The following is a 113,987-nucleotide window of genomic DNA, read 5'->3' as shown; positions in this document are numbered from 1 at the left end:
ATAACAAAGATCTGTATTTAAGCTTTGTCGATTTGGAAAAGGCATATGATAAGGTGCCAAGAGAGAAGCTATTCAATACGCTGCTGTTATATGGTGTCAATGGGGCATTATATCAAGCAATACTTAGTCTTTATTTGAGTTGTAAGTCAGCAGTTAGAATTGAAGGAAGTACAGGAAGATGGTTTAATGTTAAATCTGGTGTGAGACAAGGATGTACATTATCCCCTTTGTTATTCATTATCTATATGGATCACGTTATGAAGGAAAGTGGTATTAAACCTGATATCAAAATTGGAGATGTTAATCTCAGCTCTTTGCTTTATGCGGATGATGTTATACTTCTAGATAAATCCGCTACAAGTCTGCAAGATTCTCTGACTAAATTGAATAGCTGTTGTAATAGATATGGTATGAAGGTCAGCAATAAAAAGACAAAGACAATGAAAATAGTCAGAATCATTGAAAATGTCAACTGTGTTGTGAATGGAGAACCTGTGGAACAAGTAAAACATTTCAGCTACTTAGGCACGATTTTTACTGAAGATGGTAAATTAAATATAGAAATAGACAACAGAATCAGCAAAGCTGGTATGGTGGGAAGTCAATTGAATAAATTCATATGGAATAAGAGAGAAATTAGTCGGAACACTAAATTAGCTGTATACAAGACAGTGTTCAAACCAGTTTTAACTTATGGATCTGAGAGCTGGGTCAGAAGTAAAACACTTGACCAAAGACTAGAGACCGCAGATATGAGAGTTCTGAGAAAGATTAGAGGCGTGAACAGATGGCATCAATGGCAATATCATATTAAAAATGAGGATATTAGGAAAGAACTTGACATTGTCAGCATCCAGGAATGCATTAGCAGAGCTAATCTCAGGTGGTATGGTCACTTAAATAGGATGGAGAGGAAAGATTAGCAAAACAAGTGTTTTCTGCCAAGTTGGCAGCAAAACGACCCAGAGGAAGACCAAGATATAGGTGGATTGATACGGTACAAAGTGCCGTAGACGATAGAAATATAAGATCTGATAATGATAATATTGGAGTCTTGACAAGTAACAGACTGATTTGGAGGAAAATTGTAGATAGGAAGTTAGTAATGATGTAATTTTTTCATGTAGTACTGTCATATCCTGTACACCTCTTGAGGGTACATGGCAGGAATTTGATGATGATGATGATGATGTCATTTAGAAGTAAATGGTCATTTAGATTAATATTCCTTCTATTCTGTTTTCTAGGACTTTGCTGGTATTGATTGCCATCCTAATCAGTGCTGCATTTTTACATAAAGTATCTAAGTGTTTTTGGCGGTCTGAATGTTATTCAATCAGTACAACATCACTTGTATATATTTAGCTTAGATGAAACTACATAGCTAAATGGAAATGTGCAGCAGCAAAGGATTTGGCATGCTACTGAATTTAGTTCAAGTGTTACTCATTATGATGCAAAGATGTTCATTATAATGCATATTTCATTTTACTAAATATAAAAGGGGGGGGGAAAAACTGACCCTCTTCTGCTACATTCCCAGAACCCAGGAAACAAAGGAAATGACTGTAAACAATAATTGACACCATATGTAAAGCACACAAAACACTATGAAAAAATACAAATGCTCACAATAATAAGAAACAGAGTAGCAAACTTGAAGAGTAGGAAATTATAAAGATTAAAATTGAGATTAACCTTTAAATTTTCAAATATTATTTTATCTGAATTAATATTACTTATCTGAAGTCTTCATAATAAACTAAATGTATGTGTGTGGTCTGGACCATTAAAATCAAAAATAACCAGAAAACTTTGGCATTCAGTTAACTTTATAATTGGTCACCTCTAATTATAAAGAAGGAAAGCACACAAATGCTAAACAGCTGGCCTTCATTAGTTAAAGGTGGGAATGAGCACCACTGGTGTGGAAAAATCAACTTCCTAATTGAATTAGGTCTATCCATTTAGGAAGTTTATTATTTCTCTATATAAATTTCAACTGATTTCTCACAATAGCCTCTATCCACTCAGAAAGTTGATAGAGTTAGAATCAAATTAGGAAGTTGACTTGTTCACACCAGCTGTACAAGTTCCCGCCTGTACAGCTGGTGTGAACAAGCTGTATAGTGGGGGGGGGGATGTAGTTAGTTAATGGTTTGTCAGAGATTGGATACCACAAATATGAGACTTCTAAGAAAAATTTGGGGAATAACAGATATCATAAGAAACATTCGGGAATGTTTCATAAGAAACATTCCCGAATCTTTCAAAAAGTTTATATTTGTGTTTGATGTTGAGCACTATAGTTACTGTTTCCTTCTCCTGATCACTATTATCTAACTATAACATTTTATAGGTTATTCAGAATGTCTGTTTTAGACTTTGTTTCAGTAATACTAGTCTTGTCAACATGTGATTTTTGTAATATCTCCTCTTATTCTACCTCTTTCCATTGATACTTATGTTGATAATACTTTAATTTTGTTGATTGTGAGGGTGTTCTAATAGTTCATTTTTCAATTTTCCTTGGTTCCTTGATAGAAACAGCAGGGCTTTAACTGAGTAGTTCTTTTACCTCTAGTAATATATTTATGTGTGTGGTCTAAAGCAAGAGAGAATATTCTTTGGTCAGCTGAGTCCGAAATTGCTAGCCCATCCTCATTTCTTCATTGTCCACATGGACAGTTACGAATAGTGCACCACAGGAAATTTGATGATTTGACTGGTTAGAACTAGGCCCTAGTTACTTCCCCATATTCCTTTTATGTTATATGGAGGTCTCCCCTCACTTGTTTAACTTTGACCCTTAAGTGACCTTATACATTTATTGTTTATACACATATCAACATGAGAGTTTTTGGTGTTTGGACATGGATTTTATATAACTGTTTAAAAGGAAAGAAAACTAACAGAATTACTCATTTCTGTTAGTTTAATAATACTTTTGTCCTCCTATCAGAGGACTTTATCAGGTGCAGGGGTACTGAGGAAAGGTATAGAAATATATACAAACATCACTATGTTTGTAATGGTTATATCTTATTTCTCTGAATATTTTCTGTACACCCTGCTTATTGGAGGCATGAAGCTTGAAAATTTTCCCTGTCTGGTCTCTGGGGCAGGGTTTCTGGATTATATAAAACAAAATTAAAAAAGAATGAAATCCTTAGTCCATTTACAGTACTAACTTACTATAGGTTGACAAACGTTTTTTGGATTCCAAAATAGGGTTTTTCATGTGGGAGTCTCACATAAAAAGGTTTTGGAAGAAGCCACAGACAAGTGATGTTTTGCCTTATTAACTTCAATGCTTTAAAAATTTGCTTTTTTTGAACTTCATTGCTTTGGAAACAGAACTAAGTTTTTAGTTCTGTTTCCAAAAACATAATAAATGATTATTCCTTGAGCTAATGAGTTCAAGTTTATAAGAAAAGACCTGAAGCAGTTAAATTTTCTCTTCAGATGAGTTCAAATCTTTAGTAGCATGATTAATTCTCTTGTTCAAAGGAGAATGTTAGTGATTTGAATTCTTCTAGATAACCATCTGAACTGCCTGGATATTTTTCTTCAACGCTTATTAGCTCTGTGAAAAAACAATCCTGTTCTTGGCAATAGAAATAAAAACATTGTTTCATATATCAAGACAGGGAATGGGATTTGTTACTGCCATATGATGATTTTTTTTTTTTTTTTTTGGGTGCTTAAGGGTCAAAGCTGTATGACTGAGAGGAAAAATCTGCATAGCCTTTAAAGGAATGCAGAGAACTGACTAGGGCTTCTGACCTAATGTCCAATCCTCACCTTCTCGTAGTGCACCCTGTTGGGTATCTACCTGGATACTGAACGAACGAGGATGAGCTGGCAATTTGGGATTTAGCCGATCAAATTGTATTCCTATTGATTAAACCAAAATACAAAATGATGGTACAACATGACAAAATTTCATGCCGGCTGGGTTAAACAAGACCCCCGTTGTTTTCGCCAGGGAACCAGAACGAACAGCAAAAAGTCAGCTACTGGAACAAATCTGAAAACACACCCCAACTCAACATCACCAGAGTTAAAGATCGGTACTATCAACATAAGAAGCCTGAATGGCAAAGAAATGGAGCTAGCTGAGGAATTAGATAAGTACCAGATCGACATAATAAGGTGACTGAAACAAAAAAGACAAAAACTGGTGAGATCTTTCTGAGCAATAAATACAAAATGTTATATTCAGGCAATGACAATCAAAGAAAAGAAGGAGTAGCCATAGTATTCAACACAAAATATGAGGCTCATCTTCTTGAATGGCATGCAGTGTCAAGTAGAGTGATTTGGGCAAATATCAGAATGGGGAACTGGACAATTAGACTTATTTGTGCCTATGGTCCCACAGAAGGTTCTACTAAGGTAGAAGTGGAAGAATTTTTTGAGGCTTTAGAAAAAGCACTGACACAATGAAAAAGGAAAAGTTGGTCTTTGTTGGAGATCTAAACAGCAGAGTAGGAAATGATTGTGAGACATACAAAAATATATTGGGAAAATTTGGAGAAAAGAGTAAAGCTAATAATAATGGCAAATACCTGTTGGATTTCTGCTCAGGACATGGACTGGTTATTACCAACACCATGTTCCAACATAAAAATGTGCACAAATTCACATGGGGAGAAGAGGCAAGGAATAAGAAAACTCTCATTGACTATGTTATTGTTGATAGTGATGTTTTCTCCTGGTGCAGGACACCAGCATGTACAGAGAATTTGAAATTGGAAGTGATCACTATTTTAGTCTTGAGCAGGATAAAATTGAATTTCATATTGAAAAGAATAATATGTAAGAAAGTTCTAAAGCGAATAAAAGTTGAGCAGCTCTCAGATGTGAACTGTAGACTAAAATACACAAAGATTATTGAAAAAAAATGAAAGAGTTTGAGAACAGGAATCAAACCTTGGAGATTCAGTGGCAAGCCTTCAAGAAAGCCCTGATTGATTCAGCTAGAGAGGCATGTGGAAGTTGTCTGCAAGGATAGAAAAAGTAGCACTCCATGGTGGACACAGGAAGTTAAAGAGGCAGTGAAGGAAAAGAAGAAAGCATATCAAAAGTTCCTGGCAAATAAGTCAGCTTTTGCTCTTAGAGAATACAGAGACAAATGTAAGAAAGCTAAACAGTGTGTAAAACTAGCTAAATAGGAGGACTTTGGCAAGAATATAGAAAATAAATATCAAAAAAGTGACAAAATATTCTAGAGGTTGTTGAAGACGCTTAGGAATTGAGGAAAGAGTGCTGTAAAAGGAGTTAGAGATGATAAAGGTGACATGAAAATGGGAGAAAAAAAGATATCCTTGAAGTATGGAGTAATTACTTTGAAAATTTCCTAAATGAAACAAGCAGTGATGAGAGCACAGTGATAACAAAACACTGACCAAGCATGCAGTCAGTAATACATATCCATACTTGAAGTAGAAAAAGCCATCAAAGGCTTGAAATGTGGAAAGGCAGCAGGAGTAGATGATATGCGACCAGAAATGCTGAAGTATGGTGGTATAAAAGTCTTACAGTGGCTGCACTGCATAGTTCAGAATGCCAGGACAGAGGGACAAATTCCCGATGATTGGAGTAGAGCTCTAACTGTACTCATAAAAAGGGAAATAAAACTGAATGTGAGAATTACAGAGTTATATCCTTACTGAGTGTTCCTGGTAAGATATATGCAAGTATACTTGAAAAATGGTTGAGAAGAATTGTGGAAGAAAAGCTTGGTGAAGTACAAGCTGGATTCAGGTCAAATAGAGGCTGTCATGATCAGATCTTCACTTTACGACATATAGTGGAGAAATCATGGGAATATAACAAAGATCTGTATTTATGTTTTGTCGATTTGGAAAAGGCATATGACAAGGTGCCAAGAAAGAAGCTATTCAATATGCTACAGTTATATGGTGTCAATGGGGCATTATATCAAGCAATACTTAGTCTTTATTTGAGTTGTAAGTCAGCAGTTAAAATTGAAGGAAGTACAGGAAGATGGTTTAATGTTAAATCTGGTGTGGGACAAGGATGTACATTATCCCCTTTGTTATTCATTATCTATATGGATCACATTATGAAGGAAAGTTGTATTAAACGTGATATCAAAATTGGAGATGTTAATGTCAGCTCTTTGTTTTATGCAGACGATGTTATACTTTTAAATAAATGCGCTACAAGTCTGCAAGATTCTCTGACTAAATTGGATAACTGTTGTAATAGATATGGTATGAAAGTCAGCATTAAAAAGACAAAGATAATGAAAATAGGTAGAATCATTGAAAATGTCAACTGTGTTGTGAATGGAGAACCTGTGGAACAAGTAAAACATTTCAGCTACTTAGGTACAATTTTTAGTGAAGATGGTAAATTAAATATGGAAATAGACAACAGAATCAACAAAGCTGGTATGGTAGGAAGTCAATTGAATAAATTCATATGGAATAAAAGAGAAATTAGTTGGAACACTAAATTAGCTGTATACAAGACAGTGTTTAAAACCAGTTTTAACTTATGGATCTGAGAGCTGGGTCAGAAGTAAAACACTTGACCAAAGACTAGAGACCGCAGATGTGAGACTCCTGAGAAAGATTAGAGGCGTGAACAGATTACATCAATGGCAATGTCATATTAAAAACGAGGATATTAGGAAAGAACTTGACATTTCATCATCCAGGAATGCGTTAGCATAGCTAATCTCAGGTGGTATGATCACTTAAACAGAATTGGCGAGGAAAGATTAGCAAAATAAGTGTTCTCTGCCAAGTTGGCAGCAAAACGACCCAGAGGAGGACTAAGATATAGGTGGATTGATACGGTACAAAGTGCCTTAGACGATAGAAATATAAGATCTGGTAATGTCGGAGTCTTGACAAGTAACAGACTGATTTGGAGGAAAATTGTAGATAGGAAGTTAGTAATGATGTAAATTTTTCATGTAGTACTATCATATCCTGTACACCCCTTGAGGGTATGAGGCAGGAATTTGATGATGATTATGTGGTTGCACCTGACAAAAACCTCTAATGGGAGGACAAATCTAATACTACCATTAAATTAACAGTAATAATTCTGTTGGTTTCCTTCCATGTCACCATATAAATCAAAAGGGAAAAATCATACAATATAAATATATTTATTTATATTTGTTTTGAACAAGACTGTTTGGGAAAAAAGTGCTTAATTGTAGGCTTGTAATAAATATAGACAGAATTACACTTCTAGCTAATTTTTTTTTGCAGATTAAGCTCTCATTCATGAAATAATTGTTTTTAAAAGTCTATGGTAGATTGATAATAACTTGTATTTTAGACTGGAATGCACTTAGAATTAAAATTTTCTGGATGCTTCCTGAAAATATTTCTGTTATTTTAAGTTAGATTTCTGCTAATTTTTATTTTCCAAGGTATTCACACAAAAAAAATAAAACCCACATCTTTAGTTTATCTTGAACCTATGAATGTGGTACAGAATTTCATTAAAATCAGAGTTAGAGGTTGACTACCCCAATACTTGTGTGCACACACGTATAGAAAATGCTCCTGGTGATGGTGCTATTAGTAAAATTTATATTGAATAAAAAAAAAAAAGTATCAAATGAGTGTTTAATGAAAACCTTCTTAGCTTATTTGGTATTAGCATTGCCTTTTGATTGGAAAGAACTAGGTTTGAATCCTGCCTAGGATGTGAAGAATCGTTGTCAGGGTGTTTTCTCTTGGAAACTCTGGCTTTTCATCTCATAAAACAGGAAGTGCCAGCCTGGTTGGCAAAGTGGTTATTATATCTGCTCTGACTAACAGGTAGCAGGTTCAAATCCTGTTGTGAGCATGGATGTTTGTGATTGTCTTTAAAGGGAGGTGTATTTCATCACCATACCACTTACTGTAAGCAAATGGCTTGAAAAAATTCCATGTTTGAACTCTAGATTAGTTTCCAGATTAGTAAAAAATTTTAAATACAGAAAAAAAAATATAAAATTAATGAAAAATATACAAAGAAATCCTTAGCCCACCTGTGGTATGGATGTACTATAAGTTTTCAAAAACCTTTTACAGGTGGGAGCTATATTAAAAAAAAAAAAAAAGCATTTTACAGATAAGGATTTAACTGTCCTCTCAGTAGTAAATAGTTTTATATAAGAACCCAAATTACTTGGCAGTGACAAGCCATTGAGCCCTACTATGAAAGGGAAGAATGGGATGGTGTTTAATTTCATTCCTCTGTGCCATGCTTAAGTCTTAGCCACTTTATGATAGTTTTTCTTGTACTGTGAGTGGCCTATTGCATATTTTTTACAGTCCTTAAAATGGTATTTACATATCTGTTCTAAATTCTACAGGGTGTATAACTACACATTTCCTGAGCAGGTAAACAATCAGTATCTTACAGATTAAAATCATGCAAATATTATTGTAGTGCTTTGAGGAGAGAGATAGACACACATGCTTTTTTATTTTTATTTATCTATTTTATTTATTATTCTGTATTTTTTAAAATTTTTTTGGACATGTACAAGACTTATTGGCGAAAAGTAATTAACTAAATCACAAGTAAAAGTTTTCACGATGAATACAATGACAAAGCCTGAATGATTTTTGGGTCTTTCTTTGATCCCTCTCTGAATTCATCCAGTGTCAGTTTGTTGTCATGGTTCTGAAAATTAGTACAATCAGACTGTTCATAAAATATAGTTCTGGAGAACTCATTCAAATCTTTATCATAAATCTAACATAACAACATGGAATTCAAATTATAACCACAAGGAAACCTACTTAAAACAGATGCTCGTAGATTACATAATTCTTCCTTCCATTAAATTGAGTGTGTTATTGAGAATATCTAGAAATATGAATGTACAAATGGCATCCTATATACAAAGATACATTATATTTTTTTAAAGGAAATTAACTGAATTAAAATGTGGGTTATCTAAAAATTTAACTGACTGTATGTCTTATGCTACTTTCAGTAAACACTGAAAAGCTAGTTTAGTTACTGAGTAACTGTAAATTGACATTCTCTCAGTGGTATCTTGTGTATTATGTCTAAATTGCATTTGTTCCCAGAACTTTGCAGGATGAAAAACTTAAGTTTCAGCAAGTAGTTGAGCTAATTAAATTTACATTTAATTGATATAACTGTTCATCATCGTCAAATTCCGGACATATACCCTCAAGGGGTGTACAGGATATGATAGTACTAAATGAAAAATGTACATCATTACTAACTTCCTATCTACAATTTTTCTCCAAATCAGTCTGTTACTTGTCAAGATTGCAACATTATCAGATCTTATATTTCTATCATCTAAGGCACATTGTACCGTATCAATCCACCTATATCTTCGTCTTCCTCTGGGTCGTTTTGCTGCCAACCTGGCAGAGAACACTTATTTTGCTAATCTTTCCTCGCCCATTCTGTTTAAGTGATCATACCACCTGAGATTAGCTCTGCTAACGCATTCCTGGATGATGAAATGTCAAGTTCTTTCCTAATATCCTCGTTTTTAATATGATATTGCCATTGATGCCATCTGTTCACGCCTCTAATCTTTCTCAGGACTCTCATATCTGAAGTCTCTAGTCTTTGGTCAAGTGTTTTACTTCTGACCCAGCTCTCATATTCATAAGTTAAAACTGGTTTGAACACTGTCTTGTATACAGCTAATTTAGTGTTCGACTAATTTCTCTCTTATTCAATTGACTTCCAACAATACCAGCTTTGTTGATTCTCTTGTCTATTTCCATATTTTATTTACCATCTTCAGTAAAAATCATGCCTAAGTAGCTGAAATGTTTTACTTGTTCCACAGGTTCCCTGTTCACAACACTGTTGACATTTTCAACAATTCTACCTATTTTCATTTTCTTTGTCTTTTTGATGCTGACCTTCATACCATATCTATTACAACAGTTATTCAATTTATTCAGGGAATCTTGCAAACTTGTAGCTGATTTATTTAGAAATATAACATCCGCATAAAGCAAAGAGCTGACATTAAAATCTCCAATTCTGATATGATGTTTAATACCACTTTCCTTCATAATGTGATCCATATAGATAATGAATAACAGAGGGGATAATGTACATCCCTGTCTCACACCAGATTTAACATTAAACCATCTTCCTGTACTTCAATTCTAACTGCCGACTTACAACTCAAATACAGACTAAGTATTGCTTGATATAATGCCCCATTGACACCATATAACTATAGCGTATTGAATAGCTTCTCTCTTGGCACCTTGTCATATGCCTTTTCCAGATCGACAAAACTTAAATACAGATCTTTGGTTATATTCCCATGCTTTCTCAACTATTTGTTGTAAAGTGAAGATCTGATCCTGACAGCCTCTATTTGGCCTGAATCCAGTGTGTTCTTCACCAAACTTTTCTTCCACAATTCTTCTCAACCGTTTTTTAAGTATAGTTGCATAGATCTTGCCAGGAACACTCAGTAGGGAAATACCTCTGTAATTCTCACATTCAGTTTTATTTCCCTTTTTATATATGAGTACAGTTAGAGCTCTACTCCAGTCATCAGGAATTCATCCCTCTGTCCAAGCTTTCTGAACTATGTAGTGCAGCCACTGTAAGACTTTTATACCACTATACTTCAGCATTTCTGGTCGAATATCATCTACGCCTGCTGCCTTTCCACATGTCAAGCCTTTGATGGCTTTTTCTACTTCAAGTATGGATATGTATTCCCGACTGTATCCCTTTGGGTGTTTTTTACCACCGTGCTATCACTGCTTGTTTCATTTAGCAATTTTTCGAAATAATTACTCCATACTTCAAGAATATATTTTTCTCCTGTTTTCATGTCACCTTTATCATCTCTAACTCCTTTTACAGTACTCTTTCCTCCATTTCTAAGCTTCTTCAACAACCTCCAGAATATCTTACCACCTTCTTGATATTTATTTTCTATGTTCTTGCCAAAGTCCTCCCATGACTTTTGTTTAGCTAGTTTTACACAGTGTTAGCATTCTTACATTTGTCTCTGTATTCTCTAAGAGCACAAGCTGACTTATTTGCCAGGAACGTTTGATATGCTTTCTTCTTTTCATTCACTGCCTCTTTAACTTTCTGTGTCAACCGTGGAGTTCTGATTTTTCTATCCTTGCAGACAACCTCACCACATGCCTCTCTAGCTGTGAATCAATCAGGGTTTCCTTCAAGGCTTGCCACTGAATCTCCAAGGTTTGGTTCCTGTTCTCAAACTCTTTCATTTTTTTTTTCAATAATATTTGTGTATTTTAGTCTACAGTTTACATCTGAGAGCTGCTCAACTTTTATTCGCTTTAAAACTTTCTTACATGTTATTCTTCTCAATATTAAATTCAATTTTATCGTGCTCAAGACTAAATAGTGATCGCTTCCAATTTCAAATCCTGTGTACACTCTGGTGTCCTGCACCAGGGAGAAAACATCACTATCAACAATAACACAGTCAATGAGACTTTTCTTATTCCTTGCCTCTTCTCTCCATGTGAATTTGTGCACATTTTTATGTTGGAACATGGTGTTAGTAATAACCAGTCCATGTCCTGAGCAGAAATCCAACAGGTATTTGCCATTATTATTGGCTTTGCTCTTTTCTCCAAATGTTCCCAAAATATTTTGTATGTCTGACAATCATTTCCTACTCTGCTATTTAGATCCCCAACAAGGACCAATTTTTCCTTTTTCATTGTGTCAGTTGCTTTTTTTAAAGCCTCAAAAAATTCCTCCACTTCTACATTGTAGAACCTTCTGTTGTACCATAGGCACAAATAAGTCTCATTGTCCAGTTCCCCATTCTGATATTTGCCCACATCACTCTAATTGAGACTGCCTGCCATTGAAGAAGATTAGCCTCATATTTTGTGTTGAATACTATGACTACCCCTTCTTTTTCTTGATTGTCATTTCCTGAATATAACATTTTGTATTTATTGCTCAGAAAGATCTCACCAGTTTTTGTCTTTTTTGTTTCAGTCACCTTATTATGTCGATCTGGTACTTATCTAATTCCTTTGCTAGCTCCATTTCTTTGCCATTCAGGCTTCTTATGTTCATAGTACCGATCTTTAACTCTGGTGATGTTGAGTTGGGGTGTGTTTTCAGATTTGTTCCAGTAGCTGACTTTTTGCTGTTCACCCTGGTTCCCTGGCGAAAACAACGGGGGTCTGGTTTAGCTGGGCGACGCCCCAGCTGGTATGAAATTTTTTCATGTTGTACCATTATTTTCTATATTGGTTTAAGCCAATAGGAATACAATTTGGTCGGCTAAATCCCAAATTGCCAGCCCACCCTCATTCGTTCAGTATCCAGGTAGGTACCCAACAGGGTGCACCACGAGAAGTTGAGGATTGGACATTAGTTCAGAAGCACTGGTCAGTTCTCCGCATTCATTTAAAGGCTATGTGTAGGTCTCCTTTCAGTTATACAGCTTTGACTCTTAAGCAAACTCTTTGGTTATGATATCAATTTAAATGTAATTGAAAAGATACCAGGAATATTTCTTGAGAAAAAGTTTACATGTGGTATTTTTACCACCTAAGACATTTGGTACTTTCCTAATTTTTTTTTTTCTCTATTTGATGTATAAGTCTGTTTGACATGATGAAATCTGGGGTGCATTTGTTTTTTGTCTGCCCCAATTACTTGTATATTGGTTGACTTACTTTTGGAATTTTTTTTTAATTAAGACATTAGCTGGGCACTTTCCAAGTATTTTCATGGGTGTTATTCTATCAAACTGGCTGACATTATTCCTCCATTTTCCCTCAAGCCAACTTCTTGTTCTTCTCTTTTAATACCTTCTACTTCTGTACTTTGGAACAGTTTTCGTTAAGGGCTACAACTCTCAGTTGTTCAAAAAACATAGATTCCCTAATGTGCTATAGGTTTTGTAACTTTTCTTGTGTGGGACTGACTTCAAAGAAAAAATCAATAAGCTTATCTTGAATAACTTGGACATTATGCTATTAGCTGTGGCATTTCTTCTCTTGCTACTGTGTGTGTGATCACAATTTTTATATTGCATCCCAGAGGATGTCTTTGTTACAGATGAAATATTGGAACTCGTGTTTATTTCTTTGTGCTGTTTTCTTTCTATTAAATCTAATTATGAATTGAAACTAGCACCTAAGTCTTAATACATGTTTACTTTATTTAGCTCCATCTGTGTAGCAGCATTTTCACTGGAAAAATATAGAATATCATGAATAATGGTTTTCACATCATATGATGCCGAGAAATCTGCAAGGTCACAAATACATTCATGGTACATAATTTGTTAGATAACTTCACAGGAGACACTGCGAATGTGATGTCCATGGAGGACATGAGACTGATCGCTGTCTGTAGTGAAATGCTGTGGCAACACATCTAGTATAGATTAGGCAATGGGAATAGTTACAATCAAACATGAATAATTCTACAATATCATGGCATCCTCGCAACTGCAGTTATAGAATGGTTTCACTGGCCAAATGTCTTGCTATACCACTGATCACTAACAGAGCAGACTATGGATTCTTGTTCTGTAGGATGAATTTCTTTGATTAGGAATGTTTGTTTAAATTCTGCCTGCTGTAGCATGAAGGAATATTTGGATTATGAAATTGTATAAGGCAAGTGTTTACCACCATGTCTATTTGGGAGTCTAAAAAGGCATGAAAAATAGCACATTTAGTTTCTCCCTAATGCACATGGTTCTTAGGAGTTTATATGGAATTTATTAACACTTACACAAATTTGAAGAGGCTCATGAGATGATACGATGTCCAGCCCAGCGTAATAGAAACCAAGACCTGATGTTATATCCTGTAACAAGTATCCATGCTCATATCTCAATCCTGCATTCAATATCTGTTGTGTGTTGAATGAATTTTAAAAAACTTGAGGGTTTGTTATTTAGAAATCTCCATGTTAATACCTCTTTTTATTTCTGTTTATTGTATCATTCTGAATTTCATAATAGTGTACAAAACTAGTCATTGATTTAGTAAGTTGTTTTACTTTTTTTACCAGTATTAATTTACTAATTATGAATGCATAGTTCTCCATTTAAATAATTTCAGGCCCTCATACAGTATACTCATATTGCTATACAGGTTTCCAACATTTTATGGGTGAGATTAAAAATACTTTATGAATAATATGCACAACAGTGCACATCTGTTTTTCATTTTCTTTTGTTTCTCTTCAGCATTTTCCCAACTATACATGCAAATTTTATTGTCTCAAATGAGTAGCACTCTACACAACTCAAGTATGAATTACAGTTATGTCAATTATCCAACCACAAAAGAGCAATAGATAGTTAGAAACTTAGAAGGTTGAGTAATTGAGAGATCACTGTAATTTAATTTTGATGATGCAGTATGTTTGAATATAACTTGAGATCTAATTCCACCATGATATTATTCTCTCTCTCCAATTTCCACACAGAACTTAATTCAGCATGTCTGGCAACCTTAGCAGTGCTTGGTTATTGCTAACATGTCTTGTTCATTAAAATCAACAGTTTGCCATTTTTTCAGCGAACAACAATTTTGTAAACTGTATTTAAGAAATTTGCTTTAAAAATAATTATTCAGCTTATAAAACAATCAAATGCATTGAAGTATTTCATGATCAGTACACCAAACCTACTTCTGTTCATCCTCTCTTATTCCATCTGTCTTTGGATCAGCCTTCTTCAAGAAGTATTCCCAAACAATTATAACCTGCAACTTTTCATAGAAATCGGCATTAAACTTGTGTCTCAGTACTCATCTGCACCCCCCCCCCCCCACACACAGCACTGATGTGGTTATATATCCCTTGATCTCTTAAGTATGGATCTATATACAGCGGTATCTCTCGCTAATCCGAACTAATAAAAAACCTGCTCGTTCGGATTGGTGAATTTTCCTCTAAGAGACAACAATAACTAGCGTTTAAGACAAAAATAATCAGATTCTAATGGTACATCAATTTAATTCTGTAAATAAATGAAGTAACTGTTAGAAAAAAGGCTACTGTACTGTAATGTAAAACTTGAAAAATAATACAGTACACAATAAATTTAATTTAATCCTTTATCCAAGTGTAAGCAAACAAAGTTTGCACCTGAAAATATCTTCAGGACTGAGGTAAGGTGGTGCAACACCAGCCAACTCAGATCAAAGGTGGACCAAGCTCTCATCACTCCTTGTCTCAGTATCTCCCATAATGCAAAGCACATCTCCTTGCGGACATGTATACTGCTATGCATTAAGGGAAGGGCCACTACCCAGACCAGTTTCGACCTTTATTGAGATCTCGTCAATGAGAGGCAGACCCAAACGTGGAGATACTAAGGCAGAAGCAATGGAGAGGTCATATGTACCCATACGAGTTGCCAAAAGGTGTACCACCTTATTATTAAATTACTCTGGATTTAGAGAAAAATGTTGGAAGTTTATTTTGCACTTCGTTAGACTATAATAAATTTAGTTTAATCCTTTATCCAAGTGTAAGCAAACAAAGTTTGCGCCTGAAAATATCTTCAGGACTGAGGCAAGGTGGTACATCTGTTGGCACCTCGTAGCAAAGGTGGACTAAGTTCTCATCTCTCCTTGTATTATCTCCCATAATGCAAAGCACAGCTCCTTGCAGACATGTATAATGCTATGCATTAAGGGAAGGGCCACTACTCAGACCGGTTTTGACCTTTATTGAGGTCTAAACAGTGGGAGGCTATCCCAGAAGTGGTGATACCAAGGCAGAAGCAATGGAGAGGTCATATTTACCTATACGTGTTGCCAAAGGGTGTACCACCTTATTATTAATTATAATTTATTAAAAAATATAATTAATTATAAATAATGGATTAAACTAAATTTATTATAGTCTAACCAAGTGCAAAATAAACTATCAACATCTTTTCTAAATCCAGAATAATTTAATAATAAGGTGGTACACCTGTTGGCAACTTGTATAGGTAAATATGACCTCTCCTATTGCTTCTTCCTTGGTATCTCCACGTTTGGGTCTGCCTCCTACTTGATGAGACCTCAATAAAGGTCGAAACTGGTCTGGGTTGTGGCCCTTCCCTTAATGCATAGCAGTATACATGTCTGCAAGGAGATGTGCTTTGCATTATGGGGGATACTGAGACAAGGAGTGATGAGAACTTTGTCCACCTTTGATCTGAGTTGGCTGGTGTTGCACCACCTTACCTCAGTCCTGAAGATATTTTCAGGTGCAAACTTTGTTTGCTTACATTGGATAAAGAATTAAACTAAATTTATTATAGTCTAACCAAGTGCAAAATAAACTTCCAACATCTTTCTCTAAATCCAGAGTAATTCAATTTATTTATTTATTCATATGGAGTTTCCTCTCCCGTCCCTATTGAGGCAATTTGAAATTATTGAAATTACATTTATAATAATAATATTATTAATATGTAATAATACGCAATAAATAAAACTTTTTTTTTTCAAACTGCAGTTCGGATTTGCGAGATATCACTGTTTATTTATTTATATATATTCATATTACTAATTTAACGTGTTAAGTGAAGCTTTTACATAAACTAATCTGTGTTCAGCGCAGATGTGTTTGCGTAAAATTTAGTGTTTGCTTAATTGTGACAGATTGACGAGGAGGCATACTATAATAAGCAGTACTTACTTTATCAAGCTGTTCAAATATTTTGTCTACTCTTTCTTGTGGGTTGTCGCCATCCTCATCTTGTTCCCCTGTCTGTCCCTAAGTAAAAAAGGAAAATTAGTTTGATTATCAATATTTTTTTAAATATGTTTGCATTCATTCTGAAATTTTTTTTTTTTTTTTTTGCAACCAGAACAGATTGTAAACCTGTAGTATATGAGTACTGTGGATGGACTAAAAACACTTTATTTTTTTAGTTTTATTTAATTTTTAAATACTGTATATGCTGGCATAAAAGCAACTCCCAAAATTTCATTTCAAAATCTTTGTTTTGTGCTGTATAAAACAACCTCAGATTTTGCACTTGCCACTAAGAGCTTCTTATACATTACTTTTACATTAATATATAAGTTAAAGTAATTGTGTAAATAAATATAAAGCATGTAAATTACAGCAGTATTTTCTTCACTGTAATTTGTCTTCCTGTAAAAGATGATTAGTAAACTTTTTTTATGTGTTCATACCAATCTTCAGTTTCTTATATTGCAATTCATTTGATCATGCTGGAAAGTTTTTTCATTAATATTTAAAAGAAAAATACTTATGCTTACCGTGCAGAATACAAATGCTTTTATGCAACATATATTAACATACTATATTATCGACATGCTAAATAACATAATATAGAACAGATATAAAATAATATAGAACAAATAAAACAATTTACAATCTGTTTTATTAGTATAGTATATGTTAATAAAAATGTTCCCCACTTAAACCTTCACTTTGAATCTGAAACTGTGGCTTTGACTTCTTCATTCTCATCCTCTTACAACATTTTATTTTCTGTATCAATACCAGACTGTTTTCCATTGCCAAATTCAAAGGTTCAGATTTTTTACCTAGAGGATAAGACAACACCTTGTTACAGTAGTTTTCCTTTTTTTTCTTTTCTTTTTTTTCTTTAACTTCAAATATTGCATTATACGCCAACATATATGCTATTTTTTGGGTGAAAATTAATAAATTTCTGTATTAATGATTGAAATATTTCTTACACATTTACAGCTTGTCACCTAATTAACACTATCTGCTTAATAACAACTGATACGCAAGAAAGCGAAATAATGGATACTTGTTACTCTAATTTCTGATGATTTTATACTATACAAAATTTTGCTAATACTGTACGAGGGTGGTGTGAAAGATTCTCGACCATAGATGGCAATGCTAATGCTATCGGCAAGATTTTTTTTTTTTTCTAAGTTGGTACATCTGTCATAAGCATCCATGTGAAAGTGCAAATCATTCTATCAAGTAGTTTGTTTTATACAGCTGTCTGAAGCAAAAAGTGTTGTCTGTATCTCTTGAAATGGATGTGAGCATCGTGCGGGTTATAAAATTCTTTGTAAAAGAAGTTTAATGCCAAAAGAAATTCATTCAAAGTTCATAAAAGTTTATGGGCACTCTTCTCCTTCCTTTTCAACAATAATAATTAAGAAATGTTCTGCCGAGTTTAAACGTGGCTGTACCAGCCTTGAAGATGATCCATGTGAAGGACGTCCAAAAAGTGTAACAACACCAGAAATCATTGATCGAGTGCATGATGTGGTATTGGATGACCAGCAAGTCAAAGTGTGTGAAATTGCTGAGACTATAGGCATTTTAAAGGAATGTGTAGGATATATTTTGCATGAAGAATTGCAAATGAAAAAGCTTTGCGCAAGAAGGGTGCTGCGCTTGCTCACAGCAGATCAAAAATGCACTCGCATGAAAATCTCTGAACAGTGCTTGGAGTGTTTTAACAAGAATAAAAACTGATTTTTTGTGTTGATTTATTACTATGGATGAGACTTGGATTCACCATTACCCATCAGAATCCAAACAGCAGTCTAAACAGTGGAGAAGCCAGTTGTTCAGCACCAAAGAAAACAAAGTCTGTTTCATCAATAGGAAAGGTCATGGCATCGGTGTTTTGGGACGATAAAGGCGTTTTGTTTATTAATTATCTTGAAAAGGGTAAAACAATAACCAGAGAATATTATTCTGATCTTTTAACCAGACTAGATGAAAAAATTTGTGAGAAAAGACCTGGTTTGCAGTGGAAAAAAATCATTCTTCATCAGGACAATGCACCTGCCCACAAAGGTGTTTTGACAATGGGAAAATTAAGGGATCTGCAGTATGAATTGTTGGAACATCCACCCTATTCCCCAGATTTGGCTCCTTCTAACTTCTATCTCTTCCTAAAACTAAAACTCTTCCTTGCTGGTCAACGTTTTTCTTCGAATCAAGTGGTAATTGCAGCTGAGAAGGATATTTTGCAGATCTTACTAAGAACCAGTACAGGGACGGGATAATGGCTCTGGAGCATCACTGGAATAAATGTATTAGTCCTAAGGGAGATTATGTTGAAAAATAATTTTGAAATTATAAATTCGTTTTTTCATTGTCAGGCAGAGAACTGTTCAGACCACCCTCGTATATAGAAAGATTAGCGTAAGTTTTGTTTGTAAATAATTTATTGAAGTGACATTGTATCTATATTTAGAAGCTGTGATTTCTTTTGACATGATTACAAAACCAAAGGGGGGAAAATTAAAGTAGATAGTTTTTAAGAACTAGATTTAGGACTGATTCCGTATGATAATTGTTACTGGTGATTATGCTGATTACATGAAAATGCAATGAAAGTGGAATAGTCAAATTAAAGCAAACATAGCGCAGTTTTTAACATATAAGCCTGGAACAGTTTACGAAGTTTAATCTTCGTAAACTCTGGCTTGGAGTTACTGAAAGTTATCCAGGTATCGGATTGTTTGATGGCAGATTATGTAAACATAGAAACTTTTAGCTGCATTGAATTAGAATTATCTGGGTTATAGTGCTGACATTAATATCTATGTAGAGTCTGAGTGAGATGGAGAATATTTGATGTAGGCTGAATGTAAGATTGTGATTTGTGAATGTTTGCTTGAGGGAAGCAAGCAAGTAAAGAAAATGACATACATTTTGAGATGCTTATGCTGGTGAAAATGAATGGTTTACAATTGGAATATATTTAAAAAAACTAGAAGATTGTCAAGAGTTAAAAAAAAATTCAATTAAAAATAATTAGTAAAATTCAATTAATTTTTTTAATATATGTAGACATATATTAAAAAACATATATACATAAATATACATAAATACATTAAAACATACATATATACATTAAAAGACAAAAGCATTCCACACATAGGAGGCTGCAAAACTTAGCATGTTGATGCAGTGAGTGTGTGCTGAGATCAAGTGAAAAATAATTTTTGATATATTTTCATTTTTTTTTTAAGAGCTAGGGGTTGTCTTCACAGAATACTTCATGAAGAAGGCTGGCTACAGAACAGATATAGATGGAATGAAAGATGAATAAGAGTAAGCTGGTTTGATAAGATATTATTTCAACTGTAAATGGATGCTAAAAGCATGTTGACAGCTGATGTTGTAGGTTTAGCAGAAATGCTGAATAATGCCCATGAAATATCTGTAGAAAAGACACAATATGAAAACTGACTATTTGCAAGAGGTTTATCAGTTAGACCATAGGTTGGCAAACTTTTTCGGGCCACCGCCCACTTTGCAAGACATTTAAATTTTAAATGATTATCTAATCGCAAAATCATGAAAATAATTAATTTTTAAATATTTATTAATTTCTTTATAAAAAGCCACCGACTGCCTGAATGCCCCCCCAAATGCTTCTGATCCCACAATAGCCCCCCCTAGAAGGCTTCAGCACCTACTGGGGGGTGGTACTGCCCACTTTGGGAACCTATGAGTTAGACAAACTGTCCTTTTCTGAACAGCAAGAATTTTCAGAGGTTTTTGGTGCCCTAAGCAAAATGAGAGAGTAGTATTCCAAGTTTGGGCAGATTTAGGATTTGCATAGTTAATAGCTGGACAGATGGAAAGTAATTTCTTGAGCAAAACAAATACCAAGTCTTTTGGATGCTGAGGATGTTATAGAGGTGATGTGTTTATGCCAGGAAAGGCTAAGGATAAGTTCGTTTGAGAAGTGTGATCTGCTCTTGACTTTTGAGCTGAGCACTTATCAGAGGTACAGGAGAAGAACTAAGTTTTTTTGGGGGGGGGAGAGACAATCACGTTTTAGAAGCATTGAAAGTGACTGGGCTGTCCTCCCATCGAAGAATAGTATAGTATCATTTTAAGGCAGTGATTGTAGAAGATGAAATTGAGACGTTTAAGCACTATAAGTTTTGGTGCCCTAAGTTTGAGGTCAGCAAGAGAAAGGTGTTTTATGTACATATGGAAGAAGGTGAGAAATAAGAGTACTGAAAAACATTTGCATTATTTGAAAATCTGAAGAGAGAAAGAAACATCCACCATTATATGCAGTATGAATGACTCGAGAAAAAATTGGCAGTCTAATTACAAAGGATGGAAGGCAGACCATAAGATGGCTGTTTGGTAAGAAACCTTCGAATTGGATCCTAAGTAAGCAATATCATGCTAGCATGATTGGGCCTTTATTAATTTAAGCATACATGGCTTGCATTGGTGTAGTCATAACTCATTGGAGATTTAATGAAAATGAAATTAGAGTTTAACTGTTCTAATATTTCATCTGTCATGGAGACTCTTGGAGATATAGTGTAAAACTAGTATGTGCACCGGTAATGCAAAAGAAGTAGAAATAGTCAGCCTTAAGATTATAAGTTCCCACTGCACTGCCTTGGGAATTTCATGCAGGCATATTTATTTATGATTGATTTGTATTTAAAAGCAGTTGTAAATTCCAGAAAGGTCATGTTGAAACTTGCTGCAGTGAAGAATGGTGGTATTTCTCTATTAAGTGGAAAAAAATCGCTGTACTTAGTGAATACTGTGGGTACTGTACCTGAAGTGGTCTGCCTGCCTAGCATTACTTTCCATAGTTGTGACAACAGATGCAATTTTTTATATTTAGGTTGAGGGCTGTTTTTTTTTTTTTAAGCTTTATAAGTCAGCACTGATTGTAGAAGAGAGTCCTGGAGAAGAGCTGTAGACCCTTGCAAGTAATCAGAGGGAAGGAAGGAAAGGTACTTTGGGAATATATCAGTGACAGATCAAATATTGGAATTGTTAAACTAATGTTCAATTTTATTCCTTTGTCATTCATTCAGGTGCTATTTCAGTCTTCAGGTTGGCAGCCATGGCAGGTCTCCATTAATGTGTCTCAAGATTTGGATGATATGTTTGATATGAAGGATAACAGCACTGTCCAGTGCTGCTCTGTATCCTTCATATATTGAGGTCTGTCAGCTTCCGCTATTTCTTTCTTGCACAGATGATCACATTGGTCAATCTTTCTGCTTAGCATTTGTCCTAAAAATTTAATTTTTTTCTTCCCAATCCCATTCAATAAACTTTAAATTTATCAACAGCTCTGTTAGTGTATTAACTATACTTTTGCAGATACTTAACATTTTCAGTGATTATTACTGTGTTATCTGCATATTTTAGGTTATAACTTCTAGTGTATAACACAAAAATTAGTGATAAAGTTTAGAAGTAGTGATAATTAGTAGATGTTGTTTAATGTTTTGATTTATTTCAAAAAAATAAATTCCATAAATCTGGATTGGCTGATTGAGTAATTAAGTTTTCAAAGAAATATGCTGTGTAAAAGCTGTGGACAGAGAGTATTGATCTTATAGCTCAGTTAATATTAAGTAAGATACATATAAGTGGCAACAAGCAATAGTGAAAATGAAATTTGAATTAGTTAGATATGAATGCTAGAAATTAATTCCTAAACCTTGTATAGATTTATGCAAAAAGGAGTAAGGATGATAGAAACTAATTAAGTATAATCAAGCTTCTCAAGAATAATTATGATAATAATAATCCAGCTGCATTTGCAAAAAATAAAAATAAAAAATATTTGTTTTGCAAGTATGTGGTCAGTTAGAAATGAACTTATAGTTGAGAGACAAAGATTTGCCTAATTTAATACAAAGGAGTAAGTTTGATATCTTAAATCACTTGGCAGTTGATAAATTTGAAGTCAGTCATCTTCAATGATTCCCTCAGATTTGGAATAGTACCTTTTGATTAGAAGCTTTCAATGTTAATTGCAATTCTTAAGGGTACTGCATCATATGAAGTGGAGAATTGTACATCAGCCAGCCTTATGAGTGTTACAAAGTAATAGAAAATTAGTTAAGATGTCACGAGGGAAAATAGGCCAAGATAATGGCTATGATGGGATTTGATTTTACAAAGCCTATGATAGTGTTCCACATGAGAAATTGCTAATTATAATGTGTCCAATAAGTATTGGTGTCATACCTATTAAGTGATATATTATCACATATTAAAGGAAGTTGTGTTTGGAGGAGGTCGTCTAAGATTCACATGGTTAGGATCAGGTACCTTGAGGTTCAGTATTAAGATTCGGTGTATTTAACATATTCATAAATGATTGGGTTAAAATATTAAATTTTCTTTCTTTCTTTGCTATTATAAATGTTTGCAGATAGAGTTTTAAAAGTTGTTTATGTTTATATTGATAAACTGATTAGGATTGTATCTAGCTTCTTTTTACTAGTGCTTGAGGATGGAAGACATGAACATAACAAATTACTGTAGACTTTACAGTAATTTGTTATCCTAGTCGGTCTGGGAAGTAACTGATAAAGAAAAGATTTGTCCATTATACTTACACCAGATCCAATCTGCTTTATTGGTTTGTACTGTTTTTCTCTGTGTCCGATGTGTGTTCAGGTTTTGCTTCCATTTCTATATCCATGAATGTTTGCTTGGAGCTAGCCCATCCAAAAAATATTTCGTTTCAAATTTATTTAAATAATAATAATATATATATTATTTATTTTTTCAGTTATATGCAAAATACTTACCAGCATCTGGTAAATAGCATCGACAATATTATACATTTCTTCTCTAGTAATGTGGCCATTGTTGTCTATATCATACAACCTGAATGCCCCTACATGTGAAAAATGAACACTCGTTTTAACACAAAGATATCGGAAATTATATTATAACATAATATTTTGCATAGATTTTGTTTCAGTGGAATATAAAAATAAACTAATGTGTAAGTTATGAATACTGTGATATTATGATTACCCCCCCCCTTTTGTCCTTTTTCAAACGATAAACTTTGTGTTTCTCCTTTCTAATAATAGAATAACCAATGGTTTATTATTAATTATGAAATTTCTACATCTATTTCTTATTTGAAGCTGGGCAAGCATACTGCTGCCAATACTTTTGAAAGCTCTGTTTTGGTTATCACAGAGCATCAAAAACAATTACCAGCATATTCAATCCTGACCTGATGCAAGACTCTAACTTGACTCTAGAACCATGCTACCAGAAGGTAATTGTATAGGTATGTTGATGCAAGCTATAGTGTACCTTGAAAATATGGCCACTTTAGAGCAAATTGCTATTATCTGTACTTTTTACAAAAGTATACAGAGAAATCAATGCCTACATATTTTTAATATAACATAGGCTTTTTGATCTCTGCTTCATAGAAATTGCTGAAATGTGTGTGTAGAGAATTGAGCTTTGAACTATTGTAGTCCATTAGCAACATGTCTTCAAACTAAGTTCTCTTTCAACTGAATCTGATTCTAAATTACCCTTTTTAAATCACCATGGACTCTTCAACACAGAAATAGTCCATCATTGGCAGTGCTGGTTCTTTAGGCTATAACTGTGTATGAGAACTGTAACGACTCCATGGTATCAAATGAACGTCTGGGAGTGGACGAGCTATGACAATAGCCATGTGTTTGGTCTTAAGAGCAGGAGTTCTGATTATCTATCCATGGTACTAATACCAATGCTTTTTATTTATTTTTATTTCATAATTCCATACTGAGTTATCATACGTTTAATATTTAGATGGATTAAAAATTAGAATATCCCAACTGCTGCTCTAAGACGATAAACATGTAACTTTCAAGCCAACACAGACAGAACAATGAAATTTATCACTTAAAGACATTCACAAATATAACACTAGCAGTTGAATTCCAACCTGCTGCCTTTTGGTTGGAAAGCAGATGCCCTATTTTCTCAGCCAGCAGGACAGAAAAATAAAAATGTCTTACTTCTCTATAGGGAAGACTGAGAAGAGACCGAGAAGGCGGTTCATTCTCTGCTGATAGCTAGCCTGTAATTATCACTAGTTATGAACAGCATCCATTGAAAAGACTGCTGACAAACGTTCCCATCTCATGGTCCCTAATCCTATCACTATATTTTTATCTGAAATAGTGTGGGTTCAATGGTCAATTTTATTGAGTTTATGGGGAAAAAAAAAAAATAAAAACGCTTGCCCGTGCAAGTGGATTTTTTCTTCCCTTAAACTCATTAGTCAATTTCTGGCTTGCCAGTGCCAGAGATCCCCTAACTCAGAAACTAGTTGAATAAAAGCTTAGAAAAAGTACCTCTGACTAGAAGTGAACTTTGGCAGCCTAACGCTCTGGGTGCAAATGCCACTTCCACTTAGCTAGAAAAGATATTAAAGTTTTTTTTGTTTTTGTTGTTGTTATACTCATAAATTTCCGCATTACGACCTTTGTCAACAGGAATTCTTTGTCTCCCCTGCTATTCTCCTACTTAGTGCATTATCACCATAATTCCTATATATATATATATTATTTATTTAAATTGTAATCCCATCCAAGAAATGTTGCAAATCTATAGCACATAAATGCTGTATATTTTCTTCATGAGGTAACTATTCAAGATTTAAAAAAAAAATGATAGTAGATGTGATGAACGATGGTGTGAGTATTTCAGAAACCATGGCACTAATTTTGTGCAAGAGGATTTCACTTCCTTAACTACACCAGATCTCGATCCCATTAAAAATGTGTGAGGCATGAAACGAGATGGTGGTAGGGACTTTCCAACAGCAACTTTGATGTTAACTATGTATCTGTTTGATGTAGGATATATTTTTGGACTCTTGGGGAACCCTGATCTCTAGAGAGTATATCCCCCAGGTGGCAGATGGGGGATCCCATCAGATATGATGAGGTGGTCTGAATATATTGAATAAGAACCCTTATTCTCAAGATGATAGCCCTAGGGATCCTTTGGTCCATGGGTTCTTATTGAATAAGAACCCATGGACCAAAGGATCCCTAGGGCTATCATCTTGAGAGTAAGGGTAGTTGGCATCCCTAGGGTCCCCTAGCTGGGTTTGCTCTCTTTCACTTTGAGGCAGACCCCTTCCTTTTACCTTCCTGTCTATTTCCTATCCCAATGCTGTTGAAATAGTCGAGGGCTAGGGGTCTTTCCTTTTTCTTATCTTGCCTTAATCTCTTATTGTATGGGCAGAAGAAGCTTATAGTCAAGGAGAAGAGAGTTTTTCTAGGGGTTGAAGTTGATGCTAACCTCTGTGTCGCCTTGTACAGTCGGGTTGGTTTCCCACAGAAAGCTAGCAGAAGTTCCGAGAATAAACCTCTGGTCCTCCAGGTTGGGGATTAAGCAGAGGGATGTCATATACAGGGTGTTCGGGATAAATTTGACAGTTTCGTAAGGAAAAAGAAAATCTTCTTTGTATCTATTAAATTTAATGAATTGACAAAAAAACATTACAAGCAGAGTTAATTACAATACTATCAACAAGATTTACTCAAAATAACCACCATTAGCATCGATCACAGCTTCAATTCTGCTTCGGAACCTCGAACAAGCTGATGCTACAGTCTCCCTGGGAAGGGCCGCAAAAACTGTTTTAATTTTATCCATTAACTGGGCTTTTGTATTACTGGAAGTGCGATTGGTGTCTTTTTCAACTGCGCCCCATACAAAATAATCCATGGGGTTAAGGTCTGGGGAGTTTGGAGGCCAAACATTTGGACTGGTGAAGTCGTAGAAATTTTCAGACAACCATTTTTGACTTTTCCCAGAGGTGTGGCAAGGGGCCGAATCCTGCTGCCATACATACGGCCTACCATTGGCTACCCTTGTTATCCAGGGCTTGACTACAGTTAGCAACTCCACGAACAAAGCCCGAATTCCAATGCCAGGGTTCTTCAACACCTGTTCCTGCAGATTTGCGAGGAATTCTGCTGTACGAACGCAATCAGATCGTCTGCTAGGGATCTTTCTTCTTGCTACATCCTCGTAGTCACCATTGCAAGTCTCTAGTTCATGCCTGATTGTTTTTACTGTATTCAGGGAGCATTGGGCAGCAGTCGTAATATCCTTATTTTGATGGCGGGCACGAATCATCATGATACAAGTTATTCTCTTCCATGATTCAGGTGGGTTCCAGCTATCCATCCTTTCTGACATCTTGTATATGAATGAAGAAGGGTCCAAACTTTTAAATGAAGAGAAGTGTGTGTTAATACATGTAACTTACGGAAAAATATAATTAATTATAAATATGTCAAATTTATCCCGAACACCCTGTATATATATATATAAACCTATTGTTCAAGAAAAAAAAACGGAACTGAACAGATTCAGGAAACGAAATTGGCTACGAACACGGACTTCGAGATTTGGAACATGGAACGCACCGAGTTTAACTGAAAATTTGGAAGAAGTGTTTTACTGATGAAAACTTAGATTTGGTGATTTTGACAGAAAAAAAAAAAAGGTAACAGATGCGAGGTTCAGGTTGGTTACATATGCATCTGGAGTGGCGTTAATGAGGCGAGCAGAATGAGAGCTGGGGTATCCGTGAATTAAAAAGAAATGGGGAAGAAGTTAAAGAGCAATTATTAAAAATAATACTCAATATTTAGTGGAAATGGTTATCATAGGAACGTATGCTCCGAGAGAGGATGTAGCTGAAAGAAAAGTATTTTGAGCAGTTGAGTGAATTAATGGAGATAACCATTAGTGGAGTAAAGATAACCAAGAGCTTTTGTTCCTCGGGGACTTAAAACAGTAGAACTAGTCGAAGGGTTGGGGATTTAAAAGTTGGACCTTTTGGTGAAGATGTAGAAAATGATAATGGTAAAAGATTGATGGCATTGTGTTCAGTACAGAAATGCCAGTTGATGAATTTATACTTCCAGCATAAAGATATAGTTATTTGGGTTCAACATACAAAGGGTTTACGATCAATTATCGACCATGCGATCACAAAACAATTGAGATATTTCACATTATACGACGCATTGATACGTCTGAAAGGGTCATACAGGATTTCTGTTGGTGGAATTTTTTATTTTATGGAGAGAGTGGGGAAAGGACAGGGCATCTTTGGAAGCTGAGATTGAATACCACCCAGAAGTGGTAGTCAATCTCAGAGGGATGAGATGATTATTATTATTTAACACCTCCAGGGAGTCCAATGACTCATCGAGGGAGATCTAGATTTTTCTCTGATAGAATGGTGTGCAAGTAATGGGAACGAATCTAAAATCAAGTATGTAGCTTCGCTGGAGGTCTCTCTTAATATTAATAATTGTATTGGGAATATCACAGATGAGTACATTTTTGTTAGAAATACACTGGTTAGGTAAAAAGTATTAATGATACTCACAATCCAGTTTCTCATCGACGTTGCCTCGCGATGTAACAGACAGAGCTCTAATAAATTCTTCGAATTCAATTGCTCCATCCTGAAATAAGAAATATTGAAAAGTGAATAATGGCGTGCATTAAATTGTTTTTAATCCTCTTTTATTGTTACATCACTGAAAACATTTCAAGTTGTCCTAATCTTAAATATATTTTTGCTGAAAAGCAAGAGTAAACGATAACTGAGTTAGATAAGAAATACACACATACACAGGGTGATGAAAATTAAAGTATCCATGTTTAAGTCCTTCTGGTGTGTGCCATTCAGTGATCTCAATGCTACGATATTTTGCGAGAGGTCTCGCGATATGGTAAACAATTTTGATGTGCCACAGCTACATCAGTGCCTATAGCTGTGGCACAACATGGATTCAGTCATTTTTATGGGAGTCCGTCCACACATCAGCCGATCCGAACAGGAGGTTCTTCGAGAAGATTTCACGGAAGCCAGAGTGATCAGTCATGCGTTTCCCACCGCATGACTTTTTCCCAGCTCGTTCATCTGAACCTACCCCCTGTGACGTTAGGTCCTGGAAATTTCTCAAACAGAGTTTATCGGATTATCCTGATAACTTACCAGCGCTGAAAGATAGCATAAAATCCATCTTGACAAGCTGCATCCTTTGCAAATTGTACAAGGATGCAGCGTGTGGCATACCGGGAAGGGCAGCACATTGAACAGTACAGCCCGGTGAATGCATAATGGAAGTGAATAAAAATGTGTTATTCTGTCACTTTTCTTCTTACAGACACACACATACACTACATCTACATTTCAGTAGATCATACCGCGACCCTTGTGGCGAATATTGGAATTACTTTTTTTTTTTTTTTTCCCCGCAGATCTCGCTTCCGCATGACGCACGATGTATTACTGCAAGATTTTGCTGCATTTGAATCACTTGATGGCACTACACAAGGCCTTAAACAGGGATACTTTAATTTTAATCATCATATAACACACACACACACACACACACACACACACACACACACACACACACACACACACACACACACACACACACACACACACACACACACCTTATTATCAAGCTAAGCGCGAATGTTTCTGCTTAAGAATCAATGCTTTTATTTATCGGCTGAATTTCTACCAAGGATAACAATGTCCATTTTGAAGAGCTGGGCGGTTAAAAAATAAATAACTATAGTAGCTGTGACACTAATAAATAAATAAGGCTTTGATGAACAAAAGTTTAATAATTATCACAGCGCATCGCGGAACTATTTGCAGTTACATAAATAATGTGAAAGGAAAAAGAGCCGGGCATAAGCACACATAGACATGAATGAAAGACGGATTTCTTTAATTTAATGTTGAGAGTATGAAGACAGTCTGCTTTAGATTAGTTGCAGTTATGTCCGCTCCTTATTTCATCAAATCAAAAACAGCCAATGATATTGGAGGAAATGGAAAATTAAGTATCATAGCTGTCACGTCTTTTAGACACTTTCCATCCACTACTGGATATAGGCTACCCCCTTAACTTTCCAATTCTGTCTCGTAGGAATATCTGGTGGATGTTCCAACATCCGATGATAGGCTAAAAACAGATGTCAAACCTCTGTAGATCATCCCTTCATCTATATGCAGTCAAATTGCTTTGTTTCCTCTCGACTTAACATTGAAAAACGAATTTATAATTTCAAAATTATTTTTATTTTTTCAATATAATCTCCCTTAAGACTAATCCATTTATTCCAGCGATGCTCCAGTGCCATTATCCCGTCCCTTTAGTAGTTCTCGGTCAGATCTGCAAAATACCCCTCTTCAGCTGCAGTTACCTCTTGATTCGAAGAAAAATGCTGACCAGCGAGGAAGAGTTTTAGTTTTGGGAAGAGATAGAAGTCAGAGGGAGCCAAATCTGGCGAAAAGAGTAGATATTCCAACAATTCATAGTGCAGATCCCTTAATTTTGCCAAAACACCTTTATGGGCAGGTGCATTGTCCTGATGAAAGATTTTTTTTTTTTCTACTGCAAACCGGGTCTTTTCTCACGAATTTTTTCGTCTGTCTCGTTAAACGATCGGAATAATATTCCCCGGTTATTGTTTTACCCTTTACAAGATAATTAATAAATAACATGCCTTTAGCATCCCAAAACACTGATGCCATGAACTTTCCTGCTGATGGAACAGACTTCGTCTTCTTTGGCGCTGAACAACCATTCACCATTACACACCAGAATCCAAACAGTGGAGAGAAGCCTAGTGTGTAATGGTGAATCCAAGTCTCATCTATAGTAATAAATAGACACACACAATCAGTTTTATTCTTGTTAAAACGCTCCAAGCACCGTTCATAGATTTTCATGCGAGTGCGTTTTTGATCTGCTGTGAGCAAGCTTGGCACCCATCTTGCGCAAAGCTTTTTCATTTGCAATTCTTCATGCAAAATATATCCTACACGTTCTTTTGAAATGGCTATAGTCTTAGCAATTTCACGCACTTTGACTCAGACCATTTCTTAATTGTCGAGAACGAAGGAGAAGAGTGTCCATAACTTTTACGAACTTCGAATGAATTTCTTTTGGCGTTAAACCCTCTTTTACAAAGAATTTTATAGCCGCCCGATACTCAATTTTATCCATTTCAAGGGATACAGACAACACTTTTGCTTCAGACAGCTGTATAAAACAAACTACTTGATAGAATGACTTGCAATTCCACATGGATGCTTATGACAGATGTATCAACCTTAAAAAATTCTTGCCGATAGTATTGCCATCTATGGTCGAGGCCGAGAACTTTTTCAGACCACCGCCGTATTTCTTATGTTGCTTTTCCTTAAAACTAATAGAACAAGGTAAAGGTCTATATAGTCCTCCATAATATCAATGCTATTACCTTGAAATTTAGTTCCATGTGATCTGAATTAGTCATCAGATCACATGGAACTAAATTCCATGTGATCTGATGAAATTTCTTCCACTGCGTCTCAATGCAATTCCATAGTATTGCATTGAGACGCAGTGTCGCTATCATCATTATTGACAACTACATTACAGAATTCATTTATGTCTTGTGACAACTTTAATAGAACGAGAATAAAGTAACATTCCGTAGATATTGCAAATGGTTTCATTAGCAGTATCTGCGGAATTTCATCAATCGATTTGAACGTTATTTCTCAAGTATTTTTAAATATACTGCTTGGAAAGAAGTTAACGGACACCATAATGTAAGTAACAAATAGCCATGGCCCCCAACTTAATAAGATGTGGGATCTCCTTTCACTGCAATGACTGCAGCAATCCTGAGGACATATTTCCCACGAGCTTACGATGGCGATCGGTGGGAATTTTGGCTGAACCATTCTTCCTGTAGGCTCGCAATAAGGCCCAGGACTGTTGTGGGGCGGAAGTCTCTTGACCTCTCCCGATGCTCTAGTTCATCCCATAGATGTTCAATAGGATTGAGATAAGGAATTTGTGAAAGCCAGTCGTGTAGTGACATTCACGCCCACAAGCTGCTCAGTTACAGTAGCAGCTTATGACGCAGTGGGTCGTTTTGATGAAGAGACAGTGATCAGTTTCATAGAAACTGAAAGTAGGAAGTATTGCACTGTCCAGAATGTTCAGATACCTCTCGGAGTTCAACATTCGTGACACCACAAACAGAAGTCCGAAGACAAAGTAGGAAAAACAGGACTATACGTTACACCATCACCACCTCGGAATTTCACAGTTAGGGTTACGTCTCTGGTAAGAGTTGCTCGCCGGGCATCCGCCACACCCACACTAGTTCATTTGCTCAGTAGAGGGCGAAGCCTGATTTACTGCTCAACAACACAGCTTTCTAAGCTTCCATGTCCCACTGTACATAATCTGTGCACCACTGAAGACGACGCTGTGTGTTGGTTCGGGTAATGTGGGGCTTGCATATTGCCATCCGATCATGGAAACCAATGACGTGAACCTCGGTTCTGAATGTTTTGGGGCAGATTCGTGTTCCCTTCGATGCCCGGAACTCCGCATTCAGCGTGTTGTTCTACGAATGGCGGTTTTTACATATCCTTCGTAGCACCCTACGGCCATGTTTGTTGAGTGTGGTGGGTTCCACTGTAGGTAGCACTTGCAGTTGCTCTGTGCGCTTCCATCTTAGCATGGTATCACTGATTGTTGACCTGGAATGGCCCAATTTGTCAACAATTTGCAGAACAGATAGGCATGCAATATGGCATCCCATCACAACTCCTCTTTCAAACTCTGTCAGTTCCCTTCTCGCGGCCATTTCACTCGGACACAGTTGCACTGACTTGGGAACATCATATTCCTTCAGTTTATACCGGAAACAAACACGGGACTCGTTATATGGCAGGATACACCTTGCCAATGGAGTCCGTTGACTTCTTTCTAATAAGCGTATTTCATACGAAATTCTTCAAGAAAAGTAAACTATGTGCAGAGAATGTAGGAGATTGACTATAGTTTAAGTTTTGTTGATATTGGTTTAAATATTAAGAATGTGAATTTCCGTATGAAATTCGACAGAATGTCAGTAAAGCAAAATTAACTCCTTTTTCAGAGAATAAGATATTTTTTATGAAATAATAGTTCAAAATATTTCCTTCCGCTTGGGTTCACGTTTCTAGCCCTTCATCATAGTGCTTTCGTTCTTCTAGGTTTTATTGATTGGTTTTCGAATGTAGTCTATGCTGTCCCCAATTCTCTGATAGTGTAATATGATAGTGTAATAGTGCAAATGCGATTTAGGTAGACAAGGATAAGGAACCGTCGACCACTCAAACGGCTCCCACCATGACGATTCATTTTTCTGAAATATTCTTGTAAAAATTAAGGGACGTTCCAAGAACGCATGTAAGCACTAGACTTCGTACCTAGACCATGACTACATACATGCACAGTCAAGTAATGATGCAGTTATTAGCGGCCGAATCAACTGCTTGCATATCCCCACCTATAGGAATTCTTACCCCTTGTTAATACATGTGTTTCTTGCTTAAAATCACTCGAGAAAAATCTTCTAAAGCTCGGACACACACACCCTATATATATAGATGGATAGAAAAGTAGACTCTTCATCATCATAGGTCAAAATATTCCCTTCTGCTCTTGGGTTATATATATATATATATATATATTTATTTATTTATTTTATTTTTTCCCTGCGTTAATTACAGTAAGGAATTGCTCAAGGCGATGTGGCCATTTGTCCAGACTGCCGGTGGCTTATTGTTCCTGGTCCACATTATCTACCTGAAACCGGCCATGACTGATTTTGCAAAGAAAAATGTTGAACAGTCGGACACTCTATCGGTCACAATTCTTATTGGTCACTTGTTTTTCGATGAGGTACTTGATCCCAGTCCAGTAAAGCCGGAAGTAAGAAAAATAAAATAAAATAGAAGTTTGATTTCAAGAGCAACGAAAAGAATAACATTGCTTTTGAAGTTAAAATGACAGGCACTCAATATGCAAAGTTGTCATATTTTTCTCCCCATTTTTTTAAGAAGGTGGAGTGTGGAATAAACTTTATCTCAGAATTTTTGAGGGAATAGGTTGAAATATTTAGCGCTGTTCGTGTCTCATTACCTCGAATTGGGCTTCTTTTAGCCGAGATAACCGCTTGCATTAAATCAAACCACGGAAGGTATCCTGAGGTATTCTGGACAAGTTAAACAGAACAACGTCAGAAGGTCAACGACCTCGTGAGGAACTGTCGCCGACTACCGGATGCTGCGTTCGACATGATCCCAACAAATATTCGATGGCATTCAAATTATGAGAATTAGTTCACTATAGGGGCACGCGGAGTGTTTAGAAATGCTCTTCCAACCAAGAATGCGCAATGCGAACCTTGTGATAGATGACAATGTCTTGATGGAAGGGTCTAGATCCATCAGGGCACACTGTCACCATCGGTTCCATAAAAATGCATCGAATAACGTTCATCGAAAGACAGTTTACCGAATGGCAATTCATCGAAAAAGCAATTCGTTGAATAAACAATTCGTCGAACGACAGTTCATCGCAAATGCAATTGATCGAGAAAAAAATAAATAAATAAACCGATTATTTTCGACGATTTCTTCAAAAATTCATCGAAAGATGAATTTTCTTGAAAACTATTGTTTTAAAGTGTTTTGGTAAGACTTCTTAATCTCCCACGATGTACACAACACACGTAGATGGTCATTGAGACGTTATAATTATTTTGTTATTTTGTTTTTACACCATTATTCTGTAAGCGAACCTGCCATTTCATCGTGTGGGTAGTGGGACTGATCTCTAAACAAAAAAAGTTCTTTCCGACTAAGTTTTGAAAACACCGATGATCAGATCGAAATCAAAACTGACAAATTTTAATAAAGATCTTAACCATAAAATTTCATCCAGCCAGAGCGGAATTATTAATACCATTTTCAAACTTCTTTACGAAAATTTTCTAATAAAAGTGATCTCGTTGGAACTAAAACTGGACCAAACGGACTTCTTGTGCGTTTTACAAATTACAAACTTGTGCTTATTCCACTAAGTTACAAAGTTATTCACTTCACTCTTCTGTCTATATTGCAATATATAAAATGCCGACTTGTCGTCCCTTTGTATCCCCGAATAGTTGAACTGAAAACTGGAACAGTTCGACAAAAGGTTTTTGTAAAAGGTTCAAATACTAAATCGGAGCAAAATTCATCCCACATAACTGGTGTGTGTGTGTGTGTGCGCGGGCGAATGTCCTATACTAATACTACTATTACTATCATATGATAATAATAATAATTGCGCCTCCTTTGTTCACTCGCTATAAAAGAAGTCCTTTAGTTAGAAAGACGTGAGTTCGAATCCCGTGCATGACGGGAAGAATTCTTTTCAGTCCTCTTCAACTTAAAGTGAGTTATTCGGTCTCATATGGCGATGGTGGTGTTTTGACTCCTGGAAGCTCGAGCGTTTCATCCTGCAAATTGGTCTCCATGAACGTGAAACACTCCCGGATAAGAAAGACAACGGGAAACCATCTTGTTCTCTGATTATTCCCAAGTAAAATAGCATTGCTACCCCAACGATTATTCGGTTGAGGAGAGAGGAGGAAAAGGGGGGGGATAATAATTAAGATTATTTTTAGATAATTATGGTATGATAATATCAACAGAAAAATCAAAAACTATGGCCTTTAAAGGACAAGATCCAGCGAGAACTAAAATAGCATTAGATAACAAGATCTTAGAACAAGTGAATTCGTTTAACTACCTAGGATGGATGATCACATATGAAAATGAAAAAGATGTAAACGTAAAAATTGCAAAATATTTAAAAATAACAGGAGTAATTAACTCTATATTTAAACCAAACCTAGTTCAAAAACAAACCATACTAAAAGTATACAATACATTAGCCCTATCAGTCTTAATGTATGGAAGCGAAATCTGGACAATAAAACAAAAAGACAAACAAAGATTAACAACAGCAGAAATGAAGTTTATGAGAAAAACTGCAAAGTATACCCTATTTGATCACAAAAGAAACGAAGAAATTATGAAAGAATTAAACCAAGAACCAGTAATAGAAAAAATTAAAAAATATAAACATGAATGGATGGATCAAGTTGAAAGAATGAAAGCAGAAAGATTACCAAAACAAGTCTTAAAGTACAAGCCACTAGGAAAAAGAAAACCAGGACGTCCTCTTAAACCAGCGTTTCCCAAACTGTGGGCCGCGGCCCTCTTGGGGGCCGTAGGTTTTGTTGAGTGGGCCGTGAAATAATGAAAACAAATTTAAAATCTTTTAAGACCAAGTACATTTTTTTTATCTTAAAAGAAACTTATTTAATTTTTATTATTTATTATTTCTTTTTTTATTTTTTATATTTTAATGGGAAAAAATCATACATTGGTTCGCAAATTTTGCTTCCTGCGTATTTCGGCGCTTAATGAATATTAGTAAATGTATGCTTATGCATATGTTTCATTTCAAAGCAGAAATCTAAGAATTGTAGTTTCAAATATTTCACCTGATCTTTTGTGTAGCAGTATTGAAACACATTCATCACATTAAATTGTTATTAAACTTCTTTTAGGTTTTTAATTCTTTCTTTCCTTATTAATCTGTCTATATAAATATATGAGATAATGTGGCATGTCAAATGTGTATTTAAGATGCTAAAAATGTAATATTTGCATTTGAGTTTTGCAGTATTCGCTGTGTATGTTTTGTATTGAACATAAATACAATAAATATTATAATACTATGTCTATATTGCAATTTTTTTCGAGGGGGGGGCGTGAAATATTTTAATTTTTCCAAAGGGGACCCTGACATCCAGAAGTTTGGGAAGCACTGTCTTAATCGATTCAAAGATGACTTGTAAGGCGGGAATAGGCCAGGTTAGGCCTAAATCCTTGATATGCATGATAATGATCATTTTTAGATAATATTTTCCAGCCTGTGTAAAACATACATAAAATATACGAAACGCATATACTGACTGAAAGGAATATCCCTCCAAAAAAAAAGTTGCCACACACGTCTGCGTAACATATATAAAGAGAATATGCTAAGCTTCACGTCAGAGATACCAAGCAATTTTATAAACTTGGGTTTAATTCTTAATCATTTATCCCAAGTAAGCAAACAGACAAGTAAGTCAAGTGTGCGCTTGAACTGGCTAGGTCTGGCTTCCACTGACGAGACCTCAACAAAGGTCGAAACCGGTCTGGGTAGTGGCCCTTTCCTTTAATGCATAGCATCATACATCTCCGGAAGGAGATGTGCTTTGCATTAGGGGAGATACTAAGGGAAAGTGATCAGAACTTACTCCACCTTTACCACGAGTTACTTCAGACCTTTCTTTCCTCAGAGGCGCAAACTTGACTTTCTTGTCTGTTTGCTTACTTGGGTAAAAGAATTAAAATCAAGTTTATAAAATTGCTTTCTATCTTTAATGTATAGTATACCCAATTTTAAAAAAAAGATCCTTCTACATGCTAAACTTCAATTACACCACAGTTAACCCATTAAAAACTGCAGTTCTTTTCGATAAATCGTACACTTCACTTCACATTCGTTATAATTCAATTTTCGGTGAACTGTTCATTCGGTGATTTGTAGTTTCGCGAATTGTGATTTTTCGGCGAATTCTTGGTTTTCGAATAATTGCCTTTCGATAAATTGCTTTTACGATTAACTGCTATTCGACGAATTGTTTTTCGATTAATTGCTTTCGGTGAATTTTCTGCATACCGTCACTATTCCGAGCAATAGCTCGGAACAGTCTCCAGGTAAAATTTGGCAGTCAGGATGTGTTTAATGAGGATGAGAGGACTCAGTGCTATCTATGAGACCAATCCCCATATTAGCATTCAGCCACCACCCGCCAGTCCGGTTGGTCATAATATTTTGGCACAGGAGTATATTTAAAAAAAAAAACGCTTAATTTGGCAGTCGTATTTATGGAAAAAAAGGATTTGAATGTTTTCACTGGTATACGACAAAATATCCTCTTCAACATGAATAAGCGGTATACTCTTTCTTTTTTTTTTTTTTTTCCATTTATATTTTACTAACAAAATGGAGTCTTTTATTGTTTTTCCACACTGCTTCATAGTTCATATGTTGGAGGCATAACTGTTTGTTATTAAAATTTGCTTGAATAATAAAATAACGGATATCTTATCCACTTACGTGCTCGCACACACACACACACACACACACACACACATATGAGAGAGAAACACTTCTGCCGAAAACACACCATTAATATTAATATATTCCCGGGGAGCATTTTATTATTATTATTATCACGTGACACCTCCAACGATTCATCGCGGGAGGACACTTCATTTCACACACACACACACACACACACACACACACACACACACACACACACACACACACACACACACACACACACACACTTTTTTTTTTCTGTAAATTGTTGTGCGTTCTGAAGGCCGATTTGCCTGCACGCAGGATGAAAAACGAGAGTTTCCTGGAGGAAAAACCCTGCTACTTCCGTATGAGCTCAGCTAACTCACCTTCAAATGAAAAGGCCCATATAAAGATTCCTCTCGTCACGACGAGAATCGAACTCAGGCCTTTTCCAATAGAAATGTGCCCTATCCCTTCGTTCTTCCAATTGGCTTCGGAGACGCTTAAAACATCATTTGGCTGCTGACGAGGGAATTTTTCGAGGGAAATTAGAAGTAAACAAATTTCTTTGAGTTATCTGCGTTGAGGGGACATTTTTCTAAATGTAGAAAGCGATTCTTCCGTTTGCCTGTGCACCTGTAAGGAAATAGCCTGCATCTGCTATGTCATATCCGTGAACCATTGAAACCCCTTTCATGCCATGGTGCTTTCAGCCTGGGGAACAGGAAGAAGTCGCAGGAGGCTAAAGATATATATATATATATATATATATACCAGTGTGTGTGTAAAATTAAAGGACTGTCAAAGTATATATAAAAATACATAAATATTAAACTGAACCTACCTTATTCTCATCAAATACCCTGAAGATGAGAGATGTGAACTTGGACGGATCTCCTTGGGGAAAGAACAGCTTATATATCCTTAAGAATCCCTTTAGATTTAAAAACGAATTGAACATATATCAGAAATCAAAAGTATATAGCACTACCGTTACATGTGCATCAGTATAAAATTCATATATGAGAAAAAAGTAGACAGGTTAGCGAAATTTAATAACTATTTTCTAACATTCTTCATCAATTTAGAAACATCATTTCTCTGAGTATACGAGTACTGACGCATTTCGGTAATGAGGGAGGTTAGAAATTATGTTAGATAATTTGGCAGACTGTGCTTCGAAATCGTTTTTCATATTATATTATAAAAACATATAAATGGTTAATTTGATGAGTGTCATCTCCAGGGGCGGCTCGTGCATAGGCACTATGGAACTGCAGCATCCCCAATTTTTCTCGATATATAAATATATTTATTGATTTATTTATATTTGCTTGTAATATTTAATTTTATTGATAAAATTCATAATTTTATTAATAAAATTAAATGATTAATAAACCTCGACACCGCAAGGAAAAAGAGGGTATAAAGAAGATGAGATGAGATTTAATTTTATCATCAACAATCCTACACAATTCTCTTATTTTGTATAAAAAATAATAAAAATCCATCTTGTAGCACTTAGGAGGTCGCTAGAAGCACTGTGTTTACCACAGTGTCCTATTGCTACGCGCGCAAGCATATGCACGTCATGATGAGATGCGAGCTATTAGCGTAATGCGGCACTGTCCGTCGCGCAGTTCCACTGTTGTTTACATGCAGTTTGCGCCAGTAGTAGAGTGTTCGTAGTGCTTATCGTGTTTACTCCGTCTCTTTAAATATTTGGACATTAAAGACGTAACATTTGTTATAGTTTTTATTTTTGAACATTGTTGGGGTTATAATAATGGATTTTATTTTTAAGCAATTTTGAATTACACCAAACTGTATAATTTTATCGATAATAAACAATATTTTTCATGTTTAATGTTTTTTTTTAATTTTTTACCATAATTTTGATATTTTATCCAAACACATATATTTCTTTTCATAAAAGAAATTTCAATAGGAATTTTATTGTTTTCAACAATAAAAGTATCTTAAAGAAAGTGGACTAATTTAGGAAGTAAGTTCGATTCGTACATCGAAATCAAAATTTGCTTTTCATTTCCGGAAGATTAAGCATCACTATGGAAGATGCTTATTCTTCTCAAATGTCTAAAGCGGAAAAAAAAAAAAATCACAAGAGATCCAAATGTGTCAGTTAGGTGTAATCATAAGCAATGCGCCTTCCGATTGGAAAAGAATTGAATTGAGTTTCGTCGTTACGAGAGAGGAATCTTTCATATTCTGCTATTTCATAGGGAAGTAGCAGGTTTTTTTTTCTCTCCCGGAAACCCAGGTTTTTCTTGTCGCATAGTGGCAAATCGGCCATGAGAACACACACACCATTTACAGGCAAAATATACTGGTGACGATGAGCGGTAGATGGCGCTGTGTGTTAATGGTGTGTTGATGTCGATATCGTGTAGTTGCAGGATTAAATAAGGGAGACTGTGAGTTGTCGCGCAGTGGTGTGCCCTCCCACGATGAGTCCGACTTGTAGGAGTTGTCACTTAATAATAATATATTACAAATCATGAACATCACGTCCAATTGCCTCGATGGCGATCTGGTTGTTATTGGTGTGAAATTCTGGGACACCTTTGCAGAGCAATTGCAAATTTATTTCTAAATTAGAACGAGTTTTCTAACTTTTTTTCGCGGTAGTTTCAAAAGTTATTTTTCTATGAGAGTTCACTTCTTGATTTTTAATAATCGGAAGTCGAATGGAAACAGTCACGTGTTATTCTTTGTTCTTTTATGGCTTGGTAGTCAAGAATGTGACAAAATATTGTGGAATCATTAAAATTCTGCATTTTGTTTCGTCCAGAAGACATCGTTCATAAGGCTCTTTTGTCATCTTCAGTAGAATAATCCGATGAGGATTAAGTGACAGTTACTCAAGAAAACTTCTGAAATGTAATTAGTGCATGGACGGTCAAACTTAAGCCATGCAACAACATCGCTTTGTCTTATACAAATGGTGAGTTGTATTAAAATTACTTCTGTTTAACGATCTGCTTAAGTATGCATAGTTTCTGTATGTGAAGCTTCGTATCTCATTGTCTTTGCTGGAATGGAATACTTAACGCCTTTGAAATCAAACCGCCATTGAGCTCTTCAGCGCATTTCAAAGAAAATCTCATCAGTTAATTATTTACATAATTGAGCAATAAATTAAATAAAAATACGCCATTTTTCGAATCCCATTACGCTGTTTACAGGTTCCAAAGGGGTAGGGACTCCCAAAAATAAGTTCTGCACATGAATGCTTGAACACAGAAAAGTTGGGGGGGGGGGAGTTCTAGCGGTTGTGCTGTATTGATTAAATAGAATTTTATATTCATCTTAATTCATCTTTCAATTATGTTAATTTTTATTTCAGGAACTTTATAATTGTTGTTTTTGCCGTAAACAATATTTCATCTTCCAATCTGGAGATTGAAGCCAAATAAAGAAATCTATGGTAATTCAGAAAGAAGAACTTCAGAGTGCAGACATGGACCTCTCATCAATATCTGTCGCCAATAAACAACACTAAAACCACCAATCCAAGTGGTTTAAGAGCATAAAAGATTAAAGATCTTTTCAGAATTTTAGCTGATATGAACAATTCAGTGGAAGTTTTCGTCCGCAAGATGCTAAAACAGAAAGATCCATCAGAAAGAGATCAACAGCAAAGATTAAATGTAGAAAAACTGTTCGAATCGATTTTGGAGTGAAGTAATCCATTCTCGTGGCTTATGCTGAAACTTGCCAAGAAGACGACCCATTCTTCTTGCTTGATTTATGTACCTTAAGCCAATGCAAGAAATCCCTGTTCAGAAGCTCCATATATTTTCTTTACCTAGGCTTGTCAGTGAGGATTAATTTAAACTTTGCAGGTTTTATTAATTCGTCAGGGAATAAAAAAATAAAAATAAATAAATCATGAATCTTTTAAAAATCTAAATTAAATAAGAGAAAAATATGATAAAACAATAAATTGCGATAAATTCATAAAATGTTACGTACCAACTCGAATTTATTGTAAGGAAATTCCAAAAAAAAAAACTATATATATAACACGTCTTCATTCCATAGATCCTAGATAATTATAAATAATATTTTAAATAATAAATAATATTACTGAAAAAGAGAGCTAAGAGGCTTCACTTCGGCGATGCAAAATTTTACAAATTAAGTGGATATTGAATCCAACATTATTTCAAAGCCGAATAGAGAAACCACAAGAGTTTCGTGCCGAATATAGAAACTACAAAAGTTTCGGCGGATCCTAGCATAAGCAAACCTTTCATGACAGGGGCAACTCGTAGTAAAGGTGGAGTGAGCTCTGATCACTATCCTTAGTATTTTGCATCGCCGAAGTGAAGCCTTTTGGCACTCTTTTTCAGTAATTCTTGATGCCTTTTGTGATGTGACACCTTTTTTTTTAGCAACTCGTATGGTAAAGTTCTGCATCATTTCAACCTTAGTATTTACATCTTGGTCTAGTTCCCACTGACGAGACCCCAACAAAGGTCGAAACCGGTCTGGGTAGTGACCCCCCTATAATGTATAACATCATACATGTCCGCTAGGAGATGTCTTTTACATAATGGGAAATACTAAGGATAGTGATCGGTTCTCGCTCCACCTTTACTATGAGTTGCTCCTGTCATGAAGGGTTTGCTTACACTTGGATCCGCCGAAACTTTCATAGTTTCTATATTCGGCACGAAACTCTTGAAGCTTCTCCGAAACGCTTGTAGTTTCTGTATTCGGCTTTGAAATAATGTTGGATTCGATATGAGTTGCTCTGTCATGAAAGGTTTGCTTACGCTTGGATTTGCTAATAAATTTTTATTTATTATAATGAATAAAAACTAAACAGATAATAAATCCTAACAGTTTTGTATTATTGTTGAATTTAAAAATATAACAACCTTTAGACATGGGATTTTTCGGAACATTATTAGACTCCAAACTGGTGTGCCAATTCAGACACACCAATGGACACAACGAGCCGAATTAGGATGCCCTCATCAAAAAACAAAATTACAAATTACGGATTCGCTATTTTAGATGAATAAAATACAAATTTGTAAGGTGAAGCTATTACCTGCTCCGTTAGAAGTCCATCAGGACAATCTTTCTTGAATCCTTTGTACCTAAAAGAAAGCTCGTAAGGTTATTTAGCGGAAAAACTAATAAAATTACAACAAATCCACTTATATTATTTAAATAAAATCTTTAGAATAACGCAGAGGTGAATGTCCTCCAACTACACCTTCGAGAGTTAACAGTTCTAAGTCCAATATTTTTATTTTTAGATCAGGGCTTTAATGAGGTGCTATCTGAATTTTATTCACATGAATGGGGTCGACGGATTTAATTATCGTCGCTTAGTTAAACAGAAAATATAATGCACTTATCAGCGGAGATCTCTGGAAAATAATGATTACAATCACCAATTGACACAACGTAATTTCAAGGACAGTTTTAAGAGTACTCACCATTGCTTGATTTCCTTCTCGGTAACTGAAAGAAAAGAAAAAAATAATTAAGAACGTCGTCTGGTTTTTTTAGTTATGATGTGTTCATAAAAGATAGCCCGAAACAGTAATACTTTTGACTGTTCTTGCAAAAACAAAACTCAGTGAAGTTGAGAACGGCAGATGTTGCTGGTCTGCTTGGCCGAGTAGTTAGCATATCTGGTCTCCAGCCAAAGGGCTGCGGGTTCGAATCCCGCCGTGGACATGGACGTTTGTGAATGTCTATAAAAATACTAGGTGGTGATGGTGGGCGGTAGATGGCGTTGGTGTAGTTCCAGTTCGTTGTAGTTGGGGAATTGAGTGGTGGAGACAGTTGTAAAGTAGGTGCCCATCCTCGATGAGTCTTTGCACTCCTTGGAGGTGTCACGTAATAATAATAATGAAAACAAACCATGCATCTCTAATTACCACCGAGCCTCAATGATTATGAAAAAAAAGTAATGGACTTCTAAGACAATAAATAAAGTATTGTACGAACCATTCCCTGCTTTATAGACTGATGGAAGTGAAGTGATTATTTAAATTTTAAGAAAAACAAAATAAAGTAAAAAAAATCATCTAAAGTAAAAAAAAAATAACGCTTTCTATTCGAGAAAGGGAGTAGGATGAGGAACTTTTTTCCCTCTAAGCAACTTTTGAAGATATATGGGCATCCTATCTCCGTCCTTCAAGTTTCACCGATAGTGAGCCCAAACTATCAATGAATCAACAGTTTTCAGGGGAGAGAGAGAAAAACAGCATATACAATTGTAGCCATATTCTGGCCCCAAATTTTAATAGTCGTATTATTCTCTGTACTGATGTGAACTCTACGGTCAATTTCTTTGAGAGTGGGGGGGGGGTGACAATGTTAAAACCAGTTTCAGCAAGAAAAAAAAAAACTAATTATCAGCGTCAAAGACCTAACTCTGGAAAAGGCTCAAGAAAGGCCCACAAAGAGTTCCTCTAGTAGCCAACGACTAGAATCCAAAACATTCTTAAAGGAACCTAACGCTTTCGCTTCAAACACTATTTCCATAGGGCTATATAGGCACTGGCACCTTTAAAAATTTTATGAATATTGATATTATTATTATTATTAGCAGACACTTACAGACTTACTGAGGGAGACCAAACATCACCTACACTACTGCCATACCTTCTCTTGAATTCATATACACTATCTGCACTCTTCTCTAGAGGCCAGCACCAACCTATCACACACACTTAATGACGAAAAATGCAACCTATCACTCCTTCCTTGACTGCATTAATTCTCAATCTCGATGGATGCCCTCTCTCCACCGTCCATAAAATGAAAAACTCCATCCGGTATCCTATATGAACCTTTCATAAGTTTGTCTCTGTCATATCACCGCTCTTTCTCCTGTTTCTAGTGTCTGCAACGCATAAAGTCTTAATCCGTTCTCATAATCAATATTCCACAGTCCAATATCATCTTTAACAGGTTTCTTTGTTCTCTCCACTGCGTCTCATCACCTTGGAAATCTCCTGATTTCCGAGGTGATGAGACAGTTATAGTTAATTCCCGTTCAAATTCAGCTACTGTGCGAAGGAATACGAACAGAAGCCACCTAAACGACATCGTATGGTGATATGGCACAACACTTACCAAAACTGGTTCTATGCTGAGAATGAAGGGAAATGGTAGCCAAGTTGTGGATGTGGACTGACATGAACTAACACGAGAACTTCCACAACGTACTGCCTGTAAATTCATTTGTCGAGCCATTCACGAACTATATTCCCACCTACATGGTGATGTGCGCATACGTCGGTCTACAAAATTCTTTTGGTGTCGAACTTACAAAGAAATGCCAGAACTCCACATTCTCATGCAAATGTTATCGCTGTGAGATAATAACACAGTGTTTGCCTTTCTGGTAAGACAAGAGTTCTCGTTCCTGATAAGGTATACATGGAAAAAAAGCTGATGAATGTAGGAAGTGGAAACCAACATGGTTAAACGCAATTTGGGTAACTGTCCCAAATCGAACATGCAGAGTGTCCAGACATCGGATTCTGTAACTGGCAATTCTTCTTCTTCACATAAGCCCAGTAAGAGGGATAAACAACCTACCTGAATACCGCTGGTGGAAAGTTAATCAGCAATTCTTCACATACCGCAAAGTATCTATTTCTTCTGGAATGCCCCCCCTCTCCTCCCAATATGCCAATCCAAGGAAAAGCTTCTCGAATTCATAAGCAGTTTATACTGAGATGGAATCGGAGAACAAGGCACGATGCACGGCATTCTAGGTCAACAGATTTTCTCCCTCACTTCTTGTTTTTGTGTTGATACAAAGCAGATGCCACGTAACAAGCGGCAAAAGGTGAAAGGTGAGCAAGCGAATAATCGATTTTTGCGAGTTGATCTCCTTCCATGAAAAATCTCGACAGAGGTCATACCATCATAACATTTCACAATATTATTATTGCGTGTACCATCGTAATATTTCTCAAGCTACAAATGCCCGGATGTGGATTGATAAAAGCCACTCAAATTTAATGTCTCTGAATCTGTGACCGAGAAACGTTATTATTTACTGATGGAATCATATTTATTTACAGGAAAGTGTACATCACCCAGTGAGACACCGCCACCACCACCCCCAGCCTGTTTGAACGATGCTTCCTAAAATACAAAGTCTCGTATTTGGAACAATGCGATTTCACTATCTGATCCCTATTGCTATTGTACTATAGTTTTACAATCTCTCCTGGCATGATTTACGTAATATTAGAAAAATAATAAAATCATCCCACCTTGCACTGTCACTTTTACTTACTTTCTCATAAAACGCATTCATCTCACACTACTTTTCATTATCGCCAAACAATTAACTAAACATCTTTTAATTATAAAAGTAAACACATGTTGCACGAATGAAACTCATCGAGCGGCACCCTTCAGAAGGAAGACTAAAGAGGAGCATGACCTCGTAGGGATGGTTGGCACCGACAGGCCAAAATATGACTACAAGTTTCATGGTGGAAAAGAAAATTCTGAAAATTACACATAACACGCTCCTTCTTAAGCTTTCAATGTTTATGGTCGAGTAAGAAAATGGGGTGGTTGTCGGCCGTGAAATATTTCCCGGATTGGTTGGTACAGCAGATGGCGCTTCTGTTCTTCAACCCAAATGCATTTGCATGTTCAAATCCAACTGTAGCATGTGAGAACCTTGCTTATTGGACTCTTCAGATAGTCACTTTAGCCCTTTAGCGCGGGCCATACTAAATGTATTACAGGTTAGTGACATTCCATAATACATTCTGTCACTCGGTTCCGGTTGAGTTGAAGAAAACTTCTACAAGATAAACGAATGGGTTCAAACCAAACAAGGAACTAATCTCCTGAAAACTGAAGCTGAAGAAACCGGAAGCACCCGCCCAGTCTGAACTTATTCATAGAATCGACAAGGAAGCGATAATGGCCAAACTTTCACTAAAGTGAAAGTTTGGCCATTATCGCTTTTTTATTTAAATTATCGCTTTAAATTTTATTTAAAGCGATAATGGCCAAACTTCAACAGCTCAGTGGTTATTGTTACACCAACCGATGCACGAAATGTTATCTTGCGGGAAATAGAAATTAAAATGGAGAACTGTGGCTGAACCGATCAAATATCCCTCCACTGTTTTCAGTTTATGCATCGCAGCATACTAGAACCATATGAGTAGGTATGTCCGCAGGACTGCAATCTATAAAACCAGTATCATCGTTTGGAGACACAAATTCTGCGCAGCATATGCATTGAATGGCGTACCTCAAGGGCACGCCACATTTATAACGGAGTTCAACTTCAGGAATGCTTTCTGGCCGTTACTCCACAGGATACGCCTAATAGACAGCTGCTCCTTGGTCGGAACCATGGCCGTCTGCAGAAAATTTTCCAGGGGACAAAGCTTCTAGACAAATAATTACATCAATAAATTTTTATTTAATATTTTGGCTTTTTTTTTTCCACGAGTAAATCCCAGGGAGGAAAGTGCCACGTTTCCCCCCCCCCCCCCTCTGTGGACGTTCATGGTCCGAACCTTTTGAAGTCAGTAATACGCAACATTAAACAATATTGTCTAGATTACACTGAAAAAAAAAAAAAAAAAACTGAAACCATGAATTATGTCTGTCTCCAGATTTTCCATAGTAAATCTGGTAACAATATTGCTTTGTACTTCATATTGCAGAGTCAGACTTAGAATTCGCGCTTTTCTTTTTTGTGATTTTTTGACTCAAACAATCACAAACTCAAAGTCAAAAAATCACAAAAAAGTAAAGCGCGAATTCTAGGTTGATGATGTTTATTGAATTTGCAGTTCCTATCACATAATAAAGCTCAGGGGAAAAAATTACGTGCATTCATTGACTTGCCACTTTCCACTTTAAGGCTTCAAAGAATACTCATAACGTTTTCTTAATTACAAAAAAAAAAAAAAAAAAAGTCACACAGTATATAGATTTTTCATGAATTTCATCTAAAGGATTCGATTTATGGATTCCATACCAGTGACAGACTTCCTGACTCGGTCACAGGACAGAAATCAGCTCACGTAATATGTGCTCCGTATACACGCAGTTTACTTCCTCAATTTACATTATCCAATATACGCAGTTTGCAACGCTAGGAACAGTGGTGCGAAGTGCATTTCTTGGAAGAGGCGGCTCGCTTCCCTGTTACTGTCTTTTTACGGAAGCATTTTCGAAAGAACAACATTAACGTTGTCAGACATTTTATTCAAAATATTTTTATTTTCTTTGCTGCTTCTACACAGTTGATAAAAGAAATGAAATGGAAGTTATACTTTTTTTTAATTAAATTTTTTCAAAAATATGCGTAGTGTCTTGTGATCAGTCTTAGAGTATTTCCTTTTTAGTGATGCTGACTGATCGTAGGAAAAGGGCACATTTTTTTATTTCTTTTATGATATAACAAGGTGTGTTCTGCGGTTCTCTTCATAAATCTCGTTTCTCTGCACATCTACTTCCAGAGACGATTAATAATTGGCTTAATGAAATAAGGGATGAAAGCTGGTTGTAACTGCCAAAACGTTTACAAATCACTTGTCTATCCAAATTTCACGCTTTTAAATTTCCATTGCTTTACCGATTGAGGGCTTCACATCTTCCACTTTTATGTATTCCTTTCAGTAGTCAAAAGTCCTCACCTCTTAAGGAAGAGGCAGAGACTTACGACTGCTTGTTTCCAAATTCTCAACAGCTTCACACCTTTTAAATAACAAAATTTGCCAGTTTTCATATTCTCCAAAACTCCAGTTAATCTCTTGTTTCTTGACTTTTAAATTCTAGGCCTTCCATGTCTTCAGAATTTAAACCCTTCTTAATCCAAGTTGCTCAGATTTTTAAGTCTGTTTCTTCGAGCATTTTTCTGCCAATTTTTGGCAGAAAAATGCTCGAAACGTATGAGCTGCAAAAATGTTACACATTTTTGCAGCTCATACGTTTCAAATATATTTTTATTCTATTTCCTTCCTTAATCCATGAACTTTTTTCGTCGTGCAGGTGATGGCCATAATGTTTCCGAACAACCGATTTCACCAACCAGGATCAAACCCTACACTTATTAAGTGATTTCTGCAATAAAATTCAGTTAATCAGAAAAATGAGAGGTCATCATAAAAATGCTACGGATTTGCAACATTTGTTGATTCTCTTAAAATGATCCGGTGAAAATTTCGAGTTTTTCTTGCTTTTCAACACCCTAGAACTTATTCTAACCACACATATGGTTAGGAAGGACACTTAAAAATTTTAAAAATTTAAATTGAGTTGATTGCACGGTACCATAACATTCTTTTAATCACTGCATTTCAGCTAGTACGTCGATATAATGTGATCACGTGTAAGTATATAAAATATCGTTAACACGTTTTCATTTCCTATAGGAAGTAGGCGAGGCTGTTTTAGTTCTATCTAACTTTTGAGGATTTTGAAGGGGAGGGGAGTTTATTGTATACCGGCAGCCGACCAGAGATAACTGGCTCAAGACTATCACTAATTTTAAATGGCATCCAGTAAAAGAGAAGAGAGAGGCAGATAAGTGCTGCCATCTCGTGATCCCTAACCCTAATGCTAGATTCGAATTGAGAACAGCTTTCTTTGGGCGGCCTAGCGCTATAGATGCAACGCACTTCCACAGGGCAGCACAAGCCTATTCACAAGTCAGTGTATTATTTAAATGTATACCAAAGTGGATCAGCGTAAGAAATTCTGTAGAAAGCACCATCTCTTTAACGCCTGCTCGTTTCCCAAGAAAAAGAAGTAGGAGAATTTTTTTTTTAATTTTCGAAATGAGTAGACAGTCGATCTTCTCAATTTATTATTGTCGTTGTTGAGTTCATAGGCACTAATAATTTTCTAAACTTAGAGGCATCGAAAGTACATTAGACATCTGTCGCCATTTCGTGTTCCAAACTCTGATTGGTATTACTGCGTGGAATAATGTGAGTTTTACAGCAAAGATTTTTGGAGTGGCAGAATTAGAATCCTACCTCTGTTTCAAAGACCAGCTAACTCGGAAACCGACGGGAAAAAAAAAAAATTATTATTATTACGTGACACCTCCAGGGAGTCATCCTGGGAGGTCACACTGCTCTACTTCGCTAATGCATCTCATCCTCTCCACTACTAATTAATTCTTCAATTACGACGACAACTACTACCATCAACGCCCATAATTTATCACCCATAAATTAAAATTCCTACGATAAAAAAATATTATTATATTCGGCGAATACAGTTAACCGATTAAGAGTTCTGGTTTTGTTTATTTAACATCATGGAAGTTACTGCGACACTTCGTATGCTCTTTGTGATTTATTATTCATTTATTCTGAAACGATGGCTGGGGTTGTTTTGAAGAGCTGGAAGTAACGTCTGACATTCAACAAGCTGACAATAAATCTGAAAAATTACCCGTCAGGTGAAAGTCTTTGTAATCCCTTTAAGAGAAAAGAAAAATGAATTTTGGAGGAAGCAAAGTGGAGGAAGAAACATAAATTTGCATTACTTTGATTATGTAATAATCACGCTACTTAATCCATTCAGAGAATGACGTTTTCTTCTGCTAATATTTTCTTTAAAAGCACTTTTATTGTCGCCCCCTGCATTTTAGAATCCGAAACCAAATATATGTTTCAAATATTTAATTTAAAAAAATCTACTTCCTGAAAGTGCAGATGGATATTAGAAATAATGATGATAATCTACATATAAATTTAATAAGCCGACTTTTGAAGCTTACCTGCCATCTATCGTACTCAAAATCGTATCAAACTACGCAGAAATTGACGCCATACGACACTATACATTATTTACAATTGTTTGTGCAACAGTTGCAATTGTAATACAACCTTTAACAACTTTGTTTACAATTCTAATACTCTTACCTTCAATTTTGCCCAGTTTTTTTAGAATATTTTTTTTTCTTTTATGCTGAAAATGACAAATTATTTTCCTGGTGGCTTGATCTTGTTTATGCCATTAATTCTTTCTTTCTGTGTGTGTGAATGGTGCTCAGCAAGAGTTCAACACTCTTTAAACTTCGCCCTAACAGCGTACACGTTCAGGAAGCAGACGATTCGAGTAATGGCTTCAGATGCGCTGCCAAATATCTGCGTTTATTGATAAGTGAAATTACGGGCCACTTAGAGAGTGTTTTATTGCTTTATTTTCTTTCTTTCGTGTTCGCTGTTGTGATAGGAAATTCTTCGCCCGCACGCGACAGGTGGTGTTCTCTTCTGCCACCAGATTATCAGGCGCGATGACGTCACGCACGTCGAAGGATAGTTCGGGAAGATTCCATTAACAAAGCGGGCGGTGTATCGATCCGATCTGCAGGCGGGCTTGCGCCACTAAAGGGTAGATAAATGACGACTACTCTCGGTGTCACTCCCTCTGCACGAACAGGTGTTTTTCACTGCCGACGCTTCGCTATCGCACTGGCGGTAAAAGGTCAGGCCTTGTCCTACCTCGGGTCAAGCAAGTGGAAAACACCCGGCGTTCATTAGTTTCGGTGTCGCTACGTACGAAACGCGTTAACGGCGACTGTCTTTGGACAAATGTTTATCGCCGGTGCTGTCGCTGGGTTTTTTAGCGATGATGGATTTCTTCTCGGCGACATTACTCAATGCCCATCTCTCTCTCTCTCTGTAATACTCGGCGGGATTGTTTTTACGAACTCTCATGTACGATGTTGTTGTTGTCTACGAAACTGACGTTACGCTATAATTTGGGCGTCGAGTCCTGGAAGTGCCACAAGCATCGTCTGCTTTTTCACGTGAACTATGTAACGTTATGACACGTAATCTTACGTTCGTCTGCGTGGATAATTTCCTAAAGGTTCGCGAAGTGAAGGAGAAAGAAATATTTGCTTAAATGTAATAAGCAGGAATTTTGGGAAGATTCGAGAACTGAATGCATTGTTATAGAGGGCGCATTTCGTCAAATATGAACGCTCCAAGAATTGTCATTTGCGGATTAGCAATTACATCGTAGGCAAATACGATCTAAAAGGAACACAGCTTTGAAAGAGGTAGTAAACGATGATAACAAAATAAAATAAACTGTGGAGTAACATATCTACGTTTCGAATAGCAAAGCGCGGGCAATTAGTATTACTCTGCATGTATTTATTGATAATCGGCTATTTATTTAAAAAAAATAATAATAAGCATTGATGATCAAAAATGCATCCTATTTTTCACTGATTTCAAAAACAGTGCAAATTTAATCTTGGCAAAATCTGCTGAACGCTCTCGACGTGCACTGAGTGCTACAAAATGACTGTAATTGAAAACCAATTTAACAATTACGTTTTGAAATCGCAGTCTCTTTGAGCATTCCCGTTTTTCAGTCCTTCCCAGTCAAAATAGGATTTTTTAAATGAGAGAAATGCCACAAATAAAACACAATCATATGAGATACTGACTGGTAGTTGCTCGATTCTCCGTGTGCGCTTGAGGCCAATGTCAAAGGTCTATCCAAGGCCCCAGGGCATTCAAATAAATGTCATCCAGAATCTTGAAATTGAAATCCTCGAAATACGACATAAGAGGGTTTACACGACGCGAGAAAACCACTGTTAGTAGAGGCGTTGCAATTTAAACGCAAAATAAAGTAGTCAATCACTATTTATTTATTTGTGTTTCTTCTGGGCGATGATTATCCTTGAATTAGCCAAGAAATGTGACCTCGTAGATTAAAATGTCTTTTATTAATTGGCTAGCAGGTAAAAATAAAAAGGGACATGGCGCAGCATAGCTTGAGGCGCATACTACTGACGCCCTCTGGTTTCACTTTGCTGACAGGGCAGCACGTGATCAACAGAGAGTTGATAAGTTGGCCATTTCATAGGAAATTCGGCTTTAGCGTCAGAACAAATATTGGATTTAGATTTTATCGATTATTTTATGCCATTTCATTCTTTTTTTGTAAAGGTTTGCTTACACGAAAATTCTCCGTCAAACACTTTGAAACATGAAAACTTGGATCGTGTTTCAAATGCAATCGTGTTATAAAGAATTTCGTTAACTAGTTGAGAATTCTGGATAAATGTTCAAATAATGTTACTCGATTTAAAGAAAATATAAAGAAAAAGAAATCCGAGCACAGGAGACGGATATCTATATATTTTTTCCCATTAGCTAGATCGTTGAAACCAGCCTCAACCTTTCCGAATGAGTGCCGAACATTTCCGAAAATTTTGTCCCTATCCCCAACCCTTAGCAGTGTTCGAGTAGTTTTTATTTATTATTATTTATTATTTTTTTTTATTAGTAAGTAGTTCGTAGCACCAGATCTCAGTTTCATGACTTTCAATGAACGTCCATTCTTCGGATGAGTTTGATACTTTGGAATATGAAGTATTTTGCACAAAAAAAATAAATAAAACTTTTTACATCGCCTCGTTGGCATTTCGGAATTCCCTTGGGCACCGAGAGAATATTGAAAAGGAATACGGAAAAATCTCTTTAATAATAAATAACTATAAAACTGGTGAAAAAAAAAATACACAAACTGAATTTTTTTTTAGATTTCTTCAAGCATCGATAGATCTGAACTAGCGGGGAAGGAGAGGGGGGGTCTCAATTGTAAGGAATAAACTCATCGTTCGCTTTCTGAAATTTAAGGCAACATTTCGGCCAAATTAAGAAACTTATTAAGTTTATTTGATACTTTTTCTTACTCGATCTTTTTACATTTATGTTTATAAGGATACAGTAGGATATCCAATCATCAGAACAATATTTATTTATCTTATTTTTATTCACACACACACACACACGCACACACACACACACACACACACACACACACACACACACACACACACACACACACACACACACACACACACACACACACACACACACACACTATGTTTTGTTAATGCTAGATGTTGAAACTAAAGTCATAAAAACTCTTTTGCTTTCATGATTCTAAGGAAAACACCTTACAGTAGAAATTAATCTACTAAGAATTATACTTGGCATATTATTTTATAGAAATTATGAAAATTTATAGTATTTTGGTCCAACTATTTTTGGCTATAATGATATTGAGCATGCACAGCATACTTGCTAATCCTCAACTGTATATGGCAGCCAGTTCAATGAACCAATAACATGTCGTCTTCATAAATGAGCTCCTACATAAAGGCAGCCATCGCGTTTCTTTTTTTATGCTGTTTTTAACAATGTTCGTCTGCAGGCTTCTTTGTCATGTAGTCATTTTGGGACCATTCATTGGAAGCATATATATATATATATATATATATATATAACACTTCCGTTGCTGGGTCTACACTTAGAAAACTCATCTGCAAAGAAATCCTTCAAGGAACAGTTCTCAATACCGCACGAGTGCACCGGAACAGAAGGCGAGTTAATTTCGCCCCATTCAGCTTTCAATACGCCCTTCCCTTTGCCCCATCAGTCATGTGTTTCTGACACTACCTGCGTGGGAAGCAATCACAGTGGCGAAGGGCAAATGTAGCAATGCGCTCTTGTGTGTGTGTGTGTGTGTGTGTGTGTGTGTGTGTGACGTTACTCAAATACTTCAGCAGAAAAAGAGAAACAAGGGAAGACAATGCCTGAGGTCTTTATCAGATTCTGTAGTTCTTCGGATTCCTCTATTGTGCGTCTAAAATGAATTTATCTTTTCATTGTGTGTTATTAACTTTCTTTTTTTTTTTTTCTTTTTTTCTTTTCGGTACTCATAAAAGACGTGGAAAATAGCTAAGGAGGTATTGAGGCCACAAGCATTCATTACATCAAATTACGTTAAATAATTTTCAAAAAAATTAAGTCCGCATTGATGAAAATATATCACACAACAACAAACAGGAAAGGGGAAATAGCAGAGGGCGCTGCAATATGCAACCATCGGTGACTAATTTCCGCTTCGTGGACGCATTAAAATGTGAAAACAATGGTGGTCATCAAATAAATATTCGTTCAGATGGACTGCAGTGAATTGAAACGGATTCAATAATTCGTGTACAAACCAGAGTTTGGTAATCTCCACGTTCTCTTATTCGGAGATGAATGTTCGGATGTTTGCATCAATTGCACAATTGCACTGACAAAAATGATCAAAACTATCACTTTTCTCATTAACGAATGCTTTAATTCTACTATTAGCTGCCAATTAATATTTTTAATTCTTAATTTCAGGAGTCACTTTAAGGGTTTTTCAAATCGTGTATCACTTTTAGTCTTCTTGCTTTAATACCCTTCGCTGCTAAATGAAAATATTTTTATTCCCTCTAAAACGTACGTCCACAATTAAGTGTAATATTAGTACTATTAAAGTGTACAAAAATATTTAAAAATAAAAAAACTAACACAGAATAAGCATCTATTTAAACATTACTAAATCTAAGCAGTGAAAATATCACGTTGTTTTCAGTCCTTATTCTTTCCTTTATTTTTTCTTCTTTTAGTTCATTATTTATTTTCAGGATGAATATCGCCATGGTGATGAAGGAAGGAGTTGACCAAAACCCCCTCAAATGTTGAATAATAAATACAAAGGCGGCTTCAGAGCCCAAGGCCACGAGGGATATATAAAAGCGCAAAAGTGATTCTCTCTCACCCGTATAACTGCTCAGATTTAAACCCTTTGGGAAGGTCTGGTCTTCATGAGAATAACCAGGCTGAGAACATAACACTGAATACTATTATTAACAGAAAATTAGACGTCTGTTCCTACAACTGTAGGTTGTTATTACTAGAAGCAGAAGAAATAAAATGAACATCATTGGATTGAGCGAAACTCAGAGAATTCGAAGAAACAGTATCGGTTGTAAAGAACAGACATCTGCTTTGTATTTATGGTGAAAATCCGAGTCCCGCCAAGGAGCAATTGGATTTCTCATTAACCGCTCCACAAAAGATCCAATAAAATAGATAAAATACGTCAGAAATAGCATTGCGGAACTATGTTAGAATAAATAGACGTTATAAACTAAGAATTGCACAAGTTTATGCACCAATCCCAAACCACGCAGAAAAAAGAAAAAGTGGTTGGTCTAGTATTTAAGAAATACTCGGTCAATCCCTAAATCACGATCTTCATGGGAGAGTTCAGTGGTAAAGTAGGTGTAAGCTATGCACGTCTAGCATCAATTGGAAAATATGGACTTCGCCAGATGATTGAAAATGAAGAAAGGATTGATAGAATTTGCTGAGAGCAGAGGTCTCTACAAAGGGAATGCTTTCTGCAGAACAGGAAAAATCGGAAATGGACGCAGCGAAGTTCCACCGCCTAATCGGCCTCCTTACAATAATATGCAAAATTTTTACAAAGACCATTGGCAACAGAATACAAACAAACTGGATTTTTCCCAACCTCCAGAACAAGCAGGATTCAAAAAAAAAAAAAAAAAAAAGCACTGTTAATCATATACACTATGTTGGAAAAAGTATTTAGACATCTAGTTGTAATTAGAGAAAATGCATTTTAATTACATTTCTAGTACTGAGTGGGACCAACTTTGGCCTGAATGACAGCAACTATCCTTTCGGCATGTTTTCAATTAATTTCTGATATGTTGCAAAAGGAATATTCTTCCATTCCTCGCACAATGCTACCCCTATTAGGGATGACGGCCGATGTGGTCTGGAGCGAATTCACCGTTTTAATTCGACCCAAAAATATTCCATGGATTGAGGTTCGAACTCTGAACTGACCAGTCCAACATTTCAACGTGTTTTGTGACAACCAATCTAGGACTCGCTGGGATGGAGCATTGTCGTGATGAAACATGCAAGGATCATTGCCGAAATATTTCTACAGCGTCAGAAGCATGAATTTGTCCAAGATGTCCAGGAAGCCATCTCGTCCACCTCTAGACCAAGCTCCATCCAACTGAAATACCCCATACCATTACCGAGCCTGCAGCAAACTCGACGGTTGGAATGATGGAGTCCTGCCGGAACCGTTTCCTAGGTAACCTTCAGATCCAAACATGACCATCAGAGTGAAATATTTGGAAGCGTGATTAGGCCATCTGTAGAACCCTTTCCAATCACCTAAGGTCCAGGAATGGTCTGAAAGACACCAGTCCAAACGTCGTTTGACGTGGAGGGGGTGGTAATGCGTGGCTTATTCGTAGCAGCTCTGCCAAATGGTAACTTAAAGGCATGAAACTCTAAGCGGGCGGTTCTAATACCGATAGATGTCCCTGCAGCATTTTCCAAGTTGACTGCGCGGTCCGCTGTGATGACGTGTGGGATGTTCGAATATTAACTTTCCATCTACGAATGACATAAGCAACGATGGATTTCGGTTAATGAGATGGGCAGCAATGCCACGGACAGAAAGATTACTGACTTGACTCAAGTACCACCCCATGCTGGAAATCTGCCAGTTCAGCTGAACGTGACATCTTGACATCGAGTACGATGCAAAACACGCAGAACGTCCCGCCTTTAATTACCAGACTCATGCACCCTCTCTTAATATTCGAATCTAGTCGGATTCGAAATTTGCATGGCGTGTAAAGCGCCCAAATAATTCTGTCAACGCCGTATATATAATAAGACAATCATTGTAAACAAAACTTCTTAGATGCGACCTTTATTGACTTTTAAAAGGTATTTGATGGAAATGTTCGAGATATCTGATCACTGCAAGCTTTTTTGCTGAATGAACAGGAGGAATGAAGAACGCGATGGTCAACAAAACTATGGATACGGTTTGCGAATCGGTTCAGGAAGGTCTTTTATGGATTAATCAAGGACTGTCCACGAACAATATATAACTTTTCACAGTCAAGCCAACCGCACTTCTGGTAGTGTACCCTTTTCCCACAAACTGGGCAGGCATATCTAGTGATATTGCTACCAAAGGGGTATCTTTCTTAAGAGGAAGAACTGACAAATAGACCTCGTAGTAGACGTTAGTAGAAGGCTAGAAATGTCTTGTCCCGATTGATATTCAGAGTAGGACTGTAGTTCTGTCTTGCCAACTGTGCATGCAGTACAGTTGAACTGATACTCTTCAAGGACGTGCTCAATACACCACACGTTATTTAAGGGCACAACGCTAAAACTGTTCCTCATGCAGGCCGCTACTAAATGAGATCGAATCTAATATCAATAAATTCAACGGTTCCCGACCAACAAGCGAAATTTCTGCCATCAACTCCTCTGTAAGATGATGCTTAGAGAGAGTCTGAATATGGTGGTATGTAGGAGGAACTGTAGAAGTGACTCGTGGATAGAAGACTAAGTTCCCTCTGTGTGGAGAACTGAATGAGAATCTCCTACCTCCCATTGCATGCGCTCATTCTTTATTTAACTTTTGTTCCTCACGTATAATGAAGGTCGACTTGGTAAAAGATAGTTTTACTAGAAATCATAAAAATATTTGCAAAAATTAATTCTGAAAAAAAAAAAAATAAGAAGATAAACACAAAAACTTTTTGTTTTTATCTTTTTAAAGTTTCTATATCCACTTTAACGACATTCATATGGTCTTCAATTTAGCCGCTGGCCGTGTACCACGTATCACCTTAACAATTTTCATCCACCTCAGTTTCCCAACATAAACCTGATTCAGTTACGTTTACCACGAGGATGACACTTCTGAAGCCATTAGAAGTGAACACCTCATATTAGAGAATGCATAACCTCGATGTTTCTGTTTAGTGAAGAAATTTTGATTCACCGAGACTTTAAATCTCTTCCCAAAATGTATTGCTTTCATTCGCGGTCTGATATAGATTTCCAAACTCTGATAGCCTTTGAGCGAAACTGAAATGACTGATTAATTCTGACAGTCCCTCATTAAAGCTCAGTTTTCTGTACAAGAAACACTCACTCCATGAGGACATTTTACACGGGCAACTTCCATAAACAAATCAAGCGACCAGAAATAAAACTCGATTCTGTTTTCCAATCCTATAGATCAAGCAGGCAGGGATGCAGTGTTGCCATTAGCAAGGACCTAACAGAAATGTTTCATCTACCACCTAGAAGAATATCAGACACCATCAATACCCTACCGACGGTTAACACGTAAAAATCCAACATCCTTTTAACCATGGAACACTCCTCAGTCATTTCAGACGATGAACTAGGCGCCTCTCTCTCTCTCTCTCTCTCTCTCTCTCTCTCTCTCTCTGTCTCTCTCTCTCTCTCTGAAGGATTACTTGATGCTGTTCGAAAAGGGCAAACTGATTATTTATGAACTCCTTTCTCGCAGATCCACTTCAATTCTTCTTGGATAAACGCTCATTTTCTGTCTTCTTCTGCCTCTTATAGAGGTTATACTTTTATGGTGAATGCTCTGATGCTCTTCCGCCATCCTTCCCTAACTTATTTCCAGAACTGTAAGAACAGAAGCTGCTGCTGGTCAACATCCATTTACTGTACACCTCCAAACCTATTGAACCAATTTCTGTTCCTCTTTCATTTCTTTTCTTTGAAACAGCCTACATACGTGAGAAAGATCACAGGCAATAGAAGATCTGTGAAACGCTACTGCATGTATCAGTGGATTGCTCTCCCTTTTTAGATTTCACCACAAACGCCAGAGCTCTTCAGGGTTCTGTAGATCTTCAACATCTCCAATCTCTCCCTCTTTCTCCCCAATTACATAATCACCATCTTATGATGGAAAGTCCATTATAAGATGAGTTTCTTACAGCGTACTCTACCCGACCCTATGAAATCTTGGAGATGCTTAAATCAATGGTACAGGTTACTCCGATCCCTCTGGATCTATAATAAGGAATGATATAGGCAGGAAGATCTGCTTTGAATCTAGAATGAAGAAATCTGTACTACTGTCGTTATTCAAATTACTGGTCTCCAGGAAGAGGAGTTCAAGGTTAGTGATATCGTTCATTATTTCAGAGAAAACTGAGGTGAGAGACAGGGATTAGTTGATAGTTTGATACCACGCTTATATCTCGATTTTTTTTAAAAATAGCCCACGGGAGATTTGAAATTGCAAGTTGTTGGTTGGAGAGTGCATAAGTTAACCACCTCCTTGCTGTCGGGTGGATGCCAGCTAAGCATGACTGAGAAGAATTGCTTGAAATTATAGCCGAAGCAAATGAAGATATGCGTACGTTTTGCTGGCCAGTTTTTCCTGTTTGCAAGAAGAAAAAAAACCTTACCACATATGTATAACGTCAACTAATTACCTTTAAGCTGAAATGTCCTTTAACTAAATGACTTATCTTTGGTTGAAAAACCTGGGAGGTTTTTCAACCAGAGGGCATCATTGATGTCCACGAAGTTACGGAGGCTCCCTAGTGTAAAGACCACATTCGCAGATGCTGACTTGGGAGCAGAACTTTTCAGCACAATTCGCAAGTGCGATTGAGACACAAAACTCTTTTAGTATTTCGGTTAACATTCTTTTGATTTCTGTCTTTGCTAAAAAGCATGTAGAGTATCGTTTTTGCTGTGGTTAGAGGTGACTTACCTTGATCGTCTGTGCAGGAGAGGAAGGAGTAGAACGATGGTAAGAGATCAGCTTTGTCTTTAGGGATTATTACAGTAGTGTCGTCCGGGTGAAGCAGAAATGGAAGCACAGCGGACAAAAGACCTGTGCTCAGTAGCCTGTGACTGATATTTGTCACAGATTGGTGACTGATGTGTACAGAATTGAGATTTGCATGGTTGTTTTGCAACTGTTGAGTTCTTTAGTGGTGGCCAAGAATAGATCTGGAATTTTCGTCTGAGTTTTTGCGAAGAGTTTTACTGTTTGGATAGTTCGATTGCAGCAAATAAAGATTCAAGTATAAGAAGCCAATAATCTCAGAATTATTTTCAGAATTTCGTGAGCTGCACCGAGAGAACAGAAGAATAATCAGAATAGAGCGAGAACATCGTAAGCCTTCGAATGCCAAAAAGAGGGGATTCAAGTGTTGACATTCTCTAGCATGGCATATTAGATCATACAAATATGTACGTGGTACCATGGTGACGGGAGGAATTTTGAACAGTTAAGATGGGATTGCAGTTGTTGTAGCTGCTGCATGAGATTCGGTCAAAATTGAAATGTCACGTCGAATCTGTGATGGGGATGCGTAGCATTTACGTTTGCATTCATGCCTCGAATGATCGTGATGTGGAAATGATTTAGGGTGGGATTTTTTTCTGTCTTTTTTGTGACTCATTTTTAGAGATTTTTGAACCCCGTAACAGTATAATTAATCGATTTTATTAAAAAACGAAGAGTGTGGACATATATTGAGAAGAGTTATACTCGAAGACTTGACGCCCATGGACAGAATCCAGTCTTCATATCAAAACATGGCAGAATTGGTGGCATTAGAATTATGTCACAGCTGACCAGGAAGTTTCCAGGTGCATTGCCGTGATCTTTTATTAACTAACAGTTGGCTTGCTTGAACCGCTTTGCTGGCGTATTCTCGAAGGGAAAAGGCAAGGTCAACAATGTGCTGGCATGCCCGTGAAAGACATCCATCGCTGACACTGCAAAGTAAAAGAGATGGAGGAATAGACGTCGACATCCCTGCTTCGCAAACTACACTTGACATCAGACACTTTCCTTTATTTTTTTGGCGCTTTGAGCGGCAAAAAAGAATAAACAACATCTCATCAGCTCCAACAGAATTTGTACAAAACATGCTTGGTATGGGCATAAACATCATCGCATAAAATACTTGATCCCTGAAAGAACACCCCCCCCCCCCCACTCCTACGGATACCCAGATCGGACAACTGTGGAACAGGAGCGACGAATGAAGGCAGAGATGCGTTGGTTTCTGCGCTTCTCCATGGGGGACAAACTAAATCCCCGCACTGACAGGGGATGAAATATGACTCAGTTTTGGATCCGCAAACAGAGCTGGCCTACTGTTCCCCCTGTCAGCGGAAATAAACAGAAACGCTGATAAATTACGGGCAACTCACTCGCATTGTGCACTGACGTAAAATTGGGCCGCCTCCTTAAAGCAAGTCCGCGCCATTTATCTCGCGAGGTGCGACTGCAGTTTCTTAAGCTGCCAACAGTCTTCGGTTCAGAACGGATAACTTCGGAATGAACGAGTGAATCGGCGCGGATTTTCTCAACCTGCATTTGCGAAATCAATTAAAAACCGGAGAGAGAGGGCAGCGGCGCGTTGCACGGAAGCCACCAGGAGATCGCAGCCGCAGTTGGCGGGGTAGCTACGGATCAGGCGATTGTAGTTCGCAGCACTTTATCCCCAGAACGCGTTCGCTGGGGATGCTCCGACACTGCAATAATATGACGACAGTGTCTAGTGGAGAACCGGTTGACGGCAGCGCGCAAAGAGAGAGAGGCATCGACGGAAAGGTCAAATGCCACCCAATCAAGGAGAAGATATTTTGATATCGCCAGTGGGATAACCACGACCTGGAGCGGAGTTTCGTTCTTCACTTTTTCTCCTCCTTCCCTGCGGAAGGGAGGACAAAATTAATCAAGTTGTACGCAGTGCAGACGAAGAAGAATAATTACGAAGATTGTCACCCTCAGAGATGACCCTCGTTTCACTGCGACAGCAGAAACCCTGTCTGAGCTTAAATAGTTTACCTTATTGAGAAACTAATCCAGAGGTAGCGAAATGGCCGTCGAAATCAGTGATGTACGATTATTTGTTCATAAACTGCTTCATTTTCACATCAGCAAAGCAAATGATTAAAAAACAAAAAACTGAACAAACAAAACCCAATTACTTCCACTCTGCTTCAATTAAACTCCCCAAACTTTATCTTACGTTTTCCTCATACAGTGTGTGCGGGGGGGGGGGAAGTATAGCAGTGCGTTACACTTAATCTTCTTAAAGAAACATTACGAAGGTGGTCTGAAATGTTCTCGGCCTAACAATGAAAAAACGAATTTATAATTTCAAAATAATTTCTATTTTTCAATATAATCTCCCTTAAGACTAATACATTTATTCCAGCGCCATTATCCCGTTCATGTACTGGTTCTCAGTAAGATCTGCAGAATACCCCTCTACAGCTGCAATCACCTCTTGATTCGAAGAAAAACGTTGACCAGCGAGGAAGAGTTTTAGTTTTGGGAAGAGACAGAAGTCAGAGGGAGCCAAATCTGGGGAATAGGGTTGATGTTCCAACAATTAATAGTGCAGATCCCTTAATTTTCCCATTGCCAAAACACCTTTGTAGGTAGGTCCATTGTCCTGATGAAAGACGATTTTTTTATTCTGCAAACCGGATCTTTTCTTACGAATTTTTCCGTCTAGTCTGGTTAAAAGATCGGAATAATATTCCCCGGTTATTGTTACCCTTTTCAAGATAATTAATAAACAAAATGCCTTTAGCATCCCAAAACACCGATGCAATAACCTTTCCTGCTGATGGAACCGACTTTGTCTTCTTTGGCGCTGAACAACCGACTTCTCTCCACTGTTTTGACTGCTGTTTGAATTCTGGTGTATAATGGGGAATCCAAGTCTCATCCACAGTAATAAATCAATGAACAAAATCAGTTTTATTCTTGTTAAAACGCTTCAAGAACTGTTCAGAGATTTCCCTCGTATATTGCCGAAAAATCAAGGTATATATTTAAGAAATAAAAATACACTATAATTTGAAACTAATAATTGACAAAAGCAGCAACAGACAGCTTAGGGATGAAGAGTAAATGGAAAAAGAGGACTTCGACACTGGAACAAAGAAATATTTAAGATAATAAAGAGAGAGAAAGAGAGAGAGAGAGAGAGAGAGAGAGAGAGAGAGTTCCCACAAATGGCTGAATTTCAAGACAGTCGAAGCAAACCAGAGCACAAAAGAAAAGTACAATTGCAAAACGAGAATTAAAGAAAAAAACACACAACAGAGAGATAGAACAATTTTGTAACTGAAGTGTAAAAGGATATACCAAAGTCACAACCAAACTAATAAAATACATGAATAAAGAAAAGTAAAAATGCAAACAATACATTTAGAAAAAATGGATTTTATGTAACAGAAAATGATGCAACAGAAAATATTATAATATCAGAATTCAAAAATGCAATAGAAAACAAGGAGAAGACAATGTAAAATGCAACTGCACAAAAATGCAGATGAAAAATTGAATAAAAGAATTCTGAAATTTTTAGCATGGTTTGGATTTCTGGAAAACTCCAAACTCTTGGGAAAAAAACGCTGGTTATTCCCATTTATAAAAATGGAAACAAAGATGACTGCAATAAGTATAAGAGAATTAATGCGCTAAATGCAGGCTGCAAAATAAATGGAGAACATTAAAAGAGAAACTGAACACTATTATCAAGAACGAGCTACTAGAAGAACAAAACGTTTTTTGAAAAGGCCGATCTTGTATGGACTCAAGTTTCACTCTAAAATGATTAATTGAAAAGAGAAGAGAAGTTTAAAACGAAACATACTTGGCCTTTATTCATTATAAAAACGTCTTTGACAAAATTGGTTCACAAATATTGTTTAAAATATTAGTCCATTTAAATATACCAAATCAGCTCTTGCAGTCTTATTGAAGAAATATACACAGGAAATAAACTAGCAGTCAAATTACAACAAATAACAGAATGGAAGGATAATATATCAAGAGGAATATGGCAAGATGTACCGTCTCACCTCTGCTTTTTAATATTCATAAAATTATAACAATCTGGAAACAGTGTAATCCATTTGGTATACAAATAACCCACAAATGAAGATAGATACACTGTTGTTTGAAGATGATCAAATTGTATTAGGTACATCAGAAGATGATTTACAAAGATCATTAAAATCATTAAATGAAATCTCAAAACAATATAACTTGAGAATATCAAAAGTAAAGACAAAAATAATGGCTTTCCAAGGAGAAAACCCATTAAGAAGTAAAATAGTGATAGGTAATACGATATTAGAACAAGAAAATACTTTCAAATACCTGGGATGTGACTTATTGCATGAAGATCGAAAAGATAATAAAATATCAAATTTATTAAATTTGATATTTTAATATTAAAGTAAATGGCATAATAAATAATAGATTTAAGCCATTTCTAGTACATAACGTCCTGTCTAAACCAGCTTTATTATTTCTTAAATGAAATTTAAGAAATTTAATTTATTATTTCTTAAGTTAAATTTAAGAAATAATAAAGAAAGAAAGAAATTTCTTAAAGGAAATTCTCAGAAAAACAGCTGAATATATACCAAGTGGGACCATTAAGCAAATCAAGAAATAAATATAAACAAAACTGGTAAGAACATCTAAATCGAATGGACAACAGGAGACTATCGAAAATACTATTTGTATTTCTGGGCAGTTTTTATATCAATAATACGAGATGTATATGAAAGGGAAAATTGGAAAGCCATGGTAGCGAATGCATCAGACGGGAACAGACCACTTGATCTAAAATCCATGATAGGAGGAAGGAGAAATATACTATATCATAAAAATGAAATCGCAAAACAAAAATATTAAAATATCATAAAAAAAATCAAAAATCAACTAACGCCTATGTTGTTCCCATATAGGGAGTAGGCGGGGACGTTTACCCTATCTAACTTTTGGAGACTGAGTGGGCAGTTCAATCTCCACTGGTAGCTAATCAGAGAGATAGCTGGCCCAAGGCTATCACTGATTCATCGGCACGCAGTGAAGAAGGCGGCAAATTGGTGCCGCCATCTCGTGGTCTCTAACCTTAACACAATATTTTTAATGTCTGAAAAAAATAGTGTGGGTTCTACGGTCGATTTTCTTGAGTTCACGGGATGAAAACCCCGAGTTTCCGGAAGAAAAAACCCGCTAGCCTGTGCCAGAGATCGACTAACTCGGGAACCGGCAGAAAAAAGGCTTAGAAAAATTTCCTCTAGTCAGCGACTAGATTTGAACTACCAAATCCTTTCTTCGTGCAGTCAAGCGCTGTAGAGTGCAAACGCCACTTCTACTGAGCTACACAGGCTGTTCAAATATATAAAATAAAAATTATCTAAAAACGAAACAATATAATTTAAATTTAGGGGATATTAGATCCCACATTGTTTTAAAACCGAATAAGAAACTCAAAGATTGGAATCAGAGAGTTTCTTGCCGAATATAGTAAACTATAAAGTATCGGCGACCACTAGCGTGAGCTAATGCAAGTGACCCTAGTACGTAGTACAATACTGGAGAACTCGTAGCAAAGGTGGTAAAGTTCTGATCGCTATTCTTGGTATTTTCCATAATGTAAAAATATATTTCCTAGGAAATGTATGCTGTTATTACATTATGGTGGGAGGTCACTACCCAGACCGGTTTCAGCCTTTATTGAGGCTTCATCAGTGAGTAGCTAGACCAAATTAATACCAAAGGTATAGCGAAAAGAACTTATATACTCTGCTGTACGAGTCGTCAAAAAGGTGCACCCATTAAGTTACTTAAATATAAAGAGCCAATAGGCTTCGTTTCGGCGATATAAACATTTATATCGTTTATAAATTTATAAACAATGTTTATATCGCCGAAATGAAGCCTATTGGCTCTTTATATTTAAGAAACAATATAAAAATATTAACTGACATATTATTAATAATAGGAGGTACTAACAAATCCCTCGACCCACCCACATCGGGTTTCGTAACTATAATTATAGGATAAGTGGTTAGTCCTAAGCCTAAATGTATATTTTTGTGTGTGAATTGCGGTGTTTTCTTAACGGGGTTGCTTAGTTTCGGGCAAAGAACCAAGATTATAGGAATGAAAACACTGCAACCTCCATCTGTGACTCGCTAACCTACTTCAAGTCGAGAAGCGCTGATCAAGATTCTTCGCGTCTCTTCTAGAAGGAATTCGCACCGAAATCTTTGAGAGCAAAGAGCCTCGTCAAACTGACTGAGCTACGGAGGCTTTTAATTGATGAATTACAAAATACAGGTAACCCTCGTATAACGCGGATGTTAGGTTCCACAGAAATGCCGCGTTATATAAATCGCGTTATGCGAAACTCAGATCACGTAGAAAAAGTAGGGTTAGGTTCCGAAATCGTTTTTTTTTTTTAAGATTATATAAACAATGACATATTCAACCAAAAGTATTTTTATTTAATTCAAGTAATTCATTTAAGTTAAGGAAACAAACTATGAACAAATACATAGTATAAAAGTATAAAAATTATGAATTGTACGTACACTTCATTGCACATAATATAAATGTTTTAGGAAAAATAAAATAAAGCCCATATTTTAATCGTCATTACGATCTTCAAAACTAACATTTCGTAGATGTTCTTTATTTACGATTGGCAGGACGTCTTCATCACTTGAAATCTCTTGGACATCATTTACATAATTCTCATTGCATACTTCGGCTGGTTTAGTTATCAAGAAGTCAGTAATAAGACCTTGCTTGCCACTATGCTGCAATTTTTTATTAAGTTCATAATATGGAACTGAAGAAATACCCAATTGTCTCGTGAATTTTCCGGAGCGCTCCATTGAGAGATCATTATCCGTAAAATAACTTTCTTGCCAAGTCCAATCCTTCTGCTAACTTCTTTAAACTGAATTCTTTAACGGATTCATCGCAATTTTCAACAAAAAATACTTTATATGGTAAATAATTGACGTACATGCGCGCTAAACTAAACTAAATAACCAAAAGACAAGAAAAATAATTGAGCAATATACTAGTGGTGGGCGGTAGATGGCGCTTTGTGTGTTGATGGTAGTAATGTAGTTGGAGGATTAAGTAAGGAGAAACTGTGAGTTGTAGTGGACCCTCCCACGATGAGTCCTTGGAGGTGTCACGCAGTAATAATAATATGAATGCTGGAAGGAACAGGAAGTTCCTGGGAACCAAAGTGACCAGTCAGAGCACAGATTACTTAACAAGCACTGTGCATTTTATTCAAAGTATTCAATGGTTTGAAGCAAACGAAGTTGCCAGGTTACTCCATCTGGTGGTCATAGTGTAAAGTCTAGCCGACTCACAGGGAAATGAAAGTCACAGGGAGATAAGAGTCCATCTTACATTATCCTGAGGGGGATTGACACGCAAATTGAGTTGCTTGAGGACCTGAAAATTACTGTAGTTCCAAAACTCGTTCTTGATACCACCAAAAGAATTAAATCGGGTGAATCCGTAAAATACTTGAGTGAAATGAAGACCAGGAGTTTGAATAAGATGTATTTGAAGATTGTCCGAGTTGTCAACAACAGCGTCTTCCGTCCATCGGGATTTGTGGTAAAAGTTTGATCGATGAGTTAATTAAAAAGTGAAACTGTGAAGTCAACAGTTGGGACTTTTCAAGTTCTCATGCGATCAAATCTTTTATTTGTAGTGTCAGAAAAAAAAAACTTTTTTTTTTGCTAAATATGTAAAGAATGTACCGATCTGTTAAGGTATCCAATCTCCAACCAACAGATCCAGGGTTTGAGTCCCGCTACGAACATGAATGTTTGCAATTATCTTTAAGTGGAAGATGAATTTCATCTCTTAAAGCTTTCATCTCTAAAGGTTTGCAAACTCTCGTGAGCGGAATTCCCATTAAATATAAATAAATAAAATTTTACGTCTTTATCTATATAGTAAATTTAAAATTCCTCCATTACTCAAAAGGGAAAAAACTTAACCCCCCCACAAAAAAGATCTTTCCTTTATTTACTGCGATATTTCACTGTTTTTCTGGCTGAATTTTCTGCTTTGTGGATAAAAAAAAAAACAATTTTACAATTCGAAAATGTACCTGTCTACGAGACTGGCTAATTCACTTTGAATTGAAAAGTCCCTTATATTATTTTCGTTTATTTCAGATTTCGGATTATTTTATTCCTAAGGAGGATTAGAACCTCCGACTTTCCAGGAAGGATGCGCAGCTTTGATCACTAATTGGTGAGCCGCCAAGTAGCAAAATCTGGTTTCTGAAGACCTCGAAAAGCTCTAGAAGGCAAAGAATTCTGAGATAATTTGGTAAGTAATCATATATTATGCGAAGCCCAGTGAAATAGACTGGAAATGTAAAGAGCAACCATAGTTTCTTCAAAAGTTTCGATGGCGTGCTTCCCAATTGGTCAGTAGATCTGTGGCGGGATGTCCGTGGCAGAGTTCTTGGGGTTGGATTGTTCGCAATTATGATTGATGCAACTAAAACTACGAGACTAGTGTGTGATGGGTGGATGTATTTCGTAGATTCTTCTGGTCAGTTTCTGTGTTTTGGAGGGTGAAAAATCCGATTTTCAGAGAAGGAAGACCCTTCTACCCTCTTATGAGACGGGATACTCGCTTCCAGCTGATTTATGCCGCCAGAGATCTCTAAATGGTAACAGTCTTTATAAATAGAGAGAAGACGTCAGTTTAAGAGAAAGAATAACCGACTTCCTGATCCCCAAAAGCATTCACTCAACAGACATTCTTAAAAGTCCACCAGCACCACGAAAGAAGTTAAAAAATACAAAACTCTTTTTTTTCTATTGCGAGGAATTCAAACTACCTGAAGGCTTGTCGGAAGAGTCACACGGTAACCCATGTAGCCATTTGAAAAAAAAAAAAAAAACGCTGTATGTTCACGGATCCGCAATTGCACTTTATAAATCATCTCTTTTCAACAACCTATAATCTCTCTCTCTCTTTCTCTCCATACTGTTTAATGCTACTTCAGTTATTCTTGCATGACCATCTTCCAATACTTTGTCATCGTTCTTCCCTTTCTAGCAATCCAATTGAATAAATCTGTGCACAGCAATGCACATGTGGGTTCGATCCTATCAGTCCCCTTTCACTAATTGTGCAGCCCTTAGTAAAAGGGCTGCACAATTATTTGCAGTCGCCACGATGAGAGATATCTTTGCTGATTATTCGGTAAGAGGAACTTTAAGCTCTAAGCTTTAGTTGTTTTGTCTAATTTCAACCGACTTCCAAGACCAGTGCTAATTCCTTTTAGTTTTCCTGTAAATTAGACAAGTGGCTAAAATAACATCCCCTTAATAAATCATATCTGCACAAAGAGATCATTTCTCTTATCATTCCAACTCTAGCCGTAACCCGAAGCACCTTCTATTATTCCATAAATATAGACCAATCCGTAACGAGATGCTATTTTCTCATTCTTTCTATTCCTCTGGGATTTTTCCAGTTGCTAGACTTGTCGTCAATCAACTGTCCAAGTCACCATTAGCTTACTCGCGCATTCCCTTGAAATACGTGGGATATCCCATCTGTCCTATTATCTCATTGGCATCAGATTTACTTAACATATCAAACACTCCACCTTCCTCCTCTTCTCTCTCTCTCTCTCTCTCTCCCCGAGTATTTCTACCATGTTTTTCGCTCAATTCAATCGAGACTGCATTGTATGCTCATCATGCATTTGCTGATCTTGTTTCCGTTTGTCCTTTAAATAAAGGTTTTTCTTCTCCGCCTTTTTCGAACAGATCCTTCCCGAGTACAAATGAATATGTAAAATGCGAATTGCATTTATAATTCAAAGGGAAGACTCCCCCCCCCCCTAAAATAAACGAAAAGGAAATCAGATAACGGATGTACCGAAAGGGGCGAATGTCACACTTTCGACTGCTTTAAATACAAGTTTATTTACTCATCATTTGCACTGATCTGCCAATAATTAAGAAAACTCATGTTTATTAAGAAATAAAAAAACGAATGTCTTGCTTTAATGAAAGTATTATAATTTATTACAGCTGTACGTAGTAGAATATTTTAAAAATCCGTTATCTGAAAAAAGAAACAGAAGTATTTTCTTCCTGTGATTAATTTTTTTGTTTATTTTAGATTAAAACGAAACCTAATCTCGCGTCGACTAGTTTGATCCGCGATTGTCACAAACTCATTACTTGGAGAAGAATTAATTTAATGAACGTGATTTTTATATTTTAATGAAAAAAAATGCTGACTTTGATTACGAATAAATTGAAGAAATGATAATTGGGATTGTCATTGGTTTTCAAGGAATATTCCAGCTTTGTTGTGCTTCACATCCACATGCGAAACTCTGTTGTGCTTCACATCCACATGCGAAACTCTGTTGTGCTTCACATCCACATGCGAAACTCTGTTGTGCTTCACACGTGGATGGGAAAACTAAGCTACCTGCGACAAGAGGGCAAATATCAAGTTGACTGCATTACGAAAGCACCTGCTGCTTTTATATAGAGGAATGCAGCAAGAGTGTGCATAATTTGTGCAGCGTACAGAGTTCTTTTTATGGGGGAAGTGGGGGGGGGAGATATGAGCATGGGTTAGATACTAAAGATTTACAGAATTATAGCTGTTTGATTTTAAAAACAGAAAAGAATTGGTAAGTCCCAATGATGAAAAAATCATGGGTAAATATTAATAAAAGGCAGACGAGTATTATCGGGTAGAGTTTATTGAGAATTTATGTACTTCTCCAAAACCAGCATCCTTACCCTTAATAAGCAGTGCCGCTGGTCTGTGTACGACTAGTTCAGCTCCCTTTATATCATTCGGACTAGTTTATGCGAGCTGCATCATCCTAAATACATCCTTAGCTCTGAATTTCTTCTTTGGTCTGGTAGATCATCTCTTTCATCCACCTCCACAGGTAGAGTAGAAGGGTTGTTTATAGATCTGGCTCTCTTTATTTTTTTCCAACTATCATGTCTCATCCACCAGCACGGACGCCATCACCGAATTGCATTTCACTCGTGGGGAAAATGTGAAAGGCTCGAGTGGCTTGAACGTGCATACGGAGCAGTGCAGCTAGTCAAAGGCAACTCTTAACAGTAACATCAATTTGCATTACAAAAAATCGTAGCAAAATCGTAGACCTATGAAATGACCTTCGGAAATCAACGACCACTGACTAACCTAAGAGGTCACCATACTCCACACTGAGACGGATGGGATATTCGAAAACAACTTTCCATCTCGGAGGTCGAACTGAGATTCATCACAGAACGAATTGTGTTTGGCACTGAGCCAGTTACAAAATTCCTGTCATTGGGTTGTGACGTAGACTTGCTTCGAGGTACGGAACACGCTGCACGTGGTGTAGATTTCCATGTAATATTCCGAGTGGCAGTTCAATTTAATAACGTGCGAGTCCTTCTCTGCGTTGACATTTTCTCGCTCAACCCCATCTCGTTGAACTGAGTGCTCGAGTGGAATACGATCGCCATGAACTGGCCTCTCTCGAAATTTGAACTGTCTGACAAACTCTGCTCAGCACACTTCGATTCTGAGTTTGAGTTAGAAAAAACTTCGCTGGTTTCATTCGACAACACATTTCCATCGCAAAATCCATAAACATTCACATCACAACGGCATTTGCGACATTACAGAACTTGAAGCAATACGTACGTCAAGCATCAGATGTGGGACACAAATCTTTTTTTTTTTTTTTAACGAAACCTTGTTCATGTGAAGTATTTTCTTCCAAAACACTCCTGCTATAAACATCCGAAGTTCTGCACATTCCTTCTGACTCATCCTGCATACCTTTCGTTAACGCTGTCTGATATTCTGCGCAGATGCAATCGATGTTTGTCCCTACATTTTTGGTTAGGAACAATGTCCGTGACACTGTACAAGGTTCAGATTAGCTTCACCAAGAACTGCCCCACGGTACTTTACTCTTCCACTTGAATATACGTTTTCCTTACAGATTGTCGATATTTATTATGTTTTACTAAAATGCACTCACCACCAACACTCTTGACCTTTTTTCAGTTGATTTTGAATGTTTATCGCCAATTTACCTCACAAATAATAATTTGTGAGAAAAAGAAATCAACTTGACTACCTGAAATCAAACTGCAACCAAGTTGAGATATTTGGCGACTTGTTCGAACAAATCTGTTTCAGAAAGGGCATTTTGCTGAATACGGTAATATGTGGATCTGGTTTCACATTTGTTCAGCGTTGTCTTGGTAGTGTTGCACCGATTAATACTTTTTACTTAAGATGGAAGAATTGTTTATTTTTTTGGGAATCTCCTTGTTTAGGATTTCAAGTGAATTTTCTCTATGTTAAGCTAAGCTGCGGTTTTGAAAGTCTCTCTCTCTCTCTCTCTGTATATATATACTCAATGTTACTCCGTGCCTCTTAACAGAATGCTCAATTTCCCACTCTAATTCAGAGATGTCTGGTGTCAGAGAATGGCGACAGATCACACCAAAGCGCACGAAAGAATAACGAATGAAATTTTCACAATGTCTTTGCTTTTCTGTACAACCTTGTACGGTTTCAAGAACGGACTACGTATTGCGTCACTTCAAAAAATAAATAGACAAAAAATAAAAACAAAAAAGTAATAATGAGCTAGATTTTATGATTTTTTTTTTAATTATTCATATCGCAGCAGTTCAATGATTAGGCTACAAGTGACTTGGTATCCGGACAGTTCACCGAAAAACAGTTAATCGAAAGACAAGTCATCGAAAAAGCAATTCACCGATGAGCAGTTAATCGAAAACACAATTCATCGAAAAATCTAATCGCAGAAGTTCAATGATTGGGCGACAAGTGACTTGCCACAGAAAAAGATCAGGGTTGCAATCCAGTATCTCATGGTAAGAATCCTCAGAAAAAAGATAAATAAAAAAATAAACTTGCTCGTGAACACAATCATTACACACAAATTGGATGATTTAGCAATGGCCTAACTGCCATTTTCTTGAAAAACAGATTTGGAAAGCGAATTGCTTTCGTGGTATTAGGGGCCGCTCCTAACGATGTGAAAAGAGCAGAGTGAAGAGAAAATTTTCGGCTTTCGAAAAGTGCGAAGGATCCTTCTCCCCACCCCACCCAGGGAGTACCATGGTCTTTGGGTTTCACTATAAGAAGTTTTATTCGTTAAGAATTTCGTATCTAAAAAATAAATAAAAACTTTTTTTCCTTTGCTTAAATGATCAAACAGCAGTTTCAAGAGCTGTAGTGCAATGAACTGCAAGCCTACTTAATAACTTCATTGGTTGAAATATATTTCGGTCAACCGATATTGCTAATTCCACTTCACTAGTCCATCTGACGTATTGACATCCACTCGCAACTTACTTCACTTTTTTAACCTTTTTTTCTCTCCCATTTTCTTTACTTCAAGTTTGGGTAAATCGAATGTTTCGTTTGGTCTTCATGAACGACTCAACCATGACATCATGGTATCGTCGAAAAGACAGCATATAGAAAGAAACTGGATGAAATGTATAACACGCTGAACTCGTGTTATACATTTCATCCAGTCAAAGAAAAAAACTGTCCAGTTTTTTTTTTTTTTAATCTGATTCAAAATAATCTGCTTTACTAAACTGCGTATGGACCTTGGAAATACCCATCAGATTTCTTTTGTTTTACTTACGCAAGTTTGCCCCGAAAACTACAGACGAATAGGTAACATTGGAATCTAGCAATTCACATCATTCTAAAAATTCGCCATCGTTCCAATTTGATTTTTCCTTTCGGATCATTTGTAAGGGGAAAAGCGGCGCCAAAACCTACCGAAAATTTATAATGGACAACTGGGCTGTAGCTGGTTGGAAAGACTCAAGTTCGAATTCCGACTAGCAGACAAGGAACCTTTCCGAGAGTTTTTAAGCTGGAGGCGAATTTGTTGGTTCCAGAATAGTGAGAGGGTATTTTTATCTCCTGGAAAGTGGGTTTTTCGTACCACAAAACAGGAAAATCATCCATGAAACATGCAATTTGAATACATAATAATACCTAGCCTCGTTGCCTTTTGCTTTAACAGTAATTCTAATCATTTAGATATTAAATCGAATTTGGGATTTAAAATTCACTCTAAAAGATGTCCAGAAAATTCAGTTTTGGATGCAGCTGGTTAATCTGTGTAAAGAAATGATTCGAACTAATATTGATAATTCAGCAACTGATCTAATGAAATTTAATAAAGCCTGGTATTTAGGATTTCCATTAAAATTTGGGGAATTATTTAAATTTTGGTTTCCATCCAACCTGGCAAAATTAGGCAAAACAAGATTCTATCTCTTCGATACCTTGTCACTTGGATTTACAATGAGAATATAAAGTCATAACTGAACCGTTTTAATGATGGGATATGCCAAAAAAGTGTCTCCATTTTCCGTTGATGTGAATGAATGGTCCTAACTGCAGAGGAATCGATTACCTAAAGCGTTGTGTTTACGATGATACCCGAAGACATCAACTCTGTGTACACGGTGTGCTCGTGCGTTTATTAGAGAGAATGACTTCGAGGAACCTTTGAATGCACTCGTGTTCTTGGCCAATAGTTCATCGTAACGGATGCTGCAAGTCTTCGACGACTACGGAAAAGGCGTAGCAGCCTTGGGAGTTCAGACACCCATATTGACACGAAGAGGAAGTTAATGTCGCGGTGCATGCTTGATCAGGAAGTGAAGCGAAATCGGCTGTCGTAATCTAATCTACGCCGAACAGAAACATCTTTGCCTGTAGCGTCACTTGCGACAGGATATCAAAGAAGAGAATCGGGCACGTACTCGCTGGTCCTACGTCGAAGAAACCGAAAATGGGAAAACCCACCAACGTTACGGGAATGCACGTGATGATGTCTCTGATGATTGTGTACGAATTTTGTATTCGTAAGACGCACTCCAGGACTTTTATGACTACTTAACATTTCCTGATTTGGAACTGTTGATTCAAGGGTTCAAGACCAGAACAAGAGGGCAGTGTATGCATAAGTTTTTTTTTTTTTAAGTTCTTAAAGGAATTATATAAATTTAAGTTATCATATTTGGATACCCATTCGTTTTTTATTGCGAATAGTTGGCATTAGGAATGCACCGAAGTGTTGCATGAGTGAAGATCGCTGATGTGAAGGTAACTGATTAGCACAGTGAACCACGTTTAATCTCTAATACGTTCAAAAAAGGGTGTCCTGTACACATTTTGGCTTTGAGATTAAGACCCTTATCAACTTATTTAATGCACAATGCACAGTAAGTAATAACTTACTAAAGTTATTTTTTTTTTACTTTTTATACAGAGTACGCTGTCATCTTTTTGATCTGTGGAATGTATTTGACACTCTTCTATCCATCATCCTCATTTTTTTTTTTAAATTATGTTTCAATGGGTAAACTTCAACAGCATTCATACTTCTACTTATTGAAATGGATTCATGCATGTCTGGAAGAAGAAAAAAAGACTTTCAGGAAAGGGCTAACACGTATGCAGTGATGACTTCGAAAACTCCAATATTTTAATGTTTGAGGGAAATTCTAAGATAAGGGAATGCCTGGATTTATTTCTAGACAAACAGATAAACGCAAATAGTCCACCGGTATTAAATTAATCTAAACGATCTCATTCTTTTTAAATAGGGACAAATATATTGCAGATAATCTAATCAAAGATGCTCAATCCTTAACTGGTACTTTTTTTTTTTTTAATATTAAGGAACACATAAAGAGGATTACGTCCCATTTTTCTACCACAAACCTCGGAAGTCGAACTGTCATTAATTCTGAAGGAAACAAATTGTAATGAGGCCATCAACACACTGGACTGATTATAAAAATAAATAAAAAACTTTTAATAAATATCATGCAAATATACTTCTTTTATATATTATACATAAATCATTTTCGACTGAAGAATTCATAACAGATTTAAAAGCTTTTTTAAGCTTTTTTTAAGCCTTTGACAACAAAATGGGACTTTTATGTACACATATGGTTTCATTAAAATTCATCGAAAAAAAGTTAATCGAAAGACAATTCACCGAAAATTTTAACTAAAATTTCATTAAATTGGTCCAGCAAAAGCGGAATTGGTAATATCATTTCGAAACTTTTTTTTCGAAATTTGAATTGATTGACAAACTCTGCTCAACACACTTCGATTCTGACTTTGAGTTAGAAAAAATGTGATGATAAAAGTGATCCATTTAGAACAAAAACTGAACCGTGCAGACAGCTTCTTGTGCCGACAACTTCTACTAATCCCGCTAAGTCAGAGAGTTATTGTAATACATAATTTGGACACGTGATTTCTTTGTTGCCCCGAATATAGCTGAACTGAAAACTGGAACGGTTCGACATTTTCTTGTAAATGTTTCAAACAGCGAATCTGATTTAGATTCGCTATTTGAAACTTTTATTCATCCCATAATAATTCTATTTGAATTATGGGATGAGTAAAATTCATCGCATAATAATTGCTGTATTCAAGTTGCATATTATTACTAGTAACAATAATAATAGTAATGGAGCCTGCGTAGGCTGGGCTTTTCCTCCCGGACCAGGCAAATCAGTCCCATGAACAGACACGAAACAGTTATCGGACAAGAAAGACAATAAGAAGCCATATTGTTCTATAATTCTATAATTATTCCCTATCAAAATAACTTGCTATCTCACTCTGCACCGTTCAGTTTTTGTTCTAAATGGATCGCTTTTGTCATAACATTTTCGAAAAGTTAAAGTTTTCGACGAATTGTTCATTTGATTAATTGCCTTTTCGATGAACTCTCCGGATACCACACACACACACACACACCAAGCGTAGAAATTAGGAAATGTACATGACCTCACAGTTTGCTTCTCTCCTTCCAGCATATTTAGAGAATAGGCAGCGAACACGTAGTGTTTCCACTCTCGACCGGAAGTGGATTCGCAAATCCCCATTGAGGGATACTCAGTACACGAACGTTGTGATAATCCTGCCTCGATCGATCTCCAGAGCAAGAAGATTGGATTATTAAACCTAAAATTGAATCTAAAAATAATTAACATAAAATCATCAAACTCTAAGAATTTGATGACTATAGGTTTAAGAAAGAAAAAAAAAAAAGACATTCTTCTAAGTGTGCTATAAAGCAACTACCGCACAGCGAGTGGAAAAACAGACTTCCGGTTGACGATTTATCGGAATGAGGTCATTACAGGAATTCATCATGAGCGATGATCCAAATTAGTTTGACTGCGAACAAACAACTCTTACTGCTCCAAGGTCTGCTAAACGTCCTCTAAATTTGTCAACATTTCCTTTTATTTATACAGAACACTTAAGATTTCTAATATATGCAATCCTTGGGGGGGGGGGAGAGACATTAAAAAAATCATTCTAATTGTAGCGTTGTTGAATGCTGTGGCTACAGGAAGTAAAATCGAAATACAGCGATGACGTAAAGGAAGTCCATCGTATCTGCGTTTTCCTGATAAATTCTGTGGCGCAGTGAACAGCAACTCTCTCTTTTCTCATTGCATTACTTCTACCGTACGTTATTTTCGTTTATGAATTACCATGTGAATTCTACCATGTTTGAAAAAAAGTTTCTCCGGCCATTCATTTTGTGTAAAAATAACCGACTTACACCAAAATAAATGAATTAAGAAACTTTGATATCACAGATGAAAGCGAGGCATGAAATAACTTTCAAGTGCTCCCTCCCCCCTCCGATAAGTAGCCTTTAAAACTAAGAATGTACTATCGACATCTAGAACAAGAAAATACTGTTCTCTGCCCCGAAGAAGATTCTTATTGTGAGTGCAGGATCACCATGGCAACGCAGAACATCCTGCGTAACTTGGTTGCAATTTTTGGTCGAGTACAATGTTTCCGCTACCACTGTATACCAGATCAATCCTCTCTGTGCCAAGAGGGGGGGGATTTTTTTCTTTCTCTTTCTTTGTCTTTTTACATCAGCGCTGGAGAAGTTACAGTGAAATCAGTCTTCCAGAAATGCATCCACAGCGTATTCTGCAGATAAAACTCTTCACAAGATGATTCGCGAGTATCTATTTTGAACTCGAAGACTTAGGAGAGAAACATTTCGGAGATTTATGTGTATGTGTGTGTGGGAATGAGTGATGGAACGATTCACGTGCAATCCAGTCGTCAATAAAGAATGACACGAAACCAAGAATTTTTGGAGATTATCGTTACCAGCGTTGCTCTTATCCACTTTTCAAGGAGAGGATTAATTTTCTCAGGAGTTAATGAAAACGACACTTCAGTAGAAGGTGTCTCTCTGTCTATTCCTACACTGGGATGTTTGTGGTCTTGCATTCGAGAAGGTTATAGAAGAGCGATGTCCAATGTTCTTTCTAAGCTGCGCGCCCGCACACCGGCCACAAAAGGGACAACACGCTTGGTAACTGCGCGCTCAAAATTTCCTTTCAGAAGTTACAATTTAAGGTCAATAAATTTTGAACGTTCTATCAAAACGAATTATACTCATCGCTTATTCTAACTTAACGCAATCGAATTAGTTAGTTTTAGCTTGTAGTTCACTTGTGGGCGAACTGCAGAGGCATGTTTGTTTAAAACTGCGAAGTTCTAGTTCTAACATTTGTAGCAAGCACATTTTCTTAAGAATGTCTACTGTCTAGAGACTAGTATGCAGTCACTGGTACAAATGGTGTTAGCTTTTTGTATATGTGCACGGATTTGCGAATTAATTGAGTGCTCGCAATTTTACAGGTTACAACTATATAAAAAAAAAAAAAACATTAATATGAAAAATATTACATTTGCAGTTTAAGTGCGTTAAACCCCCAAAATGTTAAATTTGAAAGGGAAAATAACTGCAAATTCGATTATGTTTGAGTGGTTGGCAATGTCAAAGAACAACATGCACGGGCTACCTCACATATTGAGACTGGAAACTTGCACATATGGGCCGACAAAAATTAGACGGAATATGGCGATGGCCTCCTCTTTTGGGCAAGAACCAGATGACCATAGGGATATCGCAGATTGGATCAGTAACATCTCCGGAAAAAGCCAAAGCGTCCTGCAAAAGACTGATGTGCAGAATTATTCTTACAGGGAACCAATTACTATAGAATTATTGTATTGGCAAATTATTGTGTATCAACAAAATTGTGCTCTGGCAACATACTGTAAAATATTCTTTAGAATGGCAATTCCGTAAAACAGCCGAAAATACTGTGACCGTGGTTTTCAATACAACTCAATAGATGGTTGTCCAACTGGAGAAGTTTTCTGTGTTAATGATTCTGCCAAAATCAGTCTTTTGCATTGCGGCGCGACAACCGTTTGTATTTTAGACAAACAGATTACGTCGACCTTCCATGACACCATAAGGGCTGTCGTTTCAACCCCCTAGAGTTCTCACTGGGCAGTCTAAGCTCTTGCCCCCGCATTGCGGGATTTCCGATATGGTTGTTACGCCACTGCCTCCATAGAAAAACGATTCCGTAGATGACCATTCTTTCAAGCATTTGTATTGATACACAATAATTTGCCAATCCAAAATTGTGGGACGATTTAACGTACAAGAGAGCTGTTCTGAAAGGGAATGTTATGAATTAGTTTTCTCCATTTTCCATTTGAGTCTACAAAATAATAAACCGAGTGATGTCGGATACAGGGGTGCCTTGGACCCAAAGTGTCACATTTTAAAAAGTTTTGGGGACACTCGAAGATGCATATTTCGAGCTTGTCCTCCTGTCAAAACACAAATTCCGTCAGCACGTGAGGACCTGTCAAATAACACGCATCAGTTGACCGAGAGGAGCTGCAACGTTCGCCATCAGATTAACGACCCCCCCCTCATATCGCTGTCAAGATGCGAACACAATGACGCGAGAAGACAACCGGAAAGAAGTACTTACAGTATGTGTCCTGGATCAGACGATTCACCACCTCCCTCTTGAGTTTGCTGTTTCTCTTCCCCATTGTCGGAGATCCGCGACGGATCTGTCAAATCCCGTGAAACCAGCTGCTTCTGCTCTGCGAACGAGCGCGCTGTGCGTCCTTCGCAGTCACCTGAAACTCTCGATCCCAGCGCGCATCCCTCGCGACGCAACTTCGCTTATCAGCAAATTAGGCAAAGAGGAGATTAGCCGTCGGAGCTGTCGAATGTTGAGGGATTAACTGCAACCCCTCGCATTGAAATCACTGGGGGTTCGCTTAAAAAAAGGACCTTTTTTTTTCCCCCGCAGAACAAAAGTACCTTTTCCGATATCTGGTTGAAGCACGCGGTTCGCTTGTCACCTTTCTCGTAATGGCGAACAGAAAAAGAGACGCAGTTGAATGCGTTCGTGGGCGACGTTAAATCGAAAGTTTTCTTTCCAGTTCTTTTGGACTGCTGCAATGGATTAATCCGAGTTCCAAGGCTTGTTTAACTTATCTTGGAAATCAGCACGGATGTCGTGACGTCATAAAAATTCTCTGAATTCCAAATTTTGTTTTGTTACTCACAACACAAATTGATGAGCGAGGTTCAGTCCTTTAGTGGACGCGAAAAAGCTAAAAGATTTCACAAACGGGGACAGTTTTTCTTTCTGTATTTGAATATGAAGACATCGGAAAAAGTTCAATGTTTCCGGTAAAAAAAACAACTAATAATTCAACTTATGTGGTCATATGAACCTATTGTCTGCTCACCTAACGCGCCATTTTACACTTTTATTATATTTTTTATTATATATATATATATATATATATATATATATATATATATATATATATATATATATATATATATATATATATATATATATATATATATATATATATATATACTGTATATATATATATTACAAATACTAATGCCAACGAACGAGTGAATTTGTGGGTGGGAGCCGCTACTGATAGGTAGGCGCTAGAAAGGATCTGTAGATCTTTAAGGCTCCTTAAGGATATTAACAGAAGAAAGTGAAATAATTGGACACATTGACAGGATGGAAGGAGGACTTCTCAATACAGTAATACTCTTAGAAGGTAAAGTTCCCAGAAAAGAGAAAAGGGTAGACCGTGAATGAGATGGACGGATGGTATGTCTGGAGCGACTGACCTTCAGAGAGTTGAAGCCTCCAGAAAGGCATACAACAGGACAACGCAACCAGCACTGGGTTGCCACATCAGCGAGAATCTGAGTGACCATACGGCATCTGTTGATGTCCAATGACATCAACATCGCAGCTGTCAGCATCTTATCACTGTGGTATGTGAACGGTCATCCATTTCGTTATTACAGTCACGTGACAATTTTACATCGCTCTTCACGATGGTAACTCTCGTTTAACACATACGGAACATAATAGAAGTTATTTTTCCCATGCTGTTGGTCAACATGGATATGACTAAATAACCAAAGAAACAGCACACACACACACACACACACACACACACACACACACACACACGCACGCACGCACGCACGCACACACACACACACACACACACACACACACACACACACACACACACACACACACACACTTAGTTAAATCTCCGGGCATTTTGTTTCAAGCATCAGCAATATTATTCCTGATGGACATGACATGTTAACAAGCTTCGATGTTGTTAATCAGCTTACCGATGTTCCTGCTAATGATCTACTTGCACTGCTACAAGGTAAATTCCTTGAGAAGGTTATGGTATCCCTCAAACACTGTATTTCATGTGGATATTTCAAATATAAAAACACAATATACAAACAGAACTGTGGTCTAGTCACGTGTAGTCCTTTTTCGCCAGCTTTAACAAATCTTTATACTGAAGCAAGGTCCTAATTTTTCGTCTGAAACCTTGGACTACCTTCACTTCTGCTTTTTCATGAATACCTGAATTGTTTACACCCTAACGTAGAATTCACCTATGAATCAGAATCTAATGGTTCACTCCCATTTCTGGACATGCTGACAAATATCTACATGCCTCTTCCCATCATTATAGACCTGAAAATTGGGTGTTATTTTCACACTAAGCGTAAAAGCTCGCCGACTCATCACTGACAAGGAGGAAAGAGCCAAAGAACCTCAACATTTAAGAAACACTTTCTTTCAAAATGGCCAAAGTGAGTACGCCATCATCAGACTGCTCAACCAATATGAAAAATTTCCAATAAAGAAGAAAACAGAGGATTTATCACGCTTCCATGTGTTTGCTCTGTTTTCATAAGAAAATACTTCAGGAATATAAAATCAAAGTAGTATTTACCCCCTTTATCAAGATGAGATCACTACTAAGATGCACCAAACCTCGACATAGCTCACTTCAATATCCGGGTGTTTACCGGTTATGGTGCGATTGCCGGTCATCTTATTATGGACAGACAAATCAATTGAAGAACACGTTCGAGATATCGAATACCATAGAAAGGAAGTCTTAGCTTGGTCATCACACGTACTCCCTTCAGCTGACCCCCAAGACGCTTCTCAAATGAGACATCAGGGATTATGGGATAAATCAGAACTATCGCTGTAATACAACAGAAAGAAAAATATGAGAATCTTTGGAAATAGCATTAGATCCTAAACATTAAATATTAACCAAAGTATCAACCTGTCTGAATGCATCGTAGCCTTCATTAACCAAGAACGTTCACGTGACTGCGTAAACACACAGAACGTGCGGAACAATCAGAAATAATTTTTAAAAAATAACATCAAGCTCTTCTGTATGACTTCATAACAGTTTTCACCTTTGTCAGTCCTTGCTGTTTTGTCTACCAGTTTGTTTATTTACACCCGAAGAAGTCCTGAGCAATTGGGATGAAACGCCGTGTTGTTAATTAAAATAAACGTTCATAATCTTGAAAGTTTTTTGAAATCGTAATTCTTCTTTTTTGATATCATAGTTCATAATCTTATTCCGATGTTCAGCCTCATAAACTCTTCGTCACATACTCATGAACCGGCAAAGTCGACACACTTTGTGTGTCGACTTTGCAATACACACTTTGTGTATTGCATTTTCTTCCCAATTGGTCCATTGAGGCCATCCGACTCTTTCGCACGTTTCTAACTTATTTTGTTCGTAAGTTACAGACATAAATAAAGAATATTTTTAAACACACCAGAGGGCGTTACTCCTGCATCAACTTATACAGTACGAGATGATTAATTATTCAAACAACTTTGTTTTTTATTCTTCGTTTCAGAATAGTGCGCATGTGCAGTGATGGATTGGCTGTCCATTGGGAAAAGTTCCTACACGTGAACTTCGCGAAGTTAACATCCAGGTTGTCGCACATCTCTCGTGCGATATTCACTTTAATTGAACTTTAAGATACGATAAACTCAACATAAAAAAGGGTCAGAATATACCCTTAAAGATAAAAAAAAAAATAAAGAAAGAAATAATTCTTATAAATAAGAGAACTGTCCATAACTTTTCAGTCAGTGAAACAGTTCCAACAGCGATGATCCTTTTTGGGTCTCAGTGTCAAAACAGGGGTGCAGCGCCACCACAGTGAATTCACATTCCTTTTAACGGAGTTAGGTTGACGAATGAAATCGAGCGTTTTTTATGTGGAATTTTGTTGCGTGCTTTAAAGTTAGCTCGGGAGCAGTGGTGGCGCTGCAATTTTCAAAATATACATACACACTGTGAGTACAGTGTATACGTGTTTGGATAAAAGATAAAAATCATGGTAAAAATTAAAAAAATAAATAAATAAACTTGAAAAAATATTGTTTCTTATCGATAAAATTATACAGTTTGGTATAATTCAAAATTACTTAAAAATAAAATCCATTATCATAACCCCAATAATGTTCTAAAATAAAAACTGTAACAAATGTTATGTCTTTAATTGTAATGTCCAAATATTTAAAGAGACGGAGTGAACACGATAAACATTACGAACACTCTACTACTACTAGCGCAAACTGCATATAAACAACAGTGGAACTGCGCGACGGACAGTGCCGCATTACGCTAATAGCACGCATCTCACTATGACGTGCATATGCTTGCGCGCGTAGCAATATGACAGTGTGGTAAACACAGTGCTGCTGGCATCCTTCGCCCTCCTAAGTGCTACAAGCTGGATTTTTATTATTTTTTATACAAAATAAGAGAATTGTGTAGGATTGTTGATGATAAAATTAAATATTACGAGCAAATATAAATAAATTAATAAATATATTTATATATCGAAACAAATTGGGGGTGCTGCAGTTCCGCAGTGCCTATGCAGGAGCCGCCCCTGCTCGGGACATTAAACAATTTGCCATTAGGTGATGTTGACGTCAATTTAACTTTTTGAAGAAGTAATTCCTCGGCATTTAAGTACGGTATAGTCTCACGTCGATCAAAATGTTCATAGAATCAATAAGTATTCAATAAGTAATCAATAGGCATGTACAATAAAATTAATAAAAATAGAAAAAAAAACATTCTCCCACTCAAGGTGCTGCAGGTTTATCATGATTCGTGAATGGAAGCCACAAAAAATAAAAATGCAAACACAAAGGAACCAGGCCTTTCATCTCCCCCCTCAACGAACATTTCTAATATCAATGGATATTTCCATTAGGACCACCAGCTGGTCCACTCCAGCGAAATAGGAAAACCGCTCGCTTATTTTGAGTGTTATTTTGAAACCTAAAAGAAACACTCAATACTGTGAAAGAGGAGGAACAACAACATGGCATTTTGTATCGTTTACAATTATTTCAAGTGCCAAGAATAAACCGCGAATACGGTTTATAGGAAAGTCCAGAGATTATTTGCCCTTTCAATTATTTGTAGCGAATTAGAATAACACGCTACGATTCCACTTGACTCGCGTACGAAGTGCATCGGCTCTATCGGCGATGCTCTTTGATTTGACAGTTACGAGTTCGAGGGCTCTCTAGGACGTTAGGAACCTTTATACGGCTTTTCCACTAAAGTCACGTGAATTAGTCGATCTCATATCGTTGTGGTGGAGTTTCTCTCCAGCACAACTTACGAACTTCATCAGTGCGTGGAAATATTGCTCCGCCGCCCGCTATCCTTAAGAGCCCATCATGATGCACGAGCTCTCAATCTCTCTCCACAGTTGTTGTCCGGGATAAATTTGCTCGGAGCACTGATTGTTCTGCCCATCGTTAAAGTAGACCAAGCAGTCGTTTAAAGGCCTGATTGATTAATCCGGGGATGATCCACTTCGCTATCTTCAAATAGGAATTTATAAAAACTGCAGGAGATGTTTTTAGAGTGAAAACAACACTCTCGTAAACGATCAGCGTCATAGTCTTTGAATGCAGACAGTCCGGTTAAAGGTCGTTCGCTGGTTTTATGACGGACGCCAACTGATAAACGTACTTCACCAGTGCCTCGGAATTGGTCAATTGGATTCACGATTCTTCTCTGTTTGCTCTGTTGAGAGCGAGCGCTGAATACGTTGCCATAATAAAGAGACCAGTCATTAAGCACGCACGCACGCGCGCGCGCGCGCGCACACACACACACACACACACACACACACACACACACACACACACACACACACACACACACACACACACACACACACACACACACACACACACACGATTTACTGCTGTGTGCTGAGATGATCAGAACATACCACTCAGTAAGGAGGGGAAGGTGTTTTGTGTGTGTGTGAAATCTGTTTACTGCTCACTGTTGGCTTTTATAAGGAGAAGATCAACATTCCGATGACCTACAGCAGTCTTCCCTTAAACTTTTTCAGCTTCAGAACTCAGCGTGAAAATATTTCTTTTTCGCTGAACCTTTATGGAAATATTCATAAACATTATCGAAAAGGAATTATGACAATGAACTGCTACCACAAACTATTTTAATCAAGAAAACTTGTGACACTACAAATAATAAAGCAACATAATTGCTCTAGGAATGAGACAACTTAATGAAAATTAGTATTTTTCCATTCACCGACGGGTTTTTTATATATTTTTGGTAGTTACATCTAAAACGAGTAATAAGTGTCAGCATGCTTTGCGGAACCTCCCAAAAGAAGGTTTGACACAATTCTAGGGTTCCACGGAACAGTATTTAAGAAAAATTGGCCAAAAGAAATCAAGAATGCAAAGCGAATCACCACCGCTTTCAACAATCATTGGGAGCAGCCAAGGTCTTCTTTTTCGTGGGATTAAAGCCCATAACTTTGCAGGAAGAAAAGAAAAGCACTTCTGCAAACATAAGACGGGCGCATCCCATTTCTTATTTTGTTTTTCTTTGCGCCTCATATTTCCAGACGGAATTTCTTTTGTCTTTCTGGCCAGTGCGCAGATCACCTAAACTGAGCTCTGAAAGTCTTTAAAATAACTAAAAATCAAGAGAAAAAAAAAAGATCTTTTTGATAATAAATTGCATTACTCAAACAGCCCTCTAGCACAATAAAAAAGAAAATATGCTATTAGTAAAAAAATAGCAATTTATATTATAATAGAAATTTATATTAAATATAACTTTCATATCTAATTTTCCAAAAGTGCTAGATAGGTTAACTTGCAGCACTTAGAGTGCTCTCAAATGTTGATGTGTACCTTAAATGCACAGAAACTGTAGTTTATGGGGAAATACTGATGGAGGAAATCACATGAGAGAGAGAGAGAGAGAGAGAGAGAGAGAGAGAGAGAGAGAGAGAGAGAGAGAATGAATCAATCAAGAGGAGAAGTTATGCTGATACATCAGGAGCGAATTCTCCATGTTTGCTATGCTTGCTGCGCAAGCTCATTAATTGAGAAAGAAGTAATATTTATTTGTTAATAAATGCATTTATTTATAAGCATTCCATTTAGGCTTTTATTTTTGTAGACAGAAGACAACTTAAGCTTGCGCGGCAATAATTGAGCTTTGCGTTGTGTATCGAAGGCCGATGCTTGCTCGTCTAGTGAAAGCTACCTTCGCTTGCTCGGTTGTAGGAGCTTCCAGGTCCTCGCAGCAGCACTGTGATTTCATGAGCGCGCATAGCCATTTCCGCTCTCTTCATGTCGTCTTAAACACAGGCCATACGCAGTCAAAGTAGCTTTAGCCAATGAGCTTCAGCCAGCCTTTACAAGTGTGCGTGTTGCTTGGGAAAATTAAGTTAAAACCAACTTTTTATGACAATATTATTGATCAGTCATAAAGAAGAACCGTAGGGTAGACTTTGTATTCAAGTAGCTAAATTGAAAAAGATAGAATATCATTTGTAAAATAAATGTTGTATTTGTATGATTAAATGTACATAAATTTTTAAATACATAGTTTTAAATGGTCAGTAATTCATTCTTCCGCTAATCAGACTTCAATCACACCTCTCACTCCATGAATGACAACAACAGCAAGCGTAAATTTCAAGACCAGCATTCGCCCCCAAGTGGTACATTTAATGCCATAGTAAAAATAAACGGGTCCTCATTGATGTTTATGTTTTAATTTCACTTGAAAAGAACAATTACAGATGCTAATTTAGCTAGACAAGGATAATGAAGTAATTATAAAAGAGTCACAGAAAAAGAAGGTGCCGACAGCCCTTAGTTGAAAAGAAGTTAGGATTATTAAAAAAACAAAAAAACACGATATCATTCTCCAAGCCTATCTGAAATTTGTACAGGAAAACAAGAATTCGAGCAGTTTAATGGCAAAATATTATAAAAATATAATTCTTAAATTGTCGTTGATGTGATATCACAGATTCAATTAGAATTTTAATAACTCCTTTATACAGCCAAGTAGCTAAGGCAGTGGAACCATTTTAGAATGTCTGTTCACTTCATGTTCTTCTGGTCAGTTCGTCAGTGTTAGTAATGAAAAACCCAAGTTTGGGGGTAGGAAATTAAAACACAGCTATCTCCCTATAAGACCGGATAACTCTCCTGTAGTTTTTGTCTCCTAGACTGCATTCGAACCCAGGTCTTTCCTACAAAGGGCAGCCTTGATATTGACTCAGAATTATAATGAGGTTATTAAGGGAAATGTATTTAATAGAATTATTCATTCTTAACAAAATATTACTTTTGACATTCATTTAAAATACGCACTATTCTGAGCATGATGAAGAGATGAGTCTAACACGAAATGCTTGGTGAGATTGAGGTGCTGATACAGTAGCTGAGCGACGATCACGACCGCTTTAGATGACATCGCTGCAATGGAAAATATGAAGTGCGGCATTCGCTTGAATGAGGTCATTAACGGCACCATGATTAAGGGTAATGAGTTGTGTGTGTGTGTTTCGTGACCAGAATTTAACACTTCTTTCGAAACATTCATTTGGATAATGGCAAACGTTTCGGACAACTGCCAGCATTCCGCAAATTGCAATCCCACGCGAGAGAACAAGGGCGTGTCGCCTGTGGAGCTTCTGTGCTATGCCTCCTACCTTCATAAATATGCAGACTTGTTTATTTTCACCGACAATACGGTTTAATTTTTTTTTCATTTATTTCTCTTTCTTTTCAACTTCTTCGCCGGGATGGAAAGGAGGAGGAGGAGGAGGGCAGCCACTCTTCTAGACACTGCGACGCCTCCAGGGGATTATAGAAACGAAACTCAGGACAGACATGCACGATAAACAGAGAAATATAGAGAAAAAGTGTAGGCATAAAATATGTGCGACCTCACCAGCTCCATCTGTCTGCAGCATCATTTTCATGAGGAATTGTTCCGTAAATAACTTTCCATTACAATAATCGGACCGCGCGGTGGATCATTCTAAGCTTCTGTTGCCATGGTTACCGAATGATCGGCTATCAACAGATGCGTCACTTGCTTCTCATTAGTAGGGTTTACAGTTGATGAGCGGATGCGGAATGAAGCGGACAAATTAGAAATTATGGCGGATGTTCCGAGGATTAATTGACATGAGGCAGTAATATAATCCTTTGGGGTGAAAATGGGGATATTTCGGTTCAGAGGATGATAAACACGCAGTTGGACATGCGCCATAAAAAGCACTTGATTTTTCAAAGTTTGCAATTTCTAGAGTCGGCTTGTGTTACGTTGCATTCCTTATGGAGGGTGTGGGAGAAGGACAAAGGTCATCTTCGGGCAGTTCATCTCTTGTTGCATAAAACATTGTAATTTCAGTACCTGTTTGTTCGTGGCTCCATCTAGGAGGTGAAGAGAAAACATGAAACGTTTGGTTGGAAGTGTTGTGGTGTATGCTCAGTTTTTGTCCAGCGTTGTCAGAAAAGAATGCCATTGGACCAAGAGAATCTCTCTCTCTCTCTCTCTCTCTCTCTCTCTGCGATAACGCTGTTTACTTGCTATTCCGCCTGTTCTTTACGAGGTGCTTTTGTGACTTCATCGGGAGATTGCTAAAATAATTCCAGACTCTGTTGTTTCGTTCTTCGCCTGCCATTTTTTCACGTGTACTGACAGGATTAAATTTTCTTATCTTTAATGAATTTCAGACTTGGAAAGAAAAAGAAGTCGCCGAATTCCAGGAGTATAGTGTGAGGAGGTTTCTCACAAACTTTAGTGAAATGAAGGAATCATTCTAATTCAAACAAAGCCATTATGCGGAGAGTCATGTGATTATTTTCATGGCGAAGTTCTTCGATCCTGCACACATTTTGATTTTCAGTCGATGTTTTCGTTAATAATTATCACCCACTTTTCAATCAAAAAGTGAAAGCTAATCGAACCATTAATTCCTTTGCGAAAACCACTTTTAGCACCTTGAAAGTCTCTGCGGCACTTGGTCCAATCGGAGCCCAACTGGATGCGTTCGCTGTTTGCTGACATTTTTGATGCAGTCGCGAAGGGAATAATTTAAATGCATTTCCTCTAAACGTTGCAAGCTAATGTGAAATGAGACAAGAAAATGGCTCAACATATTATACGTATCGTAGAAATTTCATCCTAGAGGAACTTTATATAACAGAGTAACTGCAATAGCGCTGTCACATGGCGGCCATGCCAGATAAAATCAAAATCCTTTGCTCATACTTCTCATGAGAAGCCTGGAATGCAAAAATATTAATACGCATATTTTTAAATCGGAATTTTGTCTGCAATATACGAGATTTTGCATATAAGCCCTATCAAATCCGTGAACACCTTTTATTCCAGTATAGGGAATAGGCAAGGCCGTTTTAGCCCTATCTAAATTTTGGTAACTGAGGGGAAAGTTGAGCCACCGTAGCTCAGTCGGTATAGAGCAGTGATGGCTAACCTATGACACGCGTGTCAGCACTGACACACTTGAGGGTTTCAGGTGACACACCTTGGATGTTGAAAAATATTCTGATGAAAAATCTGCGATAAATGGTGTAAGATCGCTCTCGGTTAAGACGAATGTAGGTTTCTGTTCAGTGAAAGAATTATATTTTATAGTTAGCCAATTTCTATTTTATTTTGTAACTATAAACAACGAGCGTTTTAAGTTTACATTTTCGTTCTTAATCATTATATTTTCTGCATAGTCATATGATATTATAAAAACTTATAAAAATTATTATCAATATTATACGATACAAACTTATAAATACATGCTTTATCTATTATAAACTTAAAAGTTTTCATTTGACTTCTGTGTTAAATTACCGCTACGAACGTACCGGTAATAAATCTGGCAACCCTGCTGAAAGAAGTAGTGGTAGTCTTGCATGGTCTGCCACTTAAGTAATTTGGTTGCTGGTGTATAATTCATTTCCAGTAATTGTTATTTCTTATTAATTATTACTGCTTAATTACCGCTGTATATAATTGTACTCTTTTTTAATTTGTGAACCTTTTTACAATGGCAACTAGAACTAATAAAAAAACTAAAATTATCACAGAAAGGAAGTGCAAGAAATTTCCAAGATGCCTGGACTGAACAATATGGTGTTATTGATAGAGGCGATAAAGTTCTCTGTAAATTGTGTGGTGAGCTATCTGTGAATAGAACTTGGAATGTAAGAAGACATTTTGAAACTAAGCACAAATGGCTCCTAGAAAAAACTTTTGCAGAAGGCAAAGAATACATATCGCAACATCTAAAACTGACAGATTCACAACCAGGGACTTTAATTAAATTTGTTTCAGAACCTTCAAATTTAGTAGCCGCAAGTTACAGTATTTCACATACTATTGTTGAACATGGTAGTAAAGGTTGTTCGATTGGTAGAGCCTCTGTTACTAATGGCTCGCAAAAACTTAAGCAAGTTTGAGCGCGGTTAGTAGTTGGAAGGGGTTCAATCGTTCGATGCTGTTGGCACACTCTCCCTTGATGAGCCTTTGGACTCCCTGGAGGTGTCACATAATAATAATAATAATAATAATAATGGGAAACCATTTAGTGATGGTGATTATATTAAAGAAGATTTCGTGAAGTGTGCACCATTTTTATTTGAGGACTTTCATAAAAAGGAAGCTATTGTAAAGCGCATGAAAGAGTTATCATTAAGTAGAAATACCATTAAAGACAGAGTTATATCAATGAATGCTAGTATAGAAAATCAAATAGAACAAGATTTGAACTCATGCCATTCTTTTTCCATTTGTCTCGCCGAAACTACAGATATTACCTCATCAGCTCGATTGGCTATTATTGCAAGGTATATTCACGGTGATTCTATGCACGAGGAATTAATAAAGTTAGAAAATTTACCTCAAAACTCGACAGGTAAAGACATATGCGACTGCGTTGTTCCGTGAGAAACAGATAGATTTAACGAAAGTATTTTCGATTACAACTAATGGCGCGCCTAATATGGTTGGCCGTAATGTCGGTTTTATCAAACAATTTACAGAATATGTGGGTCATCCCCTGGTTTGTTTCCATTGTATTACACACCAGGAGACACTGTGTGCGAAATCGGGCTTAAAGGATTTGGATGATGATGAGAATTGTGACAAAGGTAACCAATTTTATTGCTGCCAGGGCTTTAAACAAACGAGAATTTAATTCACTTTTAAGCGAAGTTGAATCAGTGTACAATGGTCTATTAACGTACAATAATATTCGATGGTCGAGTCGTGGCCAAGTAGTTGAACGGTTTGTTGAATGTTTAAATGAAATTAAATTATATTTAAACACGAAGGGCATGGAGCACGAATTTTCTCAGTTAAACGATTCTGCTTGGCTCAGTAAGCTGATGTTTTTCACAGATTTTTCATTGCACCTGAATGAACTTAATATACAATTGCAAAGTTTCGGAAAATCTGTCGATGTTATGTTTGGCACGATCAAGAGCTTTCAGAATAAACTCAGAATATTTCAACGTGATTTAGAAAGTAACAATTTTAAGTATTTCCCAAGAGTGAAAATTTGTTTTAACGAAACCAGTCCCAAAAATCGTTAACAACGTATCAAACAATCTACCGAAGTTCTAAAGTCAGTAACTGAGCAGTTTTCTTCTAGATTCGAGCAATTTCTAATGCTGGAACAAACAATCCAATTCATAAAGTATCCTGATGAAACAGAATTCATGGTCTTAAATTAGATGGCTTTGAGTGGTTGGATTAAAAAGATCTAGAAATGCAACTAGCCGACTTCCGGTGTAATCCTATCTGGAAAAGAAAGTTTATTGCTCTTAGAAATGAATTAGAAGAACTTGAGCGGGAACGTCTGCATGATACCACGTGTAAAAATTCAGACTGTGAAATTCTAAGCGTGTGGAAAAGCCTTCCCGAAAACTTTCATGCTCTCAAAATCTTTGCAAAAGTTCTAAAAATTTTCCTCTTCTACAAACTCTTGTGAAACTCTATTTTCTGCCTTAAATAATATCAAATCGAAAGGGAGAACTAGATTGAGCAATGATTTGAGCGCTGCCTGTGTAGCATTGAAATGTACACACTATAGCAGTTCTGGATTTTAGGGAGACATTTAAGTGTGTGAATGTGTGTAATATGCCCAAGCGAGTAGGAAAGACCACGAATCAGAATGGGACAGTTAGTATAAGGCATCAAAATAGGGATGGGACAAATTGGCTTCGTCAATTCTTGTATACAAATGCCAGAAGTATTAAGAACAAGAAAGAAGAATTTTTGGTCTTGGTTGGCACTTCCAGACCACAGGTTATTGGCATTAGTGAAACATGACTGGAGTGACAGGAAGAATAAAATGGGGGGGAGTGTGTTATTGATGATAGCTGATGAGTTGCAGCCAAGTAGAATAAAAGTGGAACTGCAGAATGTAGAAAAGAGCACATTTCAGGCTATTTAGTGTGAGATTGAAACTATCAGAACAAAATATACAGTTGGGTGCTGCTATAGACCAGGTGATGGAATAGATGGTGGAGATACTATGCATAAACAAATTGATGAAATTAGTAGAAGGAGGGTAATTATTATAGGGGATTTCAACTATGGTAACATCGATTGGAAGGAGGAGAGGACACACGGGAGGAAGGAATTGGATTTTATGCGGTTATTAAGGGATAACTATCTGCGACAGCATGTAATGGAAAATACTAGGGGTCAGAGAGTGCTTGACCTAGTAAGTACATCTGAGAATTTGGCTGTAACAAATATGACCACATTACCACCAATTGGTGAGAGTGATCATAGGGTCTTGACTTAGGAGGTGGCTAAAGGTGTGGAATTTACAATTAAGACAGGGTACATGTGGAATTATCGGGCTGGTAATTAACCAATCATACTCCTATGACAAGCTTAGGAGTATGATTGGTTCAGTGCCATGGCATGTACAACTGCAAGGGCTAGAAGTCGATAGTGCATGTGAGGCGGTTAAAAAGTGTTTGCATGAAGAAATGGCTGACTGTACCTAGAGTACGAATAATAAATCAAGTAGGAGCTAAATGGATGATAACACCATTAAGCTTGAGCTGCAAAAAAAGAAAGAACTATAAAGTTCATGTGACCGGCAGGCACATGAACGGTATAAAGCGCAGGCCAGAAGGGTAACGAGTGTGGTAAGAAAAGCAAAAAAGGATTACGAAAGAACATTGGCCATGCAGGCAAAAGAGAATCTCAAACAGTTTTTTCGATATGCTGCAAGTAAAAGAAAAAATGTATATGGCAGAATGATATTAAAGAATGCCGATGGTAGGGAGGTAACTGAATCAGTTGATATAGTTGAATTACTGCGTGAGCACTTTGCAAGAATATATCATCCAAGTGGTGGCATTGCAGAAATGAATGAACCAGTAGATTATACGGGAATTGTGGTGAATGAAGTGGAGGTGAGTAGTCTATTGCATAACCTCAATGTCAATACATCTGTGGGATTGGATGGTATACCAGCTCGTGTAGTACGAGAAGCAGCTAAAGAATTGTCAGTACCCTTGACCATTTTGTTTAATCTGAGTCTCGGGTCTGGGTTAGTCCCGAGGGGGTGGAAAGAGGGGAAAATAGTTCCACTGCATAATGGAGGTTCCAAGACTACTGTTGTAAATTACCGACCGATCAGCATATCAGGAATCGTTGTCAAGGTCTTGGAGAAACTAGTCAAGAGAAGAACAGGATTGGATAGATGAAAATGGGATATTGTATGGGGGACAACATGGTTTTGTGAAGGTAGATCATACCTCAGTAACTTGCTCACGTTTTATAACACAGTGACGACTGAACTGAATAAGGGTAATGAGTTTACAGTGATTCTACTGGACCTTGCCAAGGCCTTTGACAGGATGCCACATGGAACTATAATCAGTAAACTGGAGCAGATGGGGATGGATATAGGGTTGGTGAGATGGATAGGAGGATGGTTGAAGGAGAGATATCAGAGAGTGGTTTATTCAGGAGTAGAGTCCAAAAGACGGCTTGTGACTAGTGGTGTGCTCTAGGGTTCTGTTCTTGGACCACTGCTGTTTAATTTGTTCATTAACTATATAGGAAAGGATCTGAGAGGAACAGTTCATTTGTTTGCTGATGATGCGAAGTTGGGTAGGGCAATAGTGAATGCAGATGATGTCAAAATTTTGCAGGATGATTTGGACAGTTTGGAGTACTGGGCTAGGGAAAATGAATGTCAATTTAATGTGGCAAAGTGTAAGGTTATGCATTTTGGAGTGAAAAGATTAGCAGCAGTATATCAAATTGGTGGAACCGTACTTCAGGAGATTGATGAGGCCAGGGATTTGGGAGTACTGGTGGATAGGGAGTTGAAGTTTAGAGGAACATTGCAAAAGTGGTTAAATCAGCTCATCAAATCACTTGGTTACTGAAAAATATTTTAACAAGTAGAGACAAACAGGTTATTGTTCCTCTATATCGAGCCCTGATAAGACCTCATCTGGATTGCTGTGCCCAGATATGGGCGTCAGGGTTTCTTCTTGATGGGGAGGAGGTGGAGAGGATTCAGAGACGAGTGACCAAGATGATAGCAGGTCTGTGGAATGAACCTTATGAGAACAGGTTGAAGATTTGTGGGTTGCAAAAATTGGTCAATAGGTAAAAAAGGGGTGATATGATTGAGACATTCAAATTACTGAAGGGTTTCTATAAAATTAATCCAGAAGATATTTTTCCGAATAGGACTGGTGATGGGAGGACTAAGGGGCCAAACATGGAAGCTGGGCATGAATGTGGTTAGCAGGAGTGTTAGATCTAGGTTCTTTACTTTTAGAGTGGTAAATGAGTGAAACAAGCTGCCAGAGTCTGTTGTGGGTGCTATGACAGTGAGTGAGTTCAAGGCGAGGTATGATAGATACTGTGTGAATGTCGAATAGTTGTTCTTGACATGATATGATGCTAGGGCCTCCCACGATGAGTCTGTCGCCTTGTTGGAGTTGCCAGAAATAATAATAATAATAATAATAATAATAATAATAATAATAATAATAATAATAATAATAATAATAATAATAATAATAATAAAGCAACTTTCTACCAGTACTCGGCAACAGAAAAGTCATTAAATGTAATGTAGGTTTGTAATTTCAGTTTATTCAATTAATTGTATAATATGAATTCATAGATTTTATAGCAATGTCCTATTAAATAAATAGCCTAATATGATATGTATGTCACCATCTATGATTATGTAGTTAAATTTATAATGCATGTATGCAAGTGGCACGTAAACAACGTCAATATTTAAAAAAAAAAGATGTTTGACACACCTGGGTAAAAAGGTTTGTCATCACTGGTATAGACGAAGTCCTTTGATCGGAAAGACCTGGGTTCGATTTCGTCAGTGAGGTAAGGAACCTTTATCTGGTCTCTTTATAGTAAAGGTGAGTTAGCCGGTCTCATACGGAGGTAGGGTTTTTTCACCCGAAACTCGGGTTTTTCATCCCCCAGAACAGGCAAACCGTCTCCCTTGAACCCACGTGGATTACAGTCATGAATACGTCCCAGCCATACACCTGTCCCCAGCCCGGATAAAATTGGGGGTTTGGGGAAAGTAATGGTGAACTACCCTGTGAAAAAAATCTCACCAGGAATACTTTGTGGGCAATGCCTACAGAGTCACCTATTGTCAGAAACTACTGAAAGGGAAAACCAAACCAGGGGAAAGTTCGACCTCCACCTGAACTCCAGACATAGCTGAACTAAAGGATCACTAATATTAAGCGACATTCAGTGAAAGCAAACTAGTACACTGGAAAACAAGTACTGCCATATCTTGGTACCTAACCTTAACACTCTGTGTTATTCTCTGGGTTCTAAGGTTGAATTTAGGTGAGAAACCCGAGTTTCCGGAGAAGGAACCTGATTGCTCGTGATAGCGATCGAGTAACTCAGGAACAAGTCGAAGAAAGGGTTAGAAAAAATTCCTGTAGTAGGTGACTAGAATCGAACTTAACTCTTTATCTACATGGCCTAGCGCTTTGGACGCAAACGCCACTTCCACTAAAGTATACAGGAAGAGATCACAATCGCTATGGGCATTGTAAGATGTTTAGGCATCTCGAATTCTTCTCAGTAGAAACGATTTTGCAATGGTATTTAAAGTCGAAAAGACCTTTATTGAGGTAAAAATTCTACACACCCATTGTGCAAATGCCGATATTGAACTTTGAACTGTGTTTTCAGTGAATTTAGACCTCGTGCTTCTGACTGGATGAAATTACAGAAGAGGTTGATGATAAACGATCACACACCATATCACATTGGACTGAAAACACTGAAAAACAGTTCTCTAGTAGACAAAAAAGTAAATCCTGGAAAGCAGAAATTCCTAGAAGAAAGCGTAAGATTAATTCAGAATGAGAAAATTTCAGGGTGGCGCTATACTTGAAAGATCAGGTCTGGTTCGGTCCCAACTTTTTAAGATCTGATGTCCAATGACCTGACCTTGCAAATTTTTTTCACAAGAATCGCCGTGTCACTGATTTTGGAGTTAAGGTCAAGATGACGCCTTTTTCTCTGGTTCTTAAGAGTCTGCATTAAAAGAAGGATGGCTCAAGAATCCCCTCTTTCTTTCCCACCAAAGACGAAAACCGCTAATTTAAATCTGTGTCAAGAATGCAATCAGACTCTCAATTTTCTTATTTAAGTAGATACTACTTTCATTTTTTTTCAGGGTAGATATCATGTTTGATATCTACCCTGAATAAATAAATGAGATTTTTTATTTGTTTCGGTTTTATTACGATATTGGCAAGAAAAGAATGATTGATATATTTTTAAGAATAATATTTGATTGTGGGGACAAGTCATCCACGATGGAATTCTTTATTACGATTCTGTTTTCATATTGATTTTCTAATCCCCGGAAAATGCTAAGAAGTGAAGTTGATTTGGGTTGCGAAAAGAATTCAAAGTATTTGCACTTAAAGATCTTAATTTCTGTTTTTTTTTTCTGTGTGTGTGTGTGTGTCGCGAGGAAACTCTCTAAAAAGTGCACTGTTGATTGAGTTCCATTTTGTTTATCAGTGATTGCTTTGATGTGCATCATCAAGGTTATTACCAGTTTGGGTTCTAACAAATGTCGACAAGAAATCAAATTTCGATTTGCCTCGAAAGATGGAAAACATTCGACCAAATTTAGTCTGAATAGGATTTACGGTTAACTTATGCAAGCAGAACAAAGAAGGATTCGATATTGGTAATAATTAACTGGTAATAATTTTCATTGTAGAATTACACTAAGCACCGTGCAGAATTATCGTAAAATAGCGACCAAATTCATTCTTAAAATACAGTTGAGTACAACTTATTTGACAAAATCTGTTACTGCTGCCATCTATTGGACATATTTACTACCAAAGATGATTATTATTGCAGTCAGCTAACGTTGCTGGCAATGGAGGATTCCTATCTGTTTATTTTATTCAGCCATGATAGGCTGTAAACCTATAGTACATTAGCAGCAACAACGTGGATTGACTCAGATTTTTTTTTCTTTCAATTTTTATAATCTATATTTATTTTCTTCAATTCGGATTCCATGCTCAAAGTGGACAATGAAATTTGCTTACGGTGGGATTCGAACCTGCAGCCTTCTCAGTGGCGCACTCAGGATTTAATCTTGGAGGGGGCCGAGCGCTCAGGATTTAACCTTTGGGGGGGGGCCGAGTTGAGTAGACGTTATGCAAATATACACTACACATCGCATACGACCTATAACTGAGCATCTGCAGTGATCGCCAATTCATAAGTAGCACACAACATAAATAAAAAAAAATGAATTTTAATTAGGAAAAGATTTTTGGAAATTTTTCTAGTGTTTTTTCCTTTTCTTTGGGGGGTGCCCGGGCCCCTTGGTGGTGGCCTACAGGACATCCACAAGGTGACGGATGAGGCCTTGGATTGGCTTTCCAGACTGGACATTGACCTGTAGTTTTCTTTGCTGTTCAGGCTTCTTATGTTGATAGTGCCGATCTTTAACTCTGGTGATGTTGAGTTCGGGTGGGTTTTAGGATTTGTTCCAGTAGCGGACTTTTCGCTGTTCGCCCTGGTTCCCTAGCGAAAACAACGGGGACCTTGTTTAACCGGACGACGCCCAGCTGGCATGAAATTCTGTTTTCTCCTTGATTTAAATCTTTAAATGTATTTGATCCAATTCTAGCATTGAAATCGCCCTGCAATGAGTGAGTAATCTTGTTTATTTGTGTTCTGAATTACGTTTTGGAGGTTTTTATACAATTCTTCTGTTTCAGACTTTTTTCTTCTTCGGGTGCACATATTCCTAAGATTGTAATAAATTTCTTATTTATTTTTAGTCTGGCCGTTCTTATTCTTTCAGGGATCCAGTTACATGATTCAGTTTCCATTGAATCATGTAACTTCCACTCAATTTTCATTTATTGCTGATCACGATGGCTAGAGGTTTTACACAGTTAGTTTTTAGAGTGTCTAGACAAAGTAATTATATAAATATACAAAATAAATAAATTTGTCGGCCAGGTAGGCCGAGTAGTTTACAACCAAATGGAAAGTTGAAACTTTGATATTTTTGTGATTGCGTTTAGGCGGGAGGTGAATTTCATTGTTTGGTGTTAGACCTCCTCCCTGCTTACTGGGGATCTGAAGTGGCTTAAAATGTTCCACGTTTCGTATCTAGAGCAGGGGTTCTGGACTATGTAAAAAATAAGTAAAAATACAATAAAAATATAAAAGTAATAACAATAGAAAGGAAATCGTAGCCCACTAACTGTTCTGATGTATTGGGTTGACAATCTTTGTGGGAGTCAGATTAAAAAAAAAAAGAGGAAGACACCAATTCAAGGGAATTTCAACATTCGGATGTAGAAAGTGTTGCATATTTGAAAATGCCTTTGCAGACAACGCAGTCCATAAAAATGACCGATTGCAGACCGACTGTAATTAAAGAACGAATGTGTTGAACTAATTTAAACGATGAACGTGCGCGATAGTTTGCATATTTTCATTTAAAAAAATCAAGTGATCGAAATGAAGAACCTTCCCGTATTGTGGAGTTTTCATTATTCACCAGGAGTTTACGATGAGCTTTTTAATGTAATCGGAACGGTATTTCCAAGAATAAAGAACAGAACGAAGAGAATCATTCCGTTCGAGTTCAGCAGCAACGAATTTCTGGTTTACAACAGCGAATGAATTTCTTCCCCATTCGATGATCTTTTTAATCACGAGACCGTGATTCCACTGAGCGTCTCTGACATTATTTGAAGAAAGAAAGAAAGAGAGAGAGAGAGAGAGAGATCTGTAAAAGGCAGTTTCCATTTCCATCAAATCTGCATGAACTGGAACCTTTAGCGGAAGGGAGATGCCTTCTTGAAGACATCCCCCCCCGCCATTCTTTATGAGGCCGATGCATTAATTGCTGGAAGTTGTGTGTGTGTGTGTGTTGTCTGGCTTTATCTGTTTCGGGAGACCCGAAATCCCTGCCCCCTTCATTATTAGATCCCCGCTAGAGCGCTTCAAAGGTTCTACGTGTCCTAGATGGGATTTTCGAAACCAGATCTTAGAAATCGATGGAGAAATGCTGTGTTATCCTGCGAATGTGCTCCAATGACCCTTCGCCTTGGTATCGTGTAATTTGAATTCGTGTTGTGTTGACTGTGTGGTGATAGGGGACCAGGTTTCCATAGAGTGCCGATACCTTTTGTTTCCAGTTTTCAGCGCCCTTCTCGTCTGCACAAACGTTCATGTTTATGATACAAAATGCCATGATGTGCACAGTCTACTCTAATGTGTAGCATTACAGGAGATTAACATCCAAGCCAGAAGAATGGGTTAGTTAATACATTACTGGCGATAACGGATTCGGAAATGACTAAAAACAAACATTTGTAGTTCGTATCTCGTGAAGCATTTTAAAAGCTACACCGCTAATTATGAATTCATGATAAATATTCAGATTTTTTTATCATTAACTAAGCGAATTATTAAAATCCCACGTCTGTATTCCTTTCATATAATTACTTAAGACTTTGCATCATCTCACCTTTCAATTATACATTAAGATGGATGCTGTCTTACTGTCGTGGGACTTGACTTTTCTTGATTTCACTTATTGCCAGAAGAGGGCGACTAATTCTTCATATTCTGCCAACTGCGCATAATCATCAGACAACCTGCTAGTTTTGCGAGAGGGAGTGAGGGGAACCAACAAACAAACGAGATTTCGAGAGTAAATATTTCTCTTCACACCTCGAGCACTTGAATAATAACCAGTCTGACTTTAGTCAGAAATGCACCGTCGAATTCCTTCAAAGACAGAAAGAAATTTCACAATATTCTCTCTCCCTCTCTCCAACTGAATTTGAGCTAGCCAGTCTAATTACTGAGATGGAAAGCTTCTTCCATCCAGAAAGAAGCTTGGAATTTTCTCCTAGCAAAACCGACAATCCTATTTGAATAGAAATGAAAAAAAAAAAAAAGCTCTCAAGACATAATGCACCTGACTCGTGGTTGTAGTTTACTTGTAATATTAAACAACAAACTTGATACGAAGCTAGTTAAGTCAAGTGAGGTTGTATGATGTAAGATTGGATGGTATACCAGCTCAAGTTTTACGTGAAGCGGAGAGAGAATTGTCAGTACCCCCTGTGTATATTATACGAGGGAGGTCTGGAAAGTTTTGATACAAACCCAGAACAAAAATGATATTAAAGCAACTGTATAACCACAAAAAAGAACATGCGAGGATATAAAAGCATAAATTACCTTCCTAACTCTGCTGCTAATATGTTCTTTCTTGTGGTGTTGCTTGAATATCATTTTTGTTCAGAACTTTCCAGACCTCCCTCGTATACGATTATAGATTAACATATGTTATATAATATGATGCAATTCATTTACATAATAATAATATTAATAGTAATAATAGTATTATTATAAACACTAAACCCTTGGAAAGACAATCTGCACGTTATCCCGGAACTCACCATTTTACAGCACTGCTTAATGACACACACATACTAATTCTAACGGAAATTTCTATAAACGACACAGAGTCGCATGCGTACATGTTAACAATTTTCAACGCCACACCTGATGTAGAAAACATAGAAGAGGAGGTGGTTTTATGGTCTTTGTTAAAGAAGGCGGGGGGGGAGAAGGTCTGCAGAATTTCGAACTAACTTTGAACATGCGGAAACATTGCTGCTAGAAGTCAGTGCTAACAAAAATTATTATTAACGCAATATATTAACATCCAGACACAAACACTCAACATTTCTTCCTTGAGCCTGGATAAACGGTATCACCATTCGCACAGCAGACCGTCTTATTCTATTAGAGTTGGAGACCTCAACATCAGTACGTTAGATTTACTTTACTATCGGACGAACAACCTCCTACATAAACTTTGTAAGTATAACATTAACTTGACAATAAGCTACCCAACAAGAGAAGAAATGGGAAACACACAAAATCATGAATCGATCATATCAACATAAGAGCGCCTACAAACTGATACACATCTTCAGTAACAACAACAAAAACAGAGCATCGTTACCTAATAGCCACCACTTTCCACTGCACTAGCACCAGTGGCTCCACAGCAGCACAACTCTACAAAGCAAACCAGTCTGGACTATCGTAGCAAAAAACATTACAGACGACCTCATAAAAAAACGCAGATCGGAACAGACTAGTTAGTTCAGAGGATCCAATAACCAATAACTTTCAATGAGAATATTTCTCCGTTTTACAGAAATATACAAAAAGTGGCCAGAATGTATTTAGAAAAAAAAAAAGCAAACGGACACAAACACCTGGATAAACAGCAAAACACCACGCAGTTTGATTCCAAAAACCAAAAAAGTACAATCATGTTATTAGAAGATATTACGGAGGCCAAAGCGTTGGACAAAAACAAATTCGCCAAAACTCATGCTATTAGATCTAAAAAAAGTATTGGACACACTCAACCACCAAATATTATTATATAAATTGCATGCTATTGGAATTCGCGAAAAACTACACTCATGGGTTAAGAATTACCTGGCAAAAGACAGAAATTGGTAACAAAAAGAGTTCCAACTTACTACATGTATACAAACCGAACGCGGAGTACCTCACGGTGCAATATTATCACCCACTCTTTTTAACATCTACATAAATGCTATTCACATTTTTCCCACGCAGAGCCAGATACATCGGTATGCAAATAGTACTTCACGGCTAACAATACTTAAAGATATCCTCACAGCCCTCTCCAAAGCATAACAAGACCCGAATGAATTAAGGGGTTCTTTCATAACAATTATCATAATAAATAGAATGATAATAATGTTAATTATTAATAACCCAAGAGTCCCATATCCAGTACCAATTACACTGTGCGTCCCACGCATCATTATGTTATCAATGCCAACAATTGCGTTTGTCCTGAGACTAAGCCATAACACATGCTAAATACGTAGCCTTCCCATCGACAGCCACCTTACATGGATCCAACACATCTAATAGCTTCAAAAGAAATGTCGCATCATTGCAGCCAAATTGTTTTAAGTAAAGGACGTGATACCAATCAACACTAAAAAAATTATTTATCATCGTATATGTGAAACAATACTAAGATACGGGTCTATGCGAATAACAAACAGTCAACTGTCCGAATTAGAATCGTTACGCTGATTTCCTGGAGAAATGGTGTTTTTTTCTGCAATCATTGCTTGGAGAACCAACAGACATGAAACGCTGACAAATCCTTTAATGGCCTCATACAAAACTTTAAGTTCATCAGACCTGAGACACTACGTAATCATTTTTTTAAAAAAAAACATTTCAATAATGATTATCGTAAACATGGAGACACCCATTGCATTACGAGGCCAACCACTACTCTCTGCATCACCAGGCATTCCAACAACAGATACGAAAGAACCATGAAAGAGCATCGTATACCTGGTGTGATCATTAATCTTCCACACCACTTAAAAAATTGAACCAGCTATCGAACACTAAAACAAGAACTATGGAAGTAGCACCAGCACAATTAGCATAACACAACCGTAGAACCGAAAGGCTATACAGGATCAGCTATCGAGGAGATTGAAGGGAAAACACACGCACGTAAATCACAAGCAGTAAATAAACAATATTCCCACTGGCTTCACAAAAGCTCAATCTAGCCTCGAAGACGGTTGGGTTATAAAGCCACACACTATAATCCTTTCACAACAATTAACTTTCAGGTCACATTACCATAACCGATGTCACCTATAGGAGAACGTTTTCCCTCTTCTTGACCCTTAAAGACATTATTTACTCCTCTGACAATCTGTTTCATCTCTAGTTACTTAAACTTCACTCTCTTTGCATATATCATATTTTAGACAAATAATATTTTTGTCTTAGTCCACATCCATCAACATTCCTTATAACTTTATAATTATTTATCTAAAATGATTTTGCACTGCATCATGCAGTGCATTCTGTAACATCCTGTACTAAACTGAAAATATAAAATGAAAAGTTTGATTTTTTCGGGTTACTAATCCGTTGAGTGTGGCCCATGTTTGCTTCATGTTGTCGTTATATTCCAGGAATTTTTGGAAGTAGTAGCGTCTTTTTGCCCTACGAATTTTTGTTGTTAGTTTATTTCTTGTGTTTTTGTATAAGGTTTGTAAATGCGAGTTACTGGGTGACTTTTTGAGTTTTTTTCCATAGATTTTCTTTTTCAGTAATAGTATTTAGTATGTCGTCATTTATCCATGGATTGTTGTCTGTTTGTCACCTCGTTTGTGTAGGTTTTGTTGCTTTTTTGTATATTTCTGTGAACTTTAGTTGAAAATTCTCGTATAATGTTACAGGATCGTTTATTTTAAGTAGGGAATTCCAGTCTGTAGTGTGAAAAAGTAGTGATCGGCAATTTTTACGTTAATTACTGATGATGTACATGTATCGATGGGAGCCCGTATGTTGATATGATCAATGCATGATTGTGTTAGTGAGTTGTTGAGTATTTCTTCTCTTGTTGGGGTGTTAATGGTAGGGTTTATGTTGTACTGACTTAGTATATCAAAATATGTGTTAGCGGTTGAAGAAGCGTGGTCAAGAGTATTTATATGAATGTCTCCTATTAGGATGAGCCTGTGTGTTGTACGCGATTCGATGCCGCTTAGCCATGTTTCTAACTCGTGAAGAAAACTGAGTGGATTATTATCTGGGGGTCTGTATATTATGTTTATTGTGTATCTGATACTACGTTTGTGGCTATCTGTGATTTGCAAAATTAGTGTTTCCACATGTTCGAAGTGAGTTTGTTTTTCTGTCACATTCTTCTTTGATAAATGCTACCTCCTCTTTTGTTTGGTCTGCATAAGTTGTAGGTTTGATAATTATTTATGTTGTATGCGTAAATTTCTGAGTCGTTTATTGAAACTTCGGTCAGTATTAGCGCATCTATGTTTATCATGGTATAATTGAGCTGTGTTATCAATGTAAGCCAGTGTTTTTTTTATATTTCTTATGTTTGTGTGTATGATAGTGAAGTTGGTATTGGTGGCAATTTTGTCTGACCATTTCTTCAAAGAGTCAAAGACCTTGAAGTTTATGTTGTCTGACTGGATATGTTCGCCTATGTTTGAGATCTCCATTATATAGTTTTTAAATGAGTTCTAATCTTATTCTTAAGGCTGTAAAAAGTTAGTGTTTTTTATTGGTAGGCTGTGTAAGTCGGATTCACTTGTAATTATGTATACTCGAGTGTTTTCACTCTTTCGCAAAAATATCTGGGAATTCTTTGTCCACAGGAACTTGTAGTTTTTCTCTGTTTTTATCTTCCTTGCTTGGTGTAGAAGATTTTTGAAGTATAGAGTCTAGTGTTCCGTTATATAGATTGGTGTTGGGAGTTTCTTATCAGTTAGGATCGTTGTTGTCGGCCGTGTTTTCTTGCTTGCTGTAAGAATGGAGTCTTTCAGATTTCTGTTGGTAAAACGAGCGATGATTGGTGGCGGTCTCTCTTTATTTTTTTGTGGGCCTCGGTTGATATAGGTGATATCTGTAGTTTCGATCTGAATTCCGATTTTGCTGCCGATCAGTTGGATTATGTTGCTTAAGTCTTCTGTATTTTCTTTTGTTATTCCCTCAATTTGAAGTTCTTTTTTTCTTTCTTTTTGTAGCATGTGTTCCATTTGACACTTGAGTGTGTTTACTTCTTTCCGCAATTCTTGATTTTCGCGTTGGAGTGTTTCTTGCGTTTCTATCGCTACTGTCTTTATTTCTCGCACGGTTCCTAACATTTTTTCAGAGGTCTCGTTATTGAACTGTATGTAATGTTTACACTCCTCGAATTTTATGTTAATTTGTTCCATGTGTGCATTTAATAAGTCTTTCACCATGAGTTTAAATGAATCCAAGTTATCTGTAATTTTAGGATCCAGAAGCGGCTTACCTTGATGTGCGTCGTTACTTTTCTTTGGTGTCTGGTCTTTGTTCTTCGTTTTCTCACGGCACTGTTGGCATCGCCATTCGGTCCCTTTCACGGCTCCTTTTGCTTTCCACGTGCTTTCTGAGATCCCTGAACAGTGGACGTGTTGTTTTTTGTTACATCCGGAACAATGCGGCCCGTCCCCTTCATCCCTTAATGGCTTACTGCATTTCCTACAGCTCATTTTGCTTGAACTTCGCTGTCTCGGTGACCTTTAGCCTTTCTTCCCGTTAGCGACTATCAGTGGCGCACCCAGAGGGAGGGGGCAAGGGGCCCGGGTACTCCCCAAAGAAAAGGAAAAAACACTAGAAAAATTTCCAAAAATCTTTTCCTAATTAAAATTCATTTTTTTTTTATTTATGTTGTTGTGTGCTACTTATGAATTAGCGATCGCTGCAGATGCTCAGTTATAGGTCGTATGCGATGTGTAGTGTGTATTCGCAAAATGTCTACTCAAACCCCCCCCCAGAGGTTAAATCCTGAGCGCTCGGCCCCCTCCAAGATTAAATCCTGAGTGTGCCACTGGCGACTATAGTGCGACAAAATAGTATAGTCGCACTGAAAGTATAGTGCGACAAAATAGTATAGTCGCACTGAACGTATAGTGCGACTTTCAGTATGATGTACAGAGCATCAAGTGTAATATGCATTAGCTGTAAATATGTAAATACGCTGTACGATGAAAATAGAAAAATTATTTTATACATAATGTGTAAACATGTAAAAAATGCCTGTAATAATCATATGTATGTATGTAATTTTTGAGATATTATTATTGTTATTATCCATTATTCAAAAATTCCATGTAATCTTCATTGTTAATATTAGAAGAACACGTGTTGTAAATATATATACAAAATAAAAGTATTATTGTCAAAATTTTAATTGAAACGTAGAAAATGAATCAAACATGCAGCACTTAGTGCTGAATTTTGTAAAAATTACAAGCTGGAATGTCACTAAAGACGAGTATTGTAATTGTGTAAATATTTTAGAAATCAATAAAAAATATTATTATTATTATTATTATTATTATTATTATTATTATTATTATTAGTTAAAAAAAAGATAGAAGGAAGTCAGGGACTCATCGAGTTCCTGATTTTATATTACATTAACTCTCCCGGAGTCAGACTTGCAAACAGAATTTTCCAGAGACTTACGGAAAATCTCTCCTGCCTGTGACATATTAATCATACCGAATCTTAACCTCTTCGTAAAAAACTCGATTCTCCAAGTAAAAGAAAAAAATACTTCTCACTCTTTTATTCACCACTTCCTTGCCCAATTTCCCAGAAGACAGCTCTATGCAACCCCCACCGGTAACTTTCCTTATCCCTGATATTCCTCCCCCTCTCCATATACAGTGTATATGGAGAGGGGGAGGAATATTGCCATTTTCAACTGCCAATCCCTTCCACCAATTTATAATACGTAACATTATAATTAGAAATATAAAACTGCTTCTCTGCGTTATTATTTTATTCGTTTTATTTTATTTTTATGTGAATGATGATTATTATAATTTTACTTTATTCGAAATAATTTTTGAATTATTTCAAACTTTCTCTGAGTATTTCCGAACGTGTATGAAGTATGATAAGCAGTTTTCATGCGCTTTCGTGTCCATAAATGAGAAAACACACATTTTCTTATTTATTTGTTTGTAGTTCTTTAAGTGAAGGCTTTACGAATAAATAAATCAACATACGTAAGACAAATTTGTAATTAAGGCTCTGCATTTATTTCCGAACGTGGACAGCTTTCCTAATGTCTTGAAAGATTTAGAATTACTATAGCTTGAATGGAAATATGATTGCTATCGCAGAAAAACTTGGATTTTTGAAATGGTTTCAGTAATAATCAATAGATGGCACCACAGTACTGATCATTATAATTTTGAATCTTCGGACACATCTTTCTGTTACCATAGAAACGATTACTTTCTTCTGCAACTCGAAATAAATATAGTTGCACTAAGGTCGCCATTACTGAGATAAAGCACAAAAAGCTCGAAATAGCTCTCAGGGAATATATAGGTGGACTCTTCTTTGATTTATTAGATAAATGCCACTGTATTTAGATATCTATTAAAGGAACGGATAACATGCAGAGAAGACATTTCCACTAACTAGAAAGAAATATGAACAACGTATCCGAATATAAATACGTATCAGTAAATCATGAAGTAAAAATGATCATTAAAACATTATAAATCTTGTATATTATTGAAATGGTAAAGCAATTTTAATTTGCTTCAAATTGGTAAAAATAAATAAAATAAAGTGTATGAACTGTTACTACGCAACCTCAGAACGTCAATAAAAAAATGAAAGCACGAGATTCACTTCACAAGTGTATTAGTTTCCAACAATAAATTTCATAAAATAATAGAACACAGAATTCAGTGCAAGTAAAAATGCATTTTAGTGCTAATGCACTAAAATCCTAACGTTGTCCGGAAAATGTAGTCGTAGATAATTTTAAAATATCAAAGTTGCGTTAAAGTTATGAGCGTTATTCAAATTGTTATAATAGGAGAGCACTTCTGTTTATTTATGTTAATTTTGTAAAATATTGTAAAATAAGCAAATGGGTGTATGAGTGGTGAAAATGCAGACTTTATTCTCTGAGGCAGTAAATAAGACTGGGATTGGGAGCACATGGCGTAAACTTAATTATGGACCTGTGAGGTTTATATCCTTTATGTATACTAATGCCAGAAATATTAGGAAACAAGGAGGAGGAGTTTTAGCACTGGTTATTTCTTATTGGTCAAACGTTATTAGTATTAGTGAGACGCAGATGAATAAGGATGATGTGATTATAGGCATACAGAGTAGGGGGAGGTAATGGTAATAGTATTTTTACTGATGATATTAGATGAGTTGCAAACTAAACGAGTGCTGGTACAACAGGAAATCAGTAAAATAGAAAACAGTCCTTTTTGACATTGGTGGTGAGATACAAGCTACACGACAAAGTGTTTCGTTGACTGCTGTTAAAGGCCAGGGAATGCAAGGGATGATGTGGGCGATACGTATCAGCAAATAAATTCAATGAGTAGAGGGAGGGTAATTATTGTGGATGACTTTAATTATGGGGATATATTTGGAAGGGGTAAAGGTCATACGGATGGAAGAAAATGGAATTTATGCAGCTTCTGAGGAATAATTATCGAGGGTAGCATGCAACAGGAGGTACAAGGGGATACAGAGTGCTGGACCTTGTGATTACATCTGAGGATTTTGGTGTAACTAAACTGGAAATATTGCCGCCAATAGGCGAGAGCGATCATTCAGTTTTGACCTAGGAGGGGGCTAAGCATGTGGAATTTTAAGTAAAGAAGGGTTTGATGTGGAATTACAAAGCTGGGAACTACGAGAAACTTAGAAATTTGCTTGGAGGATACCATGGGAGGATATACTTTTTTTTTAAAAAAAAAGTGTCGGTAGTGCGTGGGGTGGTAAAAGGATGTTTAAAGGAACAAATAGCTAACTGCATACCAAAATGTTAGGGAATTAATAAACTGCCAATTAAATGGATGGGTTTCAGAAGCAATAAACATAAGTTAAAAAGAACGAGAAGCATGTGGCAGAGATTCACAGATAAAGGTGACCAGCAAGCCAATGAGCAGTTCCAAAGCACAGGCAGAAGACTGGCTGGTATGACAAGGAAGACAAAATTAGATTAGCCGAACGAGCCAAGTGTAATCCGAAAGAGTTCTTTCAACATGTGGAAAACAAAAGAAAGAATGAACGCAGTAGATTGGCTCTGAAGAACAGATGGTGGTTACCGAAGTTACCGAAGCAGACGAACTAGTTGAATGATTGAGCGATCATTTTTCAAGAGTGTACCATCAAGGTGATGGTATTACAGCAATATATATGGCAGGGGTTGATGTGGAAGTAAGGATTGAGGGAGTCGAAGTGCATTGGATCTTACAGAATCTGGGCGTCAATACAGCTATGAGTTTAGACGGTATATCACGGTATTTAGACGGCTTGTGTATTAAGAAAATGTGCCAGGGAATTGATATTCCCTATGATTAAAGGGGATTTCAAGTCTGAAGTATTTCAGAAGTGCATTTTAGTTTGCAGTTCAGAAGTGATGGTCAAAAGTATTGGAGAAGTTGGTGAAATAAAAAAAATCAGGAATGGGTGGATACGAATGGGATATTGTATGGGGGTAGCGTGGCTTTGTGAAGAGTAGGTCATGCCTCAGTAACTTACTTTCTATAATCGGGTGACAGCTGAGTTGGCTAAAAGTAATGGCTGCACGGTTATACTGCTGGAATTTGCCTTTGGAAGTCCAACAGTATAACCGTGTAGGACCTGGCAAAGGCGCTTGATAGGAAATGGCATGGAATCATAATACATAAATCACATCAAATGAGTATGGATATGAAGTTGGTGAGGTAGATAAGAGTCTGGTTGATGGAGAGTTACCAGATAGTAGTGTTTACAGACGCACAGTCTTGTAGAAGACTAGGAATATGCCACAGGGATATGTATTTAGGATATTACTATTTAATTTGTTTATTAACGATATACAAAATGATTTGACGGGATATATTCAGTTGTTTTCAGATGATACAAAATTCAGTAGAGCAATAGTCAATAAAGATTACGTTGATATTTTACAGGATGATTTAAACAGGATGGCAAGAAGAGTGAATGCCAAACTAATGTGGCAAAGTGTAAGGTTATGCATTTTGGAGTGAAAAGATTTACCAGCTGTGCACCCTATTGATGGGAATGTGCTCCAAGAACTTGATGGAGTTCCTATTCATCACCACTCCCTATTATAGGGAGTGGTGATGAATAGGAACATTGGAATAAGGAAATTCAGAGGGCATATTGCAAAAATGGCTAAAACAGCTCTTAGATCACTTGATTACTGAAGAACACCCTGACATGTAGAGATGACAGGGTTATTACTCTTCTATAAGGCTTTGATAAGGACTCATCTGGATTATCGCGCACGGATCTGGTCGCCTGGGTTTCTTTGGGATGCGGATGAGACAAAGCGGATCCAAAGGCGAAGAACTAAGATGGCTTCAGGACCTCACAATATTCATATAAATTGCTTAGGGTGTTCATAGGATTGAGGTGGACAAAATATTTTATTACATCAATAATGCGAGGAAAACTAGAAGTCATCCATGGAAATTGATTAAGTATAGTTAGCAAAGGAATGGAGACTAGAGTTTTTGCTGTGTGTGTGTGTGTGTGTGTGTGTGTGTGTGTGTGTGTGTGTGTGTGTGTGTGTGTGTGTGTGTGTGTGTGTGTGTGTGTGTGTGTGTGTGTGTGGTGTGCGTGCGTGTGTGTGTGCGCGTGCGTGAGTAATTTCGTGCTTTGTTGGTGAATGATTTCAAGGCAAAATATGAAAGATATCGTAAAGGTATTGATAACTGTTGATTAATGTTTTTGAGATGGACTTCCCGTGATGAGTCTACGGACTCCATGGAAGTGCCCTTATAATAAAAGAAATAATAATAATGTTACAATGCAGAGAAGGAAGGTTGCTTTACGTTAGTTATAGAAATAAGAAAATTAAAATGAAAGAAAAATGGAAACATTCAGAAACACTATTTGCTCGCATCCCTTTATTTGTATAGCAGATAGCTATTGTGTTTCTGAATGTTTCCATTTTTCTTTCATTTTAATTTTTTTATTTTACAAAAGATGTGAAAAAAAAAACATCCGTTGAATCTACTCCCGATAATCTTTTCAGAGCACTTCGTCAGCCATTCTTAAGGTTGCGGTACTCACTTGCTAATAGTGATGTTGCCAATGTCCTCTCCAGATCACTGGATGAGTTTTGATTAATTCTGATAGCGTATATTTTATACAAATATTACTTAGTATATTACCTTAAACAGTATTGTTTTTTAATTTGATTAGCGGTAACGGCTTTTAATGATTAGCCCAACTACAAAGCATCGAAATCCCGCAATGCGGAAGAAAATCAGGTTGGCGAATCCTATGAAAGCGCTAATAATCGGTGAGGGTTCCATGAAATCGGTCTCAGGGGATCCATACGAAGGTATCGAGACACCCGTGGAATGACTGCTGAGGGAGCGCAGCCGAAAAATCGTTTACTTCAGCTAGCTTCTCGTAATGATGCTTTAGCGAATCTATTCCGACGGGATCTATTTTTCAAAGGTAGTTGAATCTCTACAACGATCTAATTTTGCCTATTAATGCACACACACATTCGTCGCTAAAAACCGAAATTCCAACAGTACATGCTTTCTTTTATCTCTTTAGTCGACGACTCCACACTAGACATCTTTTTGCTGTAATAAATCTGCTTTACCAAACTTCATATCCACCAATGTTCTACTCCAAGGATCCTTTTTATCTGCATCTGGCAATCCTCCCCCAGAGTCAATTTTTTTTTAAAGTGACTCGACTCATGAAAGGTTGAATGCTTATAGTCTACACTAGTGTCAGTGGGTAAGCATTTTTTTAATTAATTTATTTATTTTTGTGTTTATTAATTAATTCTCTCTCCGCAAACCTTGCTCTAGAGTCCAAACAGGAAACTTTTTCAAGACACTTCAGATCTCCAATAAGATGGGTGGTGGTGTCACACCGAGAGGAGAAATTCATCTCCCACATAAAGACAATCACAAACTTCCATGTCTATGGCGGGATTCGAACCCGAGCCTGCAGTTGGAGAGTAAATATGCTAAAACCACTCGGTGAACCAGAACGACGAGTTTGTGGTAAATTTTTTCTTCTTTCCTTCTCCCTTCAAATCATTTGTGTGATTTATTTATAACTGAATTCTTATAATTAAGTAAATACTAATATTTTATTTTATTCTATTATAAAATTGAATATAGCTAAATTTATAGTTACTTGTAGCCTCCGTAGAAATGTCGTTTGTCTCCTGAAGAACGACCCCAGGGTCGATTCCAGTTGACTAAAGAAATTTTGTGTAAACCTTTCTTCGTTCGTTTTTCAGTAAGCCCTTTTTCGCAACTGGAAAGTAGGAGTTTCTTCTCTAGGAATTCAGCTTTTAAATCCCGCATTTCAAAAAATAGATCACACAACTTACACTGTTAGAGACAAATTACACCAGTCTTGGAATTTAGGTCAACGTTAACTAGGCTGTAGTTGTCTGCCATATTCTCTCTCTCTCTTCAAAAGTTTTCCTTTATTGAGTAGGCTTTGCTATCCGTGAAGGCTTGAAGAATGGGGACCGGCTGCGATCTACTACGTCTACCTCTTTGCGAAATAAAAGGCGTTAGGGGATTTATTTATTTCTGACATCATCTTTTTCTTATGTAAATCCTCAAGGAATGTACAGGATGAAACAGG

General features: G+C 36.9%; 1 protein-coding gene across 1 annotated transcript; it reads right to left on the bottom strand.

The window, feature by feature from the left end:
* Positions 1–8,473: 8,473 nt before the first annotated feature.
* On the bottom strand, positions 8,474–80,773 carry LOC150103714 (frequenin-1-like). Its single transcript, XM_090396510.1, has 8 exons — positions 80,378–80,773; positions 43,325–43,349; positions 42,931–42,979; positions 38,692–38,781; positions 28,178–28,256; positions 23,547–23,635; positions 16,669–16,746; positions 8,474–8,667 (listed from the first exon to the last, which is right to left on the bottom strand). Exons 1-8 carry the CDS (start codon positions 80,439–80,441, stop codon positions 8,575–8,577), a joined length of 567 nt encoding a protein of 188 aa, XP_090252636.1. The 5' UTR covers positions 80,442–80,773; the 3' UTR covers positions 8,474–8,574.
* Between the last annotated feature and the right edge of the window lie 33,214 nt (positions 80,774–113,987).

The sequence above is a fragment of the Typopeltis vanoorti genome, chromosome 8 (assembly GCF_054136105.1).
Source record: "Typopeltis vanoorti isolate ZY-2024b chromosome 8, IOZ_Tvanoo_1.0, whole genome shotgun sequence".
NCBI lineage: Eukaryota > Metazoa > Arthropoda > Arachnida > Uropygi > Thelyphonidae > Typopeltis > Typopeltis vanoorti.
Note: the sequence above shows the minus strand (reverse complement) of the source record. Positions and strands in the feature narration are given on the sequence as shown.

Excerpts from the sequence above, each read along its gene's own strand:
- LOC150103714 (XM_090396510.1), bottom strand. The coding sequence starts at position 80,441 with ATGGGGAAGAGAAACAGCAAACTCAAGAGGGAGGTGGTGAATCGTCTG. Across the intron at positions 28,257-38,691 it reads GGGTATTTGATGAGAATAAG|GATGGAGCAATTGAATTCGA; the intron begins GTAGGTTCAGTT and ends TTCTTATTTCAG. Across the intron at positions 16,747-23,546 it reads ATGCTATTTACCAGATGCTG|GGACAGACAGGGGAACAAGA; the intron begins GTAAGTATTTTG and ends TTTTTTACTTAG.